We start from the raw sequence: 121896 nt of genomic DNA on the forward strand, positions 1-121896 counted from the left end.
CAAAGAGGAAAAAAATAAGACAAAATACGCCACAGAAAATGAAAAGTAATGGCTATGATACTTACCATATGTCAAAAACTGAGATGGGTGCATTTCATACCATGTTAGCTTCTTCTCACATCAACTCTGCACTCTGTGGGAAAAAGCAGCAAACTCAAGTTTACACAGCTAAAAGGATAAGCTAGAATGTGAAAAAATTTATTGGTCCCTATTCACAACACCAAACTGCCTTGCTAAGAAATAATATATTCTACATGTTATCGTTATAAGTTACGGTGATGCTAACATAAAGCAACCAATCAATTTATGATTATCCACTGATTATAAAGTGTAATAACTTCTCTGTCTTATCAATTCTGGAAATATTTTTTCTTGAAATAATATGAGAATAGGGTATATTTCATCACCACTTTGAAAAGTAGAATAATCAACCGTAACTTTTTTTTTTACAAATATTTCATTAAAAATATGACTATAACAAAAATAACAAGCCTGAAAAACTCTACTTTGCAAGTAAGAAAGCTCTTTGTTTCTTCTAAAATTTTGATGCCAAAATCTAAAATGTTTTGTTTTTCCACAAAAGCATGCTTTTTCTCTGTTTTCACCTGCTGTGAGAATTATTCCTACATTATAATTAGTTCAGATAAACAAATGGCAAGATTGCTCTTCAGATTTTACTTCTTAAAGCTCATTTACATGATGGTCTATGATGACATGGTTATTAACAGATTTGGGGCAATTAATTAGGGTAGTTGGTAGAGTTGTTAGCACAAAGGGAAACTAAGAGGTTACTTTAGTAAAAATCTTTGTTCTCTTGAGACATGACAGTACCATTAAGCCACACTAACTGAATGAATAGTGCTATTACTCCTCTCGTGATGCTTTATTTGGTAGATACTACATTATTTGCAGAATTATTTTTAAGTTTCAGAGTGTGAAGTTTTGGTGTCCTTCCTTTAAACTACTGCCATATTTCAACTCCCTTTTAACTTCAAGCTGTAGAGCATTGGTAGTGTGCTTTTGCTGCTTCCTCTTTCTCAGGAGCACTTTCTTTCAGCCTCGTATGCTCCAACTTACACAAGCATATCATAGCAAAATCTCCAACAATAACTAAGAAAAATAAAGAAATGCGTTTCTGTGGCTAGGGTCCTTTCATTTCCTAGTGCATTCTCCTCCCTTTTTTCCAGATACTTATCCAGGACTTCCCAATACCGGTTTTCGATTCCTTCCTGGACCCCAGCTCTTGCTGTCAAGTGGGGTCTATGGCTAACGGTTCTGTACGATGAGATGCGAGTGGATGTGACACATGGCACTTTCAGGCTGATCCAATATAAACCTTCTGCCCTGTTTTCCACTTGGTCTCTCTCCTCTCCTGCCACAGCACTCCCAAAAGAGGATAAAGAAGACAGAAGTCCACTGAGCTACCACAAGCAAGATAGCTGTCCCAAAGTGTCACCTATGCCCACCAAGGACTTTGCCTTAGAGGAATAAATTTCACTATGTTACACCACTGGAATTATTTGAAGTTAGAGCAAAATTTAGCCTACCCTACTAATCCACATTAGTAGAACTTGAAGTAACAAGCCATGAGACGGGGGCCGACTCAAGAACCACATATCCACTTATATTTCCAATATTTACAATATTGTGCATGTATACTCAAAGACTTATTGTAATTTAGATAAGTGAAAACAAATGTTTTTAAACAAAATTTATGGATAGCGAATGTAGAGTAGAGAAAAACACACTATTTTAAATGCTGGCTGCAGTTTGATTTGAGTAGCGGAAAAATATTTTAAAAATCAGCTTTTATTTGTAAATAAACTAGTCTATAGGCTTTTTCATTATCAAATGCAAGTTCCCACCCCCAAACTCTCTCTCACATACATACACATAAACATGCAGAATTTGGATAGACTAAATTACTTTGCTTAAAATGTAATTTTGGAATTTTGAAGGTGCCTTCAATAAGACCCTGGAAGTGGAGGAACAGGGCTGGGGTTGGGGAAAGGGTCTTTAGTGACAGTGACATAGAAATAAGCTCAATGAGAAGACTGCAGTCCCACAAGAAATTCCACATGAAGACAAAGGATGAGGAAACTTGGAACCATCAGTTCATTAGGAGATGTTCTGTTTTCAGTTGTTGCTAATTCTATGCTGGACAAAGATCCCTCTCAGTGGTCCTCAAACTTCAGGAGCAGTCTATGTATATTAAAATATTGGATCTAGCTTTAAGACATCTAATATCCATTGACTGTTTCCATGATTTACATGATTTTGTTAGTAGTGAAAAGCTATTTTTTGTGCCTGCCTATCCTCCAGTCTTTTCTTTTCCAAGAGCTGTGCAAGCTTGAATATATTACATGAGTCCTTAATGGATTAAATATAAATAACAAGCAAAGAGGCACTGAAGACTACAGCTACTCCGAACCTCTTAACCTTCCCATTCCACTTCTTCAGAAATTTATGAATGAATAATTTTAATTAATTAAATACTCAATCAGTGAGCCTCTGAACAATCAGTTCTGACTAATTTGTCTTCCACTAAGCTAAAATTAAAAAAATTCCCATCACCATTATAGGAAAGGGCTGCGTGCGGAAGTATTAAAGACCAAGGAAGGGGAAATGGGCTTCTTTCCTCTGAGAAAATGATAATGATGGAACTCCTCCTTGCCCTGTCTTAGTCTGTACATGTATAAGATCTCAGATAGGCCAAATTGAACCTTTAATATTGAACCGCACACCTTCTGTCACAGATAGGAGTAGCTTTACTTCATGTATCTTTGATTCTTAAATATTTAATAGGCTTTTTGTTTCAGGCAAAACAGAAAAAAAAAGGAAAGAGGAAAAAACGAAGAAAAACATTTAGAAAGAACACAGTGTAGTTAGAAATGTTTGTCTTGTAACAGGCATAACCTCAGTAACACAGAATAGGTCAGCCAAATGTTTTTGGCCTAAGAATTTTATGTCATTTCAAGATCCTTTCCAGGAGAGTTGTGGTTTGGACTGTTGAGCTACATCACAGCACCCTTCTTGTACTGTGGGTAAAACCCAGCAGTTGGGCAGTGCAGCATAAACAGTTGGTTATTTTTATATTCAAAATATGCTCCAACTAACTTTAATTCACAACTATCCAATGACATTTCATAAAATCAAGCATATTTTGAAAATATTGCATATTAATATTTATTTTCAGCTGCATAATCTTCAAATACCGAGTAAATAAAAGAAACAATAATTCTTCATAAAACAATCAGCTATACAATTAGAGTCCCTTTTTTAACAATGAAATTCTTATTTAGATGCATAGAAAAGTAGCATGCCTTATGAAATATGATACTACCTTCTCCCAAGCCAGGTCAGTCCATAAAACCCTTCTCTTCTTTTTTTCTTTTCTCTTTTTTTTTTTTTTTGAGATGGAGTCTCATGCTGTCACCCAGGCTGGAGTGCAGTGGCACGATCTCTGTTCATGGCAACCTCTGCCTCCCAGGTTCAAGCTATTCTCCTGCCTCAGCCTCCTGATTAGCTGGGATTACAGGCTTGTGCCACCAAGCCCAGCTAATTTTTGTATTTTTAGTAGAGGGCTCACGCCTGTAATTCCAGCACTTTGGGAGGCTGAGGCAGGCAGATCACCAGGTCAGGAGTTCAAGACCAGCCTGACCAACATAATGAAACCCTGTCTCTACTAAAATCCCTCTCTTATTGGCATTTCTATTCAAATATATACACATTTCTGTGCATTTATTCTACAATGAAATTATTTAAAATCATGAATTATTGAACAATATACTTACACTTTATGCAAGAAGTTTTTACTTGAGAAACAGTATTTATAGTTATACTACACAAAAATTATTTTTTTCCAATTTCCAGACATGTTTTACCCTTTTGAATTTCATTACTTTAATATTTGTCATTTCTGTGGCCTAAAATGCCTAGAATCATTTAAGATTTAATGAAGAGCTATTTACTCCCTAAATCTTCTTCTCCTGAGTAATGAAATAATTACCCTCCCATATCACAGAAACATGAAATATGAATCTCAAATTGAGCTGCTGTGAGAAGGGTTAGTGATGCTGCATAGGTGATCACCATGGTAACATTTGGAAATGGCACTAATGTCAAGCCAAGAATGTGGTATTTCTATTCCCACAAGAGCCCAACTGGGCGCTGGAGATGAACTCTTGCATGGTCTCAGGAAAATGACTGAAAGCTAACATTTACTAAGTCTCCCACTGGAGTGCACACATCAACATTTTATATCATTCTCAGAGGAAGATGATTTGAAAATACAACAACAACATATTCTCAATAGTTTTAATTAAAATTGTATTGTAACATTATATCACTATGATGTGTGTGTGTGTGTGCGTGAACTTGATGTACATTCAAATGAGGCTTATCCCTAAGGAAGAATGTGATAATACTAAGAAGAGAATCCACCAAAGCTTTATTCACATAACAGAGATAATTAAATAATTAGATATTCTCTAAAATATTAGGATGAGTTAATTCATTTTTAACATCATGGATTTAGGAAGGTGATTCTATAAATCCTAAGGAGAATATGATTTACTTGGAATTGAAGAAGAATAATTAGTGTTACTCTGTCCCTGGTATGTGTGCGTATATGTGTGTGTGTGTATGTGTGTGTAGTGTGTATAAAATATATCCTATTTTAATTTCAGGATATATAAGAAACACCAGCTTGGACAGAATTTGGAAAATATAAGCTAATGTAAATTAAAAACTAATATAAAATATGTATGCAGAATTTAGCATTATAATATTCAAGTGCATATAGTAACTTAAATTAGAATTACTTAAAATGCTTCCAAGAGAAAGAGTTCATATAATAAGTACATAATTACTAATTGTAATTAGCATACTAAATGTTTGTATGCAACTAAGTGCTTGTAAAGTACTTGAAAACAGTTTGTCACATAAGTAAACAATGTCCTTGTAATTTGCCTGTTTTATTTAACAATATAAATTAACAAACATTTTAACACTATATAATAAATTATAATTTTATAATATCATAACATACACAAATATATAAAAATTGTTAACAAATATAATAAACATTTTCTACAGCTATTGAAAAGGTAAACTTCAGTCCATTTCACCAATTCGTTGTTCATTCAATCAGTTGGTCAATCAACAAACAATTATTGAGCGCCTGTCAAGTGCTATGCTAGGCTTTGCAAATATAAGGAATGAAGTCCTCCTGAAGCCTACAGTCCACTGATGAAAGTAATAATCAAATATTCACACAAGTAAGTGTAAAAAGCAAGCTCCTATCAAAGAGAAGCTCATGGTTGTCCATAAACCACTACAATAGGAAAATATGGTCCGATGGGGAGATGACAGAACAAACTTCCCTAAGAAAGTGGAAACTGAACTGCCATTTGAATAGGCTTCAAATGGCAAAGGAAATATAGGAGTGTGATATTTTATATATTCCATGTTGTGAAGCAAAATTTCTGGCCCTTGTGATGATTTACATGACTTTTTCTACTTGTGAGGCTGAACAGTTGCTTATATTTTTTAATGACTTGAACTTCATAAATTACTTTGTGATTTTTCTAAAATATCCTCTTCCCATTTATTTACCTGAGCCAATATTCTTTTGTGAACTTAGTTGAAATGCATAGAGAACACTAGCAAAATTCCATCCTGTTAGCTATTCCACAAGTATTTATTAATCGCCTACTGTTATAGGTTGAATTATGTGTCCCCCGCAAAAGACGTGTTGAAGTCCTAACACCCAGTGTTCTACTCAGTAACACTCAGAAAGTGATCTTATTTGGAAGTAGGTCATTCCCAATATAATTAGTCAAGATGAAATCATACTGGGGTAGGTGGGCCTCTAATAAATACGACTGTTGTCCTTTACAGAAGACAGCCGTGTGAAGACAGAGACATGCACAGGGAGAACATCGTGTGACAACAAAGGCAAAGACTGGAAGTTATGTAGCTGCAAGCCAAGGAACACAAAAATTGCTGGCAAACTGCCAGAAGCTAGGAGGATGCAAGGTTAGAATTCCCCAAGTCTCAGAGGGAGCGTGGACCTGTCCACACCTTGATTTTGTACATGTACCTTCCAGAAATGTTAGACAATAAAATGCAGTTGTTTTAAACCATCCAGTTTGTGATAGTTTATTACAGTAACCTTGGGAAACGACTACACCTACTATACCAGGCACTATTCTAGTCTCTTGTTTGATTGACACTACAAAAAAATGCAATGACATGAAAAGTATGGACCTTGTTCAAAGGAGCTTTCAGTAGATAGGTCTATAAATTAACTTGAGAATAATGAACACATTACTTTTTGGTGACTATGTGGTAGAAATTACAAATAGTTATATAATTTCTTGATTTCTTATTTTTTCTTAAATTTCTTAACAAATTACAAAAACACTTTGGAAATACTTGAAGTTAAATGCATTATAGGGACACCATGGGGCATACATCTTAAAATCTGTAAATCTAAATAAGCACTCAAATAATGTCCCAAATATATCTTAGTCTCCCTCATGAGAAATGAGTAGAATTAAAGCAAAATTTCTGACCACATCAACACCAAGAAAATATCATGTACAATTAAATCAGTCCATACATCACAATACACGGATAGAGATTTAGTCAATTACAAATTCCCCTGCTTCTAGAGACTGAGGTCAAACACTTTAGGTTGTACGAATAATGGTGCAGTGATTTAATTGCTAATTCCATTTTAACAAATTATATTAAAATAATAGACTATAATAGAAATGGTATGGGAGTAGACAAAATAAAGTGTGGTTATTTATAATGTAAATAAAGGCTGTGAGTGGCATACACAGTGGGCCAAATTCAGCTCTTAGATGAGCACACAAGGGCCCTATTAACTTTAGAATTAGCCATGTTCATGCGTATGAATTAGATTCTCTAAAGTAGTCATTTTTTTCTGAATGAACTGTACGATAGAGATTTATATACTTTTATATAAATCATGTGAAATTTATATTCTATGTAAGTAAAATATATGTATGTGAGGGGGTGTTTTATCCTTTACAGTTTTATACTGATTATGCCTAGAATTAGTGAGTTAGTTTATTTCCATGAAATTTGAACTTGACCATGTAATTTGCTCTGGTCAATGGAATGTTAGGAGGCATGTGAATAGTGCCTGCTTGTTATCTTGTTTTCCTGTTAGATTGCTCTTTTTGCTTGTTAGATTGCTCTTTCCTGCTGCTAGGAATCTTTCCCCTATGGAGTCAACAAGTCCAGGCTAGCCTATCAGAAGAAGAAAGACCATCTGCAGAGAAAAACTCCAGCATGCTGGACATTCCAGTTGAGGCCTTAGATCATCTAGTCTCAATCAAACCAGCTCAGACCCAAAGAAATTCCCAGCCAACACACAACATAAGAAATAATATATTTTTATTGTTTTTGCAACTTAGTATTTGGGTAGTTGATTATGCAGCTGAAACTAATACGTACAGCTCCAAAAATCACTGGTTATAATACTGAGTGCCTAGTATGTATTTGGCACTTTTTCTAGAAAATTTGCATACTATTTCTAAAGTTTCAACTAAAATATGGTTATTTTTACCTTCATTTTAGCAATAAGGAAAGTTGCCCTGTTTCATAGTTAATAAGGTTTTAAGCTTAAGTCTGGCAGCTCTTCCTATTTTACCATGATTTCTCTTTAAAAGAATCAACTTAGCCTTTCCATGATTATTTACTAATATATTAATAGTTTTAAAGAAGTCCCTTAGGTGCTGTGCCAATAATTATCCACAATGATTACCTCATATTCACTTTTCTACTTGTGTCTATCGATTTAATAAGCAAAGAATTTTCCTTAACCTCAGACAATTTATTTTTGGTCTCATGGGAGCCTCGTGTTTGTAAATAATAAGAACTTGATTTAAGAAATGAGGGTCCAAGCAAAAATGAGGTGTGTAAAAATGGACCATTTTGTATAATTCAAGGAACTTTTAGGAGAGTTGGCTGTCTCTGATAATACGTGGTATAAGATAAAGTGAAGAGTTCTTGATTACTGTTGATCATTAGAATCATAACTGGAATAAGATGATAGATTATTCTAAAGTGGCAATAAAAATGCTAAACAATTATAGAACATTTACAATTTTGGTTAAGATATGGAAATTGAAACTAGGTATTTACTTATCACCCAGAAAAAAACTCATTTCGTTTTTTCTTTTAATTTAAGAGCCACTGTGTCAAAAAGAGCTAACATGTTTTGCATATTTGCTATTTACCTAGCACAGTTCTAAGTTTTTTTCATATATCTTATTAATTCTCAAAACATCTCTATAGGTAGGCACTGTGGATTTCTCTATTTTATAGATAAGGTAATAGAAGCAGAGAAAGTTAATTAAATTCACATATTAAAAGGTAGAAGCAGAATATTACTGTTCACCTTATTCAGTTAAATTCAAAACATTTAAAAACTTAATGACATAAATTATTCTTGCTTTTCCCTTCACACTCGTTTACTCCACATTTCTTTATTTATCATATACTTATTGAGCATCTGATGTATACTCAGCAAGGTTCTTCGTCTTGAAAATTCAGCAGTGAACACAAGATACAAAAGCTCTCTGTTCTCCAGGGGAGCTCACATTCTAGTGGGGTTTGTGGGTAGGGGACAGAAAAATAAACATAGAGTTGAACATGCAAGGAAAATATCAGAGAGTGGTGAATGTTGAGCAGAAAATGAAAGCAGGATGATGATAAAAAGTAACTAGTGGGGCTGCTCTGGATTAGGTGGTGCTGGAAGGCCTCTCTGAGGAGGGAACTCTCAATCTAAGATTTGAAAACAGGAAGGGACCAGCAACAGGAAGAGCAAGTGAAAGAGCATTCTAAACATAGGAGCAGCTAGTGCAAAAGCCCTAACTCAGAAATGATGAGTCTGCTGGAGCTGCTGTAACAAAGTATCACAAACTGGAAAATCTCTTCCTGTCTCTCTTCCTGCTTCTGGGAGTTTGGTGGCAAACTTTAAAATTTCTTTGCTGAAAAAATACCACTTCAATCTTCGCTTTCATCATTATATGATATTCTTCTTCCTGACCGCCTGTGTCCAAATTTCCTTTTTTTTTTTTTTTTTTTGAGATGGAGTTTCTCTCTTATTGCCCAGGCTGGAGTGCAACGGTGCGATCTCAGCTCACTGCAACCTCTGCCTCCCAGGTTCAAGCGATTCTCCTGCCTCAGCCTCCCGAGTAGCTGGGACTATAGGTGCGTGCCACCACGCCCAGCTAATTTTTGTATTTTTAGTAGAGACGGTGTTTCATCATGTTGGCCAGGCTGGTCTCGAACCCCTGACCTCAGATAATCCACCCGCCTTGGTCTGCCAAAGTGCTGGGATTACAGACATGAGCCACAGCACTCGGCCTTCCTCTTTTTTTTTTTTTTTTTTGAGACGGAGTCTCTGTCGCAGAGGCTGGAGCCTTCCTCTTTTTAATAAGGACACCAGTCATACTGGATTAGGGGCCCATCCTAATAACTTTATCTTAACTAACTACTCCTGCAATTACCCTATTTCCAAATAAGATGACATTCTAAGGTGTTGGGAATTAAGACTTCAACATTTGAATTGTAGGGGGACACAATTCAACCCATAATGGTGTGTTTGAGGACTGGCAAGAAGGCCAGAGACATAAGAGTGGTGTGGATGAGTCTTCTCCGTTGGTGACTTTATGCTTACTTAACCAATTATATTTTCAACTACAAGTACCATAAAATTCATCCTGAATTTCAGCAATAAGACAACTAATTAGCTTGTATATCTAGAAGTACAGAGTTAGAATTCATTTCTATTTAATTTCCTCAAGACCTTCAATGCTAATTTTTCCTTTGTATATTAGCTTTATCCCCAGGCTGATAAAACAGATTAAGATGGCTTTAACAGAAAGATGGGCCTTACATTCAACTATGACAATACATAGGAGAGAGTGAAGCAATTCTTGAAAGCCACACTGAATAATGCAGAAAAATTATCTCCTCCAATCTCAATGGTCCCAAATGAGCCTCATGGCCATTTCTGAATCAATCATTGGCAAGAGAGATGTGATGCCATAACTATGCCCATCCAGATCACATTCGGTAGTTTGCTTTAAAAGTAAACAGACTTCCAAACCCACCTTGGGTTAACTCATCTTGTGATTCATGGTGACATCCTGTCCTTGAGTAACAAATCTTATGAGCTTTCAGATTGTTGAACTACTGATTAATGCATAACCTACTGACACTGAAAAGGATGCTAATCTATTTCTGAATCATAAAGTTTGACTGACTGTCTTATACATTGTCTTATATATAGACTGATTGTCTGTATTCTGCAATCCGTGTCCAGTAATTGTAACCTCTGCATTGTACCCACCGGTGAAAAAAGATAACTCCCATAATGGCTAGGCATGTTGGCTTATGCCTGTAATCCCCGCTGTTTGGAAGGCTGGGTCAGGAAGATTGCTTGGGGCCAGGAGTTCAAGACCACCCTGGGTAACCTCCAGTGTGAGACCCCTATCTTTACAAAAAAAAAATTAAAATTAAAAAAAGACGAATTCCATGAGAGCAGTCTTCCTCCCATCTAAACTTTCCTGTAAAGGCCATCCATCTTGTAACAGACTCTGGAACACTCCTAACTTTATCAACGTGTTTTCCCATGGTCAATCCTCACATTTGGCTTTCAATAAACCTTTATCAAATTATTTCTGTCTCAATAGCCTTAATTTTAGTCAACACCTGTAGCCAGCAGTGCCAGGCATCAGGAAGCATAGATAAGGAGTAAAGACCTAATTAGAAAGGAAGAAAGGTGTTAAAGCAAAATAAATCTTGGGCCCCCAAAATCACGAAGCTAAAGGGAAAAGTCAAGCTGGGAACTGCTTAGGGCAAACCTGTCTCCCACTCTATTCAATGTTATCCCTCTGCTCACTGAGATAAATGTATATTTGATTGCCTCCTTTGCAAAGGCTAATCAGAAACTCAAAAGGATGCAACCTTTGGCTCTCATCTACCTGTGACCTGGAAGCCCCCTCCCTCTTTGAGTTGCCCTGCCTTTCTGGACAGAACCAATGTCTCATGTCTCCCTAAATGTATAAAACCAAGCTGTGCCCCAACCACTGTCAACAAAAAGAGTCCAATTCTGTAAAATATTTGAAGAGATTTATTCTGAGCCAAATGTGAGTGACCATGGCCCATGACACAGCGTTCAGGAGGGCCTGAGAACATGTGCCCAAGGTGGTTAGGTGCAGCTTGGTTTTATACATTTTAGAGAGGCATGAGACATCAATCAAATACATTTAAGAACTACATTGGTTTGGTTTAGAAAGGCAGAACAACTCAAAGTGGGGCAGGGGTGGGTGGGGTGGGATGGGGGGCTTCCAGGCTATAGGTGAATTTAAACATTTTCTGGATGACAATTGGTTGAGTTCTTCTAAAGACCTGGGATAGATAGAAAGGGAATGTTCAGGTTAAAATAAAGATCATGGAGACCAAAATTCTTTTGAAGTCTTATAGTGGCTGCCCTTAGAGATGACAAATGTTTCCTTTTCAGATCTTAGTTAACCTCTTTGGGATTTCGGGGGTCTGGATCTAGCTATATTAATAGAGATTCTTTACAGATACAAATTTTCCTCCACAAAGAACAGCTTTGCAGGGGCATTTCAAAATATGGCAAAGATACATGTTTTGGGGTAAAATATTTTGATTTTTCTTTTTTGTCTAGTAATGTTATGCCAGAGTCAGGCTGGAAAGTAAATCACAATATATAGTGTTAAATAAAGCCCATCTGATGAGAATTTATGATTTGTAGGGCATGACTCCTCCAACTCCTTAGATAGGAATTTGGACAAGATTAAAAAAAAAAAAATCAGAGTTTAGTCCTCACCACCTTGGGCACATGTCTTCAGGACCTCCTAAGACTGTGTCACAGGAATGCATTCTCGACCTTGGCAAAATAAACTTTCTAAATTACCTGGACCTGTCTCAGATATTTGGAGTTCATGAAAGGAAACCTGATGCTTGACAACCAACCATATCTATTACATCTGCCAAGCAACATTTTGGTATTACAAACACGAGAAACAGTATCTGGATGCTCATGCATCTCCAAAAGTTATGACATCCTATGAGTAGTAACCTGACCCCAAGAATCTTTCATATTTAATGTCGTCTTTACATGATCAGTTGCATTTTTCCACTTAACAAATGTTTCTTGAGATGTACTATCAAAAAAACCGCATGATGGATACTGGAGATACAAAGATGAATCAGACACAGACCCTGAACTTGAAGAATTCACAATCTAGTTTGGGAGGCTTGTTTATACAGAAAATATATTGCAGTGAATGGTATCTATGAAAGAAATGTGCACAGTTTAAATGAAAGCCTAAGAAACAATGGTCATTGACACAATTTAGGACTTAAGGGAAGTATTCTTAGAGGAGATGACATCATAGTTAAGTCTTAAAGGATAACTAAGGGTTGAGCAGGCAAAGAAGGTGGGAATGGAACTGGAGAAAGGCACTTCAAACTGAGGGAAGAGCAGGAGCTGTTCATTGGTGAATTGAATTAATGAAGAGCAAATTCAAGGAAAGTAAGTTCAAGATGAGATAAGAGAAAAACACGGGCAGGACAGAGTTGTGTGTCTTGTATACCAAGTTAAGGGTCTGAGCTTTGCCCTCAGGTCATGAGGAGCTATTCAGGTATTAGGTAGGGGCAACAATTTAAGACAAACTAATTTAAGATAAATTATTCATCTTAGATGATCGGTTGGTTGGAGAAAGTGAGTAGTAGGAGAAAGTGAGTAGTAGGATCCTAGGTACTTCCCAGAGTGGAGCTTTCTACCTTCTTAACTTCTTCCTCTAGGGCCTGAGAAATTAAACTGACAAAAGGTAAATTAAAAGGAGAAAGGACATTCAAATTTTATTTAACATTTATGTACATGGCAATAGATGAAACCCAGAAAGATAATTAATCCTGGGGGCTTCCCTAGCATTTTAACCAGTGCAATAAATTGTAGAGAAGTGACTAAAAAAAGGAAAGTGAGAAGGGTAAGCTCCAAGGGCTGGTAGATTGTGGGAAACAGGAAATGTATGGTAGATAAGAGTTAGTAAAGTTTTTTATGCAGACTCATCTCTGTGTCATCTCACGTGGTAAGAGTCAACTGCTGTGATTACCAGTATTTCTTCCCTTCCTAGTATGGAAAAGGAACATGTTTACCAGTAGAAATTTCTATTACCAATAGAAACTTCTTTTACTAAAGGGAAATTTATGCCCTGCTTTTTAGTCAGAAAGAGGGAGGGCAGAGAGCTCTTTCTGTGTCTGTGTTTTTCAACTGCATTCAGCTCAAACTAATTCTTATGCTAAATTGTTATATTTGGGGGTGGCATATTGTCATCCCCCTCACTAGGCTACTGCCAGTGTCCTTGGTAGATAATGCCATCACTAATGAAAGAAGAGAATATGTAAACAGGGAACAAATTTATGTGGAAAATGATGAATTTATTTTGGGCCATGTTGACCAAACATGCCTGTGGTACCTTCACTAGGGATGGATTGAGAAGAGAAAAATAAGTCTGAGCTCAAGGGAGAGATCTAAAGTAGAGGCATCAATCAGGAAAAACAAGATTTTTGGTGCTTTTTTTTTTTTTTTTTGTAGGTGGTGGTTGAAACAAAGGGAGTTTTATTTCCAGCGGCATAAAACAAAGCAATGAGGTAAATAAATAAACAAACAAACAAATTGACCTAGAAATGATTTAAAGGGAGAAAAAATAAAACCATTAAACAGAAAAAAAAAAAAAAGAAAGAAAGCCCAGGAAAACCATAATAGCAATACAAATTAACAAAAGTTAATGCACTATGTGTCTCACACTGTTCTGAACACTTTGCAGATATTAACCCATTTAATACTCACAACTTTGAGGCTGTACTTGTTGTATTATTATTATCATAATCATCCCCATTTTCTGATGAGGAAACAGAAGCTATACAGGTAGTAGGTAGAAGAGCTAAGACGCAATTCCAGGCAGTTTTGCCTCACAGTTCATTCTCTTATTTTTTAAATAACAGCTAATCAGACAGTTAACAAAAAAGGAAATACAAATTTCTCATGAAATTCTCGGTGGTTTACTCTCACTAGCAATCAAATAAGTGTATGCTGAAATGAAATAGACTTTTTCATTTTAATATTTGGCACAGCTACTCTATAATAATATTGCCTAGAGTTTGAAAGACTTCGGTGAAAAATGAATCATTATACACTATTCTTGGGAAACTATCTTATGTAATAATTCACTTCTGAAAATATATGTAGTCTGGAAATATCTGAAATTTAAAAATTCTTATTGCAATATTATTCAGAATAAAAAAATTGGAAACTGTCTAAATCTTCAACAGTGGGTGAATTAATAAGTACATGGAATATAACACAATTATTAAAATGTTGAGTATGTAATGCTTTTAGTAACGTGGGGAAATATTTCTGAGATAATGATAAGTTAACAAAGCAGATTGTGAAGTTATGTATTTATTAAGGTTAAAAAACAAAAAATATGGCTGAGCCTGGTTGCTCATACTGGTAATCCTAGCACTTTGAGAGGGTGAAGCAGGCAGATTGCTTGAGGCCAGGAGTTAGAGACCAGCCTGGGCAACATAGTGAAACCCCGCCTCTTAAAAAGATACAAAAATAAGTAAATAAATTAGGGGTATGGGGTGTGGTGGCGCATGCCCATATTCCCAGCTACTTGGGAGGCTGAGGTGGGAGGATCACTTTAGTCCTGGAGGCAGAGGGTGCAGTGAGCCAAGATTGTGCCACAGCACTCCAGCATGGGTGACAGAGTGAAGCCCTGTCTCAAAAAATATATCTATATCTGTATATACATATATATATACATACACATATATATACACATACATACATATAGACATATATATACACATATATACATATAGACATATATACACATATATGTACACATATATATATATACACACTGTAGGGGCTGAGATTAGAGATAATTTTCTAAATCCTTGATCCGATTTTATTGTTATTTATCCATAAATATATGGAGATCTTTTTGTTTCCTGTCCAGTATGAAGTACTAGAGTACTAGAAAGTATTTGAACTTTTTTCTGTAATGGAGCAGGGTGGAGGAGACTAAGGAAGAAGATACAGTAGCTCCTTACTGACTTAGGGGCATTCCACTGTGACCTTGGGCAGGTAATTGTTGGCTGAGCCCTAGACTGGATGGATCACTAAAATGCAAGGCCAGCACAGATCCCTCATCTATCTGCTACTTTGCTTCACAGATTGGGTACATAGAGATGTCTCAACCTCCTGGGTCTTGGGTCACAGGCATTGCAGGCTCTGTCACAGGTAGAAGCAGTCCCTATTTTTCTATTTCCATTTCTTATATGATATATTCTCAGAAATAGGGTAAGATATAAATAAATTAATTAATATTTCAAAAAGGAGGAAACCCAAAGGGATAAAAGGTGTCAGAAAGTCATCTAGTCCCTATGAGTGCCCTTTAGGTTGAAGATTGTAAAGTTTGAGAGAATTGAGAATAGTAAATTTTTTTTGCCTAGGAATGGGGTTCTCTGCTGATATAGTCAGGGTTGAACTCATGTGATTTTATTCCACCCTAACCCTAAAACCATCTGACCCATTTTATCAGTCATTAATCCATTAATGGATCAATCCACTAATCTATTTCAAGACCCTTTGGAATTCCTCTCCTGTTTAGAGACGCACTTTCCCCTCTAACGTACAGCAGTGGTCACTTCCCAGGTAATTCTCTCAACTAGTCAAATCCCACAACTCTATAACCTCAAGAAACATTCAAATAGTCTCCTAAGGCCGATCTTCAAAAAAAGCACAGCAGGGCTGCTGGCTTATCACTGGAAGGCTCACAGGAACAATCCAGCCAATATACATCTTGCACCTCCAGGCACTAAATAAATTCCAAGCCTAGCTCATTAGTGCCTTCTAGCCATCCTTGCTTTCATTGGACACTATAAGCCAGGCAGACTCAAGGCCTCTGGCCAGCCAGAGAATCTCTATTCTGGCATTTGAGGGCCAATCATTCTGGGCATGGAGGAAATAGAGCCAAGGAACTACTGGAATTGGTCAGAGCAAGAACTAGGGTATGCATCCAGTGTCTAAATCAGCTTAGGCAATCTCATTTGAACTTCCAAGAGAAGGGAATGCCTGGGGAAAGGCTCTTGCTAAGGTGTAAGGAGGTAGGAGGTTGTTTGGGGTATGCTCACTCATGGGAGTCATCCAAAGCAGAGGCTGCTCACAGTTACATAACAAAAAGCTCACACGTTTCTGGCCCTCAGAGACTCTGGCTCCTGTGGAGGGCTTAGACTCTTTGAAGAGAAGCCCCAGACAGGGGATGTTTCCACAACTATGGCAGCTATGCCTTCACTTTAGCATTGAGAGAGTAACGAAACAGGCCAACAACACCTGCTGTCAACCTCATTGTGGCTTCTGAAGCCAGTGCCTTGAAGAGCCAGGTCATCCTCCTCTGCAGGGAGGAACCCTTGTCACCTTCCTTAGTTGCATCTCATTTTCTTGGTAATCTTCTAGAATACATAAGTATTAATTGTAAAATAAATCATCAGGATGCATTTCCTCAAAAGAATATAAGCTTCTGGATGGGCACAAGAGCTCACACCTGTAATCCTAGCACTTTAGGAGGCCAAGGGGAGTAGACCTCTTGAGCCCAGAAGTTCAAGACCAGCCTGGGCAACATAGCCAAATCTCAGACTCTACAAAAAATACAAAAATTAGCTGGTCATGGTTGTGTGTGCCTGTAGTCCCACCTACTAGGGAGGCTGAGATTGGGGGATCATCTAAGCCCAGGCAATTTGAGGTTACAGTGAGCTGTGATCATGCCACTGCACTCCAGCCTGGGCAATGGAGGGAGAACCTGGGAAGGAAGGAAGGAAGGGAGGGAGGGAGGGAGGGAGGGACGGACGGATGGAGGGAGGGAAAGAGAGAGAGAGAGAGAAAGAAAACAAGAAAGAAGGAAAGAAGAAAGAAAGAAAGAGAGAGAGAAAGAAAGGAAGGAAGGAAGGAAGGAAGGAAGGAAGGAAAAGAAAGAAGAGTATAAGCTCCCTTGGTGGAATATAGTCTCTCTTGCTTTAATTTCAAATATATAAGGACAGAGACAAGGAGAGTTTTTTTCTGTTTTATTTATTGTTGTATATTAAATACATAGAACAGTATCTGACATATAAGAATACACAATGAATATTTATAGAATGAATGATTAAAATAAACTATTTTTCAAAAAGGAGTTACTTGGAACGATATCAACAGGTAGGTCACACATTTACTTTAAAAATATATAAAGTTGTAAAAATTTAGTCAAATTACAAGAATACATTTCTAGTGAAAAGTGCAGTAACCCTCTGCAATTAATCAAATATCCATCAAAACATAGCTCCTAAGTAAAACAACCAATGTGCTTATTTTACTTAGCTCCTAAGTAAAATAACCAATATGCTTATTTTACTTAGCTCCTAAGTAAAATAACCAATATGCTTAAGCAAAATTTTTAATATACCCACAAATGGTTGATATAATGGGCAGCTGAATTATAAGAAATTTGCAGACTAGTGTGAGATTAGGGGATTTTATTAGGTCTAGCAACTTCTATGATTGTGGAAGGAAAAGCGTGTTTCTTATCCCTGTGGATCTACCCACTCAGCAAGGTTTGGTGGAGCCCTTCAGATGAGTGTCTTTTCAGTCACCATGCTGTCTGCTCTTAGTTCTCACTGTTTCGCTGCAGGCAAACTTAACATGGGGCCTGCATCCCCACTATACTTGTCAGAAGTACCTTGTGGCATCATAAACTATCATATGGTAGAACATCTGGTGCTGATTACAGCCTAGAGAAACCTACAGATGTGGTGACCAGCAACTCACATGGCAATTGCTTCAATTATTTAACCACATATGGGTAGAGTGCCTTTTGAGGTTTTCAAAATGCATTACTTGAACACCTATGTGCATATGAAGAGGGTAGCCTCATGCATGCTGTGATAACCACTGAAGCATATCACTCTTAGTCACAGAGGAAAAGATATTATCATGTGATATACTCATCTGATTAGTAGTACATGTCAATTACATTGGTGTTTTGCCTGAAAGTCAGGATGAAATTTTATGCTTGCTGTGGAGTGGCAGACATATTTTCCCTTGGGTTACCACAGGAAAAGTGCCAAGAAGTGCATTTTGATTAGTATGCTGTGTTCATTCATGGGCTTGCTTTGCAAGGCTTTTTTTCTTTTAAGTAAACTGGTATGTGGAAAACTTTGCAAAAAACAAGAGTTTTTAGAAAGTTCATTTGCTGATTTCATAAGAGGGTAATAGTAGGTGTTAGAATCAATGAAATCACACTTGTATTTTGCATAAGAACATCTTAGGTGAGTATATTTTTGTGCTGCTGTATTATTATGCTTGTCAATGTTTATCTTCAATGACTGCATTTTCGGTTTAACCTTTAATTTAGGACAAAGATGAGGATGTTAAATCTAAAGAGACTGACAGAGGAGAAAAGAATTGAAGACAGTTAATGACATACAAACCAACGGTTGCAAGGTTATGCAAAACAATGGTAAATCAGTTTGTCAAAAATGAACTTTCTTTAGCTCTCTCCAAAATTATAGTGACCCAGTTCCTAAGATACAGGTTGCAACTTGTCCATTCATTCAGCAAACACTTATTAAATGGTCATTACATGCAAAATACTGGACTCAAAGATGAAGAAAATATACTCTCAAAGAGCATGCAATTGTGTGGAAGTAAGGAGCAAACACATTTACCCAAGGAATTTCAGAAAAATCTCTGTTAACACAAATCCTACATATTTTAATTCAATTAAAAAGTTCCAAATATACCTTTCTTTACCAATTTTTTGATGTACAACAGAGGCCTTTCCTCTGAGTATAAATTTTGTGATCACACTAACATTTTCTTTAAAAGACTTTCAAGATTAAAACTTGAAAATACTTACAAAGAAATCAGTACAGAATCATTTTAGATGTTTCATCACCAGTTTTCTCCACAAAATAATATTATTGTTAATATACTTTATTACAAAGCAAAATTTTTAGCAGTTCATCTTCACAAAAGCTTTTCAGGTCATTCTAAATAGTTTTCATTAAAAAAAGTGTTTTGATATATATTTCCCTTCATATAATGTTTCATTACATTTTATAATTATCATAAAAGCACAACAGACATATATAGGTTTGAAAACATACCAACAACTCACACACTCAATTAGTAGAAGCAACAATACAGGCGAATTCTTGGACATAGCCTGTTAGAATGCAGAGACATTGGCTAACATGTTTTATGGAAGGAATAGAGAGGATTGAGCCAGACTGCAAATTTGCTAGAATATTCCCCTATAAAATTAAGCACAAGATAGAGTAGAATAAGGTTTTTTTGGAATAATTTTTATATTGATAGAAGCTAGGGATAACTTCATAATATCTCCAGTCTTTCTAGAAAGGCTCTGGAATCAAAATCAATACTGAAACAAAAGTGTATCAAGCCATAATGCTAATGGATTTGTCAAATAGCTACAAGATATAATGTTGTAACTTCAACATTTTCAGAGGTAGTGCCCATCTAAAAGAAGCACATACATAAATTAGAAGGTAATTTCACACTGCTAGAATGATTTTTTTGAGAAAATGAAATATAACATATCTATTATGGCACTTAAGTTGTGTAATTGGAGAATATTACAATCACAAAAAATAAATTTGTGACTAACTGAATCACGCAATGTATATTTACTATGACTGTGTTTTCTAAGACTGTGAGTCTTTTTCATTGTTCTGGAGGCTTAAGAATCAGGATTCTGTTTCCTTCCTCTGCCTGTTTCCAGCATATAGAACAATGCCGTATACATGTTAGACTATCAAATAAAATGTGAGGACGAACATAGTAGAGACCATTATCCTGATGTTAGAGCAAAGTTGTTTCTCAAACATGCAATATGCCATCACCTTATCCTGATTTTAATAAAGATCACAAGAGACATTATTGGACAGCCACAAACCACTTACTGCCTTGACCAAGTGCCTAGGAAGAAATTAAAGAGTGTGGTTCAACAGCAGAGTTCTGTTTAAGACATCAGTAATGTTCAGTGGTTCTCTGACTGAGGTAGTTTTTTTTACATTTAAGGAGTCATCTAGGGAAGTCTCATTGAGAAGATGCTGTTCTCTATCTTTTGAAACAAATAAGACACAGCTAGTTCATCTATAAATTACAATCTTCTTTTTTCTATTCAATATTACAGTGGTGTGTTTCTCATTTGTTTTCTAAGTTTTCCTCACTTCTGATGACTTTCTTTTAGAAAAAGAAGATATGAGACATAGATGAGATGAGATGGTCAATGTGTTTTGTTCAAGAATGCTGGTGCTTCCGTGGTGGCTCATGTTGTTCTGGAAGTGGCTGGTCAGTGCTTCATTCAGTTTAAGCTCTCTTGGGTTGTAGGAAGTAGAATGGAGTCTTGGCATTATTTCATCTTTGAGCAAATAGTTCGGTAGTAGAGAGATTCCAGATACCTTTCCTAGCTTTTTGTCACAGTGGAATCTGAGGGGAGATCCCTAAATCTACCTTCTCATTTAGGTTATCTGAGCTGGGGCCAATTTGTTTCATCTACTATTTCAATATTCTTAACATTTTCATTTTCAACTCAGCTGGCCATGTTCTCTCTATGGACTCAACGATGTTAGAGAAACAGACCTGTTTGATGTGAAAGAAGTTTTAATTAATATCCCTTGTTTTATCACTCGAGGACTGGTCAGGAAAACAAACACCACTCTGTATCTTATATAGAAGGATTACTTTAACATGAGGGAAGGTTAACATAAGCTGAAAAGCAACCCAGAAACTAGGAACAGCAAAAAGTCACTGTAACCTCTAGGGATAGAGGCCAATGGGAAGAAATGTGTTACTAGATCCCCGAAGTGGCCTATTTGAATGACTGCCAAAGCTTGAATAGGAGGCCTCTTTGCCAGGAGGTAAGAGCTGTTCAACAATACAGAGGTTCAGAGAAGACTTAGTCTTTGCAGGGACATCAAAGGAAACAGAAAGAGGGAGACAAATATCTTGACTTCCCTCCAACTACCACTTTTCCATAATCAAGACTATCTTGTAAGTCTTGGAGTCCTGGAAGGAGTAAGGGGCCTCAGAAATGTATTGTAATGTGGTAAAGAAAAGAAAGAAGGGGCAGGTAATGAATTTGAGTATAAATGAACTGATGACTAGCACACCTGCATTTTAGCAGTTTCCAAATAAGATGCAGGACCAAAGGGTATAAAAGGGAATCGGTTGGGTTGCAGGAAGAAAATATGAGACCACCTTTTTTATTTTTATTTTTTTTTTTTTAAAGAGACAGAGTCTCATCCGGGTGCAGTGGCTCACGCCTGTAATCCCAGCACTCTGAGAGGCCGAGGCGGGAGGATCATGAGATCAAGAGATGAAGAACATCCTGGCCAACATGATGAAACCCCATCTCTACTAAAAATACAAAAAATTAGCCAGGCATTGTGGAGGGTGCCTGTAATCCCAGCTACTTGGGAAGCTGAGGCAGGAAAATTGCTTGAATCTGAGAGGCAGAGGTTGTAGTGAGCCGAGATGGCACTACTGCACTCCAGCTTGGCAACAGGGCAAGACTCTGTCTCAAAAAAAAAAAAAAAAAAGAGAGCGAGAGAGTCTTGCTCTTGCTCTGTTGCCCAAGCTGAAGTCTATTGTTGCAATCACAGTGCAGTACAACCTGGAACTCCTGGGTTCAAACGATTCTCCTGTGAAGCCAGGACTACAGGCGTGCACCAGTATATTTGGCTAAATTAAATTTTTTTTTTTTTTTTTTTTTTTTTTTGTAGAGATGGAGTCTTGATAAGTGAGGGCTGAGACCTTCTTTATTATTCATTTTTATCTAATATAGGATAGAAAATTTTATCATTATTTAGTATTTAGAGTGACCCTGACACTGTCAATGTGTCTGTGTCAGATGGACATATATTCTTTATATAATGTGATAAATGAGCATGAGGAAAATTGAACACCCATGGTAGGTTGACATGGGCTGGGAGAGCTTACTTCGTTGTCTCCTTTCAGCATACTGCACCACTCTGCAGTGTGTTTTACCTCAGTACATGGATATGAGTTGCAGAAGCTAATTTTGACTCTACTAACCTGCACAAAGTGGATGCTGAATTAAAAAGATTGACAATTATATTAATAACTCAAGCACAGGTAAGCAATATGAAAATGGGAGAGCTGTCTCTAGTAAAACATCAGGTCTTTGAAAGGTATACAGTTGGGATTTAATCAGAATAGCCAAGAAATTGGCTTAAAAATTGAAAATTATGAAAAAGACTATTTGAAATATGGATTTATTTCAATTATTTATAAAAATGAACTTTGCCCTACATGCATATGGTACTTTGAGCATTAACAAATTATGGTATTGTAAGGACAGATGATCATAACTCATACATATTTAATTTATAAAAATTGCAATCCTTATATAGCATTTTTTTCTTCGTTAAAATTTCATTTCTGAAATTTATATATGCTTTGGTATTGGCTAATAATTCCTGGTTGAAGAGAGATTGTGAACTGATGTTTAATAGTATTTGTGAAAAGTGGATTTTTTAATCTTATCATAAAGGTTATTTACTCAGAAATTTCATTTTTAAGCAGTACTAAAATTTTAAAGTTTTTATGATGAAACTGAAGGCTGAGAATTTACATTGAGATATTTAATTTAAAATAAATCCACACCCATTGTTTTTGAGTAGGGACTCAATTTTCAGATTATACCCTTATCATGTCTTATATCCCACCAGTTATCTTTCTATGTTCATTTAAATGTCTTTTGAAATTATTTATAAGAATTTTGTGTATATACTTGGACTCAAAAGTTTAAAGTTATTTCCTGTAGAATGTAACTATCAATCTTCAAGCCTAATTAATTTGCAATGCAAACTTTATTGGTCTTTTTGTCAATGTGAAAAATCTCAGAATCTAAGGTTTTACCCTGCTTTCAAGCTAAAAAAGTAGCTTGCCAAGGTTTTATAGAGACTGGCAGAAGACAAAGAGACTTTTGGTTCACAGAAAAAGTCTTTAGTAATTATGGCACAGGAGGCAGCCTGAAGTTCATGTTCATGTCAGTTCCCACTCACTCCCCAAGTTCCACTGGGGCTATCCAGAGCAATCCAGAGAGTGGTTGCATCATCAGTGCATTTGTATCACAGATGAACAGCCCAAGTTGGGAAACATCCATCTTTTATAATGAGCTATAAGCAAAAACTGCCTGACCTTTGCTCTAGAGATAGACATTATTTTACTGGACAGCAAACAAACCTTCCCTGTGCTCCAGAAAGAAATATATTTCTATCTTCCAAGATAATGCACTCTGCAAACATTCTTGAAAAGAGCACAGAACAAAAGTTTGTCCTAATTGGGTGTGAGGGCAAAGGGTTATGAGATTAAGTCTGTGTTTCTCCTTTTGTTCAAATAATTCTTACAAGTCACACTGTTAAAATTCAGTATTTAATATTCATCATATACTAATGATAGTAGAGCATATACCTAATTTTAAAATAAATAAAAGACATATATTCAGGATAAGTTACCCCACAGAAAATGTGTTAATAGAAGTATAAGATCAACAAAATTTGGAGACAGCTGTTATTATAACCAAGTAGGAGGCTGAAAAATGATTCAGAAGAAGATGGCTAAGGTACTTATCAATGAGAAGGGAAGTAAGACAGGAAACCTAGGCTTTGGAATTAAGTAGGTCTAGATCTCACTTCCAGTCTTCCTGTGTAATAAGAAAGGTAAATGAATTTCTCTATGGCCCAGCTACCTTAACTTAAAAAGAAAAACAAATAATTTCTTAAAAAGAAAAACATAATTTCTTTTTTGCAAAAGTTATCTACAATTGCTCTTAAAACATGGAAAAAATGTAGTATTTTGAATAACATAAAAATTGTGATTCTAAGCAAAGAGTAAAGGTATTAGAAAAAAATTAATAGTAATTTTAATCTTGATATTAAGTAAATACTCATTTAATTAAAGGAAAGAAAGAATAGAGATCATATGTGGTTATGTTTGTGATTTCTAAAAGTCGTGAAAGGGAAATTCTAAAAGTAGCAAAATAAAAATATAATCTTAATAAAATATGAGAGATTAAAGATATTTAGACATAAAAGAAGAAAGTAATTTTAGTTAAAATAGTTATGGCTGGCCAGGCGCGGTGGCTCACATCTGTAATCCCAGCACTTTGGGAGGCCGAGGTGGGCAGATCACGAGGTCAGGAGTTCAAGATCACCCTAGCCAATATGGTGAAACCCTGTCTCTACTAAAAATACACAAAAATTAGCCGGGCATAGTGGTGCATGCCTGTAGTCCCAGCTACTTGGGAGGCTGAGGCAGGAGAATCTCTTGAACCTGGGAGGCAGAGGTTGCAGTGAGCTGAGATCGTGCCACTGACTCCAGCCTGGGCAGCAGAGCGAGATTCCATCTCAAAAACAAACAAACAAACAAAAAACTCAAAAAACAGTTCCTGGCTAAATGGGTGAGTTTAATGCAAAATGTTTAATAAGTATTTTAATGAACTTCTAAGTTATCAAAAATGTAATTTGTAAAAGACCGAGTAGAGAACATTGCTTCCACTTTTATTGTAGGATAGCTTCTTTGAGAAAAAACGATGAATTGCTTCCTTTTGCCTTATATTTCCCACTCTCTTCCCCCCACATTTGAATTTACATGGCACTTTTTTTTCATCCTTAATTTGTAGTTTCTGATTGTCAATTTCATATGGCCTATGCTTGTGACATCACAAATCTCTTACCATGGAGAGAGTGGCTTGTGATGTCTTAATTAAATGCACTGTGAGGTTTGAACATTTCTAGGATAAATAATCATCCTGGGAGCCCATGTAAATCCAAGTGAAAATAAGATATATTGTGCATAAGTTAATAAATTATAGGCAAAACTAAGAGATAACACATAAAGGACAGATAATACCATCACTTTTCTGACAATTAGTGCAACAACATTTATTCAACATTTCATATGAACTAGAATAAATACATTAAATATTGCTGTGTCATATGTGTCCCCAGTGAACATTTACTGCACTTATAAATTCCTAATTCGCTGATGTTCCCAGGACTTGTTTTCTGAATCATCAGTTATTTAGATTCCCTTCGGAAAAAAATATGGTGGAGTACATTTCTATAGCAGTGGGATACATAATAAGTATTACGTAAAATTTTTGTCAATAAATTTGGTGAAATTCATCTTATCTGACAACTCATTTTTCAGTTTTACATCTTTAAGGTAAATATACTAGCTATAGGCAGAAAGATAGACAGTGGTTCCCTCCAGCTAAGTCATCATTAAAACCAATACATAAGCTAATCTGTCTGATGAAGAGATATTTTTATAAACCACTGAAATTTTGCAAAACATTAATTTGCATTAATTTAATTATTACAAAGTTCCCATTTAATAATTGTAAATAAAATGAGCATCTTCAAAATGACATTGACTAGACTGCCTGTTTTTCAAACTTGGGATTCCAGGAAGTTCCAAGGATTGAAATGTAGTCATTCATTTTGTTGCTTTTTTATTAAACCTCAGCTCTGTGTATCTGTATACAGTCTGAAAAGCTCCAGCTCTAAAGATAATCAAGATCACCTGACTGAAGAATGGGCCAACTGTAGGCAAATAAAGATTCCATCAGTGGAAAGCTAATGCCCTCCTTGTTGAAAGCATGTACTCATTTTGAAGTATCTTCTTTTTTTTTTTAGAAGAATGTCAAAAAAGCAGAGTCTAATTTTATGTGCCTGGGAGTAGCTATCTAAGCTTCAGGCAATACAAACGCTGCTATTACTGGGGAGTAAAAACTCTGCATAATTAACAAACATCATCAGGCTTACAGTTCCTGTAAAATGCGGTAAGTTCCTTGCCTGAAGGCTGCTCTCATCCTAGTAAGTCTGTTTACCCTGTCCAAGATTAGATTAGTTTAATTATTATGAAAAAGACTGCTAAGATCTTACAGCCTAATTATGCAAATGTTTCTAAATGTTCACAAAAGTAATTTATTTATTTGGAGATAAATGAATCTGTTTTGTCATAAAACAGATTGCAGTCCTGGCAATGTACAAGCAGGGTTACGTAGCCTTGGGCAAATCTTTCACCACAAATATCAGTGGGATCCCTAGATTACAACATTTAAAAATACATAAATGTTTTTAGCAGGTTTTTATTGTTTTTGTAAATTATAGTAATCCCAGAAAGAACTATCACAGGTTTAATACTCACCAACCTTGTTATGAAAACATGGTTTCTCAGCAGAAGCATTTAAAAGATGCTAACAGCTAAAACATTCCTGGTAGACCTATTAAGGTACACCTGTTTTATTATGCTTCAGAGCAGATATATACACAATACTGTTGTTTGTTCCCCTCTTCCTTGTAGTATCATAGCTTAAGTAACTCATAAAAGAAAATGCTGGAAACAGAAGAATATATGTATAGATCATATTATCTATATTAATTTTACCTGTAAAAAATCGTATTACATTGGAATAAGTTAAACCAATACCTCTGTCTGAAAATGACTTCTAAAGAAAAATACATTGATATATAATTTAGCTGAAGCTTGCAAACTAGGAAACACACACTTTAATCCTACCAAGTCTTTTTGTTACCAATATCAATAACATCTTTAAATAGTCATGTCTAATTAATCCAACTGAGGTTAGTTTTCCAGAGCTTCAAACTTTGATATTAGAAAACTTTTGCAAATTTGCAAATTTTAAGAATCTTTAGTGGGCCGGGTGCAGTGGCTCACGCTTGTAATCCCAGCACTTTGGGAGGCTGAGGTGGGCAGATCACGAGGTCAGGAGATCGAGACCATCCTGGCCAATTTGATGAAACCCCATCTCTACTAAAATACAAAAAATTAGCAGGGCATGGTGGCGCACGCCTGTAGTCCCAGCTACTCGGGAGGCTGAAACAGGAGAATTGCTTGAACCCGAGAAGCGGAGGTTGCAGTGAGCCAAGATTCCACCACTGCACTCCAGTCTGGCAAGAGCAAGACTCTGTCTCAAAAAAAAAAAAAAAAAATCTTTAGCAAAAACAAATATTCAACGGGCCAGGTAGTTGATCAGGGAAATGTAGTGGATATATGTTGTTCTTGCTTGCCTGACATTTGTTATTTCTGCTTTTAGAAACAGATTACCCCCATTTAGCCTGGGGTAATCCATTCTCTAGGTTTGATTGAGTACGAATAGACTTTAATTCCCTTCCCTCCTACCACAAGATGATCACATGACCTAGGTCAAGCCAATTCTAGGACTTGCCTGCCACAAGCTATCAAGAAATGATGATAATAATGATGATGTTGATGACGACGACAATGATGATGACAACAGAATAACAAGAGTTGCAATATAAAAAGCCATCATTTATTGGGAACTTTCTATATGTTGGACACTGTGATCAGCTCTTGTGTGCATTAATCTCATTTAATCCTCAACTCCATTTACACTGAGACTGAAAAGCTATTAGGAGGTGGGACCTGAGCTATCAATAGCTGGATACTGACCATATAGGGAGAACCTGTAGAAAAGATGGAGCTCTGAGGACATTACTTAAGGACAAAGACAGCCTACTTCTGAACTAGACTTGCCATTTGCAATTAGGAATCATAATGTCATGAACATTGTGTGCAAGTAACAAACTGTAAAATAGAGTTGTTAGCCATGGTTGGCCATGCTATGAGGAGCCATGTCCTGACCAGAAGACATGATGCACATAAACTAGAGAACTCCTAAACTTAGAAACAAATGCAGAATTCAAACAGCACACCAGCGAAGGGGGAGCGCATATTTCAGAGTCTATATGATGAAGTTGCTGTGTATTATGTATCTAAAAGTATATATGTGGCCAGGCATGGTGGCACATACCTGTAATGCCAGCACTTTGGGAGGCCGAGCCAGGTTCACTTGAGGCCAGACTCGCCTCGAGACCACAGATGGTGAAACCCCATCTCTGCTAAAAATACAAAAACTAGCCTGGCATGGTGGTGTGCACCTGTAGTTCCAGCTACTCAAGAGGTTTAGGAGGGAGGATTACTTGAGCCCAGGAGGTGACAGCTGCAATGAGTGGAGATTGTACCACTGCACTCCAGCCTGGGCGACAAAGTTAGGCCCTGTTTCAAAACTAAAATAAAATAAAATAAAGTACATATGTAAGAAAAAAGAAGAGGGTACATGTATACGAGAAAATCCACCGTGAAATGCAAAGGAATATGTTGAGGATCCCAGCATCTCTTTCCACTTCTTTTAGTAAACGAAACACTGCTTTTATGTGGGGTACTGATTCCATGTTTCAGTGCAAAAAAGATAGCCCTGTTTCCTTGCACCCCTGCCTGAAGGCAGGCATACAACCTAATTTAGACAAGTCAGATTCTTCATCAGAAATTCTCTGCCCAATCAATCAAGTGGGGAAGATATCATTTTTCAGCTGAAATTAAGCTGGCTTTATGTGGATCTTTAGGGTGACAGGCGGTGTATGCTATGGCTCTCTTATTCCATTACAAAAAGCTTTTCTGGAAGACAAGCAGTTGGCAGAGGAAAGTCTTGAGCACCTGGGTCTAGCCATGGCTGAAATCAGTTTAACCCTGGACTTTTCAGATATTTGAGTCAATAAATTCCTTTTTCTGCTTAAGCCAGTTGGGGTTTGATTCCTCTCACTTATAACCAGAGTCCTGATGAGAAGAAAAAGTTCAAAATTCAAATAAAATGACATAGACACCCACATCCATTTTTCCTCTCTATATATGTTTGTACCCATTGGTATTAAATGTAGTTTGTTTTTAGAAGTGTGAGTTATGTTCATTTCAACTAAGGGTCCTCAACATAGCAAATCAAAATTTTGTCAACTTTGCTTAAATCCACTAGTTTCTATTCCTTTTGGACTCTGGGGAACATGGTGGCAGCTACCTTTTAGGGCCTTGGTCAAAAAGTTGTACTGCCAGTCTTCTGCATTTCCTGTGCCTTTAACACTAATGGGGGATAAATCTTAACAGCAAAAGAATGGGGCCTATATAAATATACAGACATGTTTCTCCAGACAAGGGTTCTGTTATTGGAGAATATAGTTTATTAGAAAGAGGTGTGTTAGAAATAATGCAGTTTTGACTTGGGTGTGTATTTAAATTAACTGCTATTTAAATAAGCAGGACAATGGGTCCACAGAGAGATTCCATCTGAAGTTCTCTTGTGTATTAAATGAATGGCATGAACGATGAGTTTAACAGGCTTCTCTGATATCACCATTATCTTGGTTATTGAAGCCATTAGAAGCTGTTTTCTTTCAGTTAAATGATCATATCTCCAGTGCACCTGCTTTATAATTATTCATTTGGAGCAAGATCATTAACATATTCCTTAAGTCATTTACAGGCAATTTGACTTGGCATTAACATTTTTTTGCTCTTTATAACAAATTAATGAGATATATAAATGTATAGTTGCACAGAAATTCTATACAATTCAAATAGGCTATAAAAGAGCTACAATTTGTGTGACTTGCTTATTTTTATATAAGTAATGATAGAGACTCATCGGTTATGACATTTAAGAAGTTTCTAAGATAATGCAAAAATAATTGCAATGGGCAGATTTATGTAGACTTCTCTTTCAGTTTGAGGCAACAGCAAAATATTACAGCTCTTAACACATTCCCTGGCACATAGTAAGCACTCAGTTAATGATTGTAATATTAACAATAATATGTTCAGTTCTATGGGGATAGAGAAATATAAAATGTATTTTTCCCTCAAAGAATGTATAAGCTAGTATAGAAAGCATACCAAAAAGCATTCAATAATGTAATTTTTGTAAGTAATGCCAACGGTTATCTACTTTGCAGTTGTTTCTTATTATATGCCAGGCATTGTCCTAAGTGTTTCACTTGGGTGTATTAATTAATTTAATCTTCATAATACAGCTACAAGATTGGTGCTATTAATATCTCCAGTTCATATACAAAGAAAATGAGACACAGAGAAGTTAAGTAACTTAGTTAAAGTCACACAGCTAGAAAGCAACAAAGCTAAGATTTGATTTGAGGCACTTGACTCAAGCATAATTAACTTCACCACTGCCTCTTCAGGTATAGAGGCCAACCGCCTAAGGTAGTGGTTCTAAACTTTACATGAGCATCAGAATCACCTGGAAGGCTTGCTAAAACACAGATGGAAGAGCTGAACATCCCAGAGTTTCTGATCAGCAGGTCTGAGTTGAGGCTGAAAATCTGTATTTTCTAACAGTGTCTCAGGTGATGTAGATGCTGCTGGTCCTGAAACAAGGCTTTGAGAGCCACTGGCCTATGGTAATGTAGCAGGAGAAGAGGCAACAGAAGTTCATCATGATGGGGTTTTGAACTTCCTTAAGTACATTTAATCTGTCGATACCTGAACTAATGAGACCTTCATTGGTACTGGGGAGTCTTCAAAATGGAAAAGTCAATGTCCCCTGCTTCCTAGACACTATTGTTCTGACTTCTTCTCAGATTTTAATGCCTATTCTAAGAGTTACAGCAAAACAAAAATCATGGCTTTTATGAGACGACTTATTTGAAAAGGGGTAGCTTTTATAACTATGATAAAGGAGTACACTCATACAAAAATGGGTTTGTGTGTTTATAGAAAGGAGGAAACAGGTAATCAGTGGGTTAGGTTACTGAAAATGTGAAAGCCTCTCTATGAGATTATTTCCAAGAAAAAACTCTATATTTATTCATTCAACATGTATTTATTGATACCTATTATGTACTGGGCTTATATTAACAAAATATAGTTCTTACTCCCATGAAATATACATTCTAGGAGGGAGAAACTGGTAATACATGAACATAAATTTATAGTATGTTGGTGGTAATAAGTGCTATAAAGAAAAATAAATCAGGGCAAGGAGTGAGAGTCTATTAAACAGGAAATCAGAGAATGCTTCTCTTGTAAAGTAACATTTGAGAGAGACCCAAATGAAGTGAGGAAGTGAGCCATACAGAAAGCTAGGAATAGAAGCTTTCTAAGTTGCTGGGAATAAGAGCTCTCTAGGCAAGAACATCCCTAAGGCGGGATAATTGCCTCTTAGAGAATAAGAAAGAAGACTAAGGTAGAACGGAGGAGATAAAATCGGGAAATTAGCCAGAATAAGAGGATCATATCTTTTAGACCAAAGTAAGGACTTTGAATTTTATTCTGAGTGAAATAGTAACACATTCAAATGATTTTAATGGATCAGGATCACTCTGCCCTTGCTATGGAGAATAAATTAGAAAAGCAAGGGAAAAAGCAGAGAGACTAGATAGGGAAAACTTGCAAATATCCAGGCAAGAGATGACCTGAATCAGGATGATACCAAAAATGGAGAGAAATATTTGAATCCTGAAAATATTTTTATGTTAGAACCAACAGAATTTATTGATGGTTTGCAAGTTGGGTGTTAATTAAAATTATGTGAAACTTGGGAAATAAGGCAAGAGGTGGATGGCCTTATTGAAAGGATGGCATGTCCTTTCAATGTCTTATGGGAACAAAGGCCCATTTAAATGTTATCTCAGTGTAAGAGCTTTGGATTAAAGGTACCAGGTTTAGTAAAATTACAGGACAATTTGGAGATGTCTGTCCAATAGATATTCAAATAACCATTGTCTAGTAAAAAAGATAACCCCCAAATTATACTTTATTGCTCTATGGGATACTAACCAGTTTTACATCTAACATAGCAATCCTTTTCTAATATTTATTTCTTAGTTAGCAAGCTTATAAACACGCCTTACTGGTTCCCTCTTTAATGTGTCTTTGACATATGTTTATTTTATTTTATACTTGCATGACAGCTATGCTTTCTTCTTTGGAAAATTATACTTTAACATGAGTGACAGAAAGAAGAAAGGCAAGGATGACACCATGGTTATTGTCTGAGCATTCAAAAGAATGTAGTTGGGAAAGGATGCTTGTGGAGCAGGATGGGGTAGAGGATGAGAATGGAGAGTTTGTTTTCTTATTTATTTATTTATTTATTTATTTATTAGACAGATCCTTGTTCTGACACCCAGGCTGGAGTGCAGTGGCATGATCTTGGCTCACTGCAACCTCCGCCTCCTCCTGGGTTCAAGCGATTCTTCTGCCTCAGCCTCCCTAGTAGCTGAGATTACTGGCGTGCACCATCATGCCTGACTGATTTTGTATTTTTAGTAGAGACAGGGTTTCACCATGTTGGTCAGGCTGCTTTTGAACTCCTGACCTCAAGTCGTCTGCCCACCTCAGCCTCCCAAAGTGCTGGGATTATAGGCATGAGCCACCGTGCCCAGCCCAGCCATTTACATTTTTATACTGGAGTCATTCATTAGGCAAGTCAAGTTATCAGGCTAGAGGTTACTTTACAAGAAAAGCATTCTCTGATTTTCTGTTTAATAAACTCCCACCCACACCCTGATTTAGAAAAACAGAGCAATGGCTGCAAAGAGATGTGAGTTCAGTGGGAGACAGTACCACATGTTTGCAAACCAGAGACAATTATCACGTAGAGAGGGAAAACAATGCAGGAGTGAAGTTTTTGAGTAGGTTAGAGGAAAACTCAAGTGGAGTTGGCTTCCGATAAAAGGACTAGTAGTTAATGTACATAACCAGAGGGATGGTAAAATACAAGGGTCTAGGTGCAGGGCATTTGGCAAACCAAATAACAGCAACAATAGGAAAGTTCTTCTGATTGCCTCTATCTTGTCAGTGAAACAAAAAATAAGTCATTTTCTGATACTGTGGAGAAGGAGGAAGCATCCAGATCTGAAGTGAAAAGAAGAGGTGTGAAATCATTGTTTAAGGGAAAATGGGAAATGAAATGTCCAGGGAAATATCAAACAGGATGTTTATTAAGTAGCCCTAAAGGTCCCACTTAGAGTTTTGCGGTCGTCAAGAATTTAATGTGAGATGATTAATGATGTTATGGTCTCCTCTGGCAATACTCAGCTAAATAGATACAAGCACCATGTAGCTAAAGAATTGGATGTAACTAGAGTTGGGATTGTGTTGGGAAGACATTATTTGGTAAGAAACTAGCAAAGGAATTCATTCAGAGGTGTTGCTAAAGGTAGACTATAGAATCCAAGGTTGGTAAAAAGACAGTGACAGTGAAAAGCTCATAGAGATAATGGACTAGAGGTCCTGGTGGTGTGAAAGAATAAAAACCTTATCAAGCAAAAAAAAATATGGCTACAATATTGTCAATATTTGTAGTCAAATACTGACTTAGGACTGTAAAAAACTAGAGTGCAGCTTTGTATGCTTTTTTCATTCCGACAAAACTTTTTCCATTTATCTCTTCTCTTTTTTTGAGACAGGTTCTTGCACTGTCACCCAGGCTGGAGTCCAGCGGCGCCATCTCAGCTCACTGCAACCTCCACCTCCCGGGTTCAAGGAATTCTGCTGTCTCAGTCTCCCGAGTAGCTGGGATTACAGGTGCCCACCACCACGCCTGGCTAATTTTTGTATTTTTAGTAGAGACTTGGTTTCATCATGTTGGCCAGGCTGGTCTCAAACTCCTAACCTCAAGTGATCGGCCTGCCTCAGCCTCCCAAAGTGTGGGGATTACAGGTGTGAGCCACTGTGCCCGGCCCCTTCATCTCTTCTTAAAGCAGAGCTAACTGAATAGGAAAGGAAGTATGTGTGGAAGCATAGCGATGGGTGCATAAAGGAAAAAAAAAAAAGAAAGATAAGGAAGAAAATCTCCAATTTAAAGGAGTTCCTGAGGTCCTATGGGCTCAGAATAAAACAGATCATCCATTGGGGCATAAGAAGACCGATTTACCTCGAGTGGCATTTAAGTCATGACCATTGCCCCTTCTGGGTGGGCAATGAGACTGTCTTTCCTGTGACTCCCCACAGCACCTAGTACAGTGCTCATTATCTTTAATAGATTATTAACCAACAAGGGCAGAATACAAAGGGAAAAACTTTTGCCAAGGTCATTTTCTTTTTAAAAAAATTGTACTCCTGCTTCAGTTTGTTAAAGCAAGGGCCAGAAATGGGTGTAGAATTTCCAATTACAGCACAAGATCACTCTTCTAAACTCTATATTCTCACACAATTTCTTTAGAAAGTGATATTTTAGAGATAAGAAAATGAGGTGCATATATTTATGCTATTAAATTAAATAATGTAAGACCTAGGTACAGTAGTTTCACAGAATTTTTCCAACATTGCTATACACAAAATTACCTGCTGGCTAACATTTTAAACCTGATAATTTAAAAACCCCATAATATCACCATTAGAAATTTACTAGTGTATCAGGCAATAAAAATACTTACAAAATCAAAGGCAGAATTAGCCTAAACAGGGTTGTATGTAAAGATGATTTTTTAAGATACAAGTTTATTTTTCTTTTCTTTTTTTTCAGCATCACTAATACAGTTTTGAAAGTTTATCTTTAAATTAAAAAAAGGGTGAAGGGAAACAAAAATTCCACATCTGATGTTCTAAATTTTAGCTTGCTTTTATTATTTCTACAGAGCAGTATTGTCTAACTAGGAATAGTATATCAATATTAGAACAAACAAGCTAGTAAAGTGGCCCAGCTCTTTCCCAGGTGGATTCACATCACTTGGAACGATGATGTCACAAAGTGTGCTCAGTCCCATATACCTCCCTATCCTTTCTGTGAGTTACATGGAAAGCCCCACTTTTGGAGACTCTCTAGGTTCAAATTTTGCCTCAGAGATGTAGGTCAAGGTGAGCCGGATAGATGGCAATTTTCCAAGGGCCCTCTCTCGCATACCATTTGGAAGATATGATCCCCCTCACTGCTAGAGTTCCTCTAGAGGAAAAGCTCTGTGAAATGAGAGCCAAGTCCCTGAAAATGCAAAAAGACAGAAGGCCAAATGCTGAAGACCATGTCATGAGCCCTGAATGCTTGAGCAAACAAGAAAGCAAGGATCTAAGTCTGAGCTATAACCACATTCACGTGGAGCCTCGATTAGGGCTCACCAGAGGGTCTTGACAGACTTTAGGTTAGCAATATTCAGCATATGGAAAAAGAAACACATTATAAAATGTAAAAATTAGTAAAAAGTAAACTTATAATAATGTACTCCTAAAAATTTACAGAACTGCATTTTATTCTTCTTAGAAAAATAATGTTTATTGATGTAAAATTAGAAATGGCAAAAAGAAGGAAAAATAATTTAATACCCTGCCAAGAGATACATGCATATTTTCCTAAAAAAATTGAGTTATTTAATAACAATGTTTGATCTTGGTTTTGTCACTTAATATATCTAGAATCCCATTTTAAAGTATTATTCATCCATTAATATATTATGCGTTACCTTAATGCTGAATAAATCAAGATATTCAGTCTATGTTATTAACACTCTATTGTTAAATGTTTGGGTGGTTTCACTGTTGTCATATACGTCTGCAATAATTTCTGACACAAACTCCCTGGAGAGGTCAAATTTCACTGGTTAAGGACATAGGTCTTCACAAGACTGCCCTTACTCAGACACCATGAGCCACATATTTGGGGGCCTCCAGGCCACTTTCATTTTAACCAGCTGGCTACAATTTGGAAGTTCTCACTCTCCCCTCAGGTTCCACAATTCTCTAGAATGATTCACAGAACTCAGGAAAGCGTTATACTTCTTATCATAGTTTTATTATACCAAAAGAACACAAATTGGTATAAGCCAAAGAGAGCCGTAAGGCAAAGTCCCGCAGGGTTCCAAACACAAAGCTTTCATTGTCCTCAGGAATGCATTACCCTCCCGGCACATCAATGTGTAACAATACACAGAGTGCTGCTGATCACCTAAGCTCACCTAAACTTCAGTGTCAGAGTTTATTGAGGTTTCATTACTAGGTATAATTGCTTGAATAATTGACCATGCAGTTAAACTCAATCTCTAGTCCCCACTTCCATCACAGGATGTCAGGCTGATATCATGTGGCTCAAAATCTCAATCCTTTAAGTTCATGGTTGATCTTTCTGATGTAGTCAGCCCCCATCCTGAGTCATTTCACAATTTGATAGGTGCAAAATAGTATTTCACCATGATTGTACTTTGTATGTTTCGATTACTAGTGAATGGAAACATCTCTTCATACCTTCTTAACCATTTAGTTTCCTCCTTTGAATTGCAGGTTTATATCCTTGGCCATTTTTTTACTATTCTGGATTATCAGATGTACTTTTGTATATTTTAAGTATTTATCTCTTGTTTTTAGGCATTACTAATACTTTCGCTTTAACCACTTTTGCTTTTTTTAAGCTGTCTTTCATTGAATGGAGATCTTTAATCTAATATAGTTAAATAAATTCTTTCTCCTTAAGATTTTCACTTTTGCAGCTGTCTGTAGGAAGTCTTTTCTTTCTTCAAGATTGCAAGGGTATTCTATATTTTCTTCTATTAATTTTATAATTTTCTTTTTTCACACTTAGGTCTTTAATCCATATGGAGTGAACCTTTGAATATGTTGTAAGAAAGAGATTCAAACTTTCCCAACCACATTGTGTACCAGTTTTTCCAATACTAACATCTAAATGATTTATTCTTTCTCCATCGGTTTGTGTTACTACCCTTACATGTCCGTTCTCATACATATTAATCTGTTTTGAGTCTTCTATTTCTGATATGCTTTGGCTGTTGTCTCCCCCCGAAATTTCATCTTGAATTGTAATCCAAATTGTAATCCCAACATGTCAGAGGCAGGACCTTGTGGGAGGTGATTAGATCATGGGGGCAGTTTCCCTATGCTATTTTCATGATAGTGAGTGAGTTCTCATGAGACCTGATGATTTTATAGGGAGCTTTTCCTCTCTTCACTCTGCACTTTCCTGTCCTGTCACCATATGAAGAAAGTCGTGTTTGCTTCCATTTGTGCCGTGATTGTAAGTTTCCTGAGGCCTCTCCAGCCCTGTGGAAGTGTGAGTCAATTACAACCTCTTTTCTTTATAAATCACCCAGTCTTGGGCAGTTCTTTAGAGCAGTGTAAGAATGAACTAATACAGTAAATTCGTACTGAGGCAGTGGGATACTGCTATAAGGATACCTGAAAATGTGGAAGTGGCTTTGGAACTGGTTAACAGGCAGAGGTTGGAACAGTTTATAGGGCTCAGAAGAAGACAGGAAAATGTGGGAAAGTTTGGAACTTCCTAGAGACTTGTCGAATGGCTTAGACCAAAATGCCGATAGTGATATGGACAACGAAGTCCACGCTGAAGTGGTCTCAGATGGAGATGAAGACCTTGTCAAGAACTGGAGTAAAGGTCACTCTTGCTATGCTTTAACAAAGAGACTAGTGGCATTTTGTCCCTGCTCTAGAGGTCTGTGGAACGTTAAACTTGAGAGAGATTATTTAGGCTATCTGGCGGAAGATATTTCTAAGTGGCAAAGCTTTCAAGAGGAAGCAGAGCATAAAAGTTTGGAAAATTTGCAGCCTGATGATGTGATAGAACAGAAAATTCCATTTTTTGGGGAGAAATTCAACCCCTTGGCAAAAATTTGCATAACTAACAAGCAGTCAAATGTTAATCACCAAGACAACTGGGAAAATGTCTCCAGGGCATGTCAGAGACCTTCACAGCAGCCCCTCCCATCATAGGCCTGGAGGTCTAGGAGGGAAAAATGGTTTCCTGGGCTGGACCCAGGGTCCCCCTGCTTTGTGCAGCCTTGGGACATGGTGCTCTGAATCCCAGCTGCTTCAGCTCCAGCTGTGGGTAAAAGGGACAAAGGAAAGCTCAGGCTATTGCTTCAAAGGGTGCAAGCCCCAAGCCTTGGTGTCTTTCACATGGTGTTGAGCCTGTGAGTGTACAGAAGTCAAGAATTGAGGTTTGGGAACCTCCACCTAGATTTCAGGAGATGTATGGAAATGCCTGGATGTCCAGGCAAAAGTTTGAGGCAGGGGTAAAGCCCTCATGGAGAACATCTGCTAGGGTAATGTGGAAGGGAAATCTGGGGTTGGAGCCCCCAAACAGAGTCCACACTGGGACACTGCCTAGTAGAGCTGTGAGAAGAAGGCCACCATCTTCCAGACCCCAGAACAGGAGATTCAGCAACAGCTTGCACCACGCACCTGGAAAAGCCACAGATACCCAATGCCAGCCCATGAAAGCAGCTGGGAGTGGGGCTGTGGCCTGGAAAGTCACAAGGGCAGAGCTGCCCAAGGCTGTGGGAGCCCACCTCTTGCATCAGCATGAGCTGAACATGAGACATGGAGCCAGAGGAGATCACTTTGGAACTTTAAGCCTTAATGACTGCCCTGCTGAATTTTGGTCTTGTATGGTGTCTGCCTGTAGCACCTTCATTTTGGCCAATTTCTCCCATTTGGAACAGGTGTTACCCAATGCCTGTACCTCCATTGTACCTAGAAAGAAAATAACATGTGTTTGATTTTACAGTCTCATAGGCAGAAGGGTCGTGCCTTGTCTCAGATGAGACTTTGGACTTATACTTTTGAGATAACGCTGGAATGAGTTAAGAATTTGGGGGACTGTTAGAAAGACATGATTGTGTTTTGAAATGTGAGGACATGAGATTTGGGAGGAGGCGGGGGCAGAATGGTATAGTTTGGTAGTGTTTCCACCCAAAATCTCAACTTGAATTGTAATCCCTATTGTAATCTCCACATGTTGGGGGCAGGACCTTGTGGGAGGTGATTAGATCATGGGGTTGGTTCCCCCATGCTGTTCTCATGATAGGGATTGAGTTCTCATGAGGTCTGATGGTTTTATAAGGGGCTTTTCCCCATTTCACTCCTCACTTCTCTCTCCTGTCACCATGTGAAGAATGTGTTTGCTCCCCCTTCCACCATGATTGTAACTTTCCTGAGACCTCCCCAGCCCTGTAGAACTGTGAGTTAAACCTCTTAAATTAAACCTCTTTTCTTTATGAATTACCCAGTCTTGGGCAGTTCTTTATAGCAGCATGAGAACAGACTAATACGATTTCATTTTTTGGTCTATTCTTGTCAGTATTGTGCCTATACTATAATTTTAGTATGTTTTATTATCTGAAAGTCAGTCATGATATATTTATATTTCTTCAAATCATTCTCCAATAAAGATTGATTTATTATTTTGTGGTACGTTAGGTTGCTATTGCAAATGATGTATTGTTTACTATATTTTCTAGCTAGTTATTGTCATCGTTATTGCCATAGAAGAAAGCTATTAATTTTTGTTAGTTGAGCTTCTATTCAGCAAACTTGGTCAATTTTCTCATTAGCACTAATAGCTTACCTGTTGACCTCTGGGGTTATCTACATAGTTGGGTTATCTACACCAGTAAGTAATGACAGTCTTATCTCCTCCCTTTCAATTCTTATGTCTTTCATTTATCCTTTCCAATGTTACATTACTGACATTGCTGTAATAAACACCCTGAAAGCTAAATCTTTGAGCATAATCCACATTATTTTTATAGAACACACTCATAGAAGGGAGTTTTTGGGTCAGAGAGTATTCTATTTTTAAGACTTTTCAAATATATTGTTAAAATGTATACCAAAATGTTTTCCCAACAATAGTGTATCAAAATGTGATTTTTTGAGATTTCTACCAATATCTCAGCTTATCTATTTTTAATTTTTATAATTTGATAATATTAAAGTTATCTCCTTTTAAGCTGCTTTATTATTATTAAAAAATTGAATTTATTTTTAGGTATCAGTTATAAAGTGAGTGTAATGTATAAAGTAAATCAGAAAATACATTAGCTTTTTGTCAGAATTTTATTATGATATTAAATAAGGCAGTTAACATATTTAAATGCTCTATTGCTTACACCCAATTTCCCATTCTCTAAATGCACAAAGGATTCTTAATTTATATTTTCAATGTATTAAATTTCTGCTTTGTGTAAGTCATGATACTAGGTACAGTCAGGGATCAAAACTCTGATAATCATGATCCTTGGTCTTAAGAAACTTCTAACAGGAAAAATTAGAGATAGACATAAGTAGTTATAACGGATGGTAGAAACTGATATTTGCCATAGGAGTCTCATAAGTAAATTCTATAGAATGTTAAAAGAGGTAAATACAGTCATATGTCATATAAGAATACTTCTGTCAGCTTTGGGTGCATGTATGATGGTGATTCCATAAGACTATAATACCATATTTTTACTGTACCTTTTCTATGTTTAGATACACAAATACCACTGTGTTACAATTACCTATAGCATTCACTACAGGAATATGCTATAGAGGTATGCTGTCTAGGAGCAATAGGCTATACCATATATCCTGGGTGTTCTGTAGGCTACACCATCTAGGTTTGTGTAAGTACACGCTATGATGTTTGCAAAACGTCAAAATCGCTAAGCAATGCATTTTTCAGAACGTATTCCATGTCACCAAGCACGCAAGACTGTAACATAAAGTGAAAGAATTTTAAAGAATGCAATAAGAAGTGGAGGACAGCTGAAAAATTCTGAGCAGGGAAACAAAATGATTCCAATCACATTTAAAAGATCTTGATCTGTCAGTGTATTTAGAATGGATTGAGAAAGGTCAAGAAAGTAGCCTCAAGACAGATCAAGTGTTTAATGGAATATTTAGGCCAGGTAAAGAGGCAGTGATGGGTTGAATCAGTGAATTAGCAGCAGAGATTAAAAGGTGCCAGATAATATGCAGGTAAACTTGTCAGGATTTAGCACTGGTCAGATTTAGTAGCCTAAAGAACAGGGAATGGCTCCTACATTTTTAGCTTGAGCTATTGGCAAGAGAGTGGAGCCATTAACACAAATGGGTTAGAAATCCAGGGCAAGAGTAGTCCAATCTGAAGAGTTGAAAAATAAAATGTTTGACATGTAGTTAGAAGCTGGAAGTGTGTGTTTTTTTTTTCCTTTGGGTGTGTGTGTGTGTGTGTCTGTCTTTCTAGCTCAGAGTAGAAGTAAAGACATGAATTTGGGCTGGGTGCGGTGGCTCATGCCTGTAATCCCAGCACTTTGGGAGGCTGAGGCAAGCAGATTACTTGAGGCCAGGAGTTTGAGACCAGCCTGGCCAACATGGCAAAACCCTGTCTCTACTAAAAATACAAAATTAGCTGGACACATTGACGTGTGCCTGTAGTCCCAGCTACTCGGGTGGCTGAGGCAAGAGAATCACTTGAACCCAGTAGGCAGAGGTTTCAGTAGGCTGAGATGGTGCCACTGCACTCCAGCCTGGGTGACACAGCCAGACTCTTTCTCAAAAATAAATAAGTAAGTACATGAATTTGGGAGTCATTTGCATAGAGCCAAAGGTAAAGCTCCTATGGCCACAATCACTCAGAAAGAGAAGATAAAGCAAGTAAATGAAAGAGAGTTAAGATAGCAACATCTTACAGGTTTACAAGTAAAGAAACAGCAGAGAAAAAGACAGTGAAAAGGAAGGCAATCAATAAGAGTGACAAGAGAACTCAAAGGTGCGGGAACATGAAACCCAAGGGAGACGGAGATGAGAAGCCCAATTTGGTCAAAAGGATCAAATGCATGACCAATTGACAAGGGTGAAGACAAAGAACAGAATTTAATCCAGTGCATAAGGGGCATCAGTGACCCCGAGACAAAATCTAGCGTAGTTACAGGTCCTGAAGCCAGAAAGTACTCATCAGCCACAAAAAAGAACAGGCAATGACAGCCAAGCATTCTAACTGTAGGTATGGTCATGAAAACACCAGGAGATGTTAAGACAGTACCTCAAGAGAGTTGGGAGGAAGCTTCTTTAGAGACAAGGAAACCTGACATACTTATAGGAAGAGTAAATGGGGCCCATGAAGAGATAAAAGTTAAAGATACAAAGAAAAACTCTAATTAATAAAACAAAGCCTTTAAGGATGTAGAGGGTATTGGAGAAAACGTACAGATGAAGAATAATCTTAAAAAGTAGGAAAGGCGCATTTTATTCAGGGAACAGAGAACTGTTTTTTTGAAAAAGTAACCTTTCACAAATAGAACTAACATTATTTTCAATGTGTGAAAAAGATCAACTGAACTATAACCTGTAGAATTTAAGACTGAGACTATCCTCTAATTGGTCAATCATCTTCTCAGATATATCAGTAAGTAAACAGTTGTTTTGAAAAGTCTTAGTGGCAAAAGGTGCCTTCCTGATAACAGAATGGTGATTTTTCCTTTCTCTTGGTGCTATTTGCATTTGTAATAATATTAATTTTGCTACATATTTGAGTCAAGGGCTAGTGAATAACTCAGGATATCTCCTTCTACAATTTCAGGGTATAAACCAAGTCCAAATGGCTTTATGGCAGGCTCTGAAAAAAACTTTCACCAGTGACTAATAGAGTCCTATGGCTTCCTGCATTGTAAATTGCCTCTGATTACAAAACAAGCCACCATATCCTGCTGCTCCCTGAGGCTCTTTCTTTTGTGGTAGTCCATCCATCCTTTGTTGTAAACCTGTAATCCTAAAGGATCAATATTTGACCTCTTACTCTGTATCAGTTAATGATCTACCTTGTTATGAAACCAAAGATGGGAATAGCCACATGACCACACTTTGCTATTGCTCTCCTCTAGTATACACAAAATACTACACTTTGTGGAAGTGAAGGGAAATGCTAGGTAACTATTTCAACTCAAATAAGTATTGCACCCCCATTCAGTGGGAAGAGTTAGTTCACTTGCCGATGTGACTAAAGGAGTGAATGAAGGCAAGTGCAACGCTAACAAGTAAGGCAGATTCCTCTCTGGGGCATTCTAGGGATTTGGAGTTGGCAAACAAGATGATGCCCTGCATAACACACAGAACGTGATAGAACCTAATAAATATAAAGAAAGAGCTAGAGGACTATAACAGAGAAAATAAACTTCTGATTTAAAAAACCATCTATTTAAATACTTGCTCAGGAGTTAATCATAAGGTCTATCATAATAGTTGGAGACTATTGTCAGTTTTCATAAAAGATGTGCCTTCACCTGCATAAGTTGATAAACTCTAAGCTTAGGTATTTTGATAGAAAATAATTGACTAAGAAAATAACAATTTACTAGACCTGTGGTTTGTAAATTTAAAAGTAGTCAGTAATAAAATAATATACTTCCATTCCTTATCTCTTTAAAATGTCAGGAGATTGTGTGTTCTTTATTTAACATAAGCTTTATATGAACTCAGACATTTCATAGTCACAAGATAAAGCTTTTTGTTTCTTACCTGGACACATCTGGAAAAGGAGCAGATGGTAGCATACCTTCAACTGCTTTAAAACTCTTGCTTGATTTATAACGTGAAACTTGTCTTGGCGTTAAATGCTTCTACTTCTTCTACCCATCCTTCTGCTTCTTTAGTGTCTATTTCTTACTGCCCTGCACTGCATTGTGAATATTAAAGCTTTAACGACACAATTGCAAACTGCAGAAGTTATAGAAATTTTGGAAGGATTATAACAAAATGTTACAAGAAATTCTTACTATGTAGTGAGATGATTGGTGACTTTCTTTTTTATACTTTTATATATTCACCTTCCCCATGCTTCTTTAATATTCCCTGAAATATTCACAAAATAATATATTTTATAATAAGATAACACTATTTGCATTTGAAAAAATAATTGATTGTAAACCATTTACATTTGAATCTTTTTTTTCATAGTTCTATGAAAGCACTTTTGTATAAAGCTAGAATCATTTGAAACTTGTAATTCCCATGTTTCAGGTTTATAAAACTTTGCCTTTCTTTTATAATTTATTTAAATTCAGGTATATGTGTGATTATACAAACATGTATTTCTACATTTTCTGATTCTTAATGGAATTGGAGGTGAAGAAAACCAAATTTAGTCAACTCCTGAGATTTAAGATAAGCAATTTTGTTTACCAAAACCAAATTGAATTCCAAACCATTCATTTCCACCCACATTAATCTCAATGCAACACAACCAGTTAATCTTATTTGATTTTATTTTTCTAGAGTGGAAAATATTGTGGTCAGCATTCTGACTTTATGAAAAAAAAATGACATTCAGCCAGAGCAATATCACTCTTATTTTCATTTAAATCACTGATGATTTTCTTACTGCAAAAATTCACTTTAATTTTTAAAACATGTTCAAAAAATAATGTAACAAACACATTTGGTAAAGGATCAAAGATATTAAGTCCTTCTCCCCCTTCAATTTCTAAATTCAATGGAACCATAATACCTCGTAGCTAATTAGAAGGTGTTAAATTTAGAAAATTCCCTACATGGAAACATATCCCACTTCTTGCAAATCTACACAATTGGGATATTTCCTGTTCTTGTGCTATCAACTCTTCCTAGAGAACTAGCTTACAGAGTTTTCTTTTTTTAATATATATTATACTTCAAGAGCAATGTATATATCAATGTTACTGCCCACTGAGAAGTAACCTAAGGGGGAAACTGTCCCAATAGGATGAATGTTCATCTTCAGGAAAGTCTGTATCTTTTAGGAAAAATAATGGCTCAAAGGAGTCAAGTTGACAGAGAAAGAGAGTATATGATGATAAATCAATTATATATTATCCCCTGGAAAATAGTGACTCTGACCACCTCACTAACAACTTCACAGGATTATTGTGAGGATAAAATGAGAATTTAGGTAAAAGCATTTTGTAAATTTTAAAGTGCTATGCAAATATTATTCTTCCCGAATAATTTACATTGGTCCAGTTTCTGGCACAGCATAAAAATAGGCAAGTTTCCTGACAACCCAAGTTAAATGTTTACTTTAGCTGATTAAATTGGTCACAATTAGAAACACATTGATTTGTATATTTTTCTTATTATTTTAAAATGAGAACTCAAGCAATGTGTTACAAATAAGATGATAAAGAGGCACTACCTGAATTTTCTATAATGAAATTATGTAGCTTAGAGGGAAAAATCATGCAGTAATGTGACAAATTTCTAGTATTCTTCGATCATACTCTGCCTGGTTGTTCCAGTCCACCACTGAACTTACTGGGTTTCTTTTGTTTGTTTCTCTTCTACTATATGTATTTGATATTTGTTATTCAGATTGCATTTTTGATCATCATACTGCATTCACAGTTGACAGACTTGTTAATATGATAGTTTTCCATTATTTTATTTTAAGAAAATTTTAGCATTATAGTAATTGTGCTTAAATTGAAAGTAACACATGCAGTTTTCCAGGTACAAGATTTTTATGGATATAGAACTGCTCACAACTTCAATGGACAACAGCGGTGCTGATTACAGATCACTCAAACAAATGTTCTTTGATTTGGCTATTACAACCACGTCTGTCTCTGCTAAGAGGGGAAAATAAAGCTGGTGATATAATTCCCTGTGTGTTGAAACCTTTTAGCTGGGAACAGCTTTTTAATGGCTTTTCTTGCAGTCAGCAAGAAATGTACATTTATTCAACTGAAAGCAACAATGATGATAAGGAGAAAAAAAGATGTTTCCAACTCTTGTTTCACTACATGATTTTGAAGATGGTTTTGTGAAGTTTCATTTACAGTCTCTAACAAAGCAAATCAAGAGATACATATATTATCTGTGTATAGAACACAATAAAAGTCTGAAGAGAAATAAAATGACTGCATCAGATGATATAGCAGTGGGTCTGCCCAGACAGGGCCTATTTTATTCCTAATCATAAAGAATTGACTGGCAAATGTTACATATTTATTCACCTTTGGAAAAAATTTCCTAGTTCAATTCAATATAATAAGTCACCTAATGATCATAGCCTTTGTAACAAAAGAACTACCAGGATGTTGCAAATGTTAGTGCAGATCAGGGGAGACATTACCACGCTCATCTGCAAGATGGCTTCTGTCTAATTAGATGACTGCAAGGATCTCAGCTGAGGTCACATCTCCATCACCAACATTGAGACATGTCAGAATAAAGTATGCTGATTGTCAGATTTAGGCATATCCAGAGACTATATTCATATTGGCTGTAATAGGATTTAACTTCTTTTCTTGAGTGGGTGCTCTATGAAAGATTTGAAATTAAATCTCTACAACACATTTATGGTGGAGTTCAATTTAAACAGGAATTGGGTTCTAAAATCAGCAAGCCAAACAAAAAATCTAGTAGACTCAAAATCACCATTGAAAAGCTTTTGTGCTATCCTTAAACCTCCAGGATTTAGGTCCTTGTGTAGTCAAAATCCAGGAGTTATCTCCTTTTTTTCTTTGCATTTTAGTTGTGACCTCCTCTGGGATAGTGGCCGTCAGGATCTAATTTGAACCAGGGACTATCCCTGAATCAATGAGTCTCTCTCTCTGTCTCTCCCCCTTTTCTTCTCTCTCTCTCTCTCTCTGCTTTTCTGTTTTTGCAAAGCCTGCAAAATTGAATTCATAGAATTTAAATGAGTTTAATACTATTGTAGTATCCTGAAACTGACTATGCTATTCTGAATATTTAACTACATTATTTTTCTTTAATCTTTGCAATGAGCATTAATACTTTCATTTTTAGAGGAGGAAACAGGCTAACAGAACTTATGAAACTTGCAGATAAGTGACAAAGCTTGAATTCAAACCAACTCTATTCCAAAGCCTGTGGCCTTTATATTATACTGCCCTCAATGCCTAGAAATGTTGGGACGTATTTAAAGTATTACTACTATCATAAAATAAATAATAGAGTGGAATCTGACCAGATTATTTGATAATTTTTAGCATGCTACTTTAAATATCTCCATTAAATAAAAAGCAGTTATCTAGACCATGTTACCTAACCCTCTCCATCACTCTTCTCAGCCAGGTTCTAAAAACTCCTTAGCCTTACTGATTGTTTATTTTATTTTAATGCCTCCCTCTTTTAAACCAACATGCAAAATATTTTTATAAAAGTCTTCCTCAAACACTTTTTCATCACATTATCACCCTCCTTAAAAATTTTCAATTGCTCCCAGTGATAGTTAATTTTTTATGTCCACTTGGCTGGGCCATGGTATCCAGATATTTGATCAAACATTATTTTGGACATTTCAATGAAGATGCCTTTTTGATGATATTAGCATTTAAATTAGTAGACTTTGAGTAGAGCATATTGCCTTCCATAATGTGGGTGGGTCTCCAATCAGTCGAAAGCATTAATAGAATAGAGACTGATTTCCTCCCCAACAAGAAGGAATCCCACCAGCAAACTTCCTTGAACTGTAACTGCAACTCTTCCCTGAGTCTCCAGTCTGCCAGCATACCCCATCAGATTCTTTCTCTCCCTCTGTCTGTCTGTTTCTCTCTCTCTCTGTATGTGTGTGTGTGTGTGTGTATACATCCTGTTGGTTCTGTTTCTCTATTAATTCCCTATTTTCTATTTTATTAAGCTAAGCTCTTGACTTTGGTTTTCAGAGCCTTCTGTGATTAGAAAGCATCTATTGAAATTCATTTCCTGTCAACTTCTCATACACTTCTTCCATTATAGTCAAAATTTATTCATTTTTTATTTTCCCATATTTTTGCCTATAAAATGTTAATAGCTACTGAAAATATTTAACATGTTTGTCTTTTTCATGCCTCTACCTCGGCATCAACTTTCACTATCCAGAATAGTACAAGTTTGAAAGTAACTTTATATCAATGTGCGAAGAAATTAGCTATATTTTGCAAAATACCTGCTTTGCAATTTTGCCTGTGGTGTTTTAAATTTCTGTCTCTCTTATATATCTATTCACTGTTCTCTTTACTCTTTACACTCTCTAGTTATTCAAAATCTCATCCACCATTACAGACTTATTCATCATTGAAGTCTCATTGTCTTAGTCCATTCAGGCTGCTATAGCAAAATATCATGTCTTACAAACAATGGATATTTATTTCTCACAATTCAGGAGACAGAGAAGTTCAAGATAAGGCAAATGCAATGTCTGGTGAAGGCTTTACTTTCTGGCTTATAGACGGGGGCTTCCTGCTATGTTTACCCTGGCAGGAATTGCATGTTGGTGGCTCTATCAGTCTGGGATCGCAGGGGCAACCCCACTCCCATGGCTTCTCTGGACATTGCCCTGATGAAGGCTCACCACCATGGCGGCATGCTCACTGGGGCTTTTGCACTCTGAGCTTGTAATGGAGGTGGTACCTTTAGGTATTTCTGAATTGCCTTCAGAATTACTTTTCTATGGTTTTGGACAATAGGTCCTGGCTTCTGTTTAGATGGCTGACTAGTATCAGATAGTCATTTGGCCACACTCTTGATGTTCTCTTCTGAATACCCTTTCTCATTCTTTGTAAAATAGATAGGTTGAAAATTTTCCAAATATTTATGTTCTGATTTTTTGTTTTCAAATTAGTAGTTTCACTTTAAAATTGTTTCTCTTGTCCCGCATTTTACAAGAGCGGGTGAGAAGAAGCACTTTCAATATTTTGCTTAGAAATTTACCCAGCCAAATAGTCAATTTCATTCCTCACAAGTTCTACCTTCCACAAAACACAATGACATGAACACAATTCAGCTAAGTTCTTTCCAGTTTATGATGAGGATCACCTTTCCTACATTGTGCCATAACATGTTCTTCATTTCCTTCTGAGACTTCATCAGTAGAAACATTACCCTCCATATTTCTACCACCATTCTGTAAATGATCACTTATGTATTCTCTTAAGAAGAGGGAGGCTCTCTCTACAGCCATCTTCCTCTCCTTCTGGGTCCTCACCAGAATTGCCCTTTATAATCTGTTCATGGCAAGGTAGAATTTTTATAACATGCATCTCAAAAATCTCTGGCTTCAACCCATTACCCAGTTCTAAATGTGTTTCTGCATTTTTAGGTATTTGTTACAGCAGCACCCTCACTTCTCAGTATCCATTTTCAGTCTTAGTTCATTCACATTGCTAGAATATAATACCATAAGCTAGGTAGCTCATAGAAAACAGGTATTTCTCATAGTTCTGGAGGCTAGGAATTCCAAGATAAAAGCATATTTGATGTGTGGTAAAGGTCCATTTTCTGGCTCACAGACAGTGCCTTTTTGCGATGTTCTCACATGGTAGATGAGGCAAGAGAGTTTTTTTCAAGTCTTTTATGATGGCACCAATTCCATTTATGAGGGTTCTTTATTAATAAAGGTATAAGCACAACTTGCATGTCAACCTATACTGGTTATGTATTTCTATGTAAAAAACCAACCTAAAGCTTAGTGGTATAAAACAACCATTTTATTGTTCTCTCTATTTTGTGGTTTAGAAATTTAGGCAGAGTACAGTGGGGATGGCTCTTCTTTAGTGCACAATGACTAGGCCCATAGCCACAGAAGCTTGAACAGCTGGGATAATATGGCAGGGACCATGACAAAGGACTTTTGTTCATGCTGTTCACTGGGGTCCTTTGTACTTCTTCATGTTACATCTGCTGGGAATGGATCCAAGATGGCTTATGTCTGGTGCTAGGATAGCTAGAATAGTTATGGCTGGGCCATCATTTCCTTTCCACATGGTTTTCTTGGATTCCTCACAGTATGGCAGTCTCAGGGAGGTAGTCACATTTATTCAATGGTGACTGACTCACTCCAGGGGAAGCCTTCCATGAGCTGCTGGTGAAAGTTGCAAGGCTTCTTATAACTTGGTCTGGGAAGTTTCAGAATGTCTCTTCCACCACATTCTGTTGTTTAATCAGTTCATCCAGACAGGTCCAGATTCAAGGTGAGGGGAAAAATAGACTCTTCTTCTAAAGAAGGAATGCCATGAACATACATGAAGAGAAAAATTTGGTGGTGGCCATCTATGAGATAAGTTCCTACATTCTTCATAAAGTTATTTTGAGTATTGAAAAGGTAGGTTTATGTAATGAGTACTTCACTCAGTAAACGGGTGAATACTATTGTTTGAATACCTCTTCCTCTCCAAAACTCATGTCGAAATTTAATTGTCATTGTGATGATGTTAAGAGGTGCAAGCTTTAAGAGGTGATTAGGTCATGGCATCACCACCCTCATGAATGGATTAAAGTCATTATCATGAGAGTGAGCTAGTTATTATGGAAGTGGGTTAGTTATAGAAAGAATAAGTCCTACCCTGATTTTCACATTGTCTTTCATGCTCCCTTGCCTTCCACCATGAGAAAACACACAAAAGGGCCATTGTCAGATGCAGCCCCTCAATTTCAGACTTTCCAACTTCCAGAACTGTGAGCCAGATCACTTTTCTTTAAGTTTCCCAGCTTGTGGTATTCTGTTTATAGCAGCAGCAAATGGACTAAAATGGTGGCTATATTACTGCATAAAAAGTGTTTTTAAAGAATGTGCTACTTGTAAGATGGCAATATCCTTATTTGTGAGAAAAGGAAACACAATTATTTTTTCCTTTATTTAAATTAATCAATAATTTTCATTTTAAAATTTTGCTCCATGCACATTGTGATTGTTTCCACATCTTAGAACCAAAAGAAACAGTCACCATTGTAGACTGCCTCCTATATGAGAAGTCTGAGATCTAGAGAGAGTTTCCCAAGTCCAAGTCACTGGCAAATTGTGACAATAAATGATGTTTTAGCATGACTTACATATGTTTACTGTGTTTAATTTAAAACCTATTTATATTACATAGAATTAAATTTACACAGAAAGAATAAATTCTCTGGTTTTGAAACTTTATTTAAAGACCTCAAGTAGTGCTTCTCACATAGTGGGCAGTCAGTAGCTATTTGTGAAATATTTATAGAATGAATAATGTCAGTAGACTTTCTTCTTTTTTTACTTTGCTTTTAAGTTCAGGGGTATAAGTGCAGGTTTGTTATATAGGTAAACTTTTGTCATGGGGGCTTGTTATACAGATTATTTCATCACTCAGCTATTAAGCCTAGTATCTATTAATTATTCTTCCTGATCCTCTCCCTCCTCCTGCTCTCCACCCAGTAGAGATTAGAACAGTTTGAATTGTTCCCTGGCGAAAATTAAGTAAAAAATAAGATTTTCAAGTAAAGAAAACTGTTCATTTATGTATATTGAACAGGATCTGTGTGGCCTATGTCCATGTTTGGTTAATCAACTTAAAGAGTACCCTTGCAAGAAGGACACTAAGAACCATAATCTCCTCTGATGGGCTCTTCTGGTCTCTTCACATCAACAACCCTGTATTAACTTGTGGATCCTAAAACAGGCCAATTTCCTGCCCTACACTTACGATTTCCTCCACCTAGAATCTATTCCTTCGGATGCCTGCATGCGTTGCTTCCTCAGGGATGCAGTTTTCTGCTCAATTATCTCCCTTCCAGAGAGGCCCCTACACCTACCTAAGATGCAATAATCCAGTTCCTTTCTTTGCTTAATGTTTCTCAACAACCCTTGGCAATTTTTGACATTATTTTGTTACGAAAAAGGGGTTCCATTCTAGACCCCAAGAGAGTGTTCTTTGACCTCACGCAAGAAAGAATTCAGGGGGAGTCTGTAGAGTAAAGTGAAAACAAGTTTATTAGGAAAGTAAAGGAATAAATAATGTCTACTTCACAGACAGAGCAGCCCTGAGGGCTGCTGGTTACCCATTTTTGTGGTTATTTCTTGATGATATCCTAAAGAAGGGGTGGACTATTTATGCCTCCCCTTTTTAGACCATATAGGGTAACTTCCTGATGTTGCCATGGCATTTGTAAACTGTCATGGTGCTTGAGGGAGTGTATCTGTGAAGATGACCAGAGGTCACTCTCGTTGCCATCTTGGTTTTGGTGGGTTTTAGCTGGCTTCTTTATTGCACCCTGTTTTATCAGTAAGGTCTTTATGACCTGTATCTTGTGCTGACCTCCTATCACATCCTGTGACTTAGAATGCCTTAGCCATCTCAGAATCTAGCCCAATAGGTCTCAGCCTCATTTTACCCAGCCCCTATTCAAGATGGAGTTGCTCTGGTTCAAACACCTCTGACAATTTGACACACTTATTCGTTTGTCTATTTATTGTCTGTCTCCCCTACTGGAATTAAATCTTATAAAGACATAGACATTATTGCTATTTCTCTTACTGACTGCTATATGGCTCAGCATGTAGAACAGTTTGTAGCACAAAGGAGTGCTCTTTACCATTTGTTAAAAGACAAAATGCATTACATGAGGAAGGAGCTGGAAGGGGTTGGGCAGCAAGGCAAATCAACTTTTCTGACAAAAACCTGCAATTAATTTTTATCTACAGAATCCCTTCTGTTTGAACAAAAATGATGATACTCTGGTTATTCAGAATTACTACAGAGAATTTACATCTTACCCTTCAACAGAGAGGACTTACCTTGGCATCCATTTAAAATAGAAGCTCTATCCTCTATATAGGAATTTCATTGTTTTGTTTGCATCATTCACAAAACAATCAAGTACCAAATAGATCATTTTGAATAAAATTAACTAAGTCAAATAAAAATTAAATGCAAATATCAATATATTGCTAAATTTAAAATACTGTTAAAACTTAAAAGGATGAAAATCGTTTAAAATTAGCATGAAAATTAAGCAAAAACAGCTAAACTGAATTGTTAAATAGGATCATTAAGAAGACAAAGTACCACTTAGGCTATTTTCTAACCAAATAACAATTTGTTAATATAAGCAGATCGGCTGCAAATTAATTCCTTATAATGTAAAATGGGCACTGGTTTCATTTTCTTCACTGATACAAACATCTACCCTCTAAATGCTAGTGTAAAAGAAAATAGGGTAAAGAGAAATGCATTTTTGTCGTGTGAATCCTTGGTTGACACTTACTATTACAAATAATGATGCTTTTGCTTTTGTTGTTTTGTAAAATCAAGTGGATCTTATCATAGAGGGAGAAAACACATCCAGGGTCACACAGTTTGCTCCTTTGCATTACTGTGGGTTTGACCTTGTCCTTGCAGCCATAAGTAGTAATATGTATTTCATCTAATCTACTCTTGAGTATTCCAAGTGATAGCACCTTAGTGACCTTTTCTCAGCAAATTATTCCAAAACCTAATCAACCCTACATTTGGAAATACTTTTCTAATGTCCAACCTAATGGTCTAGTTTCAGGCTGTTATACCTCGTTATACTACCTTTAACAACTTTAGCAAATTCTTCTTCCTGTTGGGTGTTATCACCTTCCAAGTATCTATGCTCTATCATGGCCACTTGTACAGCCTGTTCTCTAAATAGAATTGGGTAAATAAATAATGTTCCCTTAACCTCACTGAAAAGACCATGCTCTGCAAATCCCCTATTATCCTTATTACTACAATCTAGATTCTAGCCTTCTAAAGAACTAGAATGACTTTGCATTTTAAAATGCCCAAGTAGTGATATAGTGTTTCCTTTCTAGCATTGTGCAAAGCTACACCCTAAGTTTAGTCATCTCAAAATGAAAATGAATCTACTAATATGATATTATTAATGGTGGGTGACCAAAATGACCTTATCATTTCCCTTAGTTTGACTAATTAACAGATTTCTTCATGACTATAGACCCCTGATCTCCCTTTTCTTAGAGTACTAGCTTTAGAAAAACTTGCAATTATAATTTATTTCTTGGCCCCTTTAAGTTGTAAATCTTCAACCTAGGAGTACCTTTCACAAGGACCTGGGAGGCATCCCTTTGGAAGTGTAATCAGGAGAGAGAGTGCTCCCATTTTTCAGAGTTTATTGGGGGTCAGGAGTCTAACTTCAATAAGTGCCAATTAGAAAACATAGATGGCCTAATTACATTGACTAGTCTCCCCTCAACATTCTCCTGTATTTTTTCACTAGTAGACTCCAATGATTAAAAAATCTCCTACCTTTTGTTTTAGTGAGGTTAAGTTCAATCTCTGTCCCCTATTGCAATAGTCTTGAATAAAGTCTTCCTTGCCAGTTTAACTGGTCTGGTGCAAGTTTTGTTTCACATACAAAAAACAGAGATAGCCTTAGCCTCTATAAAAGACTAAGTCATTGGTTTAGACAAAAGAGGCTATTTCAGCACAAGTAATGTTACATATAAACAGGTATGTCAACTTTGTGAGACTTTATTGAGCCATACATTTACATTTGTGCACTTTTCTTTATGTATGTTAAGCTTCAATCAATAAGCTTATTTAAAAATATAGCTTGAATGCTAGCTCTTTCATTTACAATGTTATGACATTCGGGCTGGTTACTTAAGTTCTCCGAACCTCAGTTTCTTTATAGATTAAATGAAGAGAATAATATATACCTCACTGGGTGGCTTTGAGGTTTAAATCAATCAAATGTCACAAAATTTCTTCTGATAAAGTATCCAGCCTCTAGTAGTCAGTAAGTGATAGCTGTTATTGCTACTCACTGTTAGTTTTTAAACAATCTTTTGTAGTAAATAGTGGAAAATCACTGAAATGAATTTTTCTCTTATTTTAGCAGCTCTCCAATGGGTCAAGATTAAAAAACAGAAAGAATTAGTGAACTTGAAGACAGGCTATTTGAAAACACACAGTCAGAGGAAGCACACACAAAAAAAGAATAAAAAAGAATGCTGCACACTTACAAGACCTAGAAAACAGCTTCAAAAGGGCAAATCTAAGTTATTGGCCTTAAAGAGGAGATAAAGAGAGATTGGGGTAAAATGTTTAATCAAAGGGATAACAGAGAACTTCCCAAACTTTGAGAAAGATATCAATATTCAAGTACAAGAAGGATATAGGACACTAAGCAGATTTAACCCAAAGAAGACTACATCAAGGCATGTAATAATCAAACTCCCCAAAGCCAAAGATAAAGAAAGAATCCTAAAAGCCGCAAGAGAAAAGAAACAAATAACATGCAATGGATCTTCAATATGTCTGGCAGCAGACTTTTCAGTGGAACCTTTACAGACCAGGAGAGCATGGCATAACATAATTAAAGTGCTGAAAGAAAAACCTTTTACTCTAGAATAGTAGAACTGATAAAACAAACAAGCAAGCAAACAAAAAAGAGCAGGAGTAGCTATACTAATGATAGAGAAAATACATTTCAAGACAAAAAATATAAAATGAGGTAAAGAAGGTCATTATATAATGATAAAGAGGTAAATTTAGCTACAGGATATAATAGTTATACATATATATGCACCCAACACTGGAACACCCAGATATATCAAGCAAATATTATTTGAGCTAAAAGGAAAGATAGACCTCAATACAATAATAGCTGAAGACTTCAACAACCTACTTTCAGCATTGGGCATATCATCCAGACAGAAAATCAACAAAGAAATGTCAGACTTAATCTGCACTATAGACCAAATGAACCTAATACATAGTTACAAAACATTTCATCCAATAGCTACAGAACACACATTCTCCTCAGAACTTGGATTATTCTCAAGGATAGACCATATGTTAGGCCACAAAACAAGTCTTGAAACATTCAAAAACACTGATGTCATATCAAGTATATTCTTTTACTACAGTGGAATAAAACTAGAAATAAAAGGAATTTTAGAAACTATAAAAACACATGGAAAATAAACAATGTGCTCTTGAATGAAGAGTAAGTAAATAAAGAAATTAAGAAGAAAATTGAAAAATTTCTTGAAACAAATGAAAATGAAAAAACAACATACTGAAATCTATGGGATACAGCAAAAGCACTACTAAGAGGAAAGCACTACTTATAGCTGTAAGTGCCTCTACCAAAAAGTAGAAAAACTACAAATGAACAACATAAAGATGCATCTTAAAAAATAAGAAAAGCAAGAGTAAGATAAAAACCAACTCTCCAAAGTTAGTAGAAGGAAAGAAAGAATAAAGAACAGAGCAGAAATAAGTGAAATTGAAATGAAGAAAATATAAAAGATCAATGAAACAATAAGTTGGTCTTTTGAAAAGATGAGCAAAACTGACAAACCTTTAGCCAGACTAATGAAGAAAAAAAAAAACAGAAGACCCAAATAAATAAAATCAGAGATGAAAAAGCAGACATTACATGTTTCACAGACAGGACAGAGAGGAATCACTAATAGTAGGATGAAAAATTGCATAAACAAAGATGATCAAAAACTGTCATACCTCCCATTTGTTTCCATAAAAGCCCATTTATTTTTTCCTTATTAAGCTTATTTGTTCTTCCCATAGAAGCCTTTTCTACTTTTCTCCCTTTTTCTTATTAAGTTGGGATAGAAACCCCTATTTCTAGCTATTCAGGGAGTCACTTCTTTTGTACACTACCACAGGCATACGAGTAAACTTTGTCTTTTCTCCTAATAATCTGTCCACTGTTAGTTCATTCACAGGTCCCCAACCACTCTAGCCTTAGATGGTAAAGGGAAAGTTTTTCTCTCAACAGTAGTGAAAACAGATCAAATGCCACTATAAAGAAAGCAGTTTCAAAATGAAATACAGAAGCTAGTTGGACATAAGAAACAAGACTATAAAATATGTGAAGGCCAAGAGATATGCTGGCAGGAGAGCCCTACTTAATAGAAAATATGAAAGAAATTAGAAGAGAGAGGAAGAGAGAGAGAGAGAGAGACTATCATTGGAAAAGAAAAAGAGTAAAAGAGCTTTGCTTTATAAACTCTGGCTTATATATCTTGTAGTACATGGATAGAGAATGAACTCTATCCTGTTCCCCAAAGAGTTAAAACTAAGATATTCTAACTTACTAGCATTTTAAAGGCCACAGATTAACTTTATTCTTCACCACCTTTCCTACCCCTCTTCAGCTGTTGTTCCTAGAGTGAACACCCACACTGCCCATTCATCCACACTGCAACTCACAATTCTCCTTTAGGTTGTCCAACTCACTTTCTTTGCCTCCCTGACTGGCAGTCCTTCTATGGTATACATATTATTAATACCAACAGAAAGCATTACTTTTACAAAATGCCCAAGTATAATTGATTACACTTGGCTTGTTTCCATTAAAAAAAAGACAAGGCAATTGACTTTCACTTTTCTTCCAACTACATTCTTGCATAAATAAAGCTTTTCTTGGTAGCCCTCAGTATGAAGCGGAGCATGGTGCATATCTTCTATGGCTAGTCAACTCTTTGTTTCAATTGCTTCCAAGGCAAATACATTTGCCTTCAACATCTGCAAAGTTAAGCAATTAATGCAAGTGTCAGATAAATGACATCAAAATCAAGCCTCAGTTGAATACAAATGGACAAATACACAGAGTACATTTGATATTTAATAGAACGAATCTCAAAGATCACAAAATGATGAGTTCCGTTATTAGCAATGATTAACTCTGACATTGCAATTAACTTTTGTTTCACATGTATGTCACGGAAACATCTTTATATATGAGTATTTATTTACAGTTGTGTTAGGTATTAATGTCGTAGATTTTATCTCTTACTCTCTCTTCCTCCTCCTTCTATTTTTCTTCCTCCTCTCCTCCCTCTCTCTCTTGCTCTGTGAATTTCATAAAAAAGTTCTTACTTCTAATTTGCAGGGCCCAACACAAAATGAAAATGAGGGGCCCCTTGTTCAAAAAGCAGGAAACATACGCCATTGCATATGTTTAAATATAGATTTTTCCCTTTAAAATATCTATACTAATGTAAAAGGATAATGATGATAGATGAATACCACCATAAACTAAAAATTGCAAGAAATCTCACACTTTACTTCATAATAGGACATTATTTCTATTAGTATAAATATAAATGCTTATCAAATAAAATGACCTTAAGTAGAAGAGATCATGGGAAAATAACACCCCAACACAGAGAAGACAGACACAGACTGCTCTGGCACACAAGGAAGAGTGCAGCAGGGACTCTGCCCATGCATCCTTCCTTCCATCCCTTTCCCCTAGTCTAGAGAACTAGGGCTAAGGGCTCACTGCAATGCCATCCAGGAGGACTGGCTCTCTTAATGGGAAAAGAGAGGGCTGAGTCCCTGTGACTCTCTTGGGGATGACGACCAGACTGCCCAATTTCGGCTACTCTCTCCCTTCCTAGCCTATAGCATTCTGCTTGCAAACTTGGACCTCAGGTCTATATTCTCTGTAAGAGGGGACAGAGGAGGGTAAGGTAAATGCCAGGAGGGTGGGAAGAAGGAAATTGGCCTTGATGCAACCCAGGAAGCCATCTCTTCTGTTGCAGGTAGCTAGGCAGTACTCAGGTAGCAGAGAGAGAGAGATGGCATGAAGAGTTTCTGTGTGACAATAGGAGAGCTCATGGTTTTTGGCCCACACACTGCAGTAACTGAATTTCTCAGGCTCAGCTAGAGGGTATGGGGGTCTGTGGAAGGGGTATATTTTCAGAATAACAGTGGCAGAGTTACCTGGGTTAAGTCACAGCATGGCCTAAGTGAAAAAGTACTATATTGCTATGAGAACAAATGAATTATTCACCAAAAGATCTGTAAGAATTGGCTAATTTGTTATAAAAGCAACCGGGAGAAAAAAGTCTAGGAGTAGATATTGAGGATGCAGAAGCAGGGAGGGAAGATTATTAAACTTGTAGATATTGATTGATTTGAGTTTATTGATATGAAGACACTCTATTGTGCCTTGGGATTTAATCTCCTGGCAAAAACCAGGAGAACAAATGACTTATATTAGATATCAGCCAGATTTGGCACTTGGTTACTCGAATGCTCATTCAGTAGACTCAAGGATAGAGTAGCAATAATGACAGGAAAGGAAGCTATGCACCAGCTCCATATCCTTCTCTTCCTTCACTGTGACTAATGTAGCTGCTGCTGTTGCTGAATATATCTGATCCTCAAACAACAGTTAGCAACACTAAGCATGGAACCCACCTCCCAACCACCACCCCCAATATAGGGATGTCCCATGAAGAAACCAACCAACAGTACAATGTGGGCCTTATTAGTCCAACTAGTGTTTCATCCTTACTAGGACAGATGTGTGTTTGGCTATGGGTTTGCCTTCTCTCTTTTTAACACCATATCTGAGTAAAAGGCATAAAAGGCATTAAATTCCCAATGAGATAACCTTTGATTAAGAGTGGAGAAATGAGCAAGTAACCACAGGACCTACTAATTCAACCATATACCACATCATGATAGCCTCTTAAAGTCTCAGCTTGCAGCATCTGCAAGGTTGGGGCACCATCTTTCAAAATGTGAGGTAAAATTCCAACTACTGGCCATTATATGCTGTTGCATCCCAAGTAATTAGAATGCAATGATCTGAACACCAAACGGTGTCGAATTCTGCAGAACATATAGGGCAGAAAAAAAAAGAAAGAAACAAAAGCAGAGTTAACATAGTAGTGGTCCCTCTTACTGTGTCCGGAATTGGTGGGTTCTTGGTCTCACTGACTTCAAGAATGAGGCCGCAGACCCTCACTATCAGTGTTACAGTTCTTAAAGGTGGCGTGTCCAGAGTTTGTTCGTTCTGATGTTCAGTTTCTTCCTTCTAGTGGGTTCGTGGTCCCCCGGGCTCAGGAGCCAAGATGCAGACCTTCGAGGTGAGTGTTAACAGCTCTTAAGGCGGTGCATCTGGAGTTGTTCCTTCCTCCCGGTGAGGGGTTCATGGTCTGGCTGGCTTCAGGAGTGAAGCTGCAGACCTTCATGGTGTTACAGCTCATAAAGGCAGTGTGGACCCAAAAAGTGAGCAGTAGCAAGATTTATTGCAAAGAGCGAAAAAACAAAGCTTCCACAGACTGGAACAGGACCGAGCAGATTGCCACTGCTGGCTCGGGCAGCCTGCTTTTATTCTCTTATCTAGCCCCACCCTCATCCTGCTGATTGGCCCATTTTACAGAGAGCCGATTGGTCTGTTTTACAGAGAGCTGATTGGTCCGTTTTGACAGGGTGCTGATTGGTGCCTTTACAATCCCTGAGCTAGACATGAAAGTTCTCCACCTCTCCACTAGATTAGCTAGACACAGAGGGTCCGCACAAAAGTTCTTCACGTCTCCACTAGATTAGCTAGATACAGAGTGTCGATTGGTGCATTCACAAACCCTGCGCTAGACACGGTGCTGATTGGCGTGTTTACAAACCTTGAGCTAGATAGAGTGCCAATTGGTGTATTTACAATCCCTTAGCTAGACATAAACGTTCTCCAAGTCCCCACCAGACTCAGGAGCCCAGCTGGCTTCACCCAGTGGATCCCGCACTGGGGCCGCAGGTGGAGCTGCCTGCCAGTCCCACACCGTGCGCCCGCACTCCTCAGCCCTCTGGTGATCGATGGGACTGGGCGCCGTGGAGCAGGGGGTGGCGCTGGTCGGGGAGGCTCCGGCAGCGCAGGAGCCCACGGCCCGGGGGAGGCTCAGGCATGGCGGGCTGCAGGTCCCGAGCCCTGCCCCGCGGGGAGGCAGCTAAGGCCCGGCGAGAAGCCAAGCACAGCAGCTGCTGGGTCCAGGTGCTAAGCCCCTCACAGCCCAGGGCGGCGAGGCCGGTTGGCCGCTCCAAGTGCTGGGCTCGCGGAACCCACGCCCACCCGGAACTTGCGCTGGCACGCAAGCGCCGCGCGCAGCCGCGGTTCCCGCCAGCGCCTCTCCCTCTACACCTCCCTGCAAGGTGAGGAAGACGGCTCCGGCCTTTGCCAGCCTAGAAAGGGGCTCCCACAGTGCAGGGGCGGGCTGAAGGGCTCCTCAAGTGCGGCCAAAGTGGGAGCCCAGGCAGAGGAGGCGCCAAGAGCGAGCGAGGGCTGTGAGGGCTGCCAGCAGCTGTCACCTGTCATTACCATCACTCCTAGTGACCATTTTGGGTAAGGCGAGCTCTCTGTTCCTAAAATTTTAGATACTACTACATTAGAAGATCCAGTTCCCAGAATAGGAATGTTTCTTCCAGGAGGTGAAGTATGGATTTTAGTAAATATAAAGCTCAGGATATCACCTGGCCATTTTAGTCTCCAATGCTAGAAGACCAGCAGACAAACATTGCACTATACAGGCAGTGTAACTGATCCTGATTATCATGAAAAAACTACATTGATACCTCATAAAGGAGTCAAGAAGGTATATGTTTGGGCAGGGCGTGGTGGCTTACGGCTGGTGGGAGGCCGAGGCAGGCAGATCACGAGGTCAGGAGTTCGAGACCAACCTGGCTAACATGGTGAAACCCCATGTCTACTAAAAATACAAAAATTAGTTTAGCTAGGCATGGTGGCAGGAACCTGTAATCCCAGCTACATGGGAGGCTGAGGCAGGAGAATCGTTTGAATCCAGGAGGCGGAGGTTGCAGGGAGCCAAGATCATGCCATTGCACTCCACCGGGCAACAAGGCAAGACTCTGCCATCTCAAAAAAAAAAAAAAAAAAAAAAAAGGTAAAGGTATATGTTTAGAGGCTTAGACTCCTAAGGGATGACGACCTGGTTTACCCATTGGGCAAGCAACCTAGACTAGCAGAAGTGCTATCTGAGAGTGAGAGAAATAAAGATTGGGTTGTAAAGGAGTGAGATAATTAATAGAGTTTACAAATTCTGGCCTAGGGGCTGACTGCTGCTGTAGGCAAAACCACAACTTCACTTTTATGTTTGTTTCCTATTATTTTTAAGAATTTTTAATTTTTGAAACAACAGCTATCCAGACCTTGAGAGAATTAAAAAAAAAAAAAAAGAGAGAGAGCGAGAGGAAGAAAAAGAAATAACTAGACATCATCTTGAAGAGTCAGTGACCAAACATAGTGAAATTAAAGTGGAGCATAAGTGAATGAGAAGGATACAAGGGATGGACCACAGTAGACCCTGTCATGGTACTGCCAGTTTCCCCTTAGCACTTAGTGCTCTCATTCAGCTTCTTAAGGCAACACTGGGAAGCCATTAACAGTGTTGAGGAACATACTCAGCCACAACATGGGAAAGGCTGAGGTGCTGGGGAATTAATCCCCTCAAGAACATTCCTCAACCAATGATGGATGAGAGTTGAAGGATAAATGCCCCAGCTTTCTAGTCCCTCTGCTGGGGCAACTCTCAGAGATGAATTACAGTCTTTCAGAGGCCCCCATCAGGATTGAACTTTAGTAGACAAAAGCAGTAATCTGCTCACTAATGCACATTCATTTTTTTTCTTCACCTTGCTGACTCACTTTCCTACTCTCCTACCAATGTTTTCTTGAATAATATGTCAAACGAAATACTTTTACTCAAATCCTTGTCTCGGGATCTGTTTCTGGGGAAGTCAACTGGAGAAACTCTTGAGGAAGCATTAGGAGGACTATCAATCCACGTAAAAGGCAATTGAAAGATATGTATCAGAAAAAGTGTTATTTTTTTTCTTAGAGGAATTAAAAAATATATTTCTATTAATTGGACTATTAAGTATAGAAAAATGAATACAAAATGTTATATTAATTATATGAGTTAATTTTCAATATTTAAAGAAGTTTAAAGACAAGAGAAGAGGTTAATATAATATTTATTGAAAGGATCTAAACAAAGAGAAATATTAAATGTGTTCATAATAGGAAAGTTCTTTTATGGAAAAAAATTCATGTTTTGGTTAAATATCTGCTTTGCATCTTATTCTTTTGTCAAATCAGGAAAATTAATGATTTGGATAATTGTTGATAAAGTAGAAATTTTGGCATTAATCATTGACATAATGTGTTCTAAAAATCTCTTATAAAACATTTTTCTGTGTTACTAGCAACCAATATGTTGGACATAAAACAATACTGTGAATCAGAACCTATGAGATACTGTCTGGATAGAAAACTCACTATTAATCATCCTTCATTCATGATTTTTTTGTGGGACCTATACATGCAAAGTGTTTCTTTTTGGAGGCTTATGTTCTTCTAGGCTATAAAGCTGGTTTGCAGCATTTGTAGCATCCGCTCTAGGCTCAGGGTCTAAAAAGGAGTCCTCATACCCTAACCTCAAATACAGATCTTACCATCACCCTGATGCTAAGTCAGAAAGGATGCACCTGTTGAAGCACACATATAAGATGAAACAAACAAAAAAAGATCTGTAAGAATAAAAAAGTGTGGCATTAGGAAGTATTTGAGATAACATCACTGGAAGCAGACAAAGGCGATCCCTTGTACATGTAATTTTTTAAAATACTTTCACCTTTTGTTTTAGATTTGGGGGGTACATGTGCAGGTTTGTTATGTGGGTATAATGTGTGATGCTGAGGTTTGGGGTACAAATGATCCCATCCTTCAGGTGGTAAGCATAGCAGTTGATAGTTTTTCAACCTTTGTCCCCCTCCCTCCCTCCCTGTTCTAGTAGTCCCCAGTGTCTATTGTTGCCATCTTTATGTCTATGAGTACCCAAGGTTTAGCATCCACTTATAAGTGAGAACATGTGGTATTTGCTTTTCTGTTTCTGCATTAATTCACTTAGGATAATGGCCTCCAGCTGCATCCATGTTGCTGCATAGGACATAATTTCATTCTTTTTTAGGGCTGCATATTATTTTTACATTGAGAAAAAGGACAGAAATATTTCAAGATAACATAGAAGGCAACTTCTCTGAAAATAAAAATAATTGCATTTGTCAATTGAAAGAAAAAAATAAGTCCCAGAAAAATTTGATACATAAGTATTAACACCAAGACATACCCTGAAATCAAAAGTCATGAAATGGTTGTGCAGGATCTGGATTTTATGCCAAAACAAAACAAAACAAAAAAAAAACAACTCATGAAAAGGGCTTTGTATTAGTTTGCTAGGGTTGCCGTAACAAAATACACAGACTATGTGACTTAAATAACAGAAATTTATCTCACAGTATGGAGGCTGGAAGTCTAAGATAAAAGTGTCTGCAGGTTTGGTTTCTCTTGATGCCTCTCTCCTTGCCTTACTGATGGCCATCTTCTCTCTATGTCCTCATGAGGGCTTTTTTCTGTGAGTGTGCATCCTTGTTGTCGTCTTCTTATAAGGACACCAGTCTTATTGAATTAAGGGTCCCACCCATATGACCTCATTTAACCTTAATTTCCTCCTTAACAATGACATTGGGGGTTAGGGCTTTAACATGAATTTTGAAGTGGGCACAATTCAGTCCACAACAGGCAGTCAGGAAAGATATCCAATTTTCTATGAGAAGGTGACAGTAGGCTTGCTTCACATTACTGTAGCAACACTCAATGCTATGACGCAGCTGAGAAAAAAAAAAAAAGAAAGAAAAAAAGAAGGATGTTATCAATAATTTTATAAATGGGCAAGTTGTTTTCAAAGCATTCTTAAGGCCTTTTTAACTTGTGTATACTGAGGTAAATATTTTTCCTGAGCCCTCTTTAAAACAAAATTTAAGAATGAATTCCCCTGAGAAACCAATGGAAAATCATAGTTAAAATCCATAGACATGTAGAGACAGACATACGTAGTCACATAAGTAAAAGAACTGCATTTAAATAACTGTTAGGATTATAACTACAAACTAGAATGTATAAGAAACTCCAACATGGTTAAAAAATTGTTTACCATATATCTAAGGCTTAGAAAGGAATTCAGTGACAAATTCTCCTTCAAATTAAATTAGTACCCCAAAATTTACCCATGTACAATAATTCTTATTATAACACTAATCATGTACTTGTAACTAAAAAATATCCAAATGCCTCTCAATGGCAATAGCTATATAAGTTATAATGTATTCAAATAATGGAATACAATACAGCAATGAGAATAGATTACTATAAGTAACAATATAGGTAAATCTCACAAATAATAAGAGAAAAGCCAGACACAAAAGGTTGCATAGTATCTTATTTGATTTATATAAAACTTAAATAGGCAAAATTAATGCATGTGTTAGAGATCAATATAGGATGTAGTGTTTTAAAAAGTGGACACAGTGTGGGGTTTCTGGGGTGCTGGTTCTTTCTTTTTTTTAATCTGGATGCTGGTTACATGCGTGCACTCTTTCTGCAAAGATCTGTGTACTTTTATACATCTATGCTACACTTCAGAAAAGTTCAAAGAAATTATATTACTAAAGGCAGCCTTAAAACACCTGTTCAGTACATGTCAAATAAAATTTTTAACAGTCAAAAACCAGGCAAGGATCGGTAAAACTTAGTTACATAAGACTGGTAGCAATCATTTTAAACCCCATTTTTAAGTCTGAAGGAGATATTAGTTTAAGGGGTATACTCCATAACAGTTGCTTTTGGAGACCAGACATTGATTAAAACAAGAGATATTACAGTCTATTTTTTGTAATAAGTAAAGACAAGACATAAGGCTAAAATTATTGAGGACAGAGGATATGGGGGAAAGGAGCCACACGAGAGGAAACCTGAGTCCTTGAAAGATTAAAACATTCCTGGAAAGCAGTGATTCGGAAGACCTCTTGCAGATTGATAATCAAAGAGGCCATTGGGGGAATTTGAGAGGGAAAATTTCAGCTGAAGGAATTAACTTCATGACACATTTGCGACTTAAATGTTTTGCTCACATCCCAGGTCCGATCAAACACTAAAATCTGTTTTTTTCTACATTTTAAAAATCTTTGTAATCTGCTGCTTCTTTATGACCATAGTGTCTTTACCTTGGTCCAGGGCAATTGCACTTGCATTACTGCACACTTTTTTCTTTGGCCTCATGCTCTTTCAAGATCTTTTCCATGGTAAATCAAAATGTTTCTGAAACCTGACCATATTAAAGTTTACCTGAGCCCTGTGCTCCTAGAAAATAGATACAATTAAGGAGCCCTCTCACACTTTTGTATTCTAGAATATGGCTTACTGCAAAGAATCACCCTTCCTCTTGTAACTTAGATACAACTCACAGCTACTCCCTTTGTTTACCTATGACAACAGGACACACAGATATTTAGAGTCTCCAAATTCCGATTCTTTTCCTCATATGTGATTAGCTGAACTTTTTGTACTTACTGACTAATCTGAACAAAATGCCTCCTAACATCTCTAGTTAAGCTTCTCTCCTTCTCCCAGGTCCATAAGTTTTGACCCGTCATTAGCATAAGCCAGCACAGAAACTGTCCGTAATAGTCCCTCCTAGTAGTAGACTGACCTCAGGGTAAAACATTCTCTCATCTGCTATCCATTCATGCCCTTTCCATCCGTTCATCTCATTTTCCCACACTTGTTTTTTTTTTCTATCCTTGTTCACTACCACCTATAAAAGAAAAGTGTTTATTGCAGCACTATTCACAATAGCAAAGACTTGGAACCAACCTAAATGTCCAACAATGATAGACTGGATTAAGAAAATGTGGCATATATACACCATGGAATACTATGCAGCCATAAAAAATGATGAGTTCATGTCCTTTGTAGGGACATGGATGAAATTGGAAATCATCATTCTCAGTAAACTATTGCAAGGACAAAAAACCAAACACCGCATGTTCTCACTCATAGATGGGAATTGAACAATGAGAACACATGGACACAGGAAGGGGAACATCACACTCTGGGGACTGTTGTGGGGTGGGGGGAGGGGGGATGGATAGCATTAGGAGATATACCTAATGCTAAATGATGAGTTAATGGGTGCAGCACACCAGCATGGCACATGTGTACATATGTAACTAACCTGCACATTGTACACATGTACCCTAAAACTTAAAGTATAATAATAAAAAAAAAAAAGAAAAAAAAAAAAGAAAAGTGTTTTTGGCTGGGCACGGTGGCCCACGCCTATAATCCCAGCACTTTGGGAGGCTGAGGCAGGCGGATCATGAGGTCAGGAGATCGAGACCATCCTGGCGAACACGGTGAAACCCCGTCTCTACTAAAAATACAAAAAAAAAAAAAAAATTAGCCGGACATGGTGGCAGGCACCTGTAGTCCCAGCTACTTGGGAGGCTGAGGCAGGAGAATGGCGTGAACCTGGGAGGCAGAGCTTGCAGTGAGCCGAGATCGCACCACTGCACTCCAGCCTGGGAGACAGAGCAAGACTCTGTCTCAAAAAAAAAAAAAAGAAAAAAAAGGAAAGTGTTTTTTTCTGCCTGAACTTTGAAACATTTGCAGATGTCATTGTTAGAGCATCCTTCTTATTTCAATAATCTCTTTGCTCTTATTGAAATAGTCTACCTTCTCTTATTATAATAATCTTTTTCAATAAGGTTACCTAAATCTGGATTAGACACATCAAAACCTAATCATACCATCTCCCTATTTGAAACCTAATTGTCTTTTTACTGTTTTTAAAATAAAGTTCAAATTCCTTTGTTTCCCAGGCCCTTCATGGGTAAATTTATCCCATGGCTATTTACATTTAATCCTGTCTCTTTCCACTCCTAAACCACCTCCCTTGCTATTTCCCTTTATCAAGCCCTTCTGTATGTCTTTTCAGTTACTTAATTTATGTTTTCTTTGGAAGGTAGACTTTTCAACTCTCTGTCTCCTTGCTTTGCCTCAGCCTTTCTGGTTTTACTTATCTCTCAGGCCTCAGATTTGGTGCTCCCTCATCCAGGAGACCTTCTGTGACCCAACATTTAAGGGCTTGATGTTCTTTTAAATTCTTTTAAAAACTTTTTGTACTCTTCCTCTCATTGTAACTTCTTCTTTAATAATCTTCTCTATTATGAGACTCTCTAAGAAGAAAGAGACTATGTGCTTTTTATTGTTGCATCAATAGTATCTATCACATAGAGGACACTCAATTATATCTGTACAATTGTATTAATGGAATGAAAGAATGAGTTGATTGCTTAGACACAGGAGAAGCAGAGTTCAAAATCTTGAATCTGCCATCAGCAAAGAACAGTTTATTAGTATTAGTTTGGTTACAAGTATCAAAAACTGAACTGAACTACTTTAGGCAGAAAAAGGTGATGCTACTGATGTCATAAGAAAATTAAGGTAAGGGACATGTGAATTAGTTAAAGCTCTCTCAATTTCAGGAAACTCAACTTTAGTTAAAACTTTCTGGGCTGGATTTAGCTTTAAGGTGAAACTTAAATGAAGAGTCCAAGTGCTGATTCATAATCTGGTCTCTCATTATCTCCAGTTTTTCTCAGTTCTCTTCTGTGTGAAAGTCTCAATCTCAAGCCCCGTTGGGTGATAAGATGAGGGGAATGGAGCTTCCCCTCCTCCCAACTTCTCCAAAATCAACTTCCAGAGCAGTCTTTGTTGTTGTTGTTTTCTAGTGGTTTATATAAAAGTTCTGAAACCTATTATGAGGTAACTGAACTAAGTCACGTGTGCTCTCTGAACCAATCACTGTCATGCACAGAATGTAATTCCCTTTTTGGCCTAAACTTATGTTGCATACTCATCCCTGCATATGGAGGTGAAGCCATGATCAAACCTCAAAATTGAGAGTGGGAGAAAGCTAAATCTCCATCCTAACATTGATGCTGCTGCTAGATTAGCACCAAAAGCAGCAGAGGCAAAGGACAAATGATCCCTACAGGAGATGATAGAGATGAACTAGGGACAAATAAGCCAGGAGCCCTAATGCCCTCAGGCCATGCCCTCCCCGCCTGTACCACACTCTGCACTGTTACTTTCACCACAGAGCTAAGCTATGGCTCATAGTTCACTTTCCTTCTTTCTACTTCACCAAATGTGACTACACATTAATATTTTAACACTTGAAAATGTATTAAACGTTCATTTTCTTTTCGACAATAAATAGCGAATGTTTTATTGCATTTCTAAATGGACAATGTAAAAAATATGTTGCTATAGTAGTTACAGGATAACCATAGGACACAAATGCCCATATCCAATTAGTGTGCCATTAAACACTTGTCACACATGGCAACAATACTAATCAAACTTATTATCCTAGAGAAAATATAAAAACTAAGAGGTAATTAAAATGTCCCAATACATAGTAGGGAAAATCTACCACATTAAATTCTCTGTAATGCCAAATATATGACCCTGAAAAAATCAGAGAAAGTAATAGAATTCTTCAAATAATACATGGTGCTTTTGGTACAATTTTTCAAAGTTGCTATGTTTTCTGTTCAAACCATATTTAATCCTGAGTTTATGGAACTCTTTTCCCTATCTTTCTGTATCTGTCCAAGTGCATGAAAGAATTCTCTGTAAGTAGATTTTAACTGCAATTAACAGCAAATTAATCCTTCCTTCTAGATAATCCACATTGCCTCATCAAACCAGAAAACAATTCAAACCTGGCCTCCTTGTAAGTGGAAGCCACATTTTAAGAACTTATTGTGAAGAACTGGAAAGCCTCCAATAGGTGAGTGTAACTAAGGTAATTTGAATATGGGTGAATACAGGAACAATTCCCAGGCTCTGTTACTCTCTTTGTTGAAACCCATTCTTTTGGAAAATCATTTTCTTTAGCCATTGGACAACAAAATGCATTGTCAAGAAATTTTATAGCAATAATTATAAAAGATGTCCATTTGAACCCATTGAGGTCTCACTGATTTTATAACACCCAGCAGACCTCCCTGCAGGAGAACACTATATTTATGTGAGCAATATATGCGAGAATTGAGATCATAAAATTAAATGACCACATAGAACTGTCATTTATATGATGAGCGCCTACATATGTGAAGGCTGGTTTATTTTGCAGTGTCGGGTTGCGTTAAATGGTCCACTCTCAGTAAATGTTTTTAATCACGCATTTCTTCACTCTTTCTGCAGTATTACACTTGAAGGACTGGTAAGCAGTTTGCTATGAAATGCTAAATGGTTACTGGCACTGCTATTCTGACAGAAGAGCTCACTAAAATAGAAGTACAGTACATATTGTATGCAATTGTTTTATGAGAGACATTATGGTTACTAGAATAACATTTCACCATTACCAACTGCTGAGAGAAAAGTCATTAAGATATTTGGCAAGCCAGTGCAATTTTTCAACAGAACTATAGTATAAGACCTTCAAACAGCTTTCATAGAGAGAGGCTGGCTGTCTCACAAGAAAAAAAAAGAAATCAAGTCTGAAGTCTTCTATGTTGTTTTATTTATAGTTGTTTATTTTCAAAGTCCATTGAAAAAGTTACAAGATATGTCAGGTATGTCAGGAGAAACATAGTAAATGCTTATGTGCAATATATGTGTATTTTGCTTACAAGTATTTTCTGTATATGTGCATGTTTAGTGTGTGTGTATGTAAAAGATTAATCTCTTGTGATAAATCTTACAACAACTTTAGTGTGTTAAAACTCACCTTTTCCCAGGGAATTGCCTTTGTTCAGAAATTATTGTGTATACTTTTAACAGTTAATTTCTTGTTGTTGTTGTTTTTTTTAATAACAAGACATTCATGGATGGGGCTGGGGTGAGAATACGGATTAGTCTGAAGGCACTTCATCCAAATAAAGGAAAATAAAATAAGCAGCTTGCTGTGGACATTTAACATTTCCTACCATGTATTGGTGGTTAAAAAAAAAAAAAAAAAAAAGGAAGTCATGATAACAGCTTTATAAATGTTTTGCAAATATATATACCCAAAATATATATACACACATTTGTGTGTATGTATTTGTGTACATATTATGTATATGTATAAAATATCTGCACAGTAGATAACTTTTTGATTGCTAAACCAACAAATCTTGCCACTTGCTCCTGCCAATGCTACTTTCTTATGCTACTTCTTTATACCTCATTTCATCAAGAAAAAATACCAGCATTCACCAAAAGCAAATATACTTTGGACTGTCTCTAAAACAACAAACATATAACCAAATTGGAATTATTTAGTCAGGTACATGAATATATATGAATAATCGTGAAGGCAAAACTAAGCTACCTTTCTCATCACTGCTGTGGTCCCTTCAGTAAATGGCATACAATCTTAAACGGAGCTCCTAATCAGTAACTATTAACTGGATGAATATTCAGAAAAAAGATGCTGGGGATGTAATAAATAATAGTGTTTAATAGATATTTTAAATTACCCAGAAAACGGAATTCTATTTCTGTATATTCAGGACTTTTGACTCCATATAGAGAGGCCCTGAGTTTCTTACAGAAGTTGTAAAGGAAAAATAAAAGCTATGCAGTCAATTCAGTTAAAAAAAATCAACCCAGTTGAATTGAGCAAATTTTTTATTATTTGGTGGTACATATAGAAAAATCCAAAGTAGGAGCTAAATGATGAAAACTCGTGAACACAAGGGAACAACAGACACTGGGGCCTCCTTGAGGGTGGAGGGTGGGAGGAGAGAAAGGAGCAGAAAAAATCGTTATGGGGTACCAGGTTTAGTACCTGTGTGATGAAATAATCTGTGCAACAACCCCCCATGACAGGAGTTTACTTGTATAACAAACCTGCACATGTATCCCTGAACCTAACATGAAAGTTTAAAAAAAGAAACATCCAAATTATATATAACTTGTAGAATCATGATGTTTAATTACATAGCTCAGCATAGCTAGATCTTATTTCTATTGAGGTCTCTATGACTCATTTTACAAAAGCCAGTTTTTATCTCTCCAGTTACTGATAATAAAATTCATCAGTATCATTAAAATAAATGTAGATATCACCCTTTTTTTTACACAATTTTGGACAGCACCAAGGTGACAAGGAAGATATAGTTCTAGATGGAGGTGATTTTTCCTAACAAGGAAATGAAGTAAACCCTTAACTGCTGATCTTTCAATAATCTCCTTTTCATTCATGCACTTTGTTTCAAATAAATTATTATAGTGTCTTATACAGATGGTATAATTAACCTACTTTATTTAAAATTAACAAGTTTCTTTACCTACTCTGCTGTATCCCATCATAGCTACATTTCTTCCCAATGGAAACCAAAATGGCCTGATATAGTCACTGACTTTCTATACCTAGAGATTTCGATGTGGTAGAAAGAAGGGGGAAGAGACTGGAAGAGCTGAAGTATCCTTTGGTTCTACTTCTCCCTTTGTACCCAGATCGAACCCAGATCCAATCACAAATCAGCCTGTAAAAATTCTAAAACCTGTACACACTGTAAAGCCCATTCCACTATGCCATGCGGAAGCAGAAAGGAGTTAACTCCACTCTACCGTGAAAGCTCTAGCACCATTTCACTTTTTCTTTTTTGCTTTTTTTGTTCTTTCTTTTCTTTCTTCTTTCTTTGTTTCTTTCTTTCTTTCACTTTTTCTTTCTTCTTTCTCTTTGTTCCTTTCTTTCACTTTTTTTCTTTCTTTCCTTTTTCTCCTTTCTTTCTTTGTCTGTCTTTCTTTTTCTTTGCTTTCTTTCTTTCACTAGCATCTCCTAGCATTATAAGTGGTATGTGGCAAGTTGTATTTGAATGAATTAATAAATGAATGAATATACAGATGAATAAATTAATAATGGAGTAAACGAGTGAGTAGTTTGAATTACTGTCCATAATACATTTCCTATATTAAGCACATAAACTTAATTACCTTGCAATGGAAAATATTTATAAGAATATTATTATATATATTTCCATATATAGGTATTGAAGGTGTTATTCATATTTGATAAGAAAAAATTAGCGTAGCACAGAAAACTTTTAAGAATTCAGTGCAAAAGGCATTGCCTTTGCCAAACTATAAGGATTTTTTTTTCTAGTGGAGTGGCTGACACCTTAAAAATGCTGAGCAGCAACCCTTGTAAAACAATTTTAACAAAATAGACACTTCAGTTTAAAGAGAGCTATAAAAATCTTCCCGGTAAACAAAAGTCTTATTTTTTTAAAGTTTTTCAAGGCTGTGACCCTGGGGAAAGCTTAATTAAACTCAATGAAGAAAAAAAAATTAAATCATAAAAGTTGAATAAGTCAAAATATAAAATATTCAATTATTATAAACCCCACAAAATAAACCCCACAAAATAAATCCTGTGGGGTTTATTTTGTAAATATTTTATCCACAGTCTATACTCAGCTTCTTCTTCCCATCTTTTAAGGACCATCTGGGGAATAAACCCATATTTCCCCACTCAGTTGCTTGACTTCCTTTTAGTCTTCTTATAATTTATTAAATGATGTTTTTTAAAACATAAGTACTTCAAGTTTTCCTTCTTGCTGCTTTGTGTTTTGTTCCTTTCACCCACAAAATTGCCGCAATTAGTGATATAAAAAGGATCCATTAGGGCATCAGCCCATCCTTTGGGGTTTTAGCTATAATTGTTTCTTTCATGGAAGTGCCTCCAGTCCTGCCTCAAATACACTGTATTGAATGTCCCAAAATGACATAACTCTCTTAAGATAGAGGAGATTTTGTTTCATTCAATGTTCAGAAACCCCCAGAAGTGTTTCTCATTCATGTTACAATTTTTAAAATAATAATGTAGCCATCAAAGTTTATCTCATTACTTTTCTACTATGTACCTGTTCATAAAATGTGAGCCCAGGGTGAATATTGAATGAAGTTCAAAATGCTTTAAATATGAATAAGCCTGTAAGAATTGAGTTTATGTTGAAATAAATGGCCTAAAGTTCAGATATGTAATAAAACTATATCACTGTTTTTTAAATCAACATAATTGGTAGCCATTCACCATATTACTATGATTTTTCCATCCCAACAACAGACTACATGGTTTTTCTAGTAAATCCAAGTTATCAGAAAGTGTTAGTCTCTGATACATCTTTTTATTTTAAACATAAGCATATTTCTTTTACTATAAAGGCTAACTTAAAATTATGGGAATTTTTTTTATTAACTAAGCCATACTTTACAGGTCAACAATAGCATGTTATTTAAGTTACAACTTGCTTTCAAATTTATATTTTGGATAACTTATGATTATCACATATTTAATTTATTTAAGTAGGAGGAAAAATAATAATTATAATTGCACATTTTATTCTACAGTATATCTTGATGTAAATTGATCATATTCATACCTGCCAGTCATATTTTGAATAGTCTTTCTATATGTGGGAAAATTCTCACATTGGGTGTCTTCTCCCCAGTATGGAAGGCAGAGCCAAAATTCTCTAATTCTCCAGCAATTATTGCTCAGAAATATGACCTCAGCTACAACAATCACAATAACGTAGAGAAGACGGTTTTGGACATTATCAACATGATGCCAGACACTACACAGACTTTCTATTTTATTGGTGTAGTTGCAGCAAAGTAGCACTCCTAGAAAAGAAGTAACATCCATGCTGTCGTAGTCATAGTTTCAGAAAAATCTCATAGCTCATCTTTGCTTCTCTGTGGTGGCTGTGGCGCCAGGGAGGTTCCCTCATCAGGCCATAACAGCCTGGTTATGAGCATTGCTCCTGGCAATTAGTTTTAAATCTTCATCTTTCTAGTCATTCTGAAGATGCTCTAAGCAACCTAATCTTTTCTAATAAACTCTTGTTTTTTGTTTAAATCTGCAAGTGTAGATTCTGGTGCTTGCAACTAAGAGGTCTAACTGATATACAAGGTTCTCATTATGTTCGTAAGACCATCAAGGTTGGGACATTTTTTAGTGCTCTATGATTATAAGATTGGAAGAAAAATGAAGTAATATTCAGTAAGTAAATAAAATTTTCTGAAAGTTTTTGAAACCTAACTTATGATCTAATTTAATAAGCTATAGAATGGCCTGGTAAATCAGTAAAAGCCATAGAAAATACTTAAGAAATAATTCAAAATTAATGGTATAATTAGGGATAGACACATGATTTTAAAAATTGTATTAAATTTCAAATTGCATTTACTCAGGAGTGCATTGGAAAATTTGTTTATCCTCACTGTCTAGAATACAATTACTAGAATCCTTTGCCCAACAATACTGAGTAAATGTAAAGTGGGAAAAAAAGAAGAAATAATTTTAAAATATCAACAAGGTGGAAGTCTTGAAAAGGCAAATAACACATAAAAATGACCTCAGGGGGTATGCTATAGTTTTCTTTTTATTAAAAAAAATCAATATTTAGTACTCATTTAAAGGAATAAAAGTGACAAGCAAGAGTGACAAGGAAAAGTGTTCTGAAGAGTGACTCTGAATTATGAAATAGTATTTCATATGACAGGGTAGTAAAAGTAGAATACTAATTTGGTGCAACTAATTCATCCATTTTTAATTTACACTCTGCACTGTGTCATTCATTCACTAATGCTCAAAATATATAGATGCCTGATATAGTTCTTATTCATCAGGGCAACTCTTGACACTAAAACAGTAATGTAAATGTCCCCGAAGCAATAGACTATTACCAAATTGATTTATGTGCCATCTCTAGGATACTTTTAAATTCATGGCCTATCACATGAGTACCATACAAAATTCAACTCAGAATTCAAAATTTAGCTGAGAAAGGACATCTCAGTTACAAACATCATTGCCAGTTAACATTTGAAAAATGGGAAAATATTTAACAGAGAGAACCACAGTTAATTGAATATTTACCCTACCCCAAATATAATGTTACTAAATGGCTGCAAGGGATATCACAATAAAAGAAAAAAATAAATAAATAAGCTGTGCTCTGAATTTGGGCACTCACATGAGCTAATATACTATTCAAATTAAATAAACTAAAATGGGACTATTTTTCTAAAATCTGTTAGTTGATTTTGCCATTATTAAATTACAGACTTTGTTCTTCAAATACTCCAAGATGGAAGATTCACAGATATAGTTTGAATACAAGGCTCTTAAAAATGACAATATGAAAAAACAATATTTATCTGTTTGATAAACTAATAAGGATATCATAATATGAGATATTACTCTCTATATGTTCTATTATATTTAATGTTAATATACATTTGTGGGCAGTGATATGGTTTGGCTGTGTCCTCACACAAATCTCATCTTGAATCGTAGTTTCCTTAATCTCCACATGTCGAGGAAGGGACCAGGTGGAGATAATTGAATCAGGGGGTGGTTTCTCCCATCCTTTTCTGGTGATAGTGAGTTAGTTCTCACAAGATCTGATACTTTTATAAGGGGCTTCCTCCTTCTCTGAGCACTGATTCTTCTCTTTCCTGCGGCCATGTGAAGAAGGACATGTTTGCTTTCCCTTCTACCATGATTGTAAGCCTTCTGGGGCCTCGCCACCCATGCTGAACTGTGATCCAATTAAATCTTTTCCTTTTTTAAATTTTCTTAGGTATGTCTTTATTAGCCTGAGAATGGACTAATACAGGGAGACACTATGTTGAGATATTAACTGGTGTGCTTTCCCCATTCTTTACTCACAGACTCTCTTGTTTTTACTCTAAAAGAATCTTTTAACCTCCTTTCACCACCCTCCACCATCATCCATAGCAGTTAGACTTGAAGGATACAGCATGGTTAAGCTGTATTATTGAAAGAAGTGTGGACAAATGGTTAAAAATGCACTCTTGAGCCAGACACTTTGAGTTCAAATGCCAGCTTTGTAAGTTGATAATCAGATAATTTTGAGCAAGTTATTTAATTTTTCCATGCCTCAGTCTCCTCAAACACAAAATAGGATTGTTGTATGGCTTATGTGAGTTTATATGCATAAATTGCTTAGAATAGTGCCTGCTACACAGTAAGCATTAAATGTTCATTGTTATTAGTTGTTACTATGCTCAGAATTCATTGATGCAAGTATCTAAACAGATCGAGCTACTTATAGTTTTAACCATTCCAAAAGACTAGATCAAAAGATACCAGGCACAGAAGAACAAGTGTAGAGTTGATAATCATACAAGCAGCATGGGAATATGAAAGTGCCAGAGCAAGCACCTCCCACTGCGAGCTCCTGAGAGAAAGGTAGAAGTCAGGGAAGACTGAAATCCAAAGTCAGCTCATTTGTGGCAATCACCCAATTTGGCCAAATGTTTACCTGTTCTTTGAGATTCCATCTAGGTCTCTGGTCTATACCCCAACCCCAATATTGACAAATGCACCCAGCAAACTAGGACTTTTGTATAATCCTCCTGAGAGAATGAGGAAAACTTGGAGTGACAAGGTAGTGCCACACAGGGAAAGCCTTGCCCTGCACCAGGATAATTCTAAAGGAACATATTTATTGCCAAATATTTATTGAATTTCTATTAGATTTCTACTAGATATTTTCACAAACATATTTTTCTACTACATATAGTTTCTACTAAGTTTCTACTAGATTTTCCCACATGCATTATTTTACTAACATCCTCTGAAAATCAGGAGTACCATAATACTTCAATTCTTCTTTTCTTAATGTAATGGTGAAGTCTACCAAAGATATAAAGATATATATTTTTAAAATGAGTATAGAATGTTAGGCTTTCTGTAATGAAACAGGGCATTCGAGCATATAAAAGGATCCCTGCAATTAGAATCAGAAGACCTACATTTGAATGGGCCCTGCTACCTGGTAGCTAGATGATCTTGTCAAGTCACATAGCCATTTCAGACCTCAATCTCCTCATCTGTAAAATGAGAAACACTGCATTTGTGACCTTACAGAATTGTTTTAAGAACCCAATGACATAATAAATATGAAAGCATTTTAAAAACTGTACAGTGCTCTATAATTATCAGGCATAAATCTGCAACAATGTGTCAGCTGCTTTCTTCTAAATGTCCCACAACAACCTCAATATAAACTCATTCTCTCCTGAGAAATGCACACTTTTATGCAGGAAGATAGCTTTAACTTTGGCAGTAGTAACAAGTAATTGTTTTTCTTGGAATTCATTATTACTTTCTATAGAAAACCTTGTTTATAATGTTTCATGATTGAAATGACTCATTCCAAAGTTCCTTAATGAAATAATTGGTAAAGGTAATGAAAAATAGTTTATGTGACTTACTTTGCTGTGTTTTTTAGTTCAAGACAGAAAAAGATAACTTTAAAAATAAAAGGGTAGTCTTCTAAGATCCTAAAGAAAAGAGGCCATACACATACTTAACCCTTGTTTTGTGTGGAAAACCACAGTTTTCCCGAGTCCCCAATAAGGGGACAATGAGTACCCAAATTAAAATCATAGAAATGGATGCCAATATATATTTGTTGTATTGAAAAGCTTAAAGGTAGGAAAATAATAGCTATGTTCCTGTCTTATGTCCTGATAATGACAGTAGTAGTGATACTGGCTAATCAAAAAGGTCAAATCAATTCAAAAGAGCAACCCTAGAGAAGTTTTGCATGTTTAACTTAATTTCATTATGTGATTGATATTTATTAGAGTCAAATCCTGAGTAGTCAAGAATTGATTATCTAGTTTGTAAATTATCTAGGGATTTTTTAGGGTCTCTCTTGCTGCCTCCATCTCCTAAGTTTTGGTCATTTCACTGTCAATTAGCCTCCCTGCTGAATGGTGGGTAGAGAAAGTAAAAAAGAAACACAAAATGTGCTATATCATGGCTTAGCAATCCTGACAAAGGCTCATGAGAGATAATTTGGAAGAATTCAGCATGGGTTATTTGTAGATTTCTATATTTAATTATATTTGTGTTCTTCCTTAATTTATCTCATTTAATTAATAACATTTTATTTCCCTTACTGACAAATGGTAACTCTAAAGGGCCAACTCAAGTGTATTTCAAATTCCATGAAGACATTTATCTGAAAGCAAATTAATGATACTTTAAAACATCTTATTTTGCATGGTTTTTTTTTAATTTTGTAATAACAATACATTTTTAAATTATAGACCACATTTAAGGATTTAAAATGTATGTAAGTGGTGTATAATTCTTCACATTCTATAATTCACTCTTTTACTTGATTTTTAAAAAGATTTATCCATGTTAACACACACACTTTATTTATTTTGAAATCCAAATATTATTCTGTTAGATGAATGTACAATATTTATCTGTTTTCTAATGGATGTACATTTTACCTGCTCCATTTTCTATGATTTTAAATTATTCTGCAACTCTCCTTACTAATTTATATGAGCATTTTTTCATGGGGAACATGCAGGGGTAAAATTTCTTTGTCCTGAGGTACATCAGCTACTATATACCAAACTAATATCCAGAGAATCTGAACTATTTAACACTCCTGATAGGAGTATCTGAGAGTTTCTGTTTCTCTAACACTTGTTATTGTCAGATCATTTTTCAGTTTCATTTTTCTGTTTCAGTTTTGTTTTTCAGTTTCAGTTTTGTTTTTCAGTTTCAGTTTTGCCGGTGACAGGTGTAAAAGTTCTTTTGTGGTCTTAATTTGCTTCCCTTGATTACTAATATAGTTGAGCATGTTTTTGCTCATTTATTGGCCATTTTTTTTTCTCCTGTGAATTACCTATTCATATCCCTTGGATGTTTTCATTGGCAGTCGATACTTCTGTTTGTTACTCACATGGGCTGCAAATGTCTTCTCTCAGTATGTGACTAGTTTTTCACTTTGTCTATAGCTTCTTTTGTGCAAAAAGTTTAACTTATTGTGTTGCAAATATATCACAATCTTCCTTTCTTTCTTTCTCTCTCTCTCTGTCTGTCTTTCTTTCTTTTTCTTTTTTTTTTTGGCAGAGTCTCACTCTGTCACCCAGGCTGGAGTGCAGTGGCGGATCTGGGTTCACTGCAAGCTCCACCTCACGGGTTCACGCCATTCTCCTGCCTCAGCCTCCCCAGTAGCTGGGACTACAGGCGCCCGCCACCACACCCGGCTAATTTTTTTGTATTTTTCAGTAGAGACGGGGTTTCACCGTGTTAGCCGGGATGGTCTCGATCTCCTGACCTCGTGATCCACCCGCCTCGGCCTCCCAAAGTGCTGTGTTTTCTTTCATAATTTGTGTTTTTTTGTATCTGGAGTAAATAAATCCTTTCTTATCTGAAGGACATAAAGATGTTACTCTTTATCTTACTCAAAAAGTTTTAAAGGACCTAATTTAACTTTTTCCATATGGATAAACAATTATTCCAACACCGTTTACCTAACAGTTCATCTTTTTTCCTCATTTATTTGTAATGCTATGTCTGTCATACATTATTGTCATATATGAATGAATCGGTTTCTGGGCTTATTATATTCTGTTGCTCTATTTATTAATCCTGTACTGATATCTTTATTATTCATTTATTAAAATTTTTGTTATATGTTAGGTCAAGTTTATTATCCCAGTTGTTCAAATCGTCATAGTGGCTTTTGGCCATGTGATCTTGCATTTGTAGTTTTCGAGTTCCACAAAAACCCCCTAAAGATTTCTTTATGTAAATTGTATTAGATTTTGAGATTAATCTGTGGTGCATCATCAAAATTTTCCCAACAAACAATCATATGAACGTAACTTTCCATTTATTCAGGTTTTTAAAAATCATCTCCAGTAATTTTTCACCTATAGTCTAACATTCTGTATAACTTTTTCTACTTTATAGAACGTATTTTTATTGATTGATTTTTGTTAATTATTGGTGTATTCATTATCAGGAATGATACTGATTTTTGTATGCTGGTGAGTTTTAATAATCTGTCCACAGAATCGCTTAAATTTCCAACGTAGGTAATCATATAATTAACAAATAAGGAGAGTTTTATCTCTTCCTTTGCGATTATTATTATTTCCCAGATTTATTTCCTTTTCTTTCTTACTATAATCATTTTTGAACATTGTGTTGACCATTACCTATTAGAAACCATGAGATTAGGCATCTTTTTCTTATTCCAGACTATGTTAGTCTGTTCTCACACTGATATAAAAAAACTACCCGAGACTGAGTAATTTAGAAAAGAAAGAGGTTTAACTGACTCACAGTTCTGCATGGCTGGGGAGGCCTCAGGAAACTTACAATTGTGACAGAAGACAAAGGAGAGTTAAGGCACCTTCATCACAAGGCGGCAGGAAGAAGAAGTGCCAAGTGAAAGGGGAAGAGCCCCTTATAAAACCATCAGATCTTGTGAGAACTCACTCACTATCATGAGAACAGCATGGGGGAAACTGCCCCCATGATTCAATTACCTCTACCTGTTCTCTCCCTTGACATATGGAGAATATGGGGATTATAATTCAAGATGAGATTTGGGTGGGGACACAAAGTCTAACCATATCACTGACTTAATGGAAATGCTTATCATTTTCTTTTGATAGGTAACTTCAATAAAACTAGGAAAAATCTTTTTTATTGATAGTTTTCTTGCAATTTAAAAAAAAATATCATGAATGAATTTTAGAATTTGCTAAAGGAGTTTTCAGCATTTATCTTCATATGGTATATTTTATTTGACTTGTTAATATGATATTTTGGAGTAATAGATTTTCTGAAGTTAAACTATTTTGTGTTCCAGTATTATAATTAGTTATGGTGTATTGATTGACTAATAGATAAATTTGGTTTGATAGTAGTTTAGTAAGATGGTATCTTCAGATTTTTTGCATGCATTTGTATCAATATGTCTATTTTTAAAATATTCTCCTAATTACTATAGTATATCTAAACATTAGTCTAGTAGTGTCTGTGCTTTTGCTGTTCTCCAAAATGATAGGTATAAAATAAACATGTCTGGCTCCCTCGAAAGCTTGGTAAAACTTATCTTCTCACTTTAGTTTCTTTTGGGGTGGTTTTGTTCACCTTCTAGTCATGAGGTTGTGACTATGCCTATTCTGTATCTCAGCAGGAGCTATAAGCAACTCTAGGACTTCAAGTAGCAACCTCATTTTGGTCACCTTTCTTGAGGGTATATTTTAGATCCTGGAAACTTCTGCCTACTGAGAACTGGAAGTTAGGAAGGCGATATCATCATCTGCTCACAACTTTTCATTTCTTTTCTGTTAGCGGCCAAAAAAAGGTTTTGCCTTTGCATTTGAGAAACGCCATGTCCTTCTGACTTTCTTATTTTATATTTTACCCATCTTTGATAAGTGTTTGGAACAAAGGGTGTTATCAAAATATGAAATTTTGTCATAGTTTTAATTAAGCACCTGTAAAACTTAGTTTTCTTTTTCAAATATTTGATAGCTAGACGTATTTGTTTCCCAGAACTGCTACAATAAAGTGCAAACTGGACAGCTTAAAACAAAAACATATTATCTCACAATTGTGAAGTCTCAAAGTCCAAAATCAGATTGTCTGAAAGATCATGCTCCCTCTGAAGCTTTCAGAAAGGAATGCTTCTTTGCCCTTTTCTAGCTTTTGGTAGTTTGCGGGTAATCTTTAGTGTTCCTTGGCATTCCTTGGCTTGCATCTGCAGCACTTCAATCTCTGCCTGTTGTCACATGATGTTCTCTCTGTGTCTCTTTTCTCTTTTTATAAGGATGTCAATCATATTGGATTGTGGGTCCACCTACTGACTTCATTAAAAAATTTATTATTATTATTTAAGTTCTGGGGTATATGGGCAGAACGTGCAGTTTTGTTACATAGGTATACATGTGCCCTGGTGGTTTGCTGCACCCATCAACCCATCACCTACATTGCGTATTTCTCCTAATGCTATCCCTCCCCTGGTCCTCTGATAGGCCCTGGTGTGTGATGTTCTCCTCCCTGTGTCCATGTGTTCTCATTGTTCAAGTCCCACTTATGAGTGAGAACATGTGGTGTTTGATTTTCTGTTCTTATGTTAGTTTGCTGAGAATGATGGCTTCCAGCTTCATCCATGTCCCTGCAAGGACATGAACTCATCCATTTTTATGACTGCATAGTGTTCCATGGTGTATATGTGCCACATTTTCTTTATCCAGCCTATCATTGATGGGCATTTGGGTTGGTTCCAAGTCTTTGCTATTGTGAATAGTGCCACAATAAACATACATGTGCATGTGTCTTTATGGTAGAATGATTTATAATCCTTTGGGTATATACCCAGTAATGGGATTTCTGGGTCAAATTGTATTTCTAGTTCTAGATCCTTGAGGAATCGCCACAGTGTCTTCTGCAATGGTTGAACTAATTTACACTCCCACCCTGCAAAGACATCATTTCCAAATAAGTTCATATTCACAAATACTAAAGGTTAGGACTTTAACATATCTTTTTGGGAGACATACAGTAATTCAACCCACAATTTTAGGCATATGCTGCCATCAATTATATATTGAATTCAATATTGAATGTTATATATAATCGTATTTTTTTCAACTTATGTGTGTCTTTGTATATCAAAACATACCCACAAACACACACACAGATATATGGTTATATGCATATTTGTAATTTTCTCTTCCCACCATATCAAACTTTGACATCCATTTGTTGAACTCTGACTTGCTTCCCTTAATTCTATTATACATAATATTGCTCCCTTTGTTTGAATTGAAGCTACAGTAATTCTGACTGATTAACCTAGTGAAAGGCAGTCGGGAGAAAGGGCCCAATCTTCTTATTCTAATAGCAACAAAAAAGTGCCTTAACAAAAACAATCTGTCAATACAATTTCTAAATTATAATAAACAAAAATAGTATGGAGCTCTTTTAGATTAGTGAAATCTACCTCCTATTAATTTGTGGCAGTTTTTAGTTTAAAAAAATCAGGTGTTTGGTATTGATTAAAGAGGGAACAAAGCATAAAATCTCACCTGCAGTAACATGTCAAAATTTTTCAGTAAACTGACAATTCAGAGAATACAGCCACTCCAGTACACCCAACAGAAATGTGAAAGAACTGGGAAGCAGGACTACTGCAAAGCATGGCTAAATGACCTAAAATGCATTTTGGAGTAGAGCATATGTGTGTATAGTATAAGATAACAAATTAGCTATTTATAGATTAAAGATTCTGCATCATCCATAAACATTTATGGGGCACAGGTCATTTGCAAGGTCCATGCATTAAGTACTTATGTAAGACATTATACTATTTTTTAAAGTATATAACCTGCATTAAGAACTTGTATATATAGAAAGGGGGAGATACAAAGTAATATGTGCACATTACTTCAGTGATCAGCAAATTTGTACATTATTTCTATGTTTTCATATGTGTCTCAACTATTGCTTTATTGATGTGACCAATAACTTAGTTTCACTAATGATGTATAAAACAGCAAAATCAAGAAATATCAAACTATGCTAGAGTTTCTTATTTGCTTCTAATGCTATTTTGTGGGTGTTCAATATATGTTTGTGTGGTAAAAGTAAAAGTCCTCTCAGAGGACAATACCCTCAGTCATTATCTTATGAAAATATGGTCAACATAGGAGCAGTGCCCTATTTCAAATTGTGATTGATAGATATTAGTCAATTTGCTTTCACTTTTACCATAACAAAAGTGCTATTTCTCTGCTTCACCTGCTGGACCATGCCAGCTGGTTGGGAACCAAATCTCTAAAAGTACCAATTAAAATAAAAATAGCTAAATCTGGAATAAGTAATAAAGTACAGCTTTGGAACACTGTGAAAATATATAAGTGATCATTAGCAACACCTGCAGCCTACTTCACTTTGCTTATAATGACTCATTGACAATAGTCTAGTGCTAGCACAAAAGGCTGAAAAGTGGAAACAGAAAAACTTCAACTTTCTTAGTGATAATTAGACTCAATTTCTTACAATTTCTTTTTATACTAACTCATTTAACTTATAATCAAACAGCATCAACATATCTATCCTCAAATTTTTCCATTATTCAACTAAAATACTCTGTGTAATAAAGAGGTATTTTTAAAAATCAATAAGTTACTTATTAAATCAATATCCTCATCTGTAAAATGAGGAAATATGTCTAGCCGAGGACTGCACAGAGAGTGCCACTCTTTAATCCCACACCCAAGGTGGACATTGATTATGAAAGTTTTTCTGGTATGGATTATTCACAGCTTTTTCTATAAGGCTCTGATGTAGATTTTCTTGTTTCTTAAACCTATGGTCTGAAAGAATAGTTATCTTCTGTTCTTTTCATATATTGAATATACTGTGCTATAACAGGGATAAGATAATTGCAATGAGGATTATCATTTAGAAAAAGAAACAATGGAAGAAACAGATCAGTAAGTGGTACATGGCAACGCAGAAATTCTCCAGGACCAGACATTGTGAAGATTCACTATCTTAGGGATGAGAATTTACAAGATTAGACCTGAGTCTGCTCTCTGGGTCCTTGACCATTATCCATTATGGTCCTTGTCTTGCCTCCTGCAATAGGCTCCATTTTCTGTTATCTTGGTTGGATGTATTCGTAATGGATGTTGGAAAATATACATTATTTATAGTCCATTTTATGATAACGCAAGAGTGGCAAATATAGTTGTAAGTCCCAAAAAGTTAAAAGAATTTGAGTAGAGGCTTATGATTTATTCAGGAATACAATTATTTCAAAAACTTAGTCCATTTGCTTTCAGTCAGACTTGTAGCTGGTACAAACACTCATTTTTATTGTAATCATGTCTTTGAATGTGATTATTTCACAATCTTGATGAATATTTTCACTGTGTATAGAATTCTAGTATGGCAGTTGTTTCCTTTCAGCAAATTAAAAGCATCATCTGCTGATACCTGCCTTCCATTGTGAACATTGAGCAGTCAGCTGTCAATGTAACAATTCAAAGTAATCTATAAACCCACAGTTCTTGCTTTCATGATATTTTCTTAAGATTTTTCTCCCCTCTTTTATTCTATTTTTTAAAAAGATTTTGCAGTTTTACTAAATTGTAAAGTCAAGCATTCATACTGATTTTCTTATGTAAACTGTACTTTACAGTAATCAGTCAATGGGAAAAGTGTCTCCTTATAAAAAGATTCCAATTAATACATAAGGAAATAATAATAGAATTATAGTATATCCATTTTGTAACTTCTAATCTATGAATAGACTTAAACATTGACTAGTTCCTGTTACTATTGTTATTTAACAATAGTAACCAGTCCTTGGTAGATTTAAACAATCTTTTATTTTGCTCACAATTTTGTGTTGGAAATTCAGGAAGAACTTGGCTGGGCATTTCTCTCTTGGGGTCTCTCAGGCAATTGTAAGTAAAGGTCAGCCAAGGCTACAGTGATCTGAAGACTCAACTGGACTGAATATCCAGGATGGTTGGTTCTCAAGGCTAAAAGTTGATACTGGCTCTCAACTGAGAGCTCTAATGGGATTGACTGGAATATCTACAAGTGGATTATCCAGCATAGCAATCTCAGAGTAATTAGACTTGTCATATCGCGGTTGTTCTCGACCTTGGAACTATTGACATCTTGTTGTAGGGGGTCTGTCCTGTGCATTGCAGGATGTTTAGCAGTATCCTTGCCTCTACCCACTAGATGGCAGTAGCACCACCCTCCCTATTACTAAATGTCTCCAAAATGGGAGAGAGGATTAAATCGCCCCACAAGGGAAATTGATTGCCCTAGTGAGCATCCAAAAAGAGCCAGGGGAGCTGCATAATTTTTCTCTGATCTAGCTTCAAAAGTCTAACTTTTTTTTCCACTGTATTATTTCCACTGTATTCTACTGGTTACAAGAAAATCACTAGAGTAAATTGAGATTTGAGGAGAATCTCTTAATGGTGGAGTGTCAAAAAATTTTGAACATGTTTTAAAATACCTACAAATGGTGAATGACATCAAAAAATAAAGAAAATACATGTGAATCTGATAAAACCTCTAGTTCTAACCAGAAATTTATAGATTATACAGGGAATATACTAAATAATACACAGGGATTAATGAGCAAAATCCAGTTGATCCAGGTAATGGGAATATCTAAAAGTTCAAAGACCAAGTTTATCCAACAAATAAAATTCAAGTCGAAAAAGATTGAGGAAAAGCCTAGAGATTAAAACAGACTGAAGAGACATGTCAACCATTACAATGCATATATTTTATCTGAATTATGATTTAAACATTGTAAGGAAAAATTGAGACAACCAGAGAATTTGAATACTGAGTAAATATTTGATAATATTAAGAAATATTGTTACATTTTTTCCTATGATAATGTTATTGAGTTTTTTTTTTTTAAAGATTTATTTTACTTTGGAAACATATTCTGAAATAATTGAGGCTGAAATAATATGATGTCTGGAATTTGTTTCAAAATAATACAGGGCTTGAGTAAGGGGATCAGGCATTTCTAATTTTTAAAATTCATATTTGGAAGATTGTCACAACTTTGTTCACTTTTAATCACTTTTACCAAATTGTTATATATATATGTATATATGCATATATATATGATTTTTTATTCAAATTATAAAATATATGCCCATGATAAAAATTTTTGACAATAGAGTACTCTTTTAGGGAAAAATAGCAATAACTTAAAACATAGAGAAAACCAACATTAAATTTTTCTGTGCTTCCTTTTGGTCATGTTTCTATTCATAGACATAATGGAAACATAATTCAGATCACATTGTATTTACCAATTTCTCAGTCAAAATTATATAGTGTATATTTTCCTATATTATTTAAATTTCTTCAGTATTTCTCTGACAATAAAATTTTAATTGTGGACACATAAGTCCTGCACAAACAAGTTAAATCCAAAGTCTTTTTCTGAATATTTAAAAAATATATTGTAAATGAAAACTTTTGTTTTCCTACTGTGTCTACTCATGGGTTATGAATAGCATAGATTTAAAAATATTTTTTAAATCTCAAATCATTTGTTTTAGAAGTTTTTAATTGTTTCTCTTGGATTTTCTATGTATAATTTGTATTTTTTTTCCATTTTTCTAATGATATCTCTTACTTCTTCTTTTCTTTTTATGCTGGCAACATTTTCAACACATCATTAAATAATAATGGTCCTGACAATTGTATTTTTAAAAAATATGTTCTCCAAAATTTGAAAAATCAATACCGGATAATATGAGTGCTTCCAAATCCAGGATGTCATTTCAGTTTTGTTCAGTCCTCAGAAGATACAGATTCACAGAAATCTCTGGTGCAGAATAGCACCAAGAATTCTGGCATAACAATGGGCTATCTCTGTTCATAGGATCAGATTTCATTCAGTCATAATATTTGGGTCAATTCTAGGAGAATTGGAGATTGATCCCAAAGGCTTTAGGTTCAGAAAGCCTTTGGGGGTTTAATGTAATGATTGCTATCACTGAAATAAAGATGGAGAGCTGAGATGAATTCAGAGACTGAGCTCAAAGCCTTTCAGGATATTGAAAGCTATAAGAGCCCACAACACAAATCCAAGATTTGTAAATGATGGACATTTGAAAACAGTTTCTTATTCTGAGGTCAGATGGCAAAGAGAAAAACAATTACTGGCCGGGCGCGGTGGCTCACTCCTATAATCCCAGCACTTTGGGAGGCCTCACTTGAGGTCAGGAGTTCAAGACCAGCCTGGCCAACATGGTGAAACCCTGTCTCTACTAAAAATAAAAAAATTTGCTGGGCGTGGTGGCACATGCCTGTAGTCCCAGCTACTCGGGAGGCTGAGACAGAAGGATCACTTTAACCCAGGAGGCAGAGGTTGCAGTGAGCCAAGATTGTGCCACTGTGCTCCAGCCTGGGTGACAGAGCAAGACTCCATCTCAAAAAAAAAAAAAAAAAAGACTGTAAAAAAATGATAAACTCTGAAGAAACACAACTATGGCTCACAAATTAGTGATTCTGAACATTGAGGTAAGTAGCCAGCAATGGGCATATATTATAGAGACAGATGACACCTTTGCACATCATTAAAGGAAAAAGAACAGTCGTCACATGTTTTTTCATTAGTCAAAGAAATGCTTTCGTATTAGTAAAAAACAATAAATAGTTCTGATCAGCCATTTTTGACTGCCAGATATCTGATAAATTGAATACTAAACAAAGTACCATTTTAAAATTTATTTTATACAGAACAGAAGCTAAAAGCAGGAATTATAAAAGCTGTTACACCTACTCAGCTCTATTACATGTTGGAAAAACTGAACCAGAGAAACAGTTACATACACTATCTCTTCTGGAAAAGCTGGATTGGGTTTTGGTCTGTATCAATAGGTGAGTTCTCAGTCTTCCCACCTTTTTTCTTTTTTTCTTTTTTATCGTGTCCTACAACCTAATGCCAGGAAGAAAAAATAATTTTAGCCTGATTATGAAAGCTTGTATAATTAGTAAACTCTCAGCAACTGGAAGTGTATGAATAGGGTATGGATGATGATGACTAGCAACTTTGTTTAGAGGGGATTCAAACATCAGGAGGCTGATTGGGTTTTATGATCTGTAGTGTGATATCCAATGCTGAGTTTCTTTTATTCTTTAAAATCATAAAGTAAATTTTCCTTATGTCTTACCATGTTCCAGTTATCAATAAAGAGTAACAAATGACACCAAAATTTATTGATGTAAAACAATAATTTTATTATACTTGTGAATTCTGTGGACGAGGTAATTTAAACATGGCATAGGGGACATGGCTTTTATCTTCTCCACAATTTCTGCTCCACAATTTCAGTTGTCTCGATAAAATAAAAAAAAAAAGATTAATAATATTCTGTGATCACAATGCAAAGAAATAGAAACTAAATCAAAATAAATAATCAAATCTCCATCCAAAATGTCTGCAATTTAAAAAACTCTCTGTGAAACAACACCTAGACAAAAAGAGAAAAGAGCCCTGAAGTTACAGAATTTTTAGAACATACTTTTAATGAAAATACTATATATCAAAATATATAATTAAAGCAATTATTTAAGGACAATACATAGCCTTACATAATTATTTTAATAAAAATGATAAGATAATATTTTCTAACACGAAAGTTTGAAAAGGAACTTTAAATTAAGCAAAAGAAAGGACAAAGAGCAAAATTATACAGATAGAAGCAGAAATTAATCAGGTAGAAATTAGTAAAACAGCAAAAATATTGATGGTTCATAAAAATATCCAGCAAAGTAAACAACTAGCTAACTTAATTTGAAAAAAAAAAAGAGAGAGCAAGCACAAATATACAAAATAAGAGGTAATGAGTGGGAAGTAATCATTGAAACACATGCATCAGCACTAATATACATGTATTGTAAGTATGAGTATTTTTAAAATTCAAAATCTGAAACACTTCTGGTCTCAAGCATTTTAGGTAAGGAATACTCACGTTGTAGGCAATTCATTGTTGACTGAAACATTGTTAAGTGATGCATGACTGTACTCAACTTTGCTATAGTGGTGCTGTGTTAGTCCATTTGGGCTGTCTATCATAACAAAATACCATAAACTGGGTACATTATAAACAAACAAATATATTTCTCACTGGAGAAATAAATTTCCCAATGGCTACCGAATTTGTAAACTAATTTGAGCTCAAGATAAACTATTAAAAAGAGTAAAAACTAGATTTTGGAGACTGGAAAGTCCAAGGTCAAGATAGGTTTGGTGTCCGAGAACGGCTTGCTGTCTGGTTCCTAGATGACACCTTCTCCTTGTATTCTTACATGTGGAAATAACAAGCGGTCTCTCCTGGATCTGTTTTATAAGGCCACTAATTTTATCTATAAGGCCTCCACCCTCATGTCCTAATCACCTCCTAAAGGCCCTGATTCCTAATACCATCGTCTTGGGGTTTGGCATTTTAACATGTGAATTGGAGTGGGGCACAAACATTCAGACCATGGCAAGTTCAAAAGCAGTCATTGAAAATATGCAAATGATAAACATGGCTCAGTCCAATAAAACTTTAAGTATAGGCACTAAAAATTTAATTTCTTAATAGAGCTTTTTATATGTCCCAAAATATTATTATTATTTTGATTCTTTCCAACCATTTAAAAATGGAAAAATCTCCTCTTGTGTTATCCAAAAATAGACAGTAAGCCATAGTTTGCCAACTTCTGGCTTAACCACTCGGTGATTATTATTGCTGGGTGGTAGACATCTATTTCCTGTTAGAGGAAAGACAAGAGAATCTAGTGTTTAGTCTTTTTAATAGTTTATTTTGAACTCAAATTAATTTATAAATTCTGTAGCCATTGGGAAGAACAACTTTTTGATATGTATAAAATCTGTTTTAATGTTTGTATTCTCTTTGACCTGCCTTTGACTGAAATTGTAGAACTGAAGCTATATGTTCTCCCTGCATCTGTTTTTCTCTCTTTATATCATTGTCTATCCTCAAGCAATGCTTTACCTCTCATGGTTTTCCTACCTCTGAAAGCTTTTAATAAACTATATTGTTTTATATTTTACATTAAAAGAACACTGATAGGATTGCTTTATGGAGAAAAATAAGCACTTAGATAAATAAATATTTTTTAAATTCTCAGAAAATAAGAAAATTCTACTATTTTAAATGAATTAGACTTTTAAAATCATCTCTCTTACAGAGATTTCTAGCACAGAAACATTTTGGAAAGTGAGACTAGTTTAAATTTTTTAATTTAAAAACAAACAGCTAGAAGGAGGCAGAGCAAGAACCCTTCAGTGATTATCTCCCCCTGGAAGAACACCAAATTGAACTATCCACACAAGAAAGCACTTTCATAAGAACCAAAAATCGGGTGAACGATGATCATAATACCTGGTTTTAACATCACATCAGGGAAAGAGGCACTGAAGAGGGTAGGAGAAAACAGTCTTGAATTGTCGACACCATCCCTCACCAGTTTCCTGCAGCAACCACATGGTGCAGAGAGAGAATCTGTATTTGGGGAAGGGAGAGTACAATGATTGTGGACCTTGAATTGAAACTCAGTGCTGTCTGTTACAGTGGAAAGCAACACAGGTAGAATTCAGCTGGTACCCGTAGAGGGAGTATTTAGACAGTCCTAACGAGATGGAAATCATCCATCCCAGTGGTGAGAACCTGAATTCCAGGAAGCCTTTCCACCATGGGCTAAAGTGCTCTCGGGTTCCAAATCAACTAGAAGGGCACAAGAACTGTAATCCTGGGCAAGTTCCTGGTGCTATGCTGGGCTCGGAGCCAGTGGACTTGGGGTACATGTGAACTAGTGAAACCCCAGATGTGGTGGCCGAATGAGTGTTTGCATCACCCTTTCACTAACCCCAGGCAATACAGCTCGCAGATCTGGGAGAGACTCCCTCGCTTAGCTTGAGGAAAGGAGAGGGAAGAGTAAAGAGGACTTTGTCTTGCAATCTGGATACCAGCCTACCCACAGTGGTGTAAGGCACCAAGCCTGATGCCCCCTTTCCAGGCCCTAGCCTCCCAGACAACATTTCTAGAAACACAGTGGGCTGGAAGAGAACCCACTGACTTGAAGGGAAGGACCTGGTTTGGGCAAGATTCATTACCTGTTGACTAAAGAGACCTTGAGCCTTGAACAAAAATTAGCAATAGCCAGGCAGTACTACCATGGGCCTTGGGTGAGACCCAGGGCAGTGCTGGCTTCAGGAGTGAGCTAGCACATTCCCAGCTGTGGTGGCCACAGAAAAAGAGTCCTTCTGCTTGTGAATAGGAGAGGGAAAGGTAAAGGAGACTTTGTCTTGCAGCTTGGGTAAGAGCTTGGCCACAGTGAGCTAGAGAACCAAGAAGACTCCTGGGGTTCCCAATTCCATGCCTTGGCTCCTAGGTGGTCACTTTCTGGACCTACCTAGAGGTGAAGGCTGGAGAGGAGCTCACTGCCCTGAAGGGAGAGAGCCAGGCCGAGCAGCATTTATCACAAGCTGACTGAAAAGCCCTTGGGCCTTGAGTGAACCACAAGCATTAAATATTTATTATCTACAGATAACAGATAACATGCTGTAGATGATTTTTTATATATTCTAATGTGTGCCTGAAGGCTCTCCTATAAATTACAGACCCGAGTTTTTGTCTTCACAAAGGGCAGTCTGAGAGCCTCATAGAATGGACTGTACAAGATACAGTAAGCCCCCCATCTGCAGTTTCACTTTCCATGGTTTTGGTTACCTATGGTCCATCACAATCCAAAAATATTAAATGGAAAATCCCAGAAATAAACAATTCATAAGTTTTAAATTGTGCACCATTCTGAGTAAGGTGATGAAATTTTATACCATCCAGCTCTATCCAGGCCTGGACATGAATCACCTGTTTGCTCATGCTCAATGTATCTATGCTGTAGATATTACCAACCAGTTAGTCACTTAGTAGCAATCTTTGCTTATCAGATTAACTGTTGTGGTATATCAGTGCTTCTGTTCAAATAACCCCTATTTTACTTAGTAATGAATCCAAAATGCAACAGTAGTGATGCTGGCAATTTGGATACGCAAAAGGAAAGCAGTAAATTGCTTCCTTTCAGTGAAAAAGTGACAGTTCTCCACTAAATTAGGAAAAAAACATAGTGTATATAAGGTTTGATATTTTTCATGGTTCTAGGCATCAACTAGGTGTCTTGGAATGGCCCTTGAGGATAAGGGAGGACTATTGTACTCCAACGGATACTTCAAAGAATAGACTCTTGGGCGCAAACTCTTGAGCTGGCATGCTTAGATAACTTTCAGACCACACCATTGACTGAGTCAGGATTTCCAGAGCTCTTTTTAGTATACAGGTAAAAGACTTCATGAAATCAGACCACTGAACCAAATTTAGCAAACAAGAATTAATTAAATAGCACAGTGGTCCCCAAACTTTTTGGCACCAGGGACCAGTTTTGTGGAAGACAATTTTTCGATGGGCTAGGGGAAAGGTGGAGGGTTGGTTTCGGGATGAAACTGTTTCACTTCAGATCATCAGGCATTAGTTAGATTCTCATAAGCAAGCAGCGCAACCTAGATCCCTCGCGTGTGCAGTTCACAATAGTGTTTGTGCTCCTATGAGAATCTAATGTTGCCGCTGATCTAACAGGAGGCAGAGCTCAGGTGGTAATGCTTGCTTGCCTGCTGCTCATCTTTCTGCTGTGTGGCCTGGTTCTTAGCTGGTTACAGGGTGGCCTGGGGCTAGGGACCCCTGAAATAGCACTCATCGAACTGATGAGAAAAATTTTTTTCTAGTTATTTGTTTAAAATATTGTTGGTGGCATTTTTTTTCTAGTTATTTATTTGAGATATTTTTGGTGCCATTTTAATGCTCTATTTTTTTATGGCTATATAAGGAAATCCTGTCTTTTTTTGAGTGACCTCTAATGCTTAAATTAATAGATTGCTTTATAAATAGAAATGAAACATTTTAAACTTACATCTGCTTCTCAGTGAAACCCAGAATTCAGAAACTTTTACTAGATACCCTTTGTTCTTCATGGCAATAGAGTCATTTGTATAGATTTTGTGAACAGAAGTTCTCTACATCAGAATTTGAGGGAACGAGACTTTGTGATAGTGAACAGTTTGCAAAGTGGGGAGATACAGCCTTCAGTATAAAATGAAAGTGTATTCCAGAGAACAAACGGAGGGTTTGGGTTTTTTTTAAATTGCTTTTTGTAGAGCAATTTACAAAAAATTGTTTGGGGGGTCTCACTATGTTGCCCCGGCTGGCCTCAAACTCCTGGCCTCAACCCATCTTCCTGCCTCAACATCCCAAAGTGGTGGGATTACAGGCAGAAGTCACTGTTCCTGGCCAGGGTTTGGATTTTATAGCAAAAGCTCTCATTCAGGTTTCCAATCAGGTTCATTTATGCAAATAAAGGATTCAAGTTTACTTAGTTGTGATTGGTCAATATAGTTGAGTTCTGATTGGGCAGTTCGGCTCAGCTGTAACTGGTTGATACAGCAGAAGTCTGAAAACTCCCAGATTTAAAGAGGTGCGGGTTTAGCGGGAAGTCAGAGTATGTGTGTGTCCTGTAGTCAGGAAGTGGCTGCTTGGCTCTATTTTAAATTTAGGCCCAGTTAACTACTTGGAATCCATCTTGAGGGATTTGCTCTTTCAAGCTCACTTTTGTTCACAGATTGAAGTAGAATCTTTCCTCCTTTTAATCCAGAATATAATTGCGCAAATTTCTTACGTAACCAAGACCTTACTTTTGGTGGCATATTTGAGACAAATTCTCATTCAATCAGTTATGATGAACCACTATTAAAGAACAAAGTTGATTTAATACATAGATGTATGGCTTAAAAAGACCTCCTACGAAAACTGACATGATGCCTGAGTAATGCATTCCCAGTCTTATACATAGTAAGGAAGGTCAGCTCTTACCAGGCTGGTAGATTTAGCAAATCTTGGGAACCTCACAGAAATGGAAATTCCTCTAAATGGTAGAGGTTACAGGTGAAGTTTGGTGGAGAAAGTTTTTGGGGGTTTGATTTACTAGCCCTGTAATACCTGCAATATCAAAAATAGAGGCTTTTAAAAGTCCTATCTGAAATTTCTTATGGAAACTTTCAAACAAATGTTAATTCTGTAGCTTTAGTGGTTGCTTGATACCATATGCCTATATTTTTGCAAAGCAACTCAAGGAGGCCTTATATGTTTAGTTATTATTCTTGCTTCACTTATGTGAACCATTATCACAAACCTGAATGAAACAAGCGTTTTTGTGAATAAGAATAACCTCGAGAAAGAGAGATATTATTTATGATCATAAGGGGAGTAGAGTGACTGCCAGGAAGAATTGTGGATAAGTTTTTAAATGTCACAAAAGAAACTACTAAATGTCCTTTCATTGGGATGCTGGGCATTGCGTAACCAGTCCTCTGGGAATTGTGTAATCCCGTGATTTGTGCATGTTTGGTTATCTTTAGATGGGTTTCACTTGTTTCTTGCTCATAGTTATGCAAGTGGTTCATTTTCATGGAAAAGAAAATGAATTTTGACAGGCAAAGATATCTATATATAGATATATTTAACATATGTAATAAATTTAGCATACATATACAAATTTAACATATACATGTTAAATTTACTATATTAGATATATAACATATATTAAGATATCTATAACATATAGATATCCTATATATTAATATACATATCTTAATATCTAATAATCAATATAGATTAACATATATCTTAATATATTATACATCTATTATATATTTTATATAATATATAAATAAATATTTAATAGATAATCTTTTATCTTTTATCAGAAGTTTTCCTTCAAAAGACACAACAGAAAAAGTGTTACAATTATAATTTTGGAACATATTAGTGCAACACATATGACTGATGATTATTGCATCCAGAATATAATATATAAAGAACCACTATGAAGCCCTAAGAAAACAACAGCCTCAAAAGTCATTTTATTTATTAGGTATTTGATGTATGACAATATTACTCCCAAACTCAGCAACTATAAAACAGTAAATACTCGTTATCTCACAGATTCCATGGATCAGAAATTCAGGTGGGTACCTTTGACCTAGGGTCTCTCACAAAGCTGCCATCAAGGTGTCAGGAGATGCTGTAGTCTCCTTTGCAGGCTCTGCTAGGGAAGGATCCACTGTCATGCTATCTCATACGGTGGTTGACAGAATTTAGTTCTTGCCAGCCCATTGAACTGAGAGCCTCAATTCCTTGCATAAATTAGCTTGTGTTAAAAGTAAAATCTTGAAAATAATAATATGGTGTCAGAGCAAATATTATTAAATTAATTACATAAACCAGCACCATGTTTAACTTAGCAAAATATTAGGTCTAAATTATTTGCCTCCAGTGACCCCTGAAAAGGGTTTATATTTGTAGTTTGAATATAAGAAACTTAGAAATGCTAATCATTCCATCTGGAAATTAAAATCTTAAACTGCTAGATTAATGAGTGTTTTCAATGAACTCTAACATGCAGAATAGTAAAGACAGGAATTTGTTTTGATGAAAATAATTAGAATTTTTTTAAAACATTTTCAATACTGAGGTTGGATAAATCAAACATGATGCAGTATAATTTAGAAATACACCAATCTTCATTATAAAACAGAATGAAGCTAAATTAATTAAATGATGTTACTAAAAGTAGGAATTTAATTTTTTTCACAAGTTTGTAAACTTAAAAATGAAGCAGCACCAATACATTGAACTTGTTTTCCTTCAAAAACACATTTCTAAATTTATAGCTTTCCTACTGCTTAAGATTGATAAGCAGTAAAACATGGGGTGCATTATGTAGAGACTTGTTACCTTTTTTGTAAAATATTACATACTCCAAACTCTTGTATTAGTCAACCTAACGATTATTCAGGTTTCATGTAGAACTATGATCAACTTTCTAAATGAGCACAGTGCAAAGCATTTGACTTTCAAAATGTTTTAAACATTTGATAACTACTTAAAATCTTAAATGGAATTATCTCCAACATGATGTATGTATTGGAGAACACGAAAAAGACATCTTATTCTTTTATATATAATAAGCTTGGGACTTGAGGGGTGAATAAGACTTACCTGATCCCTTCACTTAAAGATCGCAGTATATTAGGGAGAAAAAAAGACATATCATCAGGCAATCACTTATAATTGTGATGAGTGCAACTGAGAAAGAATAAAGTTGCTCCATACTATATAAAACTATAATTGATGATGCCCAGCTTAACCTGGGGAATCCCAGGAGGAAGCTCAGAGTAAATGAGCAGAAAAAATAAAGGAAAAGGGGATGTCATGGAGAGGGGGAATGTCTCAGGTGGGAAGCATCATGACCTTTCAGGAACTTAAAAGATAGACATGTGACTGGGACGCAGAAATATGGAAGAGGGGAATAAAAGGAAGAGGTGGGGAAAGGGAACAGAGTTTGGTTCCTTTTTCCATTTTCAATCACTGTCCTGGTGAGATGCCGGTTACCTTTCCCTTAAGTGCTGTACCCACCTCCTCCAAAATATTTCTGCTTAAATTCAAACTGCACACAGCTCCCAGAATATGTTTTTCTTAGGCTTATTGCCATTGTGATAATTTATAGTGAAATATTGTACATTGTAACATACTTAATAATGCACATTGGGAGAATATGTAATAAGTCATTGGCCCTGCTTGATCTTGCTTTCGTGTCCTGCCTCTCAAATCTCACTACCTTGAATGTAAATGAGTTAAAAGTCCCATGTAAAAGACACAGAGTGGCAGGTTGCATAAAAAGGCAAGACTGTTGCACGTGGTGGCTCATGCCTGTAAGCCCAGCACTTTGGGAGGCCGAGGTGGGCAGCTCACGAGGTCAGGAGATCGAGACCATCCTGGCTAACACGGTGAAACCCCATCTCTATTAAAAATACAAAAAGTTAGCTGGGTGTGGTGGCAGGCATCTGTAGTCCCAGCTACTCGGGAAGCTGAGGCAAGAGATTGGTGTGAACCTGGGAGGTGGAGCTTGCAGTGAGCAGAGATCACGCCCCTGCACTCCAGCCTGGGCGACAGAGCCAGACTCCATCTAAAAAACAAACAAACAAAAAACCAAGACTCAGCCATATGCTGTCTTCAAGACACTATTCTCACATGCAATGACACCCATAGGCTAAAAGTAAAGTAATGGAGAAAGATCTGTCAAGAAAATGGAAAACAAAAAAGAGAAGAGGTTGCTATTCTTTCGGACAAAACAGACTTTAAATCAACAATGATGAAGAAGGAGAAAGAAGGGCATTACATAATGATAAAGGGTTCAATTCAACAAGAAGATTTAACTATCCTAAAGATATAAGCACCAACACTGGAGCACCCAGATTTAAAACAAGTTCTTAGAGACCTATGAAGAGATTTAGATAACCATACAATAACAGTGGGAGACTTCAACATCCCACTTACAGTGTTAGAAAAATCATTGAGGTAGAAAACTAACAAAAATATTCAGAATCTAAGCTTGACACTTGACCAAATGGATGTAACAGACATCTACAGAACACTCCACTCAACAACAACAGAATATACATTCTCATCTGCACATGGCATATACGTTAAGATTGCCCACACACTCGACCCTAAAGCAATTCTCAAAAAAATTTTTAAAAAACTGAAATTATTTATTGATTTGTGTATGAACCAACCTTCCATCCCAGGCATAAACCCTACTTGATGGTGATGGATTAGCTTTTTGATGGGCTGCTGGATTTGGTTTGTAAGTATTTTGTTGAAAATTTTTGCATAAATGTTCGTCAAGGAAATTGGTATGAGGTTTTCTTTTTTTATTGTGTCTCTGGCAGGTTTTTGTATCGGTACGATGCTAGCCTCATAGAATGAGTTGGGGAGGAGTCTGTCCTTCTCAATTTTTTGGAATAGTTTTACTGGGAACGATGCTAGCTCTTCTTTGTAAATCTGGTAGAATTTGGCTGTGAATCCATCTGGTTGGGCTTTTTGTGATTGGTAGGCTACTGATTACTGATCCAATTCTATAGCTAATTATTGGTCTGTTTATGGAATCAGTTTCTTCCTGTCTCAGTCTTGGGAGGATGTATGTGTCCAGGAATTCATCCATCTCTTCTAGGGTTTCTAGTTTATGTGCATTAGAGTAGTCTCTGATCGTTCTTTGTGTTTCTGTGAGGTCAGTGATAACATCCCCTTTATAATTTCTAATTGTGTTCAGTGAAGTATTCTTTCTTTTCTTTATTAGTCTAGCCAGCAGCCTATCTATCATTAATTGTTTTTTAAGCAAACTCCTGGATTCATTAATCTTTGGAAATGCTTTTTGTGTCTTGATCTCCTTCAGTTCAGCTCTGATTTTTGTTATTTCTTTTACTCTGCTAGATTTGGAGTTGATTTGTTATTGCTTCTCTAGTTCTTTTAGTTGTAATGTTAAGTTGTTAATTTGAAATCTTTCTAACTTTTTGATGTGGATGTTTAGTGCTATGGATTTCCCTCTTAACAAGGCTTAGCTGTGTCCCAGAGATTCTAGTATGTTCTAGATTTTTTTTTCTTAGGTGTCAAAGAACTCCTTGATTTCTGCCTAGGAATATAGCCAACCAGGAAGGTGAAAGATCTCTTTAATGGCAATTACAAAACACTGCTCAAAGAAATCAAAGATGACACAAAGAAATGGAAAAACATTTCATGCTTATGGTTAAGAAGAATCAATATTATTAAAAATGGCCATACTACCCAAAGCAATTTACAGATTCAATGCTATTCCTATCAAACTACCAATGACATTCTTCACAAAACTTGAAAAAAACATAACTATCCTGAAATTTATATGGAACCAAAAAAGGGCGCAAATAGCCAAAACAATCCTAAGCAAAAAGAACAAAGCTGAAGGCACTACATTACCCAACTTCAAACTGTCCTACAGGGCCGCAGTAAACAAAACATCAGGGTACAAAAGCAGACATACAGACGAATGGGACAGTTTAAAGAACCCAGAATAAAAGCTGTACACCTAGAATCATCTGATCTCTGACAAAGTCAACACAAATAAGCAATGGGGAAAGGACTTCCTATTCAATAAATGGTGCTGGGATAACTGGCCAGCCATATGCAGAAGACTAAAACTGGACCACTTCCTCACATCATATACAAAAATCCACTCAAGTTGGATTAAAGACTTAAATGTAAAACCCAAAACTATAAAAACCCTTGGAGACAACATAAGCAATACCATTCTGGACACAGGAACTGGTAAAGACTATGGGACAAAGATGCCAAAAGCAATCGCAATAAAAGCAAAAATTGACAAAGGGCATCTAATTAAACTTAAGAGCTTCTGCACAGCAAAATAAACTATCAACAGAGTAAACAGTACAGAATGGGAGAAAACATTTGCAAACTATGTATCTGACAAAGGTCTAATATCCACAAATTTACAAGAAAAAAAACCCCATTAAAAAGTGGACAAAAGACATGAATAGACACTTTTCAAAAGAAGAAATACATGCAGCCAACAATATGAAAGAAAGCTCAATATCTCTGATCATCAGAGAAATGCAAATCAAAAACACAATGAAATATCATCTCACAACAGTCAGAAAGGCTATTACTAAGAAGTCAAAAAATAACAGATGCAGAGGTTGTCGAGAAAAGGGCACACTTATACACTGTTGGCGGAAGTGGCAATTAGTTCAGCCATTGTAGAAAGCAGTGTGGTGATTCATCAAAGAGCTAAAAACAGAATTACCATTCAACCCAGCAATCTCATTACTGGATGTATACTCAAAGGAATAGAAATTGTTCTACCAGCACTATTAACAATAGCAAAACATGGAATCAATCTAAATGCCCATCAATGGCAGATTGGATAAAAAATAAATGTTAATATATATACACCATGAATACTATACAGCCATAAAAAAGAATAAGATCATGTCCTTTGCAGGAACATGGATGGAGGTGCAGGCCGTTATTTTTAGAAAACTAATACAGTAACAGAAAACCAAATATTGCATGTTCTCACTTACAAGTGGGAGCTAAATGATAAGGACAAATGGACCAAAGAGGGTAACAGTAGACACTAGGTCCTACTTGAGGTGGAGGGTGAAACGAGGGAAAGTATCAGAAAAAACTAGCTATTGGGTAGTAGCCTTAGTACCCAGGTGATGAAATAATCTGTACAATAAATCCCCATCACACAAGTTTACCTCTATAACAAACCTGCACATGTACTCCTGAACCTAAAATGAAAGTTTAAAAAAGTGTGATACATATACACCATGGAATGCCACAAAACCATAAAAAAGAATGAAGTCATGCCCTTTATTCCAATATGGATGCATCTGGAGGCCGTTATCCTCAGAGAATTAACACAGGAGCAGAAAACCACATACAGCATGTTCTCACTTACAACTGGGAACTAAACTTTGAGAACACATGGAAACAAAGAGGAGAACAATAGACACAGGAGTTTACTTGAGGTTGTAGGGTAGCAGAAGGGTAAGGATCAAAAAATTACCCGGGTGATGAAAATATTGTACACGAAATCCCAGTGACATGCAATTTACCCATGTGACAAACCTGCACATGTATCCCCTGCACCTAAAATAAAAGTTGGAAGAAAAAATTTAAAATAAAAATAAAATAGAAAAATAGTAATGTGAGAACAACTTAACCATCCATTGAAGAATGAATCGGAAAACAAGATGTGGTATATGCATACAATTAAATATTATTTAGACTTAAAATAGAAGGAAATTCTGACACATGCTAGAACATAGATTAACCTTGAAGACATTATGCTTACTAAAGTAAGCCAGTCACAAAAAGGAAGATATTGTATGATTTTACTAACATGAGGTTTCTAGAGTTGTCAAATGCGTAGAGACAGTAAGTAGAATGGCAGTTACCAGGGACTAGTGAGGGAGAGATACTGGAGAGTTAAGCATTTGATTGGTACAGAATTTCAATTGGGGAAGAAGAAAAAGTTCTGGATAGATGGTGGTGATGGTTTCAACATTATGAATATATTTAATGTCACAGAAACATATACTTAAATTGTTTGAAATGTTAACTTTTGTGTTATGTGTATTTTATCACAATAAAAAAATGTGTTTCATTCTGAATATATTTGGAAAGTAGAGTCCCAATCTGAAGTATTTTATGGGAGTATGAAAAAGAGGTTTGGGGTTAGGGCAAATAAAATTAATAGAGAAGTCAGCAAGAATTGGAGATTTGAGGTGAAAATCAGATTTTGTGTTGTGAGATTTTGTTGAGATTGAAGTGAAATGAACAACTGGATTGTTGTAATCGATTGCTAACTGCTTTTCTGGCTTCTGCTCTGGACTTAAGGTCTAATCTCAAAACAACAAAAGAGCAAACCTTATAAATTTAAGTCAGAGTGTTTACATCAATACTGAAAATCTCCACTAGACCCCGCACCTCATCCACAGTAAAATGCAAAGCTTTAAAGCAGATCTGCAAGGCTCTGCATGACCTGTCTCCATGTGCCCTCTAACTCTTCACATCACTCAGTGCTCTCCAGTCACACTTGACCTCCTCTAGTTTTTCTTGATTACCCCACATATGGTCTCACCTGAGGACTCTTATACTGGCTGTCTCCTCTGCCTGGAATGTTCCCCCCGCCCCCCCAATCCCCCTGCAGCTATTGGCTTGTTTATACATCCTTCAGATCTTTCTATTTAGCAGTCTTATTAGTGAGGTCTCACCTGACAGAATATACAATGAAAAGCCTCCCCTTCCTTGTGCCGGACCTACTTTATTTTTTGATCTACTAATTACCAGATGGCGTACCATTTATTTACATATTTGTTTACTTCTTTTCCCTCATAGAGTTTAAGCTCCATAAAGGAAGAGATCTTCTATTTAGTTCACTCACTTATCTCCAATGCATAAAAGAGTATCATATGTGACATCTGATAGCTTCTTTATACATTTGTTAAATAAGTAAATGAATGAGCTTTTTCTGACCACTCTAGGGATGTTTTCAGAACTGATTGTGTACTGCTCTTAATTTGTAGTAAAGAACTGGGACTGCTTGCCTCTCTACAGTTTTCTTTATTTATTATATAGTCCTAAATATACTGTATTACTGATTTTACACCTAAGATATGAAACAAGCAGTAGGTATTTACATTTTCAATTGTCCCATAAATGTAACTTTTTACAGTTTTGTTTGAATCAGGATCTAAACAAGGCCCTCACATTGTCATTGCTTAATAGGAGTTTTAAACATTCCCCTGGATTATTTTTTCTTTTTTTTGGGAGGGGGGTGTGGTCAGGGGGCTTACAATTTTGTTGTTGTTGTTGTTGAAGAAACTAGGTCATTTGCTTATTGAGTTTTCCACAGTTTTAATTTCACTGATTTCACCCTCATGGCGATGTTTAAAATGTTCCTCTGTCCCCTGTACTTCCTATAAATGTGTTTAAAAGGCCAGGAGTGGTGGCTCACGCCTGTAATCCCAGCATTTGGAAGGCCGAAGTGGGTGCATCACCTGAGGTCAGGAGTTCGAGACTAGCCTGGCCAACATGGTGAAACCACGTCTCTACTAAAAATACAAAAAATTAGCTGGGTGTGGTGGGGGGTGCCTGTAATCCCAGCTACTTGGGAGGCTGAGGCAAGAGAATCGCTTGAACCCAGGAGGTGGAGGTTGCAGTGAGCCAAAATCGTGCCACTGTACTCCAGCCTGGGCGACAAGAGAAAAACTCCCTCTCAAAAAGCAAACAAACAAATAAAGAAATAAATGTGTTTAAATGTGTTCTTGAGTTGAGACTCAAGGTTTAGACTCGGAGTTTAATTATTATGATTGTTATTTTTGGCAATACCACTTCAGTGGTGGTGAAGTGTTCTGTCAGCCGGCACTCAATATTTGGTTGTCTCACTTTCCAAAATAGGTGTTTTTTTAATGAAATAAGTCATTACAGATTCAGTTCATGTGTTCTCTTTTTCCCTTCTTTATTCTTTAGCTATGTTTCCTTTGTTGGGAATATATTCTTCCCATCCAGGTTTTCATGCTTTAATAATATAGTTATGCATACATAAATAACCTCTTTTATATCAACAAAATAACATTTATGTTACTATAAATAGTATCATATTTTATATTGGATACTAAAACTTACTTTTCCCACTAAAAGTTTTTCTTTCTATTATTCAAGTTAAAACATGTTTCTGTTTTATCTATTTTAATAGGCATTCAGTATTCCATAATATGAATATGTTATGATATATTTGTTTCCCATTTAATTAATGCTACAATATTCTTGTAGGTATATGTGCATAGATATAGAATTACTCAGTCCTATAGGAGACATATTTTAAACTTTACTATATCCTGCCAAATTGTTTCCCAGTTCCTGATAACATTTCAAACACCCATCAGCATTGTTTTCCCAAATGTACAGCAACACTTGGCATTGTTAGATTTTAAATTTTTGCCAATCTGATATTTGTCAAATCCTTACCATTTTTGTTTTCCTTTGCATTTCCCTACTAATGAGTTGGAGCATCTTGATATGTTTGTCAGGTTCAGGGTTCTTTTTCTGTAAGTGATCTGTTCATACTATTTTTATCTGAGTTAATTTTTTTTAAATTAATTTATAGGAGTGCTTCATTCATTCTGAAAAACAATCCTCTCAGCTATTGCATTGAAATATCTTTTCCTAGACTTTATCTTGTTCTTTCACTGTGTTTATATTGTCCATTGTCAAAACAACGTATTATTTATCCCTCAAAATTTGTATTTTCATAGCTAGTTTAAAAAATGCTTACCTTCCTTAAATTCATAAAAAGTCATCTATATTTTTCATAAACATTTTAAGTTTTTTATTCAAATTTTAATTGTTTTTTTCTATGATGTGGCATATAAATCTTCTTTTAATTTTTTTCCATATAAATAACCAAAATGTCCTCAAAGCAAACATTAAATTTTTTTTTCTTTTCCCATTGATGTGTAAAGCCACTTCTATGGTTTACCAATTTCCAAGATAATGTTGAGTCATGTCTGGGATCTCTACTCTATCGCATTCATCTAATTTTCTGTCCATATATACAAGTGCTATTTATAATTTCAGATAAAGAGATCATAATTTTTTTTAATCTAACAAAAGGCTCTGCTAAACATTAATGGTTCTTCTTACAGTCGACTTTCTCTATTTCCAACCATCTACAAATAAACTACTCCAGTTTTAACAGATTACTTCATCCATTTGTGTATCCTAGTGTAAATCCTAGCCAACATCCTGGAATTGCTGCAAGCAAACACATTTTATATTCCCTTTCTCTTAGACAAATTCCCCACCTGACATCCTCTTCCCTCCCTCTCCTCCTGGCCTAGCTGGGCCCCCACTTACATATTCATGGTTCACATGAGTCCAACACATGTCACAGTTCACCAACTTTCCTGGATTATTCACTTGGTTTTCTTCCCTCATGAACATTTTTTTTTTCCTGTTGCCTTGTGAATTCTGAAGTACGTGTCACGACTGAAGAAACGATGAACATAATATCACAAATCTGGAAGTACTTATTAAAGGGCATATCTGATAAACACTGATCCTTCTGATTTAAAATTATACAATAGTCAAAAAGAGTGAAGGCAAATTTATCTGTGTAATTTAAATGCAAAAAGTTTAGCGGAAATGAAAATTACTATAAATATTTCCTTTTTAACTGCTTTTAGATTTATCTGTTGGACCTCCTTTCTAGTCTCTGACATTTTTTTGGCCAACTTTGCACTAATATGTCATCAGTCAAGCCAGCACAACAAGGAAATCCTATTGTTGAAAAAAAAATTAAAGGCTTTAAAATATTGTTGATTGAGGAACATAGAAAACATCATTTAAAAGCCTTTTAAATTACCATTTCCTCCCTTGCTGCTAAATTTCCCTTTGTCTCATTTCACGCAGCTGGTCTGAATGATGACAGAGTGGTTTGTGATTATGTGGGTGACATTAGGCACTAGCTGAAATGGACACTAAAGGAAGAATCCAGCATCCTGAATTTATAATTCCTGCTACATTTGGCACTGCCCCAACTTTACAAACATGCAGCCCTCTTTTCCTCCCTCTCTCTCTCTCTTTTTTTTTCTGTAAATCCCATGGCCAATGAATGCTGCTATGGCAACGAAAGCTGGGGAAAGCCAGGGGGACCTTGGCTATAAAAAGAGTTTTCAGAACATCATGATAACTGGGAGCCCAGTGGCAGACTCTCAGGCAACAACATACTGTCACACATCTTGTCTAGAAGCAAATGCTTCTACAAAATTTATTTACCTGTGTTGTTGAATCACTTGCTACTGAATTCTAAGGACTCTTATTTCTATGATAGTTTTCATTTTCAATTATTGTATGGTTCATTCAAATCACACAGGTACATTTCTACCAGTTATAAGACGCTTCCTAAAATAGACTCTTAGAAACTGAGCACAGCTGTCAAAATAATGTTATCGTCTTCAAGAATCTGTTTCAAAGATAGTTATACCAAAGAAATTTAAAAGTTATATTCCTATATTAGCACACTAAGTAGTTCATGCCAGTTTAGTAAATCAAATATTCCATACTGCTAGCTTAATAAGATGGGGAGTCATGCATGAAATGACTGCCAGGTTAATGACATAGGGAGCCATGCATGGCATGTATTTGCATATAATAGCACAGAATGTTCTCCTAAATCCTTTAAATTACTCATCAGTTCTTAAACAGGCATTTAACTAAATCTTCATTCAGAATCAGGAATTTTTTTTTTTAAAAGAAAGAAAGAAACACCTACATACTTGAAGTGATTAGATGGGAGCTAAACAAAACTTAAAGGATTATCTTTGGTTGGAAATTCTAGCCTTGGGAAAGGTTTACAGATCTGCATACAGAAATAAACACATCTCCAGGGCCAGAGTAGAGGCGAGGGCCAGCAGCAAGCCAGTTTCCCAGCACTGTCTTTATCATATGCCCAGTGAGTGTAGACCAGAAGTTTCACTTTTAGCCTCAGGAAAAAAAGGATGTATCTCTAAAGCAGTGCAAAAAATATAGATTACATCTAGAATTGTTTCTTATTTCCAGTGTTTTGATGCACCCAATTGTGAATAAAATGAACAGGTTTTCTTTCACTTGGCAATCTATACATTCAGGGTGTTAAGGAAATGTGTAACTGTTTATACAAACTAAGAAGACCGCATACAATCAGTACAGTTATGAACCCCACTGTTACTCAGAGGAAATCAGAAAGTACCCATGTCACACAAAGGCTATTTTCTCTATCTGAAGGTGATGGTTTACAAATAGCTTCATTAATCTCATAAATACTCATTGCAAAATAGGATGTATGTACACCTCTAGAAGCAAAGCATGTCCGAAGAACAAAGGGAAAGACAAAAAATGCAGATTTAGGTAACTGGTCTTCTCTTCCTCTCACATCTAGTAATAATGACAACTTATCATTGAGCACATTCTCTACCTCAGTGTGCCAAGTGCATTTTCTGTAGCCCTAACATTGACCTTCAATGTAGTTATTATCTTCATTTTACAGACAGGGAAAGTGAGGTTCATAAAGATTAAATAACTAACTCAAGTGACAGTCTGAAGCCAGGATTTGAACTCTTTTGCAATTTCAATCCCGTTTCCTTTCCACTAGCTACATTTTTTTTCTCCAAGGCAGAAATAATTAGCAGCAAATAAACTATTTCTTCAGTGAATAAAGAAAAATAAGCTCAATGATTTCTTTAAAAAGAGTGGTCTAGATTTTCTAGGATTCTTATATTGCCATCATGTGCTAATACAGAAGAGATGAATCCCAACACCAGTCACTTCTTATGGCATGGTTACTCTCTGTGGGAATTTTGGTTGTTTTTAGCTGATTAAGATTATAAGATAAATTGACAATGGGGTGCACTTTATGTTAATTATTATCTTAAAGCAATTCTAAACATGGTTCCAGAAATATAAAGCAAAAACCTACTCATTGACAAGAAAGGCAGAAAGTGTCTATGTAAATATTTACATGTGGTCAATGGGTTGACACAAGTCTATGAAGCAATGTTTTCTTTCAAGTATAGCCTTTCCTTAAGTGTTCATTATGTCTGATTGGAAAATGAGCTCTTTTCTGGTGAAATGGGTAGCCTTGCTGTCAGATAAAATAGTAGCCATAGCTATGACACGTGTGTCTCTGATTAAGGTGGAGTTGACAGCTGTTGAAACATAAATGATTTGCAGAACTTAATATTCTCCCAATAAACACAACTGTAAATATTTTTTAAGTTGTAAAATGTAGTAACACAAAATTATAAGAAATAGAGTGTTTTCTTTTACTTAAAGTTGCATAGAAAGAAATGCAATTATAAGTGAAGAAAACATAGGTATCTGATATGAGTCAGATTAAGGAGATACAAAAATAAATGAAGCATAGATTTTTGCCCTCCAGGAGCTCACGTCGAATGGAAAAAAAAATAAACACTGGCAAGCATTTAATCTTCTAGATTCTGCAATAAATAGAGACATTGGAGCACACAGAGATAAATTTAGCCCAAGCAGTAGTAGGTGGTAGGGAGAAGAAGGAAGGTTTCCCAGGTGACACCCAAGTTGAAAATGACAGGATACAAAGGACTTAGGCAATTGTGGGGGAAGGGAGCATAGTGTGTCAATAGAAGAATTTAGAATACAATCCAGCCAGGAAATCAGGGGAATTACATGTAGCTCAGATATGCCTGGTAGGGCAATGGTTGTGTCACGACTAGGACAGTGTTCACCTCTAGAAAACTCTGTAGTGGCATAAATGTTGAAACTCAGTGCTTAGTTTTGTTAAATGTAGTTACAATGGGCATGATTTTCTGATCCAAAAAATTAGGATAAATTAGGAGGAGACATTGTGTAGAGCGGGATAATCAGTTGAGATCTGATGTTTTCAAAAAATTTGCATTGTCTAATTGTTGTAAAAAGAAAGTAAATTTAGGCTGAGTTAGGTAACAAATTACATATAATCTCTGTTTTTGTAAAATTTAGAGATACTTGTTTCTTGTTGGTTTAACTTTAATGTTTTTCCTTAGACTGCAAATAAACGACATTGGGTTACTTATGATTATTTATTTATTTATTTATTTATTTATTTATTTATTTATAACTTTCATTTTAGGTTCAGGGGTACGTGTGAAGGTTTGTTACGTAGGTAAACACGTTTCATGGGGGTTTATTTTACAGATTATTTCATCACCCAGGTATTAATCCCAGTACCTAATAGTTATCTCTTCTGCTCCTCTCGCTGCTCCCACCCTCCCCTCTCAAGTACATCCCAGTGTCTGTTGTTTCCTTTGTGTTCATGAGACTTTTTTTTTTTTTTTTTTTTTTACTTTAAGTTCCAGGATACATGTGCAGAACGTGCAGGTTTGTTACCTAGGAATATGTGTGCCGTGGTGGTTTGCTGCACCTATTGACCCGTCCTCTGAGTACCCTCCCCTCGCCTCCCAACACCAACAGGCCCTGGTATATGTTGTTCCCCTTCCTGTGTCCATGTGTTCTCATCACTCATTTCCTACTTATGAGTGAGAACATGTGGTGTTTAGTTTTCTGTTCCTGTATTAGTTTGCTGAGGATGATGGCTTCCAGCTTCATTCTTGTCCCTGCAAAGTACATGATCTCATTTTTTGTGGCTGCGTAGTATTCCATGGTGTATATGTGCCACATTTTCTTTATCCAGTCTGTCACTGATGGGCATTTTGGTTGGTTCAATGACATTGCTATTGTAAATAGTGCTGCAATAAACATATGTGTGCAAGTGTCTTTATAGTAGAATGATGTATAATCCTTTGGGTATATAGCCAGTAATGGAATTGCTGGGTCAAATGGTATTTCTGGTTCTAGATCCTTGAGGAATCACCATGCTGTCTTCCACAATGGTTGAACTAATTTACATTCCCACCAACAGTGTAAAAATGTTCATATTTCTCCACAGCCTCGCCAGCATCTATTGTTTCTTAACTTTTTAATGATCACCATTCTGACTGGCATGAGATGGTATCTCGTTGTGGTTTTGATTTGCATTTCTCTAATGATCAGTGATGTTGGGCTTTTTTTTTCAATGTATTTGTTGGCCACGTAAATGTCTTCTTTTGAGAAGTGTCTGTTCATATCCTTTGCCCACTTTTTGACAGGGTTTTTTTTTTTCTTGTAAATTTGTTTAAGTTCCTTGTAAATTCTGGATATTAGACCTTTGTCAGATGGGTAGATTGCAAAAATTTTCTTCCATTCTGTAGGTTGCCTATTCACTCTGATGATTCTTTTGCTGTGCAGAAGCTCTTTAGTTTAATTAGATCCCATTTGTCAATTTTGGCTTTTGTTGCAATTGCTTTTGGCGTTTTCATCATGAAGTCTTTGCCCATGCCTATGTCCTGAATGGTATTGCCTAGGTTTTCTTCTAGGGTTTTTATGGTTTGGGTTTTACATTTAAGTCTGTAATCCATCTTGAGTTAATTTTTGTACAAGGTGTAAGGAAGGGGTCCAGTTTATGCATGTCTTGCTTGCTTTCTTCCACTCATGTATTAATTTTGGTTACGTAATAACCACCTGGAAAACCTCAACCCCCAAACAGAATCGGTGACCTAGATAATCTACATCTAATTTTACAGTACTCTTCACCAACCTACTATCCTAAATCAGGCAGCAATTATCCTGACTCTTTTCATCATTCTTCACCTTTCCTGTTTAGATAGTACTGTTGCTTCTAAAGTTTAAATACATAAACTTTATGTTTGTGTGTATTTACTCATATATATATATTTACTATTTTATATATTTTTACTGTTTATATATTTACTGTAAATATAGAGTAATTTTAAATTATTTTTATCTTGATAAAAGGCTAATAAACATCATGTAATTCTTTGAGAATTAACTTTTCATTTAATTATTGTATTACCATACAGCTAAGATTAATTCATAATTTTTTGTCACTGTATTTCATTCATTTTGACCACTATATATTATTCCATTGGGTGTGAATATATGAATATACCACATTTACCCTGTTTATGTGCTTTTCTGTTTTTCCAGTTTTCGCTATTGTGAACAGTGCCACTGTGAATATTTTACATGTCTTTGGTTAAACATGTGCACAAGTACTAGCTTTTATTTTGTTTATTTACCTAAGGCATAGAATTACTGAGTCATGGGGTAGGTAAATGTTGTGCTGTGGTAATGCCAGATTGTTTTCTAAATCACTGCATCAATTTATCCTCCAAAAAGTAGTGTATAATAGGTACTGTGAATCTACAACCGTTCCAACACTTGATATTGTCAGAGTTTATAATTTTTGCCAATTAAATGGGTATAAAAATGTATCCTATTGCATTCTTCCTATATATTTCCCTGATCATCAGAGATTGTTACTTTGTGTTTTATTGAACACATAGGTTTTCTCATACATATGTTTGGTGAAATATCTTGCCCACATTTTCTTGGATTTTTTTGAGTTCTTATTGGCATAAGAATACTTCATGCCTTTTTGATACCAATTCTTTGACAATAGTGAATATTGTAAATACATTTTCCTAGTTTGAAATGTCTTTTCATTTTCTTCAAGCTTTGCTTTTATAACCAAAAGTTTTTACTTGGAAAAGTTGCAGTTACTAATTCTTCCTTTTATGGTCAATTTTTTTTCTGTTTTATTTTATAAATATTTCCCTAGCTTAAAGTTTAGGAGAAATCATCTATATTTTTCTATCAAGGATTTAAAGTATGAAATTGATTTTTGTATATCATGAGAGGTAGGAATTCAATTTTTTCATGTGTGTACTATTTTCCCAGCTTTATTTATTGAAGTTCTTCCTTACCCAGTTTTCAGACACAATACACCTCTCGTGTATGAGTTCCACACATGTGTGGGTCAACCTCTGAGCTCTATGTTATTCTGTTAGTCTAATTGTCTATCTCTGCAATAGTATCACACTCTCTTAATCACCATAGCTTTATAAAAAAGTCCTGTTATCTAAATAATAAGTCCCCCCTTCATGCATATGCTCTCAGAATTCTTCTGGCAATTTTTCCCTTTAATCTTCTGTATAAATATTATAAATGGGTTATCAAGTTTCTTTTTTTTTTTTTTAGATTTTAACATGATTTGCCTTAAATCTATGCATCAATTTGAGAAAAACTAACATTTTTAAGATATAAAAATATATTATAGTCATGGTATATCTCCCCATTTATTTAAGTATTTCATATTTTTTAATACAGTTTTGTAATTTTACTATGGAGGTCTTAACATCATTTGTTAAATTTATTTCTGTATACTTATTATTGTTCCTTGGTTTTATCTTTATCTTTGCCCTTGATGTTCTTTGGTGAACCAAAAAGCCTTAATTTGACATAATCAAGGTAATTAATTTTTCACCTTTTCTCCTTTTGGGTTTTTGTTAAAGTGTTTCACAACTCTAGATTGCACGGATACTTTTCTACATTATATTCCATTCTCTTTGTAGTTTTATGTTTCTTATCAGTCTTTAATATAGTTGTAGTACACTTTTTCTATATTGTTAACTAAAAATTCAGTTTTGTTTTTTCTTCACATAATGATCTAGTAAAAATAGTTCGTATTTCCTGCATGGATTTGTGATGACACTTTAATCATATATTAAATTTCTGTTTATAGAACAAAATAGTGACATTGATTTAATTTTTCTTTCTTAAGTTTTTATATCTACTTTCTTATTGACTGCAAGATGTAAGTGATTGACAAAAATCAAAATATACATTTAAAAAATGTTCAAGTGACATAGAATTGTACATATATATTGTTTACAACATGATGTTTTGAAGTACATACACACTGTGAAATAGTTAAATCTAGCTAATTAACAAATATATTGTCTCACAGTTATCATTTTCATGGTGAGAACACTTAACCTCCAATTTTTGCATTTTTCAAGAATTCAATGTATTGTAATTTACTGTAGTCACCATGCTATGCAATAGATCTCATGAGCTTATTCCTATCTAACTATAATTATATATCCTTTAACCAACATCTCCCCATCCTCCTTTTCCCCTGACTACCCCAGCCTCTGGAAACGACCATTCTACTCCCTGCTTCTATGAGATTAGCTTTGTTCAGCTCCACATATGAGTAAGATCATGTATTATTTGTCTTTCTGTGCCAGTCTTAGTTCACTTAACATAATGCTCTCTAGGTTCGTCCATGCTGATTTTATTTTTTATGGCTGAATAGTATTTCACTGTGTATATAGGTGAAATTTTCTTGATCCATTCATCTGTTGATGAATACTTAGGTTGATTCCACATTTTGATTATTGGAAATAGTGCTGCAGTAAACATGGGAGTGCACATATCTCTTTGACGTACTGATTTCCTTTCCTTTGGATATATACCCAGTTCTAAAATTGCTGGATCATATGGAAGTTTTATTTTTAATTTTTTGAGGAAACTCCAGACTATTTTTCATAATGGCTGTACTAATTTACATTCTCAAAAACAATGTGTAGAGTTCCCTTTTCCCCACATCTGTTCCAACATTTGTTATCTCTTGACTTTTGACAATAGCCATTCTAACAGAAGTGAGGTAATATCTCACTGTGGTTTTGACTTGCATTTCTCTGATGATTAGTGATCTTGGGCATTTTTTCACATACTTGTTGGCGATTCACATGCCTTCTTTTGAGAAGTGTCTATTCAGATATTTTGCCCATTTTTTAGTCAGGTCATTAATTTTCTTGCTGTTGAACTGTTTAAGTTTCTTATATATTTTGGATATTAACCTCTTATTGTATGTATGGTGTGCAAATCCTGTTCTGTGGATTGTCTCTTCACTCTGTTGGTTGTTTCCTTTGCTGTGTGAAAGCTTTTCAGTTTAGTTGTTCCATTTTTCTATTTTTGCTTTTGTCGCCTGTTCTTTTGTGGTCACATCCAGAAAATCATTGCCCAAACCAATGTCATGGAGCTTTTCTCTTAGATTTTCTTCTAGTAGTTTTCATAGTTTCAAGTATTACATTTAAGTCTTTAATCCAATTGAGTTGTTTGTTGTATTTGATGAGAGATAAGTGTCTGATTTCATTCTTATGCATGTGGATATTCAGTTTTCCCAATAATTTATTGAAAAAACTGTCATTTCACCATTATGTGTTCTTGGCACCTTTGATAAAAATAAGTTGGCAATAAAATTTCTGGGCTCTTTATTCTGTTCCATTGGTCTATGTGTCTATTTTTATGCCAGTGTCATGCTGTTTTGGTTATAACAGTTTTGTAATACATTTTGATATCAGGTGGTGCTATGGTAGTGTGATACCTCCAGCTTTATTATTTTTGCTAAAGATTGCTTTTGCTATTTAGGATCTTTTGTGGTTCCATAAGAAGTTTAGGATTTTTTTCTATTTTTGTGAAAAATGTCATTGGTATTTTGATAGGGATTGCATTGAATCTGTAGATAACTTTGTGTAGTATGAACATTTTACAATATTTATTCTTCTGATCCATGAACACAAGATGTCTTTCCATGTATTTGTTTCTTCAGTTTCTTTCATCAATGTTTCATAGTCTTCAATGGAGATTTTTCACCTCCTTCATTAAATTTATTCCTAAATATTTTATTTTTTGTAGCTATTATAAATGAGATTGTTTTCTTCATTTCTTTTTCAGATAGTTTGCCATTATTGTATACAGACATTACTGATTTTATGTATGTTGATTTTGTATGCTGCAATTTTGCTGAATTTACTTATTAGATTTAACAGGTTTTTGATGGAGTTAGAACACACATTTTAATGAAACCCATTATAATGAATTATCTATAAAAAGAGTTATGTGTTTTCGTTTATAAATGCCATCTCAGATTAATTAATAATGTTGCCTCAACTTGTTCTCAAGAGTGTCATTTTAAAAAATTAGGGGTGGTAAAAATTAAGCATTTATGAATATAATCACATCTTTGACCACTGAGCACTTTTGACTACTTTCACCATTTGGGACACCTGAGACCAACGGAAGCCAAATCTCACACTACAGTTTTGAACGGTTACCCATTCAAAATGATGGGATCTCCTGAGCTTAACACTCAGTACTAAGCAAGTTAAAAATATCCACACATTAAAGTGAAATCTCAGAAAATCAAGGGAAAAATAGAAAAACATTACATAGAAAGGAGAAACAACTTACCAGATTCCTTATAATCAACAATGAACAATTGAAGGTATTGGTGCAATATTTTGTAAAGTGTTGAGGGAGAATTAACTTTGTAGCTAAATCTCTATACTTTCCAAAACTCATTATTCAAAAGTAAGTATGAATGCTTGGCCTGATGGCTCACGCCTGTAATCCCAAAACTTTGGGAGGCTGAGGCAATCGGACTGCTTGAGCCTATTAGTTCAAGACCAGCCTAGGCAACATGGCGAAACCCAGTCTCTACCAAAAAAATTCAAAAAATTAGCCAGGTGTGCTTGTGCACACCTGTAGTCCCAGCTATTTGGGAGGCTGGGAAGCTCCCTTGAGTCTGGGAGGTGGAGGTTGCAGCCGAGATCCTGCCATTGCGTCCAGCCTCGGTGACAAAGACTCTGTCAAAAAAAAAGAAAGAAAAAAAAAGGAGTAAGTACGAAATAAAGACTTTTCAGCCATACAGACTCGGATATTTCACAAGACTGGGTATTACTGGAAGGGATGGGCATGGGGATGGGGATGGAACCTAAGCTAGACTGAAAAGAAAATAATCAACCAAGATAGCAAGTAAACGAACCCAAGAAGTAGGCTGTGAGAAAAGAAGGCTAATCAAGGAAATCATTACATAAAATAAAACAAATAACAGTAAATATTTATTTAGAATTTACCATATCCAATTGTGTAATCACTTTAAATGATTTGATTCATTTAATCTTTCTACCACCCTAAGAGGCAGATATTATTATTCTCATTTATCAAATGTGAAAACTGAAGGGCAGAGGTCAAGCAACTTATTCAAAGTCACACAGCTAGTAGATGGTGAAGAATAGACATGAACCAAGGCAGTTTAGCTCTATGGCCTTTGCCCTTAACCAACCTATTCTATTACATCTCAATAAGTATAAAGCATAGGAGAACAATAATAAATAATTATGATAAGATTTCTTACAGCAATTTCAAATACAGCTTCAGAAAATAAAAACACAGTAACCCAGTGGGCAAGAGAAAAGATGGGAAAAAGAGGGAAGGGAAATAAAAAAAATGTTTTTTATCTTGAATAGTAATATACAGATATGGATTAGCTTTGACTATATTTTTTAAAGTATAATGTTGCTTATATTTTAATATTTAATAATAAAATTGGTTATAGTTGTATGTTTTGTGGAAAACCAATGAAAATATTAATAGAACACCTGATTACTGTGTTTCTTTTTTCTGTTTCTTTCTTTTATTCATTTTTCTTTCTTCTTTTCTTTTTTCCTTTTTTGTTTCTTTTTTCTTTACCTTCTTTATTATTGCTGTTGGCTATCCAGTAACTTAACTCTTTTTCTATGTCTGAGGGATTCTTAGCTATATGTGTTTTGTAGAAGTGGAGCTCTCCTTCTACCATAGGAGCTAAAATGATCTGATTGCTGCTTTATGCCCCTCAGCAGCTGGTGCAAAGGAACTGGGCTTAGGCCTGCCAAACACATGATCCCATTTAGGTCTTTGAATCTATAACAGTCTCCACAAAGAAGCAGAAATGGCAAGAACAACATCCAATTCCCAGGACAGCAATGACAGTGATGTAAGTAGCAGCATTCAGAATTGAAACCTGTTGACTATAAAGATATAAACTGTAGCATCAATGCTCAACTAAATGGTGGTGATGGTGTGCTAAAGGGAATGCATCTGAGACATGGTTTAGATTTTGTCCTGCCTCTTTTTCTATCTTAGCATTCTATCCTTCTCAACAATTTTGGGAGCTTATCAATATTTCTTTCATTAATGCCTTTTCTGCTCAGATTATTAGAGTTAGTTTCTGCTGTTTGCAAATAAGGACCCTAATTAGTGCAATGTCTAAAACTGTAGAGAAAAAAATGAAAATAATAATAAAAAAAAGATCTAAAAGAAGGTGAAAAAAAACAAAGATGGGGAACAATAATCAAAAAACACAAGATAATATAGCAGAAATATGTCCAAGTACATCAGTAAAAATAAATGTGACTGGATTAAACCTAGCCTTTCCTTAAAAGTCTAAGACTTTTTTTTAAAAGGCCAAGACTCATAGAATTTTTCAAAAGTTAAGTTTATGCTATTTTTATTTACAAGAGTCTGACCAAAAAAAACATATACAATTTGAATGTAAAGAAATGAAAACATATATTCCAGAAAAAATGTAATTTAAAGTTCAGCATTCTTAGTTGCTTTCTAAAAGCAATAAAATTATTTTTCATTCCTTTTCACCTCTGCCTACATTTTTTATACAACATTGAACATTATTTCCATTATTTGTATCTGATAATGAGGCTCCTTGCTTTCTTACCTGGGATGGAAACAATTTTATTCGTAAACTTTCCTGACACCTCAGTTAAGTTAAAATGTTAATCCCTATGTACAATAAAACGTATCATATTAAGCAAAGAAAATCCTAAAAATGTGAGACTTAGTTGAACTCAGAATCCTCTCATCTTAGACCTTCCATTGTGGAGTTCAGGCAAAAGAGAGTTGACATTATATTAACAGTGCATAGGAAGTAGACTATGGACCCTAAAACCAGAGAGACCTGGGTTTAAATCCAAGCTTTGCCACTGACTAGGTATGTGACATTGAATAAAGCTTTTGATTTTGCTGAGCCTAAGTTTCCTATGCACAAAATGGGTATGAACAACTCTATTTGTAGGGATTTTATAAAGATTTAATTAGATAATTAATCAAAACAGTTGTTCTCAACCTAATTGGAATCACCTTGGGGACTTTAGCAAGTAATGTTGGCTGGGTCCCTTCCCTAGAGATTCTGGATGTCATTGATCTGGAATATAACCTGGGCTTTCAACTTTTCAAAAGCTACCCATATTATTGTAATGTACAGCTAAAGTTGAGAAACACTGATCTAAACATATAGTCTAGTTTATTGCATAGTATATAGAAAGCATGACAAAATTGTTACTAGAAAGATGATGAGGAGGAGGATGATGATGATGATGATGATGATGATGATGATGATGAAAAAGGTGATAAATTTCAGCTATAAATGTCTGGCACTGAAGTTGGCCTAGTGTGGTTTTTCTTCCACAGAACTCAAGAGAAAAAGAAGTGATCTGGTTTGAATCTGTGTCCCCACCCAAATCTCAAATTCAATTGTAATCCCCTGTATTGGAATTTAGACCTGGTGAGAGGTGATTAGATCATGGGGGTGGATCCTTCATGAATGGTTGAGCACCATCCTTTTGGTGCTGTTCTCCTGATAGAGTTCTTATGAGATCTGGTTGTTTACATATGTAGCACCTTCCCCTTCTCTTTCTTCCTACTGTTCCAGCCATGTGAAGATGCCTGCTCTGGCTTTGCCTTCTGCCATGATTAAAAGCTCCCTGAGGCCTCCCCAAAAGCAGATGCTGCTATGCTTCCCATACAGCCTGTGGAATCATGAATCAATTAAACCTCTTTACTTATAGACTACCCAGTCTCATGTATTTTTATATAACAATATGAGAATGGACTAATATAAGAAGTCACTTAGTATGGAGATTGCCAGAAACTTCATAGTAATACATGTGTACTATTTTAATAGCTTTTAATTTCCAATCCTCTACAACCTATGAAATAAATATTACAATGTTTTTCAGAGTGAAAAACGCTCATAGAGTTTTATTGTTTTACAAAAGATGATAGCTTAGGGAGCTAAACCAGAATGCAAATTTTAATCTATTTATCCCAAATTCAGTACTATTTCTATTATGTCACAGTTGTCCACAGTGGACAAAAGTGAACAGTTCAGCTTCTTCATAAACAGAATTTAGAAAAAATTTTCTAAGTCTGGAAAATACTCCAGAAATCACATGATGACTAGAGCAAAGGGTTAAATTGCTTCAGCCACTAAAGATCTCAGTAGGATACGAGTAGTTTGAAGCTAAAGACTATTTTTTATTTGTCATTATATCCCTAGTGACTTGCATAGTACTTGGCACTTAATAGGAGCTCAATAAATATTTGTTGAGTGGATACTCCAAGGCTCTAAAATAAACCATTTTTAGCAATTTAATGAAAGTTTAAAAAGAGGTGTTAATATCTGAAAATAAAAACTCTAAATTCTTACTTTCAGTGAAAATTAATGACCATAAGGATTTATTCCAAGTATATCAATCCAAGAAAGTACTTGGAGCAGAAAACAGAAGTTACCATGCACCCTCTGTCTGTACATATATACACATACATATGCATATATATATAAACTAATTCAAAGAATATTATTTAATATATACAGACGTTACCTATATACTGATTTTTAAATTGCTTTACAAATTTTTTATTTTATCAGCAGAATAAGTCTATGATGCTTTCCTTCAGTTTCAACTAAGATTGATTGAAATTGGATGCGTGTTTTTTTAACTTCGAATACCATAAGATTACCTAAGATTTTGCCTACAAATAGAAAGTAAAAATCATTACTACTGCTAAGAAAGATGAAGTATAAAAATGTGAGATGGCTAAGATTAGAAAAAAACTTTTAATGAAAATGTAAGTAAGAAACAAACATTATTCAGAAAATAATTTTCTATCTAATATAAATTATTAATAATGGTTCTTTGGCTTATTATTGAGTCACCATAATATTAAATGTATAGTACAAGGGCTTACTGTGTAAATATTAAAATGTATAACATATATCACAATAATTTACATCATTGAGCTAGTGTCATTCTTTTATTTATCTTTTAGCTAGTGTTACTGATACAAAGAATTTAGGTGATGGCCATGTATGTTACTTTAAGATAGAAGAATGTGCACATCATTTCCTGGTGAAGTAAAATAAGAATTCAGATAGTTTTGAAATCATATTTCAGAATATAGTAATACTGTTTTCTGAGGGGCACGGGCAGGGCAGGGGGTATCATGTTCTATCCTCCACTTAGAGACAGGCATTTAATAGTAACATGGAAAGTTCACATGATATCCCACAATTTAAAAGGTCACATGATTTCAAAATCTCTGGCCCTTAGGGTACTCAGGTAAGGCTTCATGTAAAAGCAGGATTAAGCTTGACTTGAAGGCAGTAAGTAATTTAATTGGGAAACGAAAATGGGTTGGAAATTCCAAGCAGTAGAAAAACATGCTCGAAAGTAACTCTGTTATAAGTTATAGAGAGAAACAACAAAGAGGTCTACTTAAGTAAAGAATGGAAGATAGGCTTGGAAGTATTAGAACCAGAAAGAGGATTTTGAGCAGAAACTTCAAAAGATTCAATTTTATCCCAATTGCTAATTAACAACCTGTATCACAGGGGATAGACTAAGGTATGAAGAGGTTTAAAACAAAAATGTTTGTTAGTTCCTTAAAATAAAAAGTTTTTTGCAGGTTCTTGCTACATGTTCATCTCAGGTTGGTGAGGGGTCTGCTTCATGTTGTCCTCAATCAGGGATGCAGCCTGAACCATCAAAAACGTTTCCACCATCTAAAATGTCACCATGGAAGGGGGACAGGGAAGAGATATGCATACACAGGCTCTGCTATGGTTTGAATGTTTTTGTTTCTCCCTAAATTTATGTTGAAACTTAATCCTCAATATGACAGCATTAAGAGGTGAAGCCTTTTGGGAGGTGATTAGGCCATGGCAGCTCCATCTTCATGAAGGGATCAGGGCTTGCAGGGGCTAGTCCATTCCCCTATTTTGCCATTCTGCCTTGCCCCATGTGAGGACACAAGGTTCACCCTTCTACCATATAAAGATATAGCAAGAAGTTCCTCCTCAGATATCAGACTTGCTGGTGCCTTGATCTTGGACTTTCCAGCCTCCAGAACTGTTTGAAAATAATTTCTGTTCTTTATAAACTAACCAGTCTATGTTATATTGTTACAGTAACACCAAAGGTCTAAGGCTTTTCAAGGCTACTATCTAGAAGTGATATCTATTCTACTCACATTTCATTGACTAAAGCAAATTACATTATTATATCTAATTTCACAGAAGTAGGGAAAAGTAACCATACCATGTGCCCAGAGGAAGGAGAACTGGAAATACTGATGGAGAGCACTAATGATCACTTAGAATGTCTGATGCTTTTGGTCAGGTACTATATTATGTAATTAAAAATTTGTTCTGGAAAAACACTTGGTTGTAGAATGCAAAATAAAAGAAAGGGACACATCTGGAGATAGGGAAGCCTATTATTGCAACTATCTAAGTTTAACAATAAAAATCCAAACTGGGGAAAAGAAAGGAAGCATCACAGTGAGAGATATTATGGAGGAATAAATGTGAAAAATCTGTTAATTGACAGGCATAAAGGAAAATAAAATTTTGAAGATGATTAATATATTTCAAGCCTTGGTAAAAGATGTTTCTTTTTAAAATAAAGTTCAAGGAAGCCACTTTGGGAAAAAGATGGTTTAGTTTCATACATAAGTACTGTCAGATGGAAGAATAAGAATGAAGGAAGACTGGGCTGCTGGGGAATTTGAGGTGTAATGTGGTCTCATTGGAAGTGTCAGCTGATCCTGTGTGAAGTTCTGAATACCAGATAACTTTTCAGAATGGTCCTGCTTTAGGGTGAGAAGGCTGGCCCTTTAAACCTGTGAGGGGGATGCCCATGGTCAAAGTGGCTCTCCTGGCTGAGACAATTCCTGAAGAGGGCTGACTGTTGGTGCACATCACAGCATCTGCTGCAATTACAGGTGCCTGCATTTAACATATGTGAAGATGAGAGAAAACTTCAGAAAAAGATGTTCAGAATACCTAAAGGAAATATAAATATTTTGTGAGGTAAACTATTTTCTTAGGATTGGTATTCCCATAGGTTAACCTTTCACTGATCTGAGCTGACCCTATGTATAATTCACAAGCATGATATTCCTTGGGGAAAAATCATAGACCATGGCCTCCATGTCAAGCAGCTTGAAAAGTACATGGGGATTCAAGCTATCAGACCTCTTGTTATCTTAATAGCTCATTCAGGATTCACCTCTGAGATTTTAATCAAGCACCTGTGCTATGTGGAGAATAGCAAGCTGGTCATAGCAAAATCTGGAGTAGACAGTTTCATTTCTTGAGTGATTTAATTAGTATCTGGCATTTCACATTAATTGGAAGTTCAGACAATGAGGCATTGTTTAAAACAGTGAGAAATCTTTGGCATAATTATTCAAATATTAGGTGTGCT

General features: G+C 36.0%; 1 long non-coding RNA gene across 1 annotated transcript; it reads left to right on the plus strand.

Annotated features, from left to right (window-relative positions):
- Positions 1 to 60919: 60919 nt before the first annotated feature.
- On the plus strand, positions 60920 to 118198 carry LOC134761038 (uncharacterized). The gene is made up of 5 exons (XR_010139261.1): positions 60920 to 61199; positions 68903 to 69011; positions 88329 to 88469; positions 116194 to 116327; positions 118059 to 118198. It is a non-coding gene; the product is annotated as an uncharacterized LOC134761038 (long non-coding RNA).
- The last annotated feature ends 3698 nt before the right edge of the window (positions 118199 to 121896 follow it).

This window comes from Pongo abelii, chromosome 2 (genome assembly GCF_028885655.2).
Source record: "Pongo abelii isolate AG06213 chromosome 2, NHGRI_mPonAbe1-v2.0_pri, whole genome shotgun sequence".
In the NCBI taxonomy this organism is placed as follows: Eukaryota; Metazoa; Chordata; class Mammalia; order Primates; family Hominidae; genus Pongo; species Pongo abelii.